The sequence below is a fragment of the Serinus canaria genome, chromosome 4 (genome assembly GCF_022539315.1).
Source record: "Serinus canaria isolate serCan28SL12 chromosome 4, serCan2020, whole genome shotgun sequence".
NCBI lineage: Eukaryota > Metazoa > Chordata > Aves > Passeriformes > Fringillidae > Serinus > Serinus canaria.
In genome coordinates, this window is record NC_066317.1 from 46,402,509 (window position 1) to 46,517,218 (window position 114,710).

Consider the following 114,710-nt stretch of genomic DNA (forward strand, 5'->3'; position numbering starts at 1 on the left):
GTTAATTACTTAGGACATTAATGGCTAGATCAAGATAACCTTGGTTCCTGCTGTATATGAAATGTTCCAACCAAGATGTACTCTGCACCTTCCCTTGTCTTAGGAAGCATTTACTAGGGCTAGAAACTAATTAAGGCTGAATTCCACATATGTCTAAACATGTCCCTTAGCCTGGGGACACATGCAGTCGTATTGACTCTATATTCTTATCTGTAGCCTTAAATTTGAGAACCTTGTTGAATCAGAACAAATTATGAAGATGCTGAAAGGGGAAAAAAAAGTTAATTTGCTCTAAATGAAAGAAAATACAAATACATTTGGATTTCGGGAAATATATGCAGTCCTTTCCCACTCCACAGAAAAAAACTCAACATATTGCACTTGCCAAGTACCAAAGGGATATTGAGGGCCTATTACACTCAAATTTAAAATATGCCTTTGCTTTGTCTTAGTTCAAAGCCTTGGAACTGTAATAAATTTCTGAATTTCTTTATCTGGCTTCTGATATGTCCTTGGCAAGGACACATATTTGTGGCAAATTAAAATCTTGGACATTCTATAGGAGAACACTTATCCTGGGATTCTGTAAAGAAATACCTTGCTTATGAATTTAAACTAGCCTATAGTCATGTATCAAAGTATTCATGTCTCAGAATATGACAAAATATTGAGCATATGAAGATGCCCTGAAACTGAAATCATAGATGTTTGGTACACCAAAGATCACAACCCACATTTTTTCTGCACAAGCAGTGGTACATTACTATGCAGCCAATGCTCAAGATCAACAGGAGAACGTCCACACTCACAAGAAATCACACAAAATAATTAGATTATTTCAGCAGTTTTTCCCCACCCTCTGGAGGGGAAGCAGCACTGGGGGGTTTTGTGCGTTCTCTCACTTTTTTTTCCATCCAAGAGTATCCTGCACTGTAGCAAGGGCAGTCATCATCTGGCTCCCAGCAGTAAAAAATTCAAAGCTGATCAAGTCTGGCAAGAATTGACATTTGGTGAAAATATTGGTGAAAATAGCCAATAGTGTTTCATTTACTAGATGCTAAGGTGTTTGCACCAGCAAAGTACTGATTAGAGGTGTGTAAAGATGGAAATGTCTATGTCCTTCATGCCTTTTGGAAATCTCATGCTTTGCTTGGATCTGACCATTCTCCTCTCACACCAAGAGTCTTTATTGCTCAGAAAAGAGCCTGAAATTAATCTTTCAAATTCATCTTCCATGGCACCCTAAAAAAACCAAAAAGTTGCACTATACATACAAATTTACTGCTCTCAGATCACCTTCTATGAGTGTGGTTGTGGTTTTCTTGTGGCAAGCTAGAGGCTGATTAAAATAGCATGCAATTCATTGTTCAACAAAATGGTAAGGCACAATTTTAGTGGCAACTCTTGGATCTCTGGCTAAATTAGGTTTTCCAGTAGGAACCTCTATGGATTCCAAACGTTCATATATATTAGCAGAAGTTAAATATGTGACATAAAGATTTTGGCATCATGGATTAGAATTGATACATTATTTTTTACTTTAGAGTTTGAGCTAATGCAAATTTATTAAAGAATATACTGCTGATTTTGAAGAGCACTGCAATAGGGTGTTCTGTTCTCTGCTCACATAACAACATCTGGGACCAGCCAAACCTGGTAAAGACCTGCTATTTCTAAGAAATCAAATTCTGTGAAGCATCACCATCCTTGGCTGGGATGATGGAAGAAAGAGAATTCAGGTTTCCTAATGTTATGATTATCTGCCCATTGAAAGACATGTTTTTATAACAGAAGAAAGTTTAAGATCAGGACAAAACCTGCAATGATTTACTATTTAAAGTACTTTATACATAAACTGGGGTCAAAGACAATGAATTCTTTGGATTCTATCTAATGTAACTCTTTTAATTTTTAAGCATTATAAGTTTTGACGTTAGAAACTCCTTTTTCTCTCATGACTTACTCATCATAGTGGTTCACTAACTGATGACAATGATCGTGTATCATCCTTTGGGCACCCAGTCACTCTGGAAATATGGATTTCCTGGCTTCTTCTCAGGAGAACAATATCTTGAAAAGACCAAATAGAGAAGATGGGAGAATAGTTCTTAACAGTGTATTTCTTAGGATATCAGTAGGAGAGAAATTATGATTATGGATCTTAGGGTTGACTTCCCAAATAGCTTTGTCCTTACAAAATATGAAGTCCATCTCTGAAACTCTCCCTCTGGGGCAGTAATGACTTGCATTAGGAGTCTGAGAGACATCTACCAATAGCCTGCTAGCCTTAAAAAGCCCATTGCACTCAACTGCTTGCATTAACAAGGAAGTGCAGACTGATTACACGTGATCACCCATACGGCTACAAATTCCTAAAAGCAAGCAAGGTGGCTGATGCTTTTCAATAAATAATGTAGAAAGATTGTGAACCACTGTGGTTTGGTTATGGTCCAACTATTTGCTAAGTTTACTAAAAATGGATGTTATGACACCTTTTGGGCTCACAATCCATTCTGGAGAATTTATGTTTTTCTGATCCTTTTGCTCTTGAGTGCACTGGAAAGCATCCTGTCCTGTGGCTTTTCTTGTCACAATTGATGAAAAAAGCTCTTACTCTTCATGTTTTTTTAACTCAGTCTAATGTCTAAAAATAAGTTTGCTACTTGTATCTTGATATAAGGCTTTCCTCAATCTTGTACTCACTTCACAAATGTAAGCCAAAGACCACAAATTCAAGATAAACAAAGCCAGAAGTGTACACATTCAGATTGAAAATGAATCCTCTTTCTGCCAGGTATGGAGTCCTCTCCTCAAGCTGACAATTAGTTGAATCAATGGAATCATATAACCACAGATTATTCTGAATTAGAAGGGACCCACAAGGAGTAGAGTCCAACTCCTGCCCTTCCCAGCCCATCCCCAAATCACAATAGGTGCCTGACAGTGTTGTGCAAACACCTGCACTCTGTCAAGCTGCTGCTGTCACTACTTCCCTGGGGAGCCTGTTCAGGTGCCCAGCCACTCTTTGAGTGAAAAACCCTTTCCTTTTATCTAACCTAAATCTCCACTAACTCAGCTTCATACTGTTTCCTCATGTCACTGGTCATGAGAAAGAAGAGATCAGTGTTTGCCCCTCCTGTTCCCCTCACAAGGAAGGTGAGGAGTATGATGGAGTCCCTTCTCAGTCTCCTCTTCTCCAGGATTGACAGAGCAAGTGATCTCAGCTGTCCCCCATACAGCTTCCCCTTAGGATCTTAGGATCTTCCTAGGTGAGATTCTGTCCTGACATTAGGCTGAAAAGAAAGTTCACTGTGGCTAGTCAGTGGTTAATGAGCAACAAATTCTTCAAATAAGAAGTAAAAAATATGACCTGATAGGTAGGTTCCTTTATACACTACAGTTTGTGAGCACATAATTAAACACTCATTCAGCTGTGGGCTTGATTTATTGCAGACCAACTCAGGAATATATAATCAAGTTCTAGTCTTGCCTATTTAATTGATTGATGAGAAAGTAGCATGTTGTAATTTAATAAAACTGAAAGCAACAAATGTGTTCAGTGTTATTATTTTTCTTTGCATATGAATTATAAAATATGCAAAATGATCCTCATTTCTTGCTGGATTCCAAGACCCAGCCTGCTTTTCATGCATGGCTACTTTTTATTCCTTCCATAGTAAATCTCAGTCTTTCAACAGAAGCTCAATGTATTGAGGCTTGAAGTCTCATATGTTGTGAGCACTCAAACTGCTTTACTGTCTATTTTTCCCAAGATTACCATCACTTTCTCCCTTTTCCCAGAAAAAAAAAAAATATGGCTGCTAATGTCATGTCCCTTCACTGTATCTGGGAATATTTTGCTACTACTGTTTCTTGGAATCTCCATATCCACTGCTCTTCATTTCAACACCTAGAGCAATTTTTAAATGAAATAAATAGCAAGGAGAGAAATCATTAACATTCTTCATTTCTTAAGATATTTGTAAATGTTAACTAAAATAATTTGTGCAAGTATTTTTTTATATGTGTCTGTAAGGTTATGACCATTGAAAAATTTTTTCAGTCAAAAAAATAAGCCTCAGAGCAGAAACCATGTATCTGCTGGTGACACAAAACTTACTGTGTTTTTTAAGTGAACCAGCACAGTATCACTAGGGCTTCATTGCAGAATGTTGCTGTATATTGTTCACTTGCAGATAATAAATATAAATATGGTATCTAGAAAGAAGTAGCTGAAGGGTATACTGTATTTATTCTTGATCTTAGAGAAAGGTACAGACAAATATATTGCCACTGTCTTTGCCTTTTGAAAGGGATTTGGTGCTGAGGCATTATTTTTACTTTGAAAAATTTCTTCTTAGAACAAATTTCATTGTTAAAAAGCCATGTTGGTAGAGGACCCTCGTGCTTTCCTAAATCAGAATAGCTGAGTGTACCTCATACATCTTGGCAGTGAGGCTGCCTTGCACTACTGCCAGAGAAGTTGTGGATGCCCCATCCCTGGAGGTGTTCAAGGCCAGTTTGAATGGAGCTGTGAGCAACCTGGTCTGGAAGTAGACCAGTTCAAACCTCTCCCTATGGCAGAGGGGTTGGAACTAGATAATCTTTGAGTTCCCTTCCAACCCAAGATCTTTTTGGGTTCTATGATGTGTTAGAGCTCAACGAAAAATTAGCAGCAGAAGAATCTCTGGTGGGAGAAGGGGGATGTGGGAGTTATGACTAGGAAAATGCAACAATGCAATTGCAAGATGAAGTTAAAAAGCATTTTTAGGGAAAGATGCAAACTAGGGGGGGGGCAATAAAATGTCGGGCATGATGGTAGCAAGGATTAGCATTGCCTAGCAGCTTTTCATTTTAGTATTACATAGGAATTACAGCTGTGTGTCAATCCATGCACAGGAAGCAATTAGTGGATAAAAATAACATAAATCCAAAAAAGGTAGTTTAAATCCAATCTGACTTCAGAAACAATTATTTGTCTAACTAGCTAAATTGAATCAGCTATTAATAATGTAGTGATCTTCTGAGAGATTCAGCCCATAGAAGTGATTTACTTTCAATATGCCCAGAAAACAGTGTTCTAAAAGAATAAGCAAAAGTTTCAAACTACAGAGGTTTCTTGCTGCTTTTGTACGTATGGCTCCTTCACTGAAAAGGAAGCAGCAGGTATATGCCGGGATCTTATTTTTGACATGAGATTCAAGGTAAGGCTGGATTGACATCACATTCTAAAAAGTAGAGAGTGTTCCAGTTTCAAATTGATGCATGTGTAGGTACATAGTTTGTGGTAATTGGGAGTGGGGCTGTGGCTGAGCCTCATCTCCAGTGGGTACAGCTTTGAAAAGCAGGTGGGCTAAAGGGTAAGAAGGGCATATGCTTAATACCTTTTGAAGTGGGATGATGTTGTTCTGTATGGGGAGGTGCCTGAAGCCTTCTGATGTGGTTTGGTGTTACTCTAGTTTGGGTGAATGCTTAAAGCCTTCTGAAATGGTATTGTGATGCTCTCTGTATTGTGGCCATCTCAGCTGTGACATGTGCTGTTGCATAATGCTGTCACACCCATGTATCTAAATCTATTCATTAATTGTATTTTCAGGTATTAAAGAATAAATCTTACTTTGTCAAAATGTATGTATGCAATAGTAGATATTTTTAGGTCCAACAAATCTCTGCTAAATAAAAATCTTCTTGGCTGACAGTACATTTGCAAATACAGCTGAGCCTGTCAGATATTTGATGGGCAGGTCTGCTCCTCCTTCTGCCTCCCAGTTAAGCACCTCCATTTCTGGGTTCTAGTGCAGCCTCACAGTGATGGGGTCCTGTTCAATGGTTAATTTATTCAGGGAGATGAGCTGAAAAAATTAGGGTACAGTTGTGTAGTTTAGGGTTTGAAACTGGTTCATTGCAAGTGAGACAAATGCTAAGGAAATAGTATAAGGAGTCTGTTGGGACCACTTGATTTCAGCACTTAGGTAGATAGAGAAGATGATAAAGAAACAGCTGTGTCAGTAGAACTGGACATGAGATGGACATAGCTTCTCTGCCTTTATATTTATTAACATCTGTTATCACCTCCTTTTTCTATTTTCTTCTTCTCCCCTGGGACTGGCACATTTCCAAGTGCTATGGACAAAACATAAGATCCATATCCTAAGCCACTGCATCTCTGGACAGTCTGGGGAAAGAGGAAGCCCTGTGCCATTGACAGAAGGGGTGGCTACTGAAGAAAGGCAGATGCTTGAGGACTGTGACTTTGGCCATGGTTCTGTGCAGTGGGTTACTGAGCATTCGTGTCATGCCTCTGTTTTGTTAACAAGAGGCCCAGAAACTGAGATCAAATTCAGATGTCCTGACTATCTGAATAACTGAACTGTTAGCTTGCTAACTGTCCCTGTTTTGGACCATCCCATCTCAACTTGCTATATCAGAGTGTCCTTAAACATGTGGACACTTGCCTGCCAGGTTTTAATTAGCAATAAAGACATATCTTGTGTGATTAAGAGAAAAGTCTCCAGGGGGAAATGCTCTACATATCCCACAGCAGTAATTTAATCCCAGTCCTTTTCAGCAATAGTCACCTTTTATACTCCCTCTGATGAGGCAAGTACTTCAGTGTCCAGGAGTAGGCAGAAGGCTCCATTCCCCATGACTGTGATTGATATGAGTAGGTCTTAGCTCTGCAGGTGTGAGGTCTCAGTTGCTGATCCATGAAGGGACTGGGCTCTTGGCTGAAGGCTTAAGTCACAGATGAGTAATTTATGTATGCAGAGAAAGAAAATGTTGCTCAGCTACTAGTTAATAAACCTGATACTGTAATTCAAATTACATTTACTATCTCATCTGCAAATCTGGCTGAAGTTTTGGATCAGATCGTGGAGTGTGTTTCCACACTCGTTTTCTTTTCATCCAATCAGCTATTGAAGGAAAATGGAATTTTATCTGAGCTGCTTCATGATAAACACTCAGGTCACATGCTGGCAGTCTTGCATTCTAGGTACCTCTAGGATCAACCAGCAATCCTACTGCAGTTAAATTAATAATGAGGATGTGACCTCAGAAAAAAACAAAATCATCTGGACTTTCGTGAGTATTTGGAAAAGCAATTCTCTTATGAAAGACCCCACTAAATAGTGAAAGTGCTAAAAACTTTTGAAAGAGTGCTAAAGTTAGCATATTGTTCCCATTGTAAACCTCTTGGATAGGATTTCATGGAGAAGCTGACTTTGGTTTAATTGAAACACATCAGAAGGCAGTGTTCTGGTGTTGTTTAATTACAACAGAAGGAAGAACAGCAATAGCAAAAAGTACTTGAGCAGTAATTTCAGCAGGTACATCAGCAGTAATAGGAAATCTCATTCTTGCTTATCATTGTCAACAGGGGGGGCATTGTTCCTTCAGCCCTTTCCTGTGAATCACCAGATTATCACAAATCAGTCCCCAAGTGCTATTTCAATAGCATAAATTGGAGAGAGGAGCAATTTGCTGATGTACTCTCTATCTGTTCATTTTAAAATCTGTTCATTTAAAATGTCTTTTTCCAGTGGATAATATGGGAAATTAACTTTGTGTGTCCTCCTGTTGCCGCCACAGGCACATTATTTCTGGGGAGCAGTATCTTCCAAACATACACACTGCAGACATTTCCACCACTACACCTCAGCACAAAGACTACAATGCCAGTTGTGCAGTGAGTGGGAAACAAGAAACTTGAGCTCAGTCTAGAAGCTTGAAATGCTTATTAAGTGTCCATGTAAAAAGGATGTTCATTTGGAACGGAGAGTAAATTAAGCTGAGACATAGGATGATAGGATAGGATTTCTATCCATTTTCTTTAAAGATGGCCAAGCATGTATCCCTGATGAGAGTGAGCTCAGACTGGTCACCACAGTTGAAAGTTAAGCAATGAAGGCACTTTCCAGTTTGGTGAAGGTTTTAATTGCAACTAAGCATAAAGACTCAAAATATTCTAAGTGTCTCCTCAGGTTCTTTTGAGAGCTGAAATTAAAATTTCAAAGGGAGAAAGTGATCTTGTTTTCCAAGCTCTTAAAGAAAAAGATATATTTTTGCATAAAGAAAGAATAAGCTTTTCTTGTAAAACTTACTGGGTGTACTTCACCCATACCCTTCTGCATAGCAATCCTCATGTCACAGCTGTCTCAAATATATTTGAAACAACAATGCTATCAGTTAGAAAGTCAGTGTCTATCAGATGTCAAAGTGATGAGTTATACTGAATTGAAACGTTTGATTAGAAGCCCTTTTCTTCCTTTTTGAGATAAATAATTTTCAAGGAAAAAGAAAAGATAGCTAATGCCAACAATTCGACATTCCTGTGTTCCCATGTCTTTTCTGATGTTGAAGATGAAAACTCATTTTACAGTCAAAATAGTGTCTTTTGAGAAGGACAAAGATAGTGAGCATGCTATGGATGTATTTCAGAGAGCAGCTGAAAAAGTCAATCAATTCAAACAAAGTTCCCTTCCTTCCTCATTCTGATACCCAAACATTTAATTGACTCCACTATAGCTATTGTAAAGTGTCAATCTAAAATGTTGAAATGAGATTATTGGAAATGCTTGTTTAAATCACTTGACTACAAGCAGGCAAAAATAATCCAGTCTGTAATTTTATAATACAGTGTTGAAATTTGATTATATTTAACTCAGATTCTTTAGCCTGTGTGACTCGTGTGATCTTTGCACAAAAAGTCATTTATACATTCAGTAGTGTCTCTGGGACCGAAGCAAGTGTTGCAAATCAGGGCAGTACAATCACAAGAGTTCACTGGCAAAAATACTGATGATATGAAATAGCAGTCATGTCTCTTGAAACCAGAGAGAAAAGATTTCTGTTGACCATGATGACTGAATTTATTAAATGGCTTTTCAGTCTACTTACTTTATTGTCAAAGGTCCTAAATGAACACAATTTACTAATGTAGTTGGTTTCAAATATATCTGACATATTTGTGTCCCTGGCTTGATAAAATGTAAAAATTTTTTTACTCCTGTTTTCTATTTAAACCTTTATTTGGACTGTAATACTTATTAAACATGCAAATGCACCATAAAAATGCTTAGATGGTAATAGCAGAGCTATAAGTATAAATTCAGAGGAAGAAAAACATAACAATGCCTTAGTTTGTCTTTTCCCTCACTTACTTTAAGTACTGATTATTTAACATACTAATTCAACCTTATTAGTCATATTAAAACTTTACATAAAATAGTATGCTCTGCACCCTAATATATTGAAACAACAAGGGATATAATCTCTAAAGTGGCTGTGGAGACATTTGCTTTATACTCTAAAATGAATTTTTATGAAAATCCTACATGTGAATGAGAAGTTGGGTTAACAGCTCTTTTAAATACTCTTGTGAAATAGCTTTTAAAACCAGTGATTGCTTTGCTAAAACCTCTATGCAGCACTTTCATGCAACACTTTCCTGACTCATGTTGCATAAGCCATTGAATTTTAAACTTTTTCTCCAAAAACTGTTTTGTGTGACTTGTGTATCAGCCACCTTTGACAATAGGAAGTATATTTCTCTGCAGCACAAGAAATTCAAACACAAATTACTTAATTTTACAGTTATATTATTTGAAGTAATACATTGATTAAAAGGATTTGCGCCAGTGGGGAATGGAGTCTCTCACCTATAGTCAGAAGTTTGGACATTCAGTTCAAGTAAGGATTTACAGATTTTGGTGTTTCTATTTTGCTAGCTACTTACATGCTTTCTGCTCTGCCAAAAGCAGGATGGATGATGAGCTTTTCTGTACCAGTGGAGTAAGTGTCCTTGAAAATCCAACATACCCACCCACCACTCTTCATTCAAATTAGACAAACCTGAAGCATATGGGGAGAAGAAAGAGTAACTTAACTTTTCTCTCTCTATTTTTTTTACCTAGGCAAATTCTTCAGAAATCTCAGTGAGAAGTGCAGAGTAATAAAAGCTCTGTGTGTATGTGTGTGTGTGATGGCAGGTTATTTGCCTGCTTGTTCTTGGGTTTTGTATTTTTTTTTTTCTCCAGAACATATCCCTTCTGGAAATATCTTTGAAGAAACATGCCTTCATAGCAATATCCCTGAATCTTCTCATAGTCTCCATCCTGTTTGGTCATTCCTTTTGTTTCTACATAGCAGCCTGTGGTCCCATAACTGAGATGGAGTTTGTTCTCTTGTATGTTGATGGACGAGTTCCCATAGTGTGGCACTGAAGTAGGACAGTGACTGGGGTGCCATTATGGGAGAGGTGGGTCAGAAGGTATTTGGCAGATAAATATCTGCCTAGAATGTAAGAACCAAGTGCCTCAGTATTTTCTCAAAACAGAAAACAGCTTGATTTTTAAAGTAGTAAGCTCAGGAGATGTTTGTAAGTTTGTAAGGCAGCTGTTCTCGACACTGTTTGAGCTCTCCCCCTTTCTGGGTATCTAACATGAGGTCTGGGTCTGCTTAAGCCCTACTTTGGATACAGCCTCAACTGCCTGTCTCAGCACAGGCTGCCTAGGACCTAGGAACTGTGCACACACCAATGACTGGAAAAATGAGGGGCAGGCCAGGCTCTGACAGGTCCATTTTCCTCCTGGGTGCCCTATCGGAGGTGCAGCTGCACATGCAGAAGGCAAATTTGTTCTCCACAATACAACTCCTGTGGCTGTAACGTACATGCATAGAGTTAAAGGGATTTCTTGAGTTTTTGATATGTTTGCACTTGACTGATAGAAATAAAGATATTCTAGCTGAATAAAGGAAGAATAAAGGAATAGATTTCCCCTTTAAAGTGAACCACCATTGGCAAAGCTTTGATGAAGAAATACGAAATTGTCTTCAATATACATATATAAGTAAATTCTCACCAATTTAATAGTGTTTAAATGGGAATTATATTCTTCTGTCTTTAGGAAGGCCTTGAAAATCAAATGTTTCAATTAGAGTGGCAGGATACATTCACTGTTTGGTTGCAATAAGGATAAGGCTTGGACACCATGGCAGATTTTACTTTGTAAAGTCTATGGGTTCCTTCTCAAAGGTTCTAAGAAATGGAACCCTGACATGTTGGCTTAATTCACTATATATCTCCACAGGGGCGATTTTAGAGGTCTGCAAATTGAAAATGTTTGAAACCACAGTGCATTAGGTCATTATATAAAAGGAGGGGGAGTAGGATGATAAAAATACATATTTCAAAGCTTTATTTGGAACTCTGTGCCCTTTATTGGAAACATGAAAGTATACAAGTTTAAACAGAGATCACTGTGTCTTCACAGTGTTGGGAGAACTAGTGGTCCAGCCTGCACTTGTAAAAGGAAGCAGAGAATGTGCAGAGAGGGCCAGAGGCTTGCCTGGCAGGTAAGGGAGGAAGAGGAAGGGAAAGGAATTCTGGACCCTGGCTGACTAGTAGTTTCAGCCTACATACAAACAGCCTGGATATTGCTGAGATTTAATTTCATTGTAGTTGCTGTATAATTAATTAATTTAAGCCTGGAGAAATGTCTTTGTCGTCTTAAATCTAGATAAACCCCTTCATCCATTAGAGCACGATACAGTATTTTGAGGTGTGTGTGCATTTTTTGAAAGCTTGGGCACTTAGGTGAGTCTCCAGGTGGCCAGCTTTCATGCTGCAGTTTAGTATCAAAAGCAAACCCCCCCTACCTGGCAGCAGGGCTGTCCTGGAAATGCCTTTCTGGGATAACTAAGGCAGCTTCTGCTGAACATAGCTTGGCTCAGACATCAGCAGTCCCTCTCCTGGCCAACTGTGTGAACAACTATTCCTTGAGCTCTAGGAGACATTTCCTTTTTTTTTCTTTTCTTTTTTTCCCCCCCTGATACTTAATTGCTTTTTTGCTGCAGAAGGACATATATTCTAACTTCAAGTTTTAAAAACGTCCTTCTACATTTATCTCTGTATTTTCTTCTTTAACATAGGGGAATTGTCTTTTATGATTTTTACAAAATCATAAAATAGCATTTTGCAAAATCTTTTCTGTATTTCTGGTTTGTAATTCTGGATAAGGACCTGGAAGTGGGTTGATAGAAGTTGTAAGCTACTCTGTTAACTGATCTGTATCTGATAATAACTGACCAAAGTAGGAGAAAACTGTTTGCTCTTTTTATTTATACTTACCTATTTAACTAATCAAGGTTAAAAACAAGGCTGTAGAATTCACTGGAGAACACACCCCCTTTTGAAACAAGGAAAAGAGGGGGCACTCCTGACCATGGAGACTGGCTTTGACAGATGATCACTCTCTAGGAAACACACAAATGTCGATCCAGCTTTCATACAGCAACACAACAGAATCCAATACAGTTAGTAAAGAAACTTTTTCAGTGGACTAAATACTTCTGTCCCTCTTCCACCTGTGTAAAACTGACCTCTCTCTACCAAAAATCATTTTTTTTCTATATTTTCTTGTTTCAATGACATACAATTCCATGTCCAGGTACCTCTGAATCTCTGGTTTCTACTTTTAGCCTTAGATATCAAAGTTCCTAATTGAATTCATGAGATAATTTTCTTTCCTTATTATGGTCTTCTATTACCCTTTCTCATTTCTCTGAGATTTATTATCTAATCTTTGCTTGCCAGTGGCTGGAATACATTTGCCATTTGCTCTTGCTCTTACATTTGTACTTACTGGGTACAGTAAGAAAGATATGCATTCTAATCACATTCATTCTTAAATGACTTTGCTAACATTTTTCATTCATTTTTTACCTTCCATCCCTTTTGGAATGGAAATGAACAATGCATGTCTGCTTAATCAAAACCAGGCTTAATCAATCACACTTTTTTAGTGTGTAGATATATATATATATATATATATATATAGATATATATATATATATATATACATACACATATATGTCATGGCTTATCCTCTCTAATAGAGAAAAAATAAATTTGAGGTAGTAGCATATCAAATAAATTATGGTGATGCTGTAGGGCCTGTAATTTTTTACTCTACAGTAAAATGATAATGAGATATATTATTATATATTATAATTATATATTATAATATATATAATAATAATTTTTAATAATTTTAATAAATTATTTAAAATATTTTTAATAAATACTGTGACAGTTTTGTAAAAGTACTTACCTGTTCAGCAGAAAATATCCAAGCTTTTATGGGACACTTTGAGACACCTCACTTATTTCTGACTTCTTTCAGCATGTATCTTACTCTTCTGAGGTATTCAGAGTATATGTTTTTATAAAATACACAACTGTGTAATGAGCCTTAAGGGGAAAATCCTAATTTTACAAAACAAGGGAAAGAACTGTAGCTTCATCTCTGTGTCTTTTTTGGAAGAAGTTTGTCTTAACCAGCTAATAAATCTCAAAAAAAAAAAAAAAAAAAAAGTAATTTTGTGTTTAAAAGTTCTAGAGCAGGCATGGTAACATACTTTAATACTGTATCTTTTTCATAACCATAATGAGTTGACATAGTGTGGTTGCCTGGAAAAGAGCGTGTGTAAGGAATCAGTATACACATTATTTGTTCAAAAATACAATTTTCTGCAAGACAGCTCCATCCAAAAACTGGACAGTGGTGGTATTTAAATATCTGTGCAATAGGTGCTACCAGTGTTGCGAAAACTAACACTCATCAGCTGTGTCTGTAGGCACTTATGATAAAGTTTGCTCCTCAGTTTTGTACCATATTTATTATAAAATTATTGCTGTCATTGGTTTTTTTCTTCTACTACCAAGTAATAGTGCTGAAACATTCAAGATGTATAGAAGTAAAATAACACACTCTGCTCCTGCCTATAGTTTTCCCAGTCAACACTGCCTTTCAGGAGAAAATACAGTTGAAGGTGATAAAAGAGGGGTTTCCAGTATTTTCCAAGTTTAGTCAAAGAATGAAAAATATATCCCAAAACAACAAGCATCCAGAAAAATGATGCTCAAACAGCTGGTTTGCTCCTTTTTCTTACCAACAGTTGTGTTTTTCTCTCTCACAGTCTCCTGTTGGCTGTTCCACTTTGCTAGAAACCCTCTATTTTCATGGGTACATCTATTTGAGACCTGTGTTACCCACTGCTTTTGTCCTTCAGCGGCAAAATCTCTTTTTTGGTTAGCTTTTTCCTAAAGACACCTCATCAGAGCTTCCTACCTCTTTTTGCCCCTCTTTCTTCAGCCTTCACTCTAGTAGGCACAAGGAAACAACTCTTGATTTTCTTGCAAGTAATCCTGTCATTTCCATGGCCCTTTTGGGCAGATATTCCAAGTTTCAATTCCTTCTTCTGAAACACCCATTTAAAAGCTGATCATTATTATTCCTGACAGGACCACATAAGCATCCTATACTGAGATACTAAAACTTTATTTCTCCTGCAAAAATGTTCCTGGTGTGTCCTAGGACCACAGTTGCTGTACAGTGCCACTTTCCATCAGTGATTCAGAAACACCTCTCTTCTCTGCTTCTGACTAATGAACACTGAATTTAGGAACAGTGTAAAAGAAGCTATTTGCAGACCTGGGACACACTGTGCTGAAGATCCTGGCACAGCTGGAGCATCCACCAGACACATCACCTAAGGGCTGCCCAGCATATCTGGACCCCAACACATGATCCATTGACAATCTCCCTGCATCCATGCCCCTGCTCATAGTGCAGCAGTAGTGGTCACTGTCTCCTGAGTAGACTCTGAGGATCTTGAGGAATCTTTCCCTTGAAAGCTCTTCCCTTTTTCTCAGTTCTTTTTGTGCACAGATTTATTTCTGTTCCCCTCTCCTTTGATGTTTCATGCCTTCTGAAAAGAATATAGTCATTCACAAGGTCTTAAGGCCATAAACACTTCAAGGCCATAAACACTTCATTTTAAACTGTTACCCTTAAAGTCTTTGTACTCCCCCCAGTCCAGCGTTAATTTTCCTGGGTTACTCGCCTTGGGTTAATTAGTTCTCTGTGCTCACTGCCCACAGCTTTGATTTGTTTTAGAGGTTTCCTTAGTTGCTCAGAAAAAAATTTCTTCTTTCTGCATGTGAGTGAAATGTGAAAATGGTCTTCAGTATTCTGCAAGATTATTAATTCAGGAAGATGAAAATCATATTGTCGTTCTCTATGGGGAAACCTATTATTATATCACCATTAAGTACTGATTAAATATACATTGTCCTTGTATAAATATATTATGTTAATAGTCCTTCCATGATCTTATAATACTTCAGGATTATTCGAAAACCAATACATGTAGAAAATTCCATTTTTAGTTGATAATGTATTAATTTTCCTCTACATCCTCAGTCCATCAGATCACAGGTACAGAAAAGAGATTGTGGACAACATGCTTTATGAAACATAAATATGTTTCATAAATACAATAGTATTATTATTATAATACATAAATTTACAATACATACATACATATTATTATAATATTATTACAATAATACAATACATATTATTACATATGTTACAATACATAAATTATGTATGAAAATCATTAAGTTTTTAGAGGGACTCATCCTGATACATCCAGCATAGAGCAACCTGCAGAGAAATCTGGGTTAATAGCACTGAAGTCATGGAGTTACCCACCACTGAGTGTTCACCCTGCCATCTCAAAGGTGCAAACATTATCAAGCAACTTTTGTTGCTCCTATTGCCAAATTCCACTCTGTTAACAGAATCTGAGCTGCTTTGAAGCTTCTTCACCTTTCTTTCCCAAAAAGTTGCAGTATACCGATGCTCTCACTCAAACACAGGTATTTGGGTGGAATAATGTGCCAGTTCCTGTCATTCTTCTGTGAAACACATCCAAAGCAGTCTCAGAAGTGGAAACCCTTGGAAAGAATTATGGGACCTGTGGAAGTCATGAGAATTGGTTGGGGTTTTAACACTATAGCTTGGGTTTGCCAGGTGACTGGTACATAAAATTTGAGGAAACACAGCAACAATATGCAACTGGTGGCATGTGATGAATGTTTTACCAAGTTTTGACAGAGCTGAAGTACAGAACATAAAATAATGAAAAGTGCAAACAAGCAGTCTTTGTTTAAATAATACGTCTGAATAGTATTCAGAATAAACTTAAATTTACTCTTTCATTTTCAGCCAAATAAAACCATACTGTGTCATTTGAGAAGACCTACATGGCTTCACAAGTGCTGTTTATAATTTTTGAGACTTGTTACCAATGTGGCTGGTGTACGAGTGAAGTACAAAATTCTTTATTGCCAAAATATTTTTTTCACTTTAAGGGATAGAACACCAGAGACTCATTTTACATTTACAATAATGTTCACAAAATTAAAACATTAGTAACAGTTAACTTTGAAATAGTAATTTTCCCAGCATTTTAATGATGTAACACAGGAACAGCTTGAAGCCTGTGATAGTTTTCTTAAAATGCAACAGGCTGGTTAAAAATGCAGGAAACTGAGAAGAAAATTGCCCTGAAAAAGAAAGACAATTGGGTAAATAAATTATATATATAAAAAAAATCTTTATAGTCTCTTTGAATAACTTGATCAATTTGATTTTTTAAAATATTTTATGCATGATAAAATTAATTAGAGGAAATTCTTTATACTAAATTAAAGGTAGATGTGCTGCTATGCAGAAAGAAAAAAAAATTAGGATTTCCCATTTCTTGAATGTACTGATGAGGGACTCAATCCAGTCCCCCAGGAGTAGAAACCAGAGAAGAGAAGAAAGACCTTCTCTGCAATCCAAACTACTCCAATGAAAGTCTTTGAAAGCTACAAGTCTGCCAAATTTGGCTGCAGGTAAAATAATATAAACAGTGCACAAAGACTCTCTTGTATGTTTTCTTCAGTTTCTTGAATGTAAGCTGTTGGTTTGTGGTAGGTTGATCTCCTTCTTTTAGCTGCAGATTTTAATGTAGGCTTTAGGTTTGAAACAATAGAAACATCCTTAAACAAAGAGAACCCCCTGCTAGTCCTTTAAAATTTCAAAAACTAAATAGGATTCTGTTCAGCTACATTTTTTTTTTCTTGAAGAGAAACTGATCAAGAATTGTAACAGCCACATACACATTTTTTTGGGGGGAAATAATCCTGTTGGGCAAATACATAATTAAAAAATTTACAGTCAAGGGTATGACAATATGACAACACCATTCTCCTGGTGAACTGCAGTCTGTGGTGAATGGGAAGCAAAAGAGAGGAGTGGGAATTCTGTGAGGACTGTAAAGCTGGAAGTTTAAGCTGTGTGACTAGTAAATTAGATTTAAAAATTACTCTCTTCTTCAATCTCTTGCATCCCAGATCACTGTCCCTCTGCCTCTGGTGTTTGTGACAACAGATTGAGGAGCTGAGGGAGAGTCAGTGCTGGGGAGCATCTTGTCCCAGCTAAAAAGCATGTTTGTGACATATGGCCATGCTCATGCCTGCTCTTCAATACAGTGACAATTTAGGGTGCTAAAAGCTTCCTCCACCAAGTGTGGCCCTGCACTCGCCAGGTAGGGTGGGGAAGGAGCTGTCCCTGTGCACCCACAGCATCCCTTAGGGCTTCCCAGGAAAAAGGGACTTGCAATGCACCAAAGCAGTCCTCTAAAGCCAGGTGGCACAGTGTGGAAATTGTGCAGAGAGAAAAGGGAAACCCAAACAGGAAAGAGGGGCCTGATACCATGCTCCCAATATGTGGCATGCAACTTGTCCACCCATGCCAGGGACTGGCCAGGCCAAGGTGATAACCTGTCCAGTTCTTAGAGAGACAACAGAGACCATCAGAATGAGCTCAGAGCACAAAGGAAGGTACCACAGAATCAATTAAAAAGGACACAAGCTCTCTTCTCAAATAATCTTGGTGATGTTTAATGAACTCTTACCCCAGGCACCCCTTTTTGTGTGGCAAACTTGAATAGCAGAGCTTTTTAGGGTAACAGAGCTTTGTAGACAGTAGCATGTCATTTTTATGGCAGGTGCTGTCTTGTGTCCAGCAGTTGCTACCCAAACTCTCACAAATAAAATACTGTGTTGACATAAACTATCTGCCATGTGCAACTATTTATACATTCTCATGGCATCCAGGAGATATGAGGGCAGCTGTTTTTCCTTGAAAATCCCTTGGCACTTACCAGCAGCTTTGACTCAGCTTTGTGAAAATGAATATTTAAATGCAGCCCAGTTTTCTCCCCCTTTGGAGCATGGATGGCTACTGCAGACTCACATATGAAAGAGAAAGCATGTTTTGGATTCCCCTAAGTCATCACCCTTTCACTGGTGATTCACTGCTTGAAAGGAGAGGAAGGTAAATCAGGACTGTTTATATGAGCTGTCCTCCATTTCTCTGGTCATTTATTTATTTATTTATTTATTTATTTATTTATTTAGCCCGGGGCATTCTCAAAGCAGTGGAATGCAGCTGGACTGACAGCAGCCAAAGCCTGAAGCTTTTTCTCAGGCTCTGGGCTGTACTTGGCATCTGCATGTTTGGAAGTAGAGAGGAGAGATGAGATGGAGAACCTTCATCCACACAAAGATCTCTTGTGCTTAAGCAAGGAAGAGTGAGGAAGGGTTCATACTGCCAGCTTCGGGGCGTGCTAGGAGAAATCATTGGGTAATTCAACCCCCTCTAGCAGGGCAGACTGAGCACCCATCTAACCACCTCCTCAGGTCCTGGGGTGGTTCTCATCTGCCCAGCTTGGAAGCTTTCTGATCTCTCAGTCTGTTGGTGCAGCAAAGGGCAGTTTAGGAAACAGCAATACTTAGAGCAGGCACTGAAATCCATCAGTTTGTTTATGCAGTTGTCTACACTATGATTTAATTGTCATCCTGCATAATATGTCATCTGCAGTGTGCTGAAAAACTAAATTCTCCTTTTAAATGCACAAAAATACTGTAATGGCAGTTAATTAACCCAGATATATATAGCTCCATGCTTCTGCAAAATGTGAGCAGACTGTTATAAACTACAGCTACAACCCTAAGCAATTATATGGTTTAGGTTTTTTTTTTAAAAAAAAAACCATGGGACATAGCACAACACTTCTCCTGGACTCCATCAATGAAGAAGCTGCATTTGTGTTAACTCAAGCATGGAGTGATGTGATTTTGTTGTTGTTGTTGTTCTTGCTGAAGCTAGGCAAGACATTTCATGTTATAACTGTCTTTGGATTATTTGTTGTTACTGATAGAAGAACACCTTTGTGTGTGTTTTAGCTAACATTAGGCAAAGACAGGAGGAAGCTCTTTGAAGTCCTGGGAGGCGGAATAATTTTTAAAATGCAAACTTTTTGCCACCCAAGATAATGTAGTCTTGGATCAGCAACAAAAGCTTTCCTGACTAGGAGCAGTTATTGAACAGACTGCTAACTGAATTCTGGCCATTTTTTTGAAGTGAACTGAAATAAGGCCAAACAATGAAATTTTTTATAAGGAATTTAGAAAAGCATCCATTATTTTATATTTAAAATTTAAATGCACTCTTGGTAGGAATAAACACCCCATGATTATTTTCTGCTCAAAACCTGGCACTGCCAGAACTGTCAATTTCAGCATTTTTCAGGCAATCTGAAGGTCTGTATTGTGCTTCCTGTTCTAGAGTGACTTGTGCTTATTCACAAAAGACAGTATTTTTGAACCACTTTGTCTGAAAAGTTCACTCCTCCTTAATCCCTTTGTCATACTATACTCCATTTAGCTTTCTGCTTATTTTAACTGATCTTTCATGTTACTGGATCCCTAGAAGCAGAATTTAAGTAATTAAATAGATATTTTGAACATAGAAATATCCCTGCTCAGCCGTGTCATCTCTCTACAGCCTGCATTATGGTGCTGGAAAGAGATGTGCAGAAGCACATTCTCCAAGAAGTTGTCTGAGGCCCTGAGGCTTAGGCAGATCCTGTGGTCATTGATAAATTCATGGGCATCAAACATTATTTAGGATGGCCAGCATCAGCTAGTGACAAGGGAAGATGAGGCCTTTGCAGAAACAAAGATAACCACTGACAAATGATTCCTCACATTACCAACCTGCAAAGCCAGCACATGGCAATTTTTTAGGCCACATAAAGTGGCAGAAGTCTAGTGTCTTTCCTTTCTTTCTATTCCTGGAAAAACAGTTGATTATAACTGGCTCTAAATTTGTAAAATTTTCTCTGAATATCAATTTCATTGTAGCAATACAAAAAGATTTGGTTTTCAGCTTTAAAATACATTGAAACAAAGAGGAACTCAAAGTAGTTCTATGTTGCAACACCGATTTTTAGAAATTAAGTATATTTCTATCTTTCTAATAAACAAGTTCTGTTTGCCCCAAACTGGACACCTGAGACATGAAACACCATAGATGTGTATTGCTTTATCTTAAAAACATCTTCAGAGTCCAAGAAACACTCGAGTGAAAGATAAACTGTATTTGTACAAATAACAAAAAATAATAATATTTATAGAATAATTCAACATGTATTTTCATTTTCAGCATTCTGCCTTGTCTACTCAAGCAAAGGTCTCATTTTTCTCTAAGCTATAAAACAGAAAACAGGGATCTGCAGATGAAGAAAAGTATTGCTTTTATAAGACAGATCTCCCCTTCCCCTCGACTCAGACCCAGAGTGATTAGGCAGCTCTATTTACCAGAGCTTTCCTGTCCCAGCTGGTAAATGTGCTATATTGCCCTCTGTTGCTTGTCCTGCATTTCTCCTGCCAAGGAAGATCTACTCTAAAAGGATGAGGAAAGTTTCCCTACTCCTGCTAGACAGCAAAGACTCTGCTCACTCCTTCTGTAGATATTTTTGTGTTTGGAGAAAACTAAAAATCCTCATCTGGCATTTAAGGTTCAAATCTGGGAGAAGTATAATCCTGGGAAAGAAGAAACGTTCATCAATATTTGAGGTGGGAAGGCTCATTTCAATTTCCTGTTCTGCTGAACTTCTCAGTGCGCACTGGAAAGCCACTGAAAGCTGATTACACACAGCTGTAATAAAGCTGGCACTGGCCCTTTGCTTTTTGGCCTTTTTTCAGTCAGGAAGACTATGATAGCTAGAGCTCTTGAACAAGCACAGAACCCCTTCCCAATCTGAAAGAGACTCAGTCAAATTGAAAACTCTGAGAGTTGCTCAGACCCTTACAATGGTGGGTACTGCACAAAGTTGTAAGATTTTTTGTGTTTCTTTGTTATACTAGCATCTAGTGTTGGATGGTGCATCTCAAAATAATTTCAACTCTGAGAAATTTGTGCTGCAATTTTGCACAAGGAGTAGGAGTTTTGGGCACCTGAGTCTTTTTACAGAAATCGGATTTCCATCATTGTTTTATGGGGCTCCTGAAAAAAGCCAGCTTCTTCCTTCTTTTTTCTCTGACTAGCAGTCATCTACCAGTATGATGAACCAGTCTAGGGTCAAAAACTAATTCCCCCCTCTCAACATTTTATTTCATCATTATTTACAGAAATAAGATAACATACACATTTAAAATTACATACAAATTATGTCTTAGATCTATATCTCAACACTTGAACTTATATTTAACTATTTAATTAATAGAAATAGAAATTTTAAGAGGATGAAACAGCCTATCAAAAAATTAATGTCATATTGAAATATGTTTTATGCCTTTTTAGAGATAAGAATATTTATAAAAAGCATATTTTATACTAAAAAAATCCACTTATCACATTCAAAAATTTTGGATGTACCACTTCAATTTTCACACATATGCATCACTTCATTTAACTCCAGTGATTATTGTTTATATCCTTACTGCTGAGAGTGCTGCTGGCCTAGATATAAGGGTGGGGATTATTCTCAAGCAGTACAAAGTAAATGCTGATTACCTCAATCTGCCAAATTTTTTCTGGAAATGTTATACTGCAAATGTACCCCAGATCAGAATTATGTATTAAGTTCTGTTTTGCATTACTTGATTATGTCCATGACAGAAAATGATTACTGTGACCTCCCTAGTGGCTACAAATCGGAGGTATTGTTTTTCAGTAATTTATTTTGTCTGAAGGATGGTGTAACTTTGTCATATAAACGATTCTTTTAGCACAATTTTAAAGGAAGCATGCAATCTAGTGTTTTTCAGTCTGGATAATGACTTGAGGCCTTGGCTTAACCTCTCCTGTGTTTCTATTACCTCTAAACTCTAAGAAATGGTTATGAAATGTCACATACATACCCTGCTATTCAATTTGTGCTCACAGAGGAAGTCATTCCAATCTCACAAAAGAATTCTGAAACATCGTCTATCAGCCTGTGAAGAGTTTTGAGATCCTTGGCAAGAGGGAATAATAGGATTGTAAGGTCCTTTGTTTGTTTTTAAGATTCTTTAAATATCAAAATAGGGATTGAATTCTATTTATATATTGCAGCAAATATAGCACAAAAGCAATAAAGCCTTTTAAGCAAAATATTTTATTTGTACTTTGAAAGTAACAATTTGTAGACCTGCTGCCTTTCTATGGACTATTTCAAGTCCTATTCAAACCAAGGGCATGACTCCCCACCTTCCAGGGTGCTTGCATCAGGACTCACGGGAGTCTCACAAACCCCGGTGACGTGTTGGACGCCGCACATCACTTAGAGTTAATTGAAATTCAATAACTGATGACAGCATTCAATACCATTCCAGAAATAATAATGCAGAAGGGAAGAAGGGTTCCCTGCTGACTGTGCACCTGAGGGGGCTCAAGCACACTTTTTCTAACCACCTAGAGCTAACACATTTGAGCTGTGCTTGCTCAAATGTATGTATGTTATATAACCCAACAGAACAATACCAGCCCAGCAAGACCACTGTTTTCTCCCCACATACTTTCCAGTTCACCAGCAGCACAGGTTGTAAGTATGTGAGCCTAGCAGAAAAACCCTTCTCTCAGTTAGCAATTATATTGGCTCTGATTTTTCATGTTGCCACATAGTTTGTCCCTGTACTCAGCTTTCCTGTGATTTGGGATGCCTCACAGGCCTGTCCAACTTGTTTAAAAGAGGTATGAGGGGTTATTTAAAAATTTTAGATCTGAAGCATGACTTCAGTGCATGAACCTGTGGTAAATCTCAAAGAACATCACAGGTAATAATTGTGATTAGAGCCTAAAAACCAGCACATTTTCCTTGGAAAAGTCTATGAGCACAAGCTCAGTATAAATACACACCTACCCTGTGTGGCCTTTGAGGAATGACAATGTGCTATCACAGCAACAAGGAGCCATTCTGACTGCTCTCCTAAATGAATGTGGGTTTTTTTATTTTTTGATGCAGCTTACATATGAAAATTAGATTAGAGTTTTGAAAATGAACACCTGTGGGAAAAAAAAATCATCCTGCTTGAATTACATAATGTGTTTCATATAAGAAAAAATCATGAAGACTTCACTTCTAGTGTTTTTGGTTTTTTTCCTCATAATTTTGATATTTGTGAAGTCACTTTTTCTTAGGACAAGTAGATAAAACTATTTTTTAGTGTGAGGGTTGATTCTGCATCTAGTATCAGTTATTAATTCCTAATATGTGGGGCTTACAGGCAGATCCAGAGAAGACTTTAGATTGACCATAGATACCTAACTGATGATGAACAGAGCACATTTTCACATCTGTACAGGAAGAGATGAGGGCCCTATGTCTTAGACACAGCCAGGGTTAGATGGTTGCTGAAAGAGTGTTTTTCAGCAACCATCAGTTGTTTCAGTGTTTTTCAGGTTTCAGTTTTTGCTTCTGTGTCCTTATCTTTGTCATTTTCCACAGTTTGGGCTGTCATTTTCCAGGTTATTCTAAAACAAAGACATTGAGCTTATTCCCTCTCTCTTCTCAGTCTTACTCAAAGTTACAAAATATCTCTAAGTTGGAAGGAACAAATTGTCTTGATTGCCCAAGTTTTTTTCTTCCTTCTGTTTCTCATCCTCTACCGTGGAGTCATTAAACCATGAAAGGAGAAGGAAACAAGGACACCTCCAATTGCAAACTGTAACAATTAGGAAGCAGGAACACCCCAGTTCTAGAGGTTACCTAAGAAATTTTTTCTTATCTTTTTCCTACTTCTCCTTCCCTCCTATTTCCCTCCCCTCCCTCCTTGCCCTCCCCCCAACCCTCCGACCCCTTCCATGTCTGTGCATCCTCTTTCACATGTTCATTTTGCTACTGGTATTGATTCAGGACCAAACTTCATCAGAATAATTTCAGTTAAACACAATAAGCGGGTCAGTGACATTAAGAGAGGATAATTGAGATGGTGCTTTGGGCAGTTAAGAGATTGAAAAGAAAGGAGATATATGAGGATTGGTTTAAAATGCAAAGAAAAGGGCTGAAATATTATTGCCAGCGTTATTTAATTATTTCCGATAATAACAATGCAAAATGAGGGTACACTAAATATAAACCCTTATCTTTAATTATTAAGCCTGTCCTGTTCTACTTGTACTGGAAAACCTAAAATCAATGGCAATGAATCCCAGCAGCGATCCAGTTACTGCCAGAGAAGGACTGCATAGACGAAAGGAGGGCAACGTGCTTTAAAAGACAATACAAGAGAAAGTAATGCAATTTGAGTGGGAAAAAAGGAAAAAAAAAAAAACAAGCGAGGTTTGTTTCCTTGTCTGCCTTCATCCTGAGCTCACATTAAATGATAGACTTTTCTTCTCTCTGCATTCCAATTAGACTGTGCCAGTGGGCAAGCGGGGAAGGGAATGTTAATGAGGCAGCCGGGGAGCGGGCTGGGAGCCGGGGCTGGCGGCTCCCCGCTCCCGGCCGCAGTCCGGGGCAGTGCGGCGCGGCTGCCGGGCTGTGCCCCGCCGAACGCGCACTTGACCGGAGGCGACTGAGAGGCTGAGGAGGGAGGGCTACGGAAAAATGTGTTGTACCGGTCCGGGGAGCGCTTTTCGCCCCGTTCCTCGTTCGCGCACCGGCGACGCTGCAGCGCCCGCCAGCCCCGCGCTCCGAGGCCGCGGAAGCCGTCCCGTGTCGGTGCCGGTGCCCCGCGGGCGGGGACCCCGCGCTCCCCGTGTCCCGCGCCGGCCGGGGGGCGGGGGCGGCGGGCGCGGCCCCGTGACGGCCCCGGCGCGCCCCGCGGGGCAGCCCCGCGCCCCGGCACGCGCGGGCACGCGCGCGCGCGCCCGCCGCTCGGGAGGCGCTGGGTCCCCGCTCGGTCCCGGCCGCGCCCGCCGCCGCCGCCGCCGCCGCCCCGCGCTCCCCGCCGCCGCCTGCCCCGCTCGCCGGCGGCGCCCGCCTCCCCTCCCTCCCTCCCTCCCTCTCCCCCTCCCTCCCCGCCTCGGCCGCCCGCCCGCACGCTGCTCCCAGGTAGGGTCCCCGGGGGTCCCCAGCTGCGGCGGGCAGCGCCCGCCCGTGTCGGGGGCTCTGCTGCGCTCTGCAACTTGTCTTCCTGCGGGGGCTGTCCCCGCCGCCGCCCCGCGCCCCACTGCGCTCCCCCGGCGGCGGCCGCCGGGGCTCTGCCGAGCAGCTGTCAAACGTGCTGGGCGCTCGGCGGCGGCGGGGGGCGGCTCGCCCGCGGTCGGTCCCCGCACCGAGCCCCGGCGAATGGCATGACTCTGCCTCCCGCCCGCCCCCCCGCCCCCCCGGCTGCGGTGTGCCGTAGTGAGGCGAGGGGTGGTTAAACCCCCATCCTCCCATACATACGGTTTTTATTTTTTGTTCCGTTTCGTCTCCGGGCTTTCACATCACGGAACAGGAAAGCATCTGATGCGCCGGCTCACATGCCACTTCTGATCATACATTGCCTCCTTGCACAGAGCAGGATCGTTGGGAAAGATGGAGATACAATAAGTTGCTAGTACTAAAAAGTGCTGCGGAAATCCAGTGGTTTCCTTTCTCCAGTGAAGTGACATATTTTCCTCGGGTTTAAGTTGAAAGCGCTGCTTGGCGGAGACTGACTGTGGCTGAGAGTGGCTTTGTGTTTTTCTTGCACCGTTAGGTTTTGCAAAGAGCAGCGATGAAGAAGAAGCTGGCACTCTCCGAGATGCAGTTGGTTCTTCTGGTTTTATTGGTGTGGCTACCAACAAGGTGAGAGGATATTTAGTTTTGTTGTTCAGTGTGAACATGTATGTTACAGTCTGCTAAGGGTAAGCTTGTGTGAGGGGTTATAAAAGTATAGTATGTAGTAACGTAATAAAAAATTCTTTCTTAGCTGTTTGAATGCAGTATTACATAGTTTTGGGAGCAAATGCAGTAGAATGTAGTTTAGGGACTATAAAAGCCTGATCTCTTGTCCTTAAACGGTTTGTGAATTGATGATTTATTCCACCATTAAAATAACAATTTCTTTAAATGCCTTTTTGGATCTTAAAGACTTGAGTTACTGCATGACTGTGATTCTGTACCATACAAAATGGAGAAATAGATTTTTATGAAGTCACACTGCAAATCACTATCCTTAAAATAATGCTCATATATTTATTAATATGGGCATGCCTTTTTTTTTTCCTTGATTTTTTTTTTTTTGGTCAGACATAATAGAATTCAAAATGATGCTTAAGCCTTAAACCTCTAGGTGGAGATAGCATACAACTTCACAATCACATATAATAAAACAATAGCATCATTTATTAATCAACTTTTCTTATGTTGTGTAAAGTTCTCAATTTCTGAAGTGACAGGATAAGAGCAAGTAATTTTTATTACATTATACTTTTGTGTTACTCACAGTCCCTAAACACATAATTAATTGTAGTTTGTAACTTTGATTTACTTGCAGTAGGTCTTGTCCTAATATGGTAAAGATTGTATGCCATATAATGCAAGTTTCCTGTGATTTAACATGTCTCCAATATTTTTGTTTGTTTCCCAGCGAACAAAATATTTTCTGAAACTATGTTTTCTATTTCACTTTATACCTAACTATGGTGCAGTATTAGTTGAGTCACAGTGGGCCAGATCCTGCAAACCCTACTCAAGTGAGTAATCTTACTGACGTCAAAGAGACTATAAGCGTTATTAAGGACTTTATGCCTGAGTAAAGTTTGCAGGATTTGACCCTAATTTGATGTAATTGTATTGATCTAATATTTTTGGTGGAATCTTGAGTTCAAAAACTGTTGTACCTCAAAAAGAAGCTTAAAAATGGCAGAGACATACACTGGTAGTCCATGAGTGCAATGATACATTTTACAAACTGAAAAGCAACCGTCCAGTAATTGCAACTAAGAAAAAACTGGCACATGAGTAAATTCAAACATGACATTTTCATGGATCCTTCACAAGTTAACTGATTTGGGTCGATTCTATGGTTTATATGATGGAAAGCACAGACTGCAATGATTTACATTTAAATACTTCTTTATGCTATTGAGCTGGGGACCAACATACAGCCTTGTCTTTAATCCTTTTATATCTTGCTTTAGAGAAAATATCACCCAAACCTACTTTTGATTTGGAGGAGGAGGAAAACATGCTTGCATTCAGAATGCCTTCATTTTGAGATGATTAATACTCAAACATTTAGGGTTGAAAATTAAGATAGCTGAAAAAGGTGTAAATGGTATAATGTGTTTAGCATATGATGCTTTACTTCCTTGATACCAACATGCTGGTTTTAAGTAGATAAGACTGACGAGCTCATGTATTTCACATGCATAGTGCTCAAAATTGTTGGCATGCTAACATTTGCATGTGTAAGGCTTTCTGCATCTCAGGGTTTCCCTGGCACAAGCCCTGTTGGTCTGGGTGCCCAGGTTCCAGAGGACTGTGGGGCACCACGGCTGGCAGGGCAGCAGGTTCATATTCCAGCCCCTATAGCACAGATACCTAACTGACAGTCCCACAGAGATTTGATCCATAAAGGCTGTAATGTCTCTTTCTTTATTGGGGAAGTTTGGAACAATCCATGATCTATAGATTCACTTCATTTATGATTCCTTTTTCCATCCAACTTTTATAAGGTTTGTCTGCACCTAATGGAATATCAGATAGTGCTTTTTCGGACAAAATAGCGCTTTAGAAAGATGAAGGCTGCCCACAGCTATCCTGCAGCTTGCTAGTCAGCACTGGTGTTCCCTCCCACCAACTGCTGGCGTCAGAGGACTCCCTGAGCATGATCGCTGGAGTTTTCCCTCATGTTAGTTCTTCTGGTCATGTACGTTACATGACCATTGGGTGGAGGCAAATCCACAGGATTTATCCAGAGATAGAGTATGCCTAAGTGAGGGCAGATAAGATAGAGCTGGAAGGAGGTGGGTTTGTGCATGGGATCTCGGGTTATCAGCCCAGGAGTGACATGCCACCAGAGCCTGGGAAGCTCTTCTAGGGGTTTGCACCAGCACAGCCTCCACTAACAGTGTTTGTGGAGCTTGAAGCAGCACTCACAGTAATGCAATGATGCCTACAAGTACAGGCTACTGGAAAGTGACTTCCTGGATATTTTAAATAGTATGCTGTTGACCCTTGTGTGTCTGAACTTGTTATATAGAAATTCTGTATTTGCATACTGTTAAATACACCTTTCCTGTTGGAATGCAGCAAGTAAATTCCAGTCCAAAAAAAAATGCATGTTGAGTGTATGTTAGAACATACTTAGCAGCTTCTAAAATGTAAAATATCCATTTAGATCAGTGCTGGCTGACTCCCTGGAAGACGAAGCTAAGAATAACATCACCATCTTTACAAGAATTCTAGACAGACTTCTGGATGGGTATGATAATCGCCTCAGACCTGGATTAGGAGGTAATACAACCAATTAAAGATTGATTTTAAAAAATCAATTTTAATGTTCAGATTTATGCAGTGATATTCTTCCTTCGGGGTTTTTTTTTCCCTAACAACTGGTATGTATCTTGATAAATTATTTATAACTACATTCACCCAGATGAATCATTTGAAGTTTGAGGAAGATAACATCTATGAATGGAAAGAAGGCATTTTCACACATTTATCTTAAGTAAAAAGAAAAAAAAATCTGGTGTTTTAACATAGTAAAGCAGAATGTGAACAAAAATAACATCTAAAACTGTTATTCCAGTCAGGGAATTTTGGTTGAACAAGGAATGCAGGCTTAATTCCCTTCAATCTGATAGATGTATGTTTTCAGAAATCTACACAAGTGTTTTGCGTGAAGCGTATAAATTCCACATTTTAGATTTGTTCCTTGGCCCAATAAGTTCAGTGAAAATGTTGTGAATTTGACTTCTTTGGAATTAGGGTGTCACTGGTAATATAAATTTCCTTTCTGGGCACCTTTCACTTATTTGAGCATTTGGAAAAATAAATACAGAAAAAGAGAATAGTGAAGGACAGAGGTCACTGCACTCTTGTGCCATGACTGTCAGTTATTTTTCAAAATGTCAGTTCATATTTTAATTTTAAACCTGTATGCCATCTTATGTCAGTATGTGTTATATAGGCAAGAAATTGAATTAATTTTTATGGTGTTGAAAATCTTACTGTGTACAGAAAAATCTCTATGACATAGGGAGAGGCTGAATATCTTAGTTTTGGCAATATCTTGTCTACTACTATTGTTTATCTGTATCTGTTATACTATCTAACATTGACAGGTATGATTCAAATATACACTTCTACTGCCATTATTATTATTTGTAACAGTTTTGGAAATTGTAATTTTCAATCTGGAGACTGTTTCAGCTTGGTGAAACCTAGTACAAAATCTTTGGGAGTAATTCCTGTTCCTGTTGATTTCAGGAAGATCAGGCCCAAAGCTAGAGACGTGCTCCAACTTCCATGGAAATTACAGCTCTGATCAAATAAGCCATTAGTGAAAGCTCAGAGTTTTTATCCAACACTAGTCCGTCCTGACCTGTGGCTCTGTTGTTGTTTTGGTCCTGGGGAATTGTGGCTTGAATCTGACACAGCAGAAAGTGGGAGCTGACACTGACTGAAACAGCCTTCTCATTATACATTGCTCTTAAACTAGGATGTCTTTTCATTTCCATTTCTAGCCTCTGTACAGTGAAGGCTTGTGAAATATTTTATATTCAAAGATTTCTTAATTTGGATGATACAGGGCAACCATAGCACTGTTGATGCCAGAATTTTTATAGTAATGTTTTCAATGGATTTTTGATTTCTTTGCAAAATACTCAAATTTAAGAATTTAGGCATAGTATAAACATACAATGACTTGCAGAAACATTTTGTATCACCGAGCTCATGTTGAATTGGCAGGGCTTTTAAAATCATGCAGTTTATTAGAAAAATTGTCAAAGTTTTCTTGCTTACAAGGAATGAGCCATCTAATCAGAGCAGTCTGCAGTTCCTTTGCATACCAAGTATTCTTTTTAATATTGAAATAATATTGTTGAGAACATGAAATAAAGAAAAGATCTAATGGATTTTTCTTTTTTATTTTTCACTAAATTTTCTTCAAAATAACCTCCCTCTTTTTCTTTATGAAGCCTCATAGATAATTAAAACATACTCTGAGAGCAAAAAAATTAAAGAATTAACATCTGTTTGATATTGGTATACATGGCAATCAACCCATGCAGAATATGTGTGAAATGAAACTGTGTCATGCATATTAAACCGTGGTGATTCATGGCACATTACTCTTAATCTTCAAGAATACTTCAGTTGTGGATGGATGGATTCTCACAGTTTAAAAGAACACTTGTAAATGGCAGTTGTGGCAATTCAAGGTGCAAAACATACCAAACAAGGCTTTTGTACATAGTGCTTAGTAATTATCTAGTTTCATATTTCAGGAGTTTTCTAGCAGTTTATTCCTTTTTCTATATGGACCTGTAGTCTGAAAAGAGATGTGGAAATAATTAACCGTCCTTTTTTTTAACACTACATGCCTAGGAAGCCTGGGAATTTCTAAAAGTGTTTATGCAAGAGATTACTGCATTCTGACCATGCCACATATCATTAATTTAAGATGCCTAGTCTCAGTTGTGTTTCACTTCCCTTTATATAAATCTGAAATTGCTCCTTTGAATGCAGCAGAATGTTTACTTTGGCATAGCAGTTTGCATTATCATGCACATATCACTCCTATGACTGGGATCACAATCTGGTCTAACATGCTATAAGAGAAATAGTGCAGGGTCTGAGATCCTTCTAAAGTCATCTGAAAGCAAGAGCTGTTCCTTAGCTCACTTTCACTTGCTGTGAAAGATGGTGAGACATTTTCAGGGATGTCTTACAGCAAGAATTTAGCTCATAGTTAAAAACTGCTCCTTTAGTAATGAAATGTTTTGGGTTGATGTTGGCATTTTATCTAGTTATTGACCAACAAAAGGGAAATGTACAGGCTTCTTGAAAGACTGTATATTAAATTCAGCTAAGTAAATGTCTGATTGGGAATTAATTCTTGAATTAAGTGATAGATTTGTAATTCATTTTACTGGGAGACTTAGTGTGAGTACTGACAGTATGTAACTTGATGCTTTACTGATGCAATTCAAAACAGAGTATTATTTTCTATAGACTGTTGAGGAAGGTTAAACTTTTACTGGTGGTGCACCTCAGTCAGATAGACAGGTTTGGCTGTTGGCTATTGGGTATCCTGGCAGCTGGGATCCTTGAGTGATGTATGACACTATAATGATGAAATGACCTGCAAAATGGGTGTGGGCAGGGAGAAGAGGACACTGCACCATCCCCTGAAGCCAGAGACATCTCATATGACTTAGATATATACCCCAGCCTGCTGTATTGATATGGATGAGCATGGGTTTATTCAAGGGGAGATAATCTTTTCTCTGTACTCATTTTATGCTAAGCACAGGATTGCAGCTGGAACACTCTTGACTGCACTTTCAGATCTGAAGTGAACTATTTTACCCAAACATTCCATGCCATTTCTGTTTAGTCATCAAATAAATTACAAGTTTGACTTCAAACCAAATTTTCCTGTATCATTAGCATTAATTTGTATTAAATATAGCCATGCAAATGGCAAGTCATACAGACCTTAATTGTTTATGACTTTCTACAAGTCATGAAGATATTTTCTTCTTTTTATTTGCTGTAATGTTTGCAATACACTTAGGGTAACATTTTTTCATAAATCCTTTGCATGTAGAAGAGGAAACCCACACATTAATGAGCACTAAAACTAAGCAAGGAACCAAGATATCTGCAAGTGATTGAATTATCTGTCTGCTCTCCTCTGCCCCATGAACAGACATGATCATGATGGATACTTCAGTATTGTGACTATCTCCATAAGTTATTCAGTCTTCTTTACTTTCTCACATCTGAAATTAGCCTTTCCAACAGCTAAAGAACTTCAGTCTTTTCTACTCTTAGAAACTTATAAAACAGAACTGAATAGAAAATTTAATGTTGGAGAAAAAAAACCAAACAAAACAAAAGAAAAGGGACGTTACAGGGACAGAAGACTGGACTTCATAGCCTAAAGTTTCAAGTGCCATATTGTCATTGAAAAGGTCTATGGAAATGTCAGGATCTTTCTGCAAACGTGGTCAGTCTCATCAGCTTCAGAATGGTATTCTTATTGTGACCAAAGAGTTGAATGATAGTTGTTAAAAAAAGAGGAAGATAAGACAGTAGGTAGGTGAAAATTAAATGCACTGTGAATCTATTTTGAAGGAACCATTTCTGCTTTCAAATGTCCTGATTGCTTTAGGCAAGCATCTGCATTGCATTTCTCATACAGACAGACCAAATCCTCTTTTTTCCCCAACATTTTTAAAATCAGTTGAACAGGAAAACTGAGAAGAATGGAGGGGAATTCATGCTGACTGTTGCTATCAGAGAGATGGTCTGCAATGAGCACTTGAAGGTGTGATCTTTCATCTTTGGAGAACTGGATATTTCATTGCATAGAATCAGAGTAACGGTATAGGATATCAGACTTGGTGATTAAAAGCTGTGATGTGCTCACCAATATGAGCACAAGGGAAACCCATTTTTTCACCTTTGTCTCCTGCCCAGATCAGGAGAGCTGTATCCATATATATGTGTGTGTATGTATGTGTGTATCAAATAGTTTGAGGTTTTCAGTTGCCAGGAAACACAGCCATGGTCATATGCTGATAATCTGGAATATGTTGAATTCAGGGCACTATTTATATATCACTATGATTCAGAGTTTTTAATGAGCTTTAGAAGAGTTTGTAGCTATAGCAGTCCCCAGCTGAGGGACCCTCGTTGGGCTAGTCCCCTAGCCAAACCTAGTGGTGTTTGTCAGCCCCAAACATGCTTAATGCAAATTCAGAGTATCATAAAGGAAGGTTCTTTGTCTATTTTTTTTTCTGCAGAGCACTACAAGAAATCTTCCACTACTGTTTTGAAAGGAAAAAAGTGCAGTTCCCCATCTCAGTCCTGGTTGCTTCCTTAGGCTTTCTTTGATCCAGGTTAATCTTTTGGAAATGGTAATATCTCTCTGCCACTGCTAGTGCAGAGCAATTCAGAGCAGCACTTGCATCTTCTAAAAGCCCACCATCTTAGTAGCTATGCTGGGACACAAAGGGGCAAACTAGTGTATGTATGCTCCTCTTTTGGGCATACCTGGAAGGCCACATGGAATCTACCCATGGAGTCAGTGAGAAACTTATGTTAGAGCTGTGGATAATGTATTTTGGCAAAAAGCATTCCTTGTAAAAAATGGAGAAGCAGTAGAGAGCAGGATATGAAAATCTCATTAATAACTTATCCAGGGCATGCAGACAGTGCTAAAATGCAGGAACAGAGCTAACTCAGTAGCTATAAGCATTCCAGGGAATGATTCATTAGGAAAGTGGAAGGATAAAAAACCTACAGAATCCTCTTTAAGATTAAAGGACAAACCAGAAAAATTGTCTAGTATAGGATAGGGCTGAGTAGCTAGACAGAGGTTATTTGGTTATTTATTTATTGGAAGTCTGTGAATAAATCGACAGTGAAGACGTAAAAATAAAATTAATGCTACAGCTGTGCAGAGTACTGCAATTGGGGAAAGTGTTGCACAATGCAAAGCAAAACAGTCAGAGAATCACAAAATAAGCTGAGTTGGAAGGGACCCACAAGGATCATTGAGCCCAACTCCTGGACCTGCACAGCACCATCCCAAAGAGTCAAATGCTGTGCCTCAGATGAGTTACAGAAATGTAGGTACTGTACAGTAGTTATATGTGCCTGTAGAGGAGCTAGTCCAGGAGGCTCTCCCAGTTCACTGAACATGTATATTTAGTACTGTTTTTTCTCTCCTGGAAAAGCATCAGCATTTGCTTCTAATGCTAGAATTACTGCTGACAACACCAAGGCTGAATTAGAGCTTTGCTTACTTTTGTCTTATCTGCAAGGAAGCTGTGAAGGCAGACACTGCAGATTTCTCTGTAGCTCATTGGTGCTCATTGTAAATCAGACTGGTGGGGTGCTTACATTTTTTTTTGGCCAGATTTGATGGACAAAGCCATCAAAACCATCACCTTTTCTCTGTAATGCAGTTTTCCTGGGTTATTTAAGAAATGGTTGAAAAGAAGTGGTCTTGCTGGTATCCAAGGTATTCTACTGTTGACTGCTCTCCACTAAGGCCTTTTATCTTGTTAAATCTTGCAATGATTTTTTTTCTGAAATATACAGCTGTTTCTCATTCAGGCTGACTAGTTTAAATAGCTAAGTACCAAAGGAATGCAATATCATAGTTCCAAAGTTTTTATTACTCTTGTGTAATGATACAATTTGCATAAAGCTACCTGAATTGGAAATATAATTATTATTTAAATAATCTAACTCTGAAACATTTTCAGCAATATTTTGGTGCATTAGAAATTCATCCAGGATAACTCTGGGTATTTTAATGGATTTCTTGGGTTTTTACTAGTGGATTTAAACCAAGCAAAAAGTTAATTTAAAATGTAGTAATCAATATATATGTTGCTTACAATGAAAAAATTAATTTTCAATCTGTAGAAATGAAGAGATTTTGTAATACAAAATTAATAGTATTTTGTGTTACACTTATAAAGAATATCAGGGAAATCCTTTCATGTTTACTGCTGTGATGCACCCATGGAGGACTCAGTTTTGTACATTCCTTTTATAGGAGACACACAGAAAATAAAATTTCAAATATTTTCTTAAGTAAGATATACCAAAAAAAAAGAGTGCTAATTAAGAATGTAAGAAGGAAGCTATAGAGATCTCTTAGTTAGTTATATAACTGCCTAAAGATATTGTGAAAATTATGGTGAAGAGCTATTAAACTGGTTTATAATAAAGCTTTGATGGTCTTTGACATTTTGGGTTTTGATGTATATGATATAGACAATATTTGGAATACACTGCCCTTCACAAAGGTGAAAAAATGGACCTTAGAATATGTTTGATTTAAGGAAAAATGGCAATTGTAGCATCACTATTTAGTGATGTTGATTTCTGCTTGTGTGACAACAACCAATACTTAAGCAAATAGTCTAACATAACTTTAGAGACAATTAATTGGCAAGTTTTGACATTTTATTTTCAATGAAAAAGAAAAGCTTGGGGTTAAATGGGCATGTATAACTCCTTGAACTTTGTGTACAAAAGACTGGAGGTTTTGTAACCTTTGTTTTTGAGCCCTCTAATGGTAGATAGACATTTAAATATATTTTCCGTATTTTAGCACCCATAAAGAAAAAAACAGCCACAAGACATTCATTTTGCATAGCACAATGGGCTTCTACTACATTCAAGGCCTGACTTGGGACACTGTAACAATACTGTCTCTCCATGAGACATAATCTAAAAGGACCAAAAAAAAAAAAAATAAAAAGAAGAATTATTTTCTTCCCCTCCTTAGCTTTACTAGGCAAACTCATAACTATTATAGTTATAATATAAATCATACCTATTAGGCCAATGCTGATGATTTTCAACAGTTGCAGAGATAATGGTTGCTCAGAGTTGTGGTGGAGTTTCCATCTTTGTGGAGACCCTCACAATTTGACAGAATATGACCTGGGTAACTTGCTGTGTCTTCAGAGATTGCTCTGCTTTGGACCTTCCAAAGGTTCTTTTTAAACTCAGTTATTCTAAGATTCTTTAACTGACAGCCAGCAAGGCATTGAAACAATGGCTGCAGCTTTCCATCTTCCTTGGAAAAGGTGAAAAAACCCTGTAGTATATTAGATCTTGAAGATACAGCTGAAGGAAAAATCTGTGTGAATTAAATGTTTAAACTGGTTTAGAATAGCAGAATGCACAGTGTTGTAAAACTCTTGAGCTTATTATTCATAAAGACCTCACTGAAAAATATAAGATTTTGAGTAGACAGGATCTGCAAAAATGAAGAGGAAATATCCTTGTTTCTGGTCTAAGCCACATTTTTCCTACTATCACGTTATGCTGAAGTCCTGAAAAGGGTTAAATATGTGAAAGACAGTATTTTAAACTGTATTTCATTGAGTCCTTTTCAGGTTATTTCAGCAGTGTACAGGGAAGTGAAAAGCTGCACAACAGTGTGTATCCTAGAGTTCAACAGCTCCTCAGGAAGCACCCAGGAGCCTCTAATCACTACCCTGTTGAAGTGCCTCGAGGCACCTCCCAAGGTTCCTCCTGCTTCATTCTTCTGTTTTTATATTGCCTTTTTCTTTTCTAAATACCTGTCTATTTTGTCCATTCTTACAAAAAATGTCCAACTGTCTTTTTTGACCAAAATTTGATGAATTTATTTAATTCTGTCTAAGTATAGTGTTAGCCAGGTCCAGGTGAGACCTGCCATGTAGATGCAGCTGGGTAGTTTTTTTGTGGCTGGATACCCAGCATTGCCTTCCCCTCCTCCCAGGTACAGCTGCTGCCATCCAGCTGCCTGAAAGATTTCTTATCCAGTGAAACTGGGTGGAGGAGGTTGGAATGATGAGAAGGCAGACTCCTAGGTGGGTAGAAAACAAAGATTATCCTTTACCCACAGATTAAATGGCCTTCCTTTTGTGCCAGAACAGTTCTCTGGTGTTGTTGACCGGTCTGAGATGGATCTGTTGCTCCTGGCAGTTCTCCTGACTGAGAACATATTCCAGTTTCTGTTCTCTTGCAGTGCTACGGTTTCGTGACTGTCTTTAAGAATAACCTTTTCAATGCACAATCTAGTGCATCCAATTTTCAGAATTAATAGTCTGGAGAGAGAGGTAGAGGTATTTCATCAGAAAGGATCATAGAGAAGGACGTTGTAATTGTCTGTATATTAAAACAGCACATGCTTTTTTTTTTTTTCCCCAGTATTTTAGTTTGTTTTGATTGTCAGTATTTGTGACTACAATTAATATCTGACAGTAGCTTCTAAATGCTCCAAATAACATATATGAAGTAGAGAAAAAAAGCTGTTTTTCAACAACCTAGCACTAGGGTTATACAAGCCAAGGTGAAAAACCACTATGAGCAAGAAACTATGGGAAAGGGAAGGAGGGCAGAACAAAAGAGATGACGAGTGAAAGAAGGGGATAAAATTGTCATACTAACCACTGATCACTTTTAAACAACTGGCAGATTTAAACAGCTGTATGATAGTTTTTTAAAATAACCTTTGGAAACCTGAAAGTAGAATAGATAAGAAATTTTATCATTATGGTATATGCATGCATTAGATTTCTGCTATTAGTGTTGTTCAACAATGAGTCATCCATCTCAAGAAACAGGTATAGAGGATGTGTTGCTGTACTATTCACCAAACTGCTAAATTAAAGCAGAAGATTTTGAATTAATACTGTCAAAAGTCTAATAAATTTTAATTATAAGAATCAAAAGACCTTAATATGCTGAGATTAATTTTTAAACACATTTTTATATGTTTTTTTCCATGTTAATGCTCTAATGAAATTAATCACAAGCTAAAAGAAATTTTGTTTACCACTGCCAGCTTATTAATAGTTTGCTTTATCATGCAGAGTATTTCCCCACTAGTTTGTGGAAATGTGTGTAAATCACAAAAGTATGATTCTGCTAATCTTCCAGAAGTGCTGTTGCTATTTGGGAACCATTTATGTGATTACTGTGTAGCACATGGCTCCTGATTTACATTCCTTAATTCCTTGCCATATGTTGAGGGCTATTTAATAATTAGAGCATTTAACACTGTGAAAGGAATGTAAATCAATTCTCCTCTTACCTGGGATTATTGTGCACATCAGAGGACATTAAACACTTTAGTAAAGTTGTGCAGCTGCAGAGATTGGATCTGGTCTGTGCAAATTGCATTCATTTTTTTAATGTATATACATACATATTTGGTCCTCCCCATGCATTTTTTTTTTTTTTTTTTTTGTTTAACCAGTAGAGATCACATGTCCTTATCTGAAATTTGTTTGGGAAAGCCTGGGTGTCCCATGTTCCATCGGCTTAACCTATGGTTTTTTTAAGGACTGTAAATTAAGTATTTTATAATCTTGTACTGTTACGACTGATAGAGTTGATTGAAGATAAAATTCAGTGCTATGGACCACTGACCTTCACATATGGTTCAATAGAAATCAGTTGAAAACTGTGTATGCTGTAAAATTTTCAAGACTGCTTGCATTTATGATCTTTGATGTGAAAGTAGTTTCCTGGAGTTACCTATCTTCATTTAGCACCTTCTTCTATTTTAATTTAAAAAATTGCATACTGTCCATCTCTTAAATACCTAGATGACATGAAGGCAATGTATGTTCTGATTGAATGATTGCCCTGAATGTTGCTAGTTCTTCTTTTGTTTGTCTCAATTGCTTGGTGCTGATTCTCTCATCCAAGAGAGGCAATTGTCTTCCAACACATTCCCTCCTTTTTCTTTCTTGTATCCATTCTTAGTTGTTCTAAGACAATAGGTTCCTCAGACTGCTGTCAGGAAGTTGGGAAGTATTAGAGATATTATTATTATTATTATTATTATTATTATTATTATTATTATTATTATTATTATTATTATTATTATTATTATTATTATTACTATTTCCACTCTTGCAAGTGTGTAAGCCTCTCAGCACAACACCAGAGAGCAGTAAAAGAAAGGATCAGGTGGGAAAGTCTGTGTTTATATTCAAGAATTTAGAGGTGGGTTCAAGGGACAATCCCTACCCTGCATACACCAGCATAATGTTCCAGATGTTTCATTCTGAGTAACAATCTAAAGCCTACTGTAGATGCCTGTTTATTCTCACTATTTCAAATAATAAGTTAAAGGTTCACTGAATGGGAAGCAGCTGAAGAGAGTTGCATTGCAGCGTATATAAATGAGAAAACCAAGGTCTGAGATGCAGTGCTGTGTTTATATAACCACTCTGCCATCCTAAGGCATTCCACAGCATTTCATGGGCTTGTTTGTGTCAGTAGTTTTAACTGAGCAATGAACAGTGAACTTCTTTTTACCAGATCTTTAAATGTGAATTTGGTGCTGCATCATCTCATGCAGTTTCTGAAAGGAAAAGGGAAGAGACTTCCACCTGAAAAAATAAATGAATGAATGAATAAATAAATAAATAACTAAAGATGAGAAGGGAGAAATATAAATGCCTGTTATTTGAGATAAGGAAATGGTCACATTTTTGATAATCGTTTTTTATCTGCTGGGTGCTAAAAGCTGTCAGAGAATTCTTTATGCTTTTACTAGACATTTTGTCTCTAATGACCATTAGAAGAAAAAAAAAAAGATAATCTGGTTTGCTATTGCATAATAATGCTATTTTTCAAGTAATTGACTGTTTTAAAATAATATCTGTTGTAGATATTACCTGCATTTTCACAAATGTTTCTGCTTAGGACAATACGCATTTTAAGGAACTGGATTCTGATTAAACTCATATTAGGCATTGTTTCAAATAAAAAAAAAAAAACACCCTATTTTTTAATTTATGCCTATAAAAAGTCCAACCTGTTAATTTAATATTAAAAGCAGATTCCAGTCCCAAATACATAGTCTTTCCACATATAGAAGCCTAGTGGATTCTCAAAGTTCCATGGGCAGCCAGAGGCAAATTCTCTTGTCACAGGCAAAAATAAAAGACAAATTTGAAGCTGCTTAATCCAAGCTCTGGGAGTATCCCGGGAGTATGTTTTAGAGGAGATTCAGGGAAACACTGTTATCTGCAAAGTAGCTTGGAGACATTCTAGTGACTCAGCTGTGGGAATTTTGAGTGCCACAGTACACTTCTTGTATGCACTAAGACTTTTTTTAGTATTAACTGGATAACAGAAGAATAACTGACAGCTCTGTAACATGTTAAAAATGGAATTAAAAATTGCTTCATTGCTGTCCTTGCCAGTATATTTTGCTTATTTGTGAGATGCTTGTTTAAGTATTAAAATGATTCTCTGTTGGGTCAAGCCATGAACTCGTTGTTTGTCAGGACTCCTGTTTAGCAGGAAGCTTATTACTCATGACCATCCCTGGAGTTGTCCTGCCAGGCAAAAAATGTTAATAAAAAATTAAAGACAGCTTGGCAGCCTGATTTGTGCTGTATCTTTAAACCATAACTCTGCTCCTTCCTTCCCTGCATTTCAGCAGCTGTGATGCTCAGGAATGTGTGAGGAAAGTGTGTGTCTATGTGTGCTTAAGCATGCCAGGTAGTTAGGGTGTTAACATGCACACAGCCTCTGGCTGCTTTTAGTAATTCCTCTGGCTACCTTTTCTGAGAATATAGAGTACTCTGGATAAACATTAATTTCCTGTACTTCATAGTTATTTTACCTGGCTTGAAATAGGAACTGCTGCCTGGTTGGTAGAAGGATTTGAACACTCTATTTTTTTTTTTTTTGATAGTGTATCACAGTCTTCTGAAATACTATTACAGAATTTCATACAGAATTACATATGAAAAATATATTTGAGGATCTTGCTGCAAAAAATGAATTAAAAGTGCCCACTAAAATGGAGCTCTATTAAATAAAGGCACTACCTCTTTCTACCATTGGTTCCTGTCATGCTTGAATGCAAAGTACAAGGCTAGCAAAAGATAAAAGAGCTGTAGCTCCATTTTTAATGACTATACAATCCAAGACTATAATACGCAGACACTAAGCACAGACATTAAAATAATCTCTCTGAAAGGATCTCCATTTCCAATGCTTTCTTATGTCTGTTGATCTCAGAGGACCTCCATCAGACTTTGGGACTTTGGAACATGTGAGTTTCATACTTTTTTCTGATAGCAGCAAGCCTTGGGAAGATGCCAGCTTCTGGTGGTGTGAGTGCTTGCCACAGAAAAAGCAAGACAATCCTTCCTAGAGCTTCATCACCGTTTCTGTCAGCTCCAGGGTGGCAACTTTTTTGCTGTGGCTGACCAAAGGCTTCTGCTGAAGCTGGTAATCACTAGGCGAAGACTTTTTCACTGACTTCAGTGGGTTCTGGCATGCTACTCAAATTCCTCATTAAATAATTAACAAGGCTAATAAGCACTGTGACAGTGTCTGTTTTAGCTTTTTAAAAATGTTTAGAAGTGGGAAGTCCTGAAGGACAGTGTCCTTTCATAACTTGTACTTTCACAGGTGTGTTGACGTTACATATTTAATACATATATGTGAACCAAAGTGGCCTCTGAAATCTAATTTGGATAAAATTTAGGAGGAGTGATCTTGGTTAGAAAAGCAGCTAGGCCTATGTAAGTGATGGGCAAGCAAATAAGCTAGCAACAAAAATGAAGTTTTTGAAGAACCAATAGCCACTATACAATAAAAACACTTCTTAAGAAATCCAGACTTGGCTGCATTATGACTGCAAAGAGAAACTGGAAGCTGCTCCTTTTTAAAAATGATATTGCTGGTAGGGGGAGATGTGGTTTGAAATGCAGGAGGGACTGTCAGAGTGAATGTATCAAATGGGTTGATTTATAAATGCTATGACCTGGAATAAAGCACAGAGATTAAAAATGAAATCAGCCTGGAAGTGTAATGCAGCAGAATTTGCCAAGGTGTTCCATGACTCTAAGTACTGACTTCAAAAAATTCAAACATTTTAAAAAAAGAAGAGACATAAAGACCTCTGAGTATAAATTTCTGCAATCTGGAATAATTTGGGAAATTTTTCTGCCTTACCTACATGTTAGTAGCACAAATCTCTAAGCAGAGTAGACAGAAGTACGGTCTCATGCAAGTAATAACTTTGTGATGACACCATTTCAGGTCAGTTCAAATAATTACTGCTCCACTTTATCAAAGTCTGCTCCCTTCCAGACTTGCTCTTTTTGTCTTCCTCTGTCTCATTCTTTAGAGAGTGTTGGGGCAGTCTGGTTCATTTTAGCTCCATCACGTTCATCCAGTTGATCAAAACAATGCAGCAGTCATATTTATTACTCAGCCTGGTAATTATAAACACTCCTCATCCTGATGGAAGCTGTTGTGTCTAAAGGGACAAGATTTAGTGCTGATGTTTTAGTTTTCATTTGTGTGGCATGTGGTTTTGGTTTGCTGCCAAATGTGTTTTCTGTTAGATAAATTCCTTTTACTTCAACGTTTAAGTAATCTGTTTCAGCAAGATCACATTTCTTCCAGCCAAACTCAACTATGTTATCAATTTCATGTTTCTATTTAACATTTTCTGCAACTTTAACTGAAAATTCCTCACACTGGTAGTTTATTTTAGAGCTGCATGCTTTTAAGTTATTTTAATTTTTTTTTTGTTTTTTCTTCATGGAGTGTGAGGATGTAATGAAAAGGGAAGAAAGGAAGATTTGGTGGATTTCCTGGTAGTCTTATGGGAGCAAGTTTCATATTGCCCATGTGTTTAGAATGTTCTTCCCAATGATTTAATTTACTTATTTTCAACATTTTGTCTCTCCCTTTTTAATGGTCAACACTAATGCTCATAATTACCCAGCTTTTACAAGTATTTATAAAACCAAAGCATCAATATTGTATTAATACCTTTACAGTGAACCTGTAAATTGGAGGAATACTCTGTTTAAATGATAGGGAAAAAATCCAAAAAGCTGTCTAGATAGTTAATTGCTTTCTTAATCACTTGGCAGTCAATACCTCTGAGATTGTCAAAATGTTGCCGGAGGTGACAAAAGTCTATGGAGTTCAACAGTAATGAGTGAGAGTATCTAAATATCTTCTTTTCCCAGTGCAAAGAACCAATTAAGTTATGCACTTTTGTGTTGTTTGAAATCTCTTTCATGTTAAAGTAGTGGCAGATTCAGACTAGACACGGGTTGGTTGATTGGCCCAGTGTGATATGAGCTGCACCAGTCAGCACAGCAGCCTTCTCATCAGGGATAAAGCACATTCTAGATTAAATGTCTTAGTTCCTCCCTACCTGGTTTGGAGAAGAGATCTGAATCCATGTTTCCCACTTTCCAAACCTTTTATGGAGACACGGGCTTTTGATCATTCTGAGAAAGTGGCTTCTTCCACTGCAAATGTTTTACTTTATATAAAATAGCTACATATGTGTCAGAACATGGACTGAGATTCTCTTTTTTTCCTGTTGGCCTTTAGAGGCATTCATGGTCTTTGGCCAGTTGGCCCCACAAGATTAAGGTTTGTCAGTTCCCGCATCTCCTGGACCCCACATGTAGTGGAATTCATTGCTTCCAGCAGCTTGGTGTCCTATGTGGAGCATGAGCAAAGCTGGGCATGTTGGCACATCTCAGAGATGGTGTTGGCATAACTGTCTACAAATGTGGCTCTTAAAGTCGATAAACTGAGCAGGAATCTGTCAAGCTAAGTAATTAAAAATGCTGAAGAGGAGCAAGCAGCTGAAGCCTTTCCTTACCAACACATGTGAAACAATCAAGTTTGGGTGTGAAAACTTTACCAGTCTCCTTTTCATCTGTTCACAGGGGTGTTCCCTCTCTTGTCATTCCTCCTTTCCTGAAAAGAGCCATGAGAGAAGCTGATGGTCAGGAAACTTCTGAAATAGACAGCAGCTCTTGTCAAGAGCATGCTCTACTTTAAAGCAGAGACATGAACTCAGTTACTGTGTGTTAGGTTCTGTCTTGACCACAAAGGTGAATTTTCTAAGACACAGCATGCTTCCTCAATCTTTGGAAGGAATTGTTCTGCTTTGTGTAAATAATTAGATCTTGAGCAGAGGCTTCAATTTAAGTCTGCTCTATCCCATGAGTACTGCTAGGCTGTGGAATCAGTCTCTTGCTTGTTTTCTTGCTTTCTCTCCCAAAATCTTTCTGGCTCAGTAAATTTGTAATTATTTATAGTTTGAGGAACTCGTTGGGACTTGGTTGAGAGCCAGTTCTTTAGGCTGCTTGGCAGCATTGGGATATTTTTGCCTTAAGGTGGAAATACAAGCAGCCAGGGAATTTCAGGTACTGACAATGTTAGACAGCAATTTAGGAATAAAGGGGATTCAGACAAATATAAGTGCAAAATGTAGTCATTATGATCTAGACCACAGAGACATTCAGATTAACTTTGATTGATTTAAATGGAAACTTGGAGCTTAAATAACTTTGTGCAGCTTGTCCAATATACTTTAAGAGATAATTGGGCATCAAAATCAGTCTTTAGCACTATCCTTGAGCAAACTTTCCCAAATTTGTGGAAAAAGCATAAAATAAAGTTAAAACTGCACCTCAAATGTCACTTATATCCAAGGTTCTTCATTTGTAGGACCCTTTGTAAATTTAAATTTGTGATCTGAAATAATAAGGTTTGCAAACTAAAGGTCAGTTGGGAGAGAGAGAAGAAAACGTAGTAAATATGATGTTTGTGTGTGTGATCTGCACTCTTTGAGAGTTAAGCCTCAAATTGGTCATATACATGTGAAAATTATCTTAGTAATGTGTAAATGTTCTCTCAGCAGAGAATTTTTTGTTTTTTCATTTGTTATTTGGTAATGGTGCTAAGGCAGTTTGCACCAGCGTCTTCTACATACAGCACAAAGAGTAAATACTGATTTTGATAATATATCACATTATTTGTGTTGCAGAGGTGCCTACATATCATTCTGTGCACATTTTATGGGTAACCTACACCTAGAAAAGGTGTTAGTTTAGCTGAAAACATATCTGAGAATGTTTTCACAAGTCACATTTTTTGCTGCAGTAGAGAAGGGTGTTGACAGTTAAGCTAAATTCCTTTCTCCAGGTTAGTGTGTTTTTCTGATGGTCAAAAAGTCTTACTCATCTCTAAAGAAACACTAAAGTTTAACCGAATTATTGTCTTATAGCAAATTCTTGTCATTTTGAACAAGTTTTAATTATTTCAGAATAATGAATACTGGATTGCTGAAATAAAAGAGTGGGCTTATATGCAGCCCAAGTATTCTGTTGGTGCAAATTACATGATGGTATTTAAGGCAATGCTTTACAGGGCTGCTGAATTTCATAAGTTCTGAATAGGCCTTTGGAGGGCCCCTGATTGACTTTATATAGAGCTGTCATCAATTTAATAAGCAATATAATATCTGTTAATAGATATCAGCTCTTCAGAGGTAAGTCATTTGGGGGTCTCTTAGCCTGCTGGCTTTCAATTCCTGTCTCTTCTTCCAGACATTTTCTCCAGAATATATTCTTGTTCCAGTCAACACCATGAGAAATTAAGTACAGTGTCTGATTCTGGTCTTATTTACACCAATGTGAATGTGCAACTGTTAATAGTAATAATACTTAATAGTATTATACTAGAAGCTCCAGAAGTTAAACTGGTAAGCTTATTCTACATATACTTTGTTAAAGATGGAGATTTGAAAGACAATCATGGCCTTTATGAAGAAATTTTCTTGCTGGTAGTTCATGGATAAAGTGAGGCCATTGGAAGTGAAGTGCTGATGTCCAGGGGAGAAATGGATTTTGTCTTCTCACAGATGACTTCAGTTTACAAATTGGAAGTGGTTTTATGTAGGGCATATGAGGCTTTGAGACTGTTGTAATTTAATAATGGCTAATGAATGAAAATGCCGAAGCTGGATAAATAAAATTGTTGCATAAACCACCTAAACCAAAAAAAAGAAATGGCAGAACATGATTTTGAAATATCTGTGTTCCCAGGGATTTTGCTGCTGTTCCAGCTCCGTGTTGCATGACCTCCTCTGACCCCTATTCCCTGCCAGCCAGTCAGTGTCTTGAGCTGTCAACAGACACACTAAGGAGCTTGTCACATAAGGGCAGCATGTTGAGTTGGAACAGTGCTTGATGGATTAAGACCCTGGCTGTTTCACCTGTGCAATTTCTGACTTGTATTATGAATGACATTTTCAAGGCCTTTGGGCAACATTGCCAAGCATGCCCCTGGAGACCAGATTACAATGTCAGAACAATGTCAATTCCAGACAAATAAATTTTTATAGAAAAATAATTAAATTAACATCAAGCTTTTGACACCATTTCCACAAAAACTCAGAAATCCTCAGTTGTTTCCTGTAGCACTGCAACTTGACCTCCTTTTTTTGTTGTTGACATACTTATTTAAAGAGCAGTATTTTATTTTTGCTTCTTTTTTTTTTTTTTTGCATGCTTTAGCAGCCTTTCAGTTACAGCCTTGCAGTGTTCTCACAGGCACTATTAATTCTACATTTAAAATAATGTTTGCCTGAATATTTTAATAGGATACATTAGAACTTCAAATGTATACTTTTAAAGTTCTATCCCTCCAAGAAGACTTTTGATGGTTTTTGAGTACCTCAGAGAGATTGTCTTCTATTTTAGCTGCCCAAAACCTGTATTTACAGCTTTATTGAATAAAAATTGAAATTAAAAAACCAATCTTCCTGGCCTGTTTTCTTGTGAAAACAGCCTTGACACATTAATCAATAATATAGCCTGTTTCATGCAAACAAACATCTGGAACCTTTCTGAAGATTTTGCAGTGATCACACTCTTTTCTTCTCTTCTTTTAAACATGCATAGAGTGAGCCATGCATGTTTTGTCCCTACCCTCTATGAAGAAAGGACTCCAGATTATTTTGGTGAGAGAGAGAATGAATAATAGTCAGGTCATTCTTGAATATGGGAAATACTCTGAAAATTTATTTCAATAAAGTTAATGCTTTCTCAGCATTCTCCAGGAAAGGGAGAGCTCTCAAGTATGCAGAATCCTGCACGTCTGTCTACCTCACATCACAGACTGGAACTCTGTGCACCCTGTCAGGGATGCAGGCAGCTGAGAAGGGGCATATAAAAGAACTCGAAAAAATTTTGAAAACTGCTGTCAGAAAGCAGACCAAAGGAACTCACTGAAATTTGAATGCCTCTGTGGAATCTTAGCATTTTGACAAACTGGTAAATGCTCGTGAGGAGCCTTTTCATCTGACTTTTCTGATCATCTCCATTACTCTGCCTGGATTGGTTTAGACTTCAGCCACTGCAAATTCTCTGCCAAGCAGCCTACTTCAGCTGAGCCAGCTCTTCTGCTGAGGAACAAGCCAGCAGGATTTCAGACCATCAGAAAGGGGATCCCAACAACCGGAGAGTTGGCATAAAGGAATTTGTGATGCCACTGATACCAACTCTAGCTGAGCTCTGAACCACTTTTCTAATGTTTTGACAAGTCAATGATATTGACATTTTCCACTGTGGTTACTTGGTGTTGGACAGCTGTAACCAGGCTTGGCAAACACCTGTACTTCACCTTACTTGCACATAATTTAATCCTTCTGCCTCAGCTTCCCAAGGAAAATTGAGGATAATAAAATTATTATCTTCATCAAGGAGTTGTTGTAATTAATGTTTTTTAAAATCCTAAATGTAATTAAAGTACACAGCAAACATTCCAGCCAAGGACAGATAAGGATGTATAAATCTTCTGCAATTTGGTATATGTATTTCTTTTTCTTACTTTCTGGTTGTTATTGTTTTGGGGGTTTTTTTTGGTTGGTTTTATTTTTGTTTTGTTTTTTAGTTTTCTGGGTTTTTTTTTCCCAGTAATGATACCATGTCAGTTCAAGTAAGGAAAGGGAGCCAGAAGAAACCAGTGCTGGAGAAACATGTGCAATTTGATCTTAATAATTACTGTGGTTTTTTTTTTTTTTTTTTTTACTTCCATGGGATGTGCTTTTCTTCCTTCCTTTATCATTAACTTTATTGACTATATTTTGTCAGTATACCCTTGGCTTTTGTCATCTGGGTAACTGGTGTGATCTAAGTCAGATAGGGCTTCTTTTTCACATTTATTACCAAAACAAATTAGAAGTGGTGCTGTAATAGCCTTAGCAGAATTTTAGAGTATTTCATGTGATGGTGGCAGCTACATGTTATATTCTTTGCCTGAGATTTTTTTCCCCTAAAAGAAGCATCTTAAATAGAAATTAAATCCTTACCCTTTGCTGTTCCCATTTCTCTGAATAACATTCAAAAGCAGTGATTCAGAATAACATAAGAGCCCACAAGTATAAATTAATCCGCCACCCTTTCTCCCAACAGAGGGTTCTTTAAAATCTAGACTGTTTTTCAATGTGGCCCTCCATTGATTTAAGCACTTTTGAAAATCAGGCCTTTTAGTTACATGCGTACATGTCACTTGAGGAAACAAATTGTGTAATCCCAGTAGGGAAAGCTTGTCCTTTTCTCAAAAAAACAAGCTAGATTTTTATGCAAACACATGTTGCATTGAACATCTTTTAGCTGAGTATATTCCTTGGCTTTTCCACAAGAACTGATGATCCAGAACTGTTTGAATCTCTGGTGGGCTAAGTATGATGACTGGTGCTGTTCTTGACAGAACATGAGTTATAAAAAGCCTGTGACTGTGACGCCTGCTGGATGAATTCTGATTAGAGAGCCCATTTGAAATTGTGCTTTGTGCTTCTGAATTGTTTGTTTGACAAGCATATACTCCTTCAAAGCAATAGCTACAATATTTGTTGGAAAAAAGGAATGATGTGTTTTTTGTTTTTGGAGATTTTAATTCTGAACCCTCAAGATCAAATTTTTAATTCAGAGGAACCTTTGTTTTAGCACTATGTAAAGTAAGAAGGAAGAAACAAACACAAGATTCAGGCTGCTAAGACAAATGGTAACAGGAGTAATTCAAGATTTACTACATTTCAGCTTCCTTTGTCTTTAAGGACTTGTTTTCTTGAAGGTAGGGTATGAATAGAATCTTCTTCACTATGCAGAATTTGGAAAATAAGAGGCAAAAATATAAAAACCTGCCATTTCTTTCTTAGTGTACTTTTTCTTAACACAAACCAACAGGGGGAATCGATAGACTGTTCTAATAGCAAAAGTTGTGGTCAATATGTTTGTTCTCCTCTCTGTCTTCTCTGCTCATTTCTGATGGAAAAACAGATCCAGAAGAGTTTAGAAATCATATATAACAGAATATGGGAATTTTTTTAAAAATTAAAACTTGGAATGCAAGGCAAGCTTGAAGATTCCATGTCCTGTAGTTTATTATATGCAAATATTAAAATCATTCCTCTGAGTCAAATAATAAATCCCATACAAATAACTGGTAGCATTAGAGTGGGGTTACAAGAGGACCATGTTTGCAAGCATTTGGGAGGTGGGGAATGTGCAGGTAAAGATTTGCCAGGTGACTTTGTTGCCTATAGTAGGGTTCCTTCAAGTTATACAAGTGTTTTTGAATTTAGCCTCGATACTCTGCTGTTGGGATACTTGATTGTCAGTCATATTTTTGTAACACCAGTGCTTTTCATGGAATTATAATTAATATTTTGTGTTGTCATCACAATACAGGCCAAATTTCACAATTAGTCCCTGCAGCTCTGTTTTACCTCCTGAAGGGTAGCTCTCTTGTCACTGTCTCATTTCATTCCAGTCTGTGCCAGGTAACCATTTGGAGATAATGATCTTTTTTTTTCTGGAGAGTCTCCCACGGGCAGCATGAAGTCTCTAGTCCTCTGAAATGTACTTGTGGCTTTTGTAGGATACTTCAGCCATATCTGTACTTTATCCTTGTTGAATAGCAAGAGCAGTGCAGACACAGCACCTTTTCTGTCCACTGACTTAAAATGTGTTTGTAAGAAGTTTGGAGCAGAAATCAACTTAGCTTGTGTAAGGATGCTTCATAAGGTGTTCCAGAAATCTCTATCACAGAAGTAAACATATCTCAGGATATGCAGAGGAATTTTAGGAGTCAGTCTTTATTTATTTGCTTAAAAAGCAGACATGATCCTGGGAAAAAGGATTCTTTTTGGTAGGAAGGGCTTTTTGAAGTCCCACATTCTAGCGTTTGGCTGCAAAAGGAAGTTTCCTTGTAGATGAGAACAGATGAATGTTCCTTGCCCATGCTCCAGAAGTTGTCTGAAATCACTGTATCTTTGCAGCTACATCCTTTTGAAAATGCACTGCTCTCCATGCTCATGGATCAGTCCTGGCCTTTTCCTGGTGGCTGGTGGAGACTCTGCTGTCATGAGTGAGCACCACTGGTTTCTCCCAGTGAGGAGCCGGGATTACACTGTTGGCCTCCATAAAATTAGACGTACATTTGCTTGTAACATGTATTTGTTAAAAGGCAGCTTTCAGGAAGACAGAAATTATTAGCTACCCACATTTAATAATGAATAAACGTGGAAAGATAATCACAATACAACAGCAGGATCACTCATACAACAGGCAGTTGTATTATTTTTGGGAATGGGAAATTCTGCGATGAGTCAAATTGCACCTAGTTATATTCAAATTTTTCTTTTCCAATCAGCAGCTGGCTTTAAGGCAAAGAGTTCCTTGTGTTGACTGTCTGGAATGCTGACTGTGTGTCTAGAATGCAGACTGGGGTTGGCAACTGCTGTTAAGAAATTTTCTGTGCACTCTATCCCTCTTAGTGAATATCATTCTATTCTGAGCCTAATTGAAAACTGAAGACAGAAAACTAAGCAGTTATTTTTCCCTGCAGTACAATATCTAATATTCTGATTTCATGGCTGTCTGACTGCAGTGATTGGGAAGGACATTTTCTCAAAGTGTTCACAGTACCACAGCAATGTATCAGGAGCATTGCCTATCAAGGAAAGGAGCTGTTATGTTAAAATATGTGCCACTTAAAAACACACCCAATTGAAAAGTAGGATGCTGCTCTGTTACATTTGGTACAGTCGATAATTTTCTTGTCTTTTTCTTTCAAAAAGCTCTTAAGAATGTAGAAAACAGCCTTCAACTAGAAAGGCTTTAATAGGAGAGATCTGCAACAACAGAGGTTACACCTCTGCAACAAAGGCATTTTGTGTCCAGAGCTTTCCTTCCATGCAAAGTCCACGATGCTGTGATTATTTTTGCTGGTAGAGAAATGGGATATAAATGTGTGGAGTTGCTGGTGATTGTATAGCTGAACAGACTTAAACAAACTACTCTGTGGGACAAATGCTTGTTTGTTAAACTCTGTGTTAAGTGGGAGAGAAACTCCCAGTATTTACAACAGGACACTGGTGGGGGGGTAGTAAATAAGGAGAGAAACCTGTTCAAAATGTCCCATAATCTTACAGAAGAGTTAGAAAAAGTACTGTCAGTTTAAAATGTTTGCTTGTTTGTTTTTTTTTTCTTTTTATATCAGATAGTATTACTGAAGTCTTCACTAACATCTATGTGACCAGTTTTGGACCTGTGTCAGATACTGATATGGTGAGTTCCTGAATCTTTTGCATATGTGGGTAAATGGTGTAAGAGGTATTTAAACTTCCTTTAAACCTGTGTTCTTTTACTTATTGTGGATGAATTTGAAACAATCTCACTGAAATCAGAATGTGCCAAACCCCAGTTAGTTTGAAATTTGAAAATTGATTTATGGACTTCACATGATGAGTGTTAGCTGTTTAATTTAGACCAGTAAATCTTCTGATTGTCCCACTGACTGTACTTTGGTTTATATTCTGAAGCAATCTTGATATGGATGAACTGGATTCCTCTTGCATGAAAACCTGGAGTGAAAGGACCACTCTTAATATTGGCAATAGACTGAGTGACCTGATGGGAGTCATATCTAAATTAAACTTCTTGGAAGACATAGTTTGGAAGCTGGGTCATCAACATGATTGTGGGGTTTTACTGATCTGTCCTTGATAATTTGCATGGTTTAGTAAGCATTTAAAGAAGTCAGTGAGATTAAAAAAGAAAGAAACTTTCAGAATATTGCTCTGGATTATAAAGGATTGTTTGTAGGCTCACTGCAAATAATACAGAGATTAGGGAGAATGTTTCATACTGGGTAGAAGACCTGATGGATATAGCTCTCTAAAAGGAAAGGGAAGGACAGTCTCAAACTTACTTTACCTGTTACGCTCCTGTTCACTTCCCTGGTTTAGGGGAAGGTGGTTTAATGGACTCTGGGCAATGTGTAGGAGAGAATAAAATTCTCAGAAGAGTCATCAACAAACTTTTACTTGCAAAATGTAGAGCATCAAGATAAAATAAGATGCTTGACTCATGTTAAAACAACATCCAGGCAAAGTAAGTACTTCACTTTGCTAAACTTTAGTTCAGCAAACTTAAACTTAGCCAAGCTTAACAAATCCAGACACAGGGCACTTAATAAGGCATTGACAGGAATTTTTTAGTCTGGCTGACAATGTATTTTGAGAAGAAATGGAGAAAGAAAGAGAAGGAAAGCATAAGAGCAGAATGATAATCACCATCCATGGATTTAATAACAAGACTCGATTGTTGCAATTTTGATGTCCTTTGGTCTAAATGTTATCTTGATCCATCAGGGGTGGAGGAAACCCACAAAACACAAATTCCAGAGGTTTTATATATACTTAGCTTTAGATGGAACGCCCAGGCACCTTCCCTGGGGTGGGGAGTTTTATGCTGTCTTTCGCAGCACCTTGGATCTGTTGCAACACTGTGGATCCTGTACAGTCCTCTGGTGGAAGACCCCTGGAATTATTCTGGGGGTATTTTGGGGGTCTTTGATGGTTTATGACACCTTCTAAGACATGATAACTGCCTCTCAGTGCAGTGAGCCCCTTATGCCCCATCAGAAGGGATGACCATCTTCAGGCATGTGTGTGAATGTCCAAGTATGTCCTCCAGATAGGGAGGAGTTTTACAGCTGGGCCACTTGTGTAAGGAAAGACATCAGCATGATAAAAAGTATTAATCCATCTCACAGGATCTGCTCCTTTTTGGTCTCTTCCCTCATCTGTCTCAAACCCCAGCTTCTTGCTAAGCAAAGGTTGCTTTGTCATGGTGACACACCTGGTGGTCACACCCTCTGCACCTGGGCTGTCACTGTGCTCACCCTCAGCAAAGCACCTGCTGCTTTTGCAAATGGCTGATTGTTTGAGCCTTTAGCCATTAACATCTCAATCTCTCACACTACCCTTGCCAATCCTGCAAGAAATGATTTTTGAAATGTTTCAAATATTCTTTATTATATATGAGACATATTAAATACTACATTGGTGTATCTGTAGATATTAAAAATTAATATTTTTTAAAAATCAGGCAACATTTCTTTTTCTATGAAAGAATCAGGTTTTGCATCATATAAACAGGGAATATTATGGTGTTATGAACAAGTTTATGAAGCTAAAGTTTTCATGGTACATTGAACATTTTGAAAGTTATTTGCCTACTGGTAAGTTAAAAGTGATTTGATTACCAGGTAATCATAGCTTTGGAAAATATTTTATGGTGGGGTTTTATGGGGTTTTTCTGTGGTTTTTTTTGTTTTTTTTTTGTTTTCAAGCTGTGTTTTAAAAGTTATGAATACACGGGTAAGACTTCACACAAAAGGCCATGAAAGGTGATTTCATAGGAGAAATAGACTTTTGTTTTTATTACTGTACATGTTGCTGATTCTCCTGAGGTGTTTTTTTTCTGATGATTTTAGGTTTATGAAATAACTCTTATTTTGTTAATAATTTGTAAAAAAGGTATCACATCTGTGTACAAAGATGATATGAATATCTTGACCTTTTTGGTCTACCATCTCATGACTTTAGAGTGGTGAAGTCTTGCATTTATGGTAGTTCTGTGTAACAGGAAGATGATACTAATCCACTTTTAAAGATGATTACTGAGCCACAAGGAGACTTACCAAGGCTATTTGCACAGACATATAGACAGTGCAGGAAGAGGCCAGGTCCTTAGATGCTACAGCTCTAACAGATCTATGCAGAGGTGTTAATCAAAGCAGAGTGCAGTGCATCAGGATGGCAGCTGTTACTCTAATGGGTAGGTTTATTTGCAGATAAGTAGATAGATAAGTAAGAGCAGTTTAATTCTTATTACTACAAGCTTCAGGGTTAATTTAGCTTGTTCTGTTGATAATCGTAGAATAGTTTTGAAATGTACGAGCAGTCAATGAGAAAATTCCAACATGTGAGTTTTGAAATAATAGCTTCCAAACCATCACATATTCTGTCGAACATGAAGGTGACATTAGAGTTTAAACCATGAGTACTTTTTCATTTAGGAGCTGCATGACTGAATCAGTAATTTAAACTACTATATAGAGGATTCATTGATATTTTCTTCTGTAAATGTTGGAAACTCTGGGATATTATATTTTAAAAAATTTTTTCCTTAAAAGGCTTTATTGGAAGAATAAGTTTGACTCTTGCCCATGTCCTCTAGAACTTTTAGAGGACCCCAAGCTCAGATTTTTTCAGGAAGGTTGGGTCCCATCTCCTGAAGTCCTCTGCTGGCACTATGTGAATGGTGAGGCCCTCAGTCACATGAGTTTTTTAGGCTGAACACCGCTGTTGGCCAGAACTCTTAGGATTATTGCTGCACCTAGGATTCCTTCCACTGTGGTTTCTTATAGGAATAAAATCACCAGATGTGTGACTGCACCCGTTTGCATGATCTGTTTTGTAGTGTTACTGCACCCCTTTGCTTGATCTATTTTGTAGTGTTACTGCACCCCTTTGCATGATCTATTTTTTCCTCCCTGGTTAGTGTATTGTGAAGAATCATGGTGCTTAGAAGAAGAGGGCTGCTTTTGAAGGCAGGAAGGGGACTCACTGACATGTGAGATGTTTAATATGCATTTACAATATGGAAGAAGGAAGGGACCAACAAGCAGTGATGGGTGGGTTGGAGCTAAGGACACAGTTCTCACGTAGTGTTGATACACAAAGTTGATAAAATTTAATTCTAACCTTTGTTGTTGCATTGCTATGAATTAGTGAGGTTTCTGTTTTCCTCACTAGCTGTTCCAAATAATGGTAATATGGTATGGTGTTTGATCTGTGACTCAGTCTTTGCTGAGTGTGGGTTTTTATTGACATTTGCTGTATTTTTCCAATATCACAACTTTGCCAAAAAATCATTATACCCAGGAGAATTTGATCTTTGACTGATTTTAAGCTAGCTGGAGTTGCTGTTGATAAATTCAGGAAGTAGAAGCTGAGGCTGAGATTTTTCTCTAAATGTGTTGAGTCAAGAACATTTGGTCCTTGTAGTGGATTAACATTTTGACTAAGTTCAAAAGATGCTGTTCTGACCAAAATAGTCAGCTACCAAATGTGTTCTCTCTTGGTCAGGAGCCAGTTGCCAACTGTGCTTCAAATGAACAAAAATATTTTGGTGTCTATACCATTTGTGTCAAAGGAAAGCTATTGTACTCTATCTAATGTCAAATATGCAGTGCCAATACATAGGGATTTTCAACTTCCTTTTGCAAAGTAGCGAGAATCAAGGAAGGCAAAGCAAAACACTGGTTTAAACAGATTTTACTTTCACTCTTCTTTTTGAGCTGTTGTTTCTCAGAAATGTTCAAATTCAGTATTGTGATGCTATGCCTTATAGGCTTCCAACCCAATCAGTGATAAAAATTTATTTTGACATTAGCCCCAGAGAAGAAAAGCTGCATTATTTAGAAAAACAAACAAATGAAAAATTGGACAGAGCAACTGAAAAACAAGGCATCTCTTAATTTTCTGAAGTGTTATAGGACTAAATTCTTGCTAAGGGGCTAATTAAAGCATTTATCATGAAATTAAAATGTTTAATATTTGAAAATTCAGAGGTAAGAGATGAACTTGTTTGGACTATAATTTGTAGGATATAAAAGGATTGAACATTAAACCTGATTATTTTTCTGTTTTTAAAAATTAATTGTTTGAAATCTGTTAGACTGTACCATCATTAGAATCCTACATGCTGTTGACTTGAATTTCATCTCTGAAAGCTATGTATTTTTGCCTCTTTTTCTCAGGCTTGGTGTTCTTCCAGGCTCCCCTGACACTTTAGCTCCTGAAATTTCTCCCACAGCCATAGACATAGTGTGGATGTCTACAATTGAAAAAATTATACATAGAATAAATGATACCTATTTACTCCTCAAGCAGTACTTATGTAAGACAGATTCTGAGTCCCTTTATATAAGGTCTGCTGTGAAGAAAGATTTGCCAAGATGTAGCAAATTTTGCCTCAGAACAGCCTTTCTGATTGTTGTTGGGAACGGTCTTTCCTGCTTTCCTCCAACACATGGTTAGTAGGTGGCAGGACTTGAATCAGTTTAGCTCGAATATTAAAACTAAGAAGCCTTCTGAAACTTTTGTATTTCAACATGAAGTCTTAGATTTTCATTGTTATTGGGGAGTTTTGTTTATTGTAGTTGCACCTTTATTCCCAAGTCGCTTGTAAACAACAGTTTTTCCTAATTTCTCGATGTTAGACTTGCTGGTTTTCACTTTGAAGTCAAGGAATAGGAACATTTCTTGTAGAGATCATCATACACAGCTAGTTCATCACTACACACCCTTCCATCTCATCAGTTTTCAACTGGAATGTCAATAAGTGTTTCTGATTTTTCAAATACAAATACAACGAGATTAGAAATTTTCAGTGGAGGCTGTAAGTCAAATACAGAAATAATCAGAAGGATTGTTGTAGCATTCATCATTACAATTGAGGATGGTTCTTTAGAGATAGTAACTGAACTTGGAACCCTGTTTCTTTTTTTCAAATTTCCTCATTTCAGTTTGTATTTCAGGTTTTGTTTGGGGATTTTTTTTCTATACAACTTATTTTTACCTCTGTTTCAGATTCTAATTATCAGGTGGAATTCCTTAAGAGACGCTTTACAGAGCTGGTATGATATGTAAGACTGGAAGAATAAGGGAATGCATCAAGATTATCTATTTTTCAAATATATTAAAAAAAAAGTACTGCAATTACTTTTATGTAGTTATTATTTGAACTCAGTAAGAGAAGGCTAAAGAGTAAAGGAAATGCTAAATACACTTGGAATTTTTGGGGAGAATTGGGGAACATCTAGGTGGTGTTTTTATAATTTATCTGTTTCTGAAAAGTCAATGTTGTTGGCTCAGGTAATTGCCTTTGCAAGTTAAATCCATACACTGAAATTTTGATGATACTATCTCACATGATCTCTTGCAGAGTTTCTGTCCTTTTATTCTGTTGGGAAGGCTTTTTCCTCTGTGCAACATCCTGCCAAGGGAATCAGTATTGGAGATTGATTTGTCAGAAGCTGTGTCCAAGCCTGTCACTGCTGTTAGCTCTCTCTGTACTTTTGTTTGGATTCCTCTTCCTGGCACCAGGCATCCACCGTGTTTCAGGGTTGCTCTTTCTCCATGTCTGAATGAAAAAGGGATAATGACAAGTATTTTTATTTTCAGTGACAGCAGAAAAACATCCTGTAGTCTCTTTTCTAAGTAATCCCTCTTCGTATCTTTTACAGAACTTTCTTATTCTCCTTGGTGCTTCTTTTAGACTCAAAGTTGACTCTACATCAGGTATATGGAAAAAAGAGAGAAAATTATTCTGAGAAGGTCCTTTTCATAAATGAATATGAATAGAAAGACATTTTCTTCCCTAGACGCTATCATTCAAACTGGTTAAACACATTTTTTTCCAGACTTTTTTTTAATACTTCGTGTTTCGATTAAATGCTTAGACAAAAATGACTGAAGTTGACAGATTAGTCAGAAATAAAAGGCTTGAAATGAGTTCTTCCAATAGAGAAAAATTGTGCTGCAATTCCCTAGAAATATTCCACGTATTCTTGATAGTATGAAATGGCATATGTATCTGTCTGGCATTCCTTATGTATTTAAAAACGAATACATATTCCTTTGAAATGCAGTGATGGGATTGTGTTTCAGTTTTTAAGAGGGCTGTTAAAGGTTTTGATAAAAACTAACCAACAGTGCAGTTTCAAACCACAGTCCTCCTTCATCAGAATATTTTCAAGGATTTCTAGTCCCTAGTATGTAAGAGCCACACTCTGAAAGACCTGAAGGGAATTTCTGTCTGTCTGCTGTTTCCTTCTGTGCTCTGTGTTGTGTACACATCAGGAGCTGGGTTTTGGAGAAGAGAAAATGCACTCAGTTTATTTATCTGTGCAGTGAGCTTTGATGCTGATACACAAGTGCTTGTACAGAACCTGAGTAGTCAGTGCTCATGATTGGAGCATTGAGGGGGTTTGGAGGAGAACTCTTTCAGTCCTTGTATTGTAAGACAATTGCTTGTTTTGAGAGAAGAGAAAAGTAGAAAGTGAGATGGATTTTTTGTCCATTCTGGTAGGTGGGCCTAGGTAAAGCCCACCAAGCAGTGCAATGATGAAGTAGCTTATGCAGACTGCTGTAGTGTGTTAGTCCTTCTGTGTGCCATCTGCACCCTGCATGGATCTGCCCACAGAGACAACCACCAACAAAACCAGCTAATGATGTGATCCTCCTACTGTAAAGCTAATTTCAGCACTCGCTGAAAATATCTAGTGTGCAGGTTTAATAAATTGAATTGCAGAAGTTGCATCATAAACTTACACTTGTCACACGGACGAATATCAGGTTATGGTAAGAGTGCATGTAATGGGCAGATCATTTTTCTTTAACTAATTACATTTTTTTTAATCTTCTGTCTAAACTCCTTCTTGGTTTTCTTGAAGGTAATTTTGATGCTTAGATACATACCAATCATGTCTGCACCAGTTGCATACTAAGATTGTTAATGTTTTAAAACAAATCCAAAAAAACAAAATTGCATGTTTCCTTAAGGCATATATGAAAACTAGAATGTACGTTTTAAGAACTAAAATGAAGAAATTATACTGATGTAAAAATAAATGTTAATATGCAGTCCCTTAATTAGCTAGGCAAGATTTAGGTCCATGAATCTGAACTGTCTCATCAGTGTATCAACCACAGTATTTCTAACTGTTTTAAAGACTCAGTGAAAAGCTATATGTGCCATTTCCCCTTTGCTTGCTTTTAATTTTTTTTATTTGCATTTTTAAAGTTTTATATTTCAAAGTTTGTTTTTGTGGTTATATAAATATGTCTGTTAATGGCTTTAAGAGTGGTCAGGAAAAAGATAAATATACTTTAGATAAATGACTCAGAAAAATCTTTGTAAGTAGGGAATGAGGAACTCCGGCTTGAACTATTCATTAAACAAAATGCTGCGTTCCAGCAGCTAATTAATAAAATGTTCCATCTGCTTCAGGACAATACTGCTTGCTAATGGACCCTTAGAATTTTTAAGATATTTGGAACATGCCCATCTTTACTCTGGCTGCTAAAACTGCCAAAATTTGCCAACCATTTTTGGAAAGGATGAAAGTACATTTTTTATTTTTTTGAACAGATACAAATCTGGCCTAAGCAAAAAAAAAAAAAAAAACCCCGAAAAAAAAATGCTTATACTCAGGTCAGTTAAAACTTCTGCCAGAGACGCTAACATCTTTTTTATGGTGTGTAGTGTTATGCACAACAACTGCATATTAAAAGAGGAATAAAATTTCCTTGCCATTTTATTCTTCATTTAACTGGCAGAAGGTCAAGTGCTTCTTAAAACTGTTGCAAGACTCTCAGTGCCTGTACCTAAAATTTAATGTAAGGTAGTATAACACATACTTGAAAGATTATGTTTAATTGTACTGCATTAGAGTCTGGCTGTATTAGCACCATTTTAGACACAACACAGTAGGCAGCACTTTCTTGTCTAGAAATTATCACAGCAGTCCTCTGAAGACCTGGAAGTATGCTCCTGTGATTTTGTGGAGATATTGCACTATATACTGCAGAGTCCTTAGGTCATATCCAGAGAGAACAGGTGTTTTTCATAGAATATTTGCAGAATGAATGAAATATCAGGTATTAATCTCAGTATTTTTTCTAGAGTCCAGATTTGCCTTCGTCACAGACATTAGTCTTGACTGGAAAGTAACCATTGCACAGCATTTACCACAAAGTGGTATATATCAAACATATTGAATGGGAATTAGTCTCAAAACCTTTATGTAGCAGCTTTCTGTAGCTGGCTTTTTATCATATTGATTATATTCAATGTACTTCAATTCCTTCCTATTTTTTAACATGGTAAACATCAGTAGGGATATTCCTGCTCATAAGTAGAGTAGATTTGGCACAGAAGGGAGCATAGGATCAGTGAATATAGCACTGGGATGCAAAGGCAGGGGTTGTATTTTGCTTTAAATAATCATTTTAAATGGACAATGACAAAATTGAGATCATAATACTTGCATTGAAAAAAAATGCAAAGAAGTCTGTAGAAAGATAAGTTATTTAAGAACTATATGGGATTTTACTACCATTGTGGTAAATGCAAACAGAAGGTGTTTGTCATCATTCACACCAAACCTTGGTTTATCCCATTTCCATCTTCTAAATGAGTTGTTCTGAAATGAAGATCTCCAGCACAGACTGGATGGTGTTACAAACCACCCTAAAGGTGGGGCTAAATCAGGTTCTTATTAATTGATCCTGGGAGCAGATTAGGGTAAACAACACTGAATGACTGGTGTTTATAAGCACATATATATTTCTATTTCTATTTTATATTTATAATTTATAACTTATTTCTATTTATATATGAGTTAATTTTGGAAAATTTTGGATGCAACGGAAAGGGGGTGTGTAGCCATTTTGGTTATTAGTATCAATAGCAATACAGCAGTACAAAAGCATAAAAATAACACTGAAGAAAATTTCTAAGGAAATGAAAGAAAGAGAAGGAAAGGAGAATAGAAAGGTATCGCCAAACGTGGATTCAGCAAGACTTGATGTAATTTCAATGTTTGTTAGTCAAAGTGATGGTAACAGCTTTGATCTGCCAGGGGTGTGGGAAGCCCATGAAACATAGAGTTAATATGTATGTTAGTAATAACAATGAGTTAATACATATTCAGGTGTACAATGGGACTGCCCAAACACCTCTCCTGGGGAAGGGAGCTTTACACTGTCTGTTGCAACTGTGGATCATGTGCAGACCTCAGGTGGAAGACCCCAGAAATGAGTCTGGCAGCTGTGGTCTCCCCCTGCCAGGCCCAGCCAGGGCTTATTTTCAGCACATCAGTGGAGTTGGCTTTTCTTGTGGATACATTCCCTTCAGCCTTGTTTACCCCTCCTTAGACCTGAGATAATGGGACAATACTAGCGCCTTTATCTTATCTCAAGTTCCCATCTGGAGCTTACTTTCCAATTTTCCAGGAATTCACGAAGGCATACTGGGGAGAAGGAGACAGGGGTCTTCTGTGGTCTTAGAAGAGCAGTAGCTTCTTTATAGGGTTTGCCATAGTGGGCAAAGTCCTTTGGTGATTTCCTTAACAGTAACCATTACCTGCAGATCAGTCAGAGATTTCCCAGTAGGGTCTCTCAAGGATGCAGCTCATTTTACTGCTCATTCTTTCCTGCTCTTTCTACTTCCTTAGCTGTTGCCATGCAGCAGATGCAGGGTTTTGTGAAATGTTACTGTTTTGATTTAGTAGTATTTCATGTCTGCTTTTTTTTTCTATTTTATTTCTCTTGTAATTCTTTTTATGTATGTTGGAAGACAGTGAAAAAGCAGGATCTTTGAAGTTCTTTATTGATGGAAACATTGCAAAAAGGTTCAGATTTATATTCTAGTCATTTATGTGCAGAGGTGTTTGTCAAAAGAACCTGTAGGATGTATCACTCACTCCTGTTGAATTTCAGTGGAATTTCAAAGTCTTAATCCCTTCAGGCTCTTCTTCCCAATTTTTTATACCTCAAACATCAGTCTTACCATAAAAATGATTTCTTGGTAAAGCCCCTCAGATGAAAGCTACAAGGAGGCTCTTAGGGCAATGTTCCTTTAATTACCTGGTATTTCCATCCATATTTCATATACTCCCCTGCTGCTCCTGATCCTCCATGATATTATGCATTTTGTCACTTTCCCTGGTCTGCAACTGAACTGATAGGTAACTTGTTTTTTGTAAATGGGATTTTAAATCACATGATAGCCAGCAAATAAAACAACATATCAATCAGCAAATAAAAGAGGACAATTAAATGTGATCTATCATAGAGAAGTGAGCAAACCACTTGTTATGAGACAGTGTCTCTAGCAGTGATGAGGTACTGAACAAAATCAAGTATAATATCAAAGAAATGCATGTTTTAGAGGCTCATAGTTTTGTATTAAACAAATATATTTACTAAAATATTATCAGAGAAAATAGAAAATGGGATTAAAGAAAACCAAGCAAATAAATGTTCAGTGTACTGTCGTGTTAGTTTTATTTAAGTTTATTTTTAAAATTTAAAATTTTAATTAGAAAAATGACAAAATTCTATTACATTAATGTGCAACCTCTGGTATAGCTAAAAGCTGAGCTTCTGTTTTTTGTCAGATTAGTTTATAAGTATCCATAATTTCCAAAATACCTCTTTTAATTTGTCATGGTTTATTAAGAGAACTGCTTTCTCTCCTGTCCCTGTCATGCTCCTTCACATAACAGAGTTCTCTTTCCTTTAATCCTCATTGTCTCCTTAGCCTCTGGCCCTGACCTGGAAAAGGTCCTCACAGCTCTTTGGCTCGCAGGCCAAAGGAGCTGAAGAGAGCTGTCACTTGTCTCTGTCTAGTCAGCACTCCTTTTGTGTTGCTGTATGACTGATGGAGAAGAACCTTAAGCCTTGTTAATCAGCACACAAGGGAGCCAGCAGAAAATGACAGAGGCTGATAACTTCCTTGAAGTCACTTTTTTATTGAAATCCCTTGAAAATTTTATATTGGTTAAATTTTATCAGGCCTTGTCCATTCAAAGTAATTTACTTGAAAATGGTCTATGCAGAGCAATTGCACTAGTACAGACTTTTGCAGAATACTAATATTTTGAAGTCATGAGACCACATTTTGTACCTGTCCAACAAAACAAAATTGCACCAAGGTAGCATTTGCCAATACCCCGAATACAGTTTGCTTCCAGCATAGTTTTTAAGCTCTCCCATATCCAATTTTTATGCTGTGCTGACAGAAGCAAAACACCAATTCTGTTTACAGTTGAAGATAGTTGATGAATTTACATTATCAATGTTTAATCAGTTTTTTGTTTGTGCTGCGGTTTAACCCCAACCAGCAACCAACTAAACAGAAACAAAACCCACCAGATGGGATTCCCAGCCTGTTGATGCAGGCATCTGGTCCAGGTCATCAGTCTGTTTTTGCCTGCATCCTTTTTTCCCCACTGTACTGCTTTCCCAAGACTAAGCATCAGAGTAAGGTTCACCAGGCAGTGTGTGTCACCTGTTAATCATCAGCTGCTGTTTCCTACCTATGTACTTTTGTTCATAAAATCCACAGCAATACAGAGCCTTACATTCCTCTTCGGAAAAATCCTATATCATTCTGCTTGTATAATCTGTACCCCTTATGGGTTGCCTTGTTTCCTTACTTCCATGCTCAGCCATTCTCCCAGATCTTGAAAAGCTGGGTCACTCCACAGGAAAAGATACTGAAAGAACTATTTAATCTTGTGTATTTTTTTCTTACTTTCCTTCCTTACTGTGTTTACTGTAATTACCCGGGTCACAGATACTTTGTATATCAGAAATAGATATAAATATTGAAAGAGTTCAATCTAAAAACAACACCTAGTAGCCATGAAGACGAATGTCATAGCCTTAATACACTGACTTCCTGATTATTATTCTCAGAACTATACAAATTTTTGTGATGGTTGTTCTCCCTTGACAATTTTGCCAAGGGAATTTGCAAACAAAGCTTTTCTATTTTTGTTCTCAGATAGCAGATTAGTGTTTCATGGTGTCAAAAAAGCATATATTTATTCCATTACAGGAGTACACGATAGATGTGTTCTTCCGCCAGCGATGGAAAGATGAAAGATTAAAGTTTAAAGGCCCAATGAACATTCTTCGACTGAACAACCTAATGGCCAGCAAAATCTGGACCCCAGATACATTTTTTCACAATGGGAAGAAGTCAGTGGCTCATAACATGACAATGCCAAACAAGCTTCTACGAATCCAGGATGATGGGACGCTCCTGTACACCATGAGGTATGTCTGTTCGTCTCTTCTCCACTCCAGCTATTTCTTGATGGGATTTTTCCATTGAACAATTAAATCAGGTTTCAGGAGAACTCTCCTTTGTTTTATTTTTCTCTAAGCAGAAAGAAAGCTAGAAAAATGTATGTTTTGTTTCCAGTTCTGTTAAAAGTCTCTTGGATGATAATGAGTAGGATCAGTATTCCTATGTGTGCCTCAATTTTTGTTAGGAATTGAAGATATGGAACACCTGAATCAAGTTAAGTGAGACCTTCAGGTAAAGTTTACCAACTCTGTCTTAGAATGATTAAAATAATGTAAGAGTTTTGCTTGTTTCTGCAGTGATTGTACTGAATATGTGAGCCCCTAAGCAAATTTTTTATCAGTATCAGGGACAATAAAAAACCAGAGCAAGAACAAAGAGGTAATAAGGTCCCAAATTCTTTCCAGCATAAGCTAAAGGGAAAATACATCTTACTGTGTAATTATATAATTTAAATATTTAACTCAAAATTTTACTTTTTTTCATCTTGTGCATAATTTGCTAAGATAAATATTTCAGCTGGTAAAATGTATTAAATTTGCTTAGAAAATAGAATATAGAATATGAAAAATTATTAAAAAAATCGTGTATACACAGATATTAGTAGCATTTTTATAACACTGATTTCTTCTTTGGTAACTCTTTTGGCAATAATGTTACCTATGTGAATTTTTTTTAATATTTTACCCAAGTTTTCAGAAGTCCCTGACTTAGTTTTTTTCTTTTTCTTGGAGAATACTTAATAAATTGAAGTTGTTGTGCGTGTTGACTTAAAATCCCCAGCCTAAGTCAGATAGAAAATGTGAGCTTCAAAGTTAGCATGTACTTGGGTACTTTTTGCATGCAGCCATGCCAGCATCCTTGAAACCCAGTTTTGCTACACAGCTCTGAAACCCTTGCACTATTGAGTGTTGATGGGCAGAGTGCTGATGATATTGGATGATGTAGTGCTTGGAGAGATTCAGAAAAGTTTGCTTGAAGTAAATTCAGGCCCCCTATGTTGTATTTTTGCTTTGGCCAAAATCAATATGTGAGAATTATCTGTCTAAGCTGACTGAAATTCTCTTTCTCCAGAGAGTATAATAATCATATACTATAAATTATAGGAAATACTGTTTGAAACCATTATGAAGCATAAGCTGGGTCAGGTTAATTATAATTGACGAAGCATTTTCATTACTTGTGAGTATGTTGGTTCTCAGGGTGTGAGATTAATGTGTACACAGGTCTAACGGTTTTGCCTGGGTTTTAAACAACTGTTTTTATCATGTCTACATAAAATGATTGTTTGATTTACATCAGAGGCTCATGCAGTTCTTTCCTCTGCCTTCAGCTGTTTGCTGATTCTTATCTCTCGGTGCCCCTTGAATTCAGATAAGCATTCCTGGGGAGTGGAGGAGTAGAAATATTAAATCTTTTTTGGTGGAAGGCTGGGAGAATATGGCAGAGAATACAATGACTAGGAACCACTGGGAATACAGAAGGATGTAACTGAGGTTTGGGGCTGGATGAAGAGGAAAAAAAGGCATACAGAAAAAAATCTCTACCCAGAGAAGACTTAAGGATAGGAAGGAGAAACATAGATTTTTTTCCTTGGCCTTTTTTTTTTTTGTATAATTAAAAATAATGGGGAAGTCCATGAAAAGCTTTCTTCAAATTGATTTAAATTATTTTTTACTATAGTAATCCCATATATGATACTAGGATATTTCACAAAATGGGCAAAAGCAGATGCTTTGTTAACATACTGTAATACTTTACATAAATATAAAGAATAATCACTAGTAACATGGAGAATGAGCAGCAGTAATCTTTTGAAAGAACCCAAATATTTTTTCTCTGTATATTCCATTCAAACTATAAAAAAAAAAAGAATTCAAAAGACTGGAGTTCAGTTCTTTGGCAAGTTAATTGTATTTTAGATGCTACTTTAGGAGCTGTAGTAGCACACGATTACCACAGAATATTATGAGAAGAAAATTATTTTTCTTAACAGCCCAGTAGTACTCAATTTGTGTTTTTCTTTAAATGACCTTTGTTCATAATTTTGAGGTCACCTTTTACAGGTTCTTGATATGATAAGTCAATGCCTTTCAAAGGAACACATAAAATGGAAGAGGTAAAAGCTGATTTAAATTCTTGTTAGTTTAATGTAAAATTTCAATTCAGTCTATTAAATTGGCATGAACTCTGTTCATTTCTGTAGAACTGATTTTCTTGTCCTGCTAAATGACTTAAATGCATAGAGATTTTTTGCCTTTTAGGCTTACAGTCCAAGCTGAATGTCCAATGCACTTGGAGGACTTCCCTATGGATGCTCACTCGTGCCCACTGAAATTTGGCAGCTGTAAGTATATGATGGGAAGTGGAGCCTTTGATTAGTGAATATCTAACATTTCTCAGCATAATTTTGTTTCTGTAAATTGTTACATGAAAAATGTAAACCACAAGATGGGACTTAAAAAAAAATAAATCTGTAACCTGACCCATCAAAATCTCTTTTCTCTATTCAAGTATTGTGTCTTTTAGTGTATTTTAAAGATATCATTAGTCCAGTTAACAATAAACACCCTGCACCTGATCAACACTGCACTGGTCTACTTTCATTGCAGTGTGCAAATCATACTGACCCACACAGAACTGGATGCATGTAGCCTGTGTAGCATTAACAAAGAGAAGATTGAGGAATTCAGTGAGTGGGTTTTTAAAATTTATCACCAGAACTTAGTTTCTCTTTATTGTTAGTGATAATTTTAATGTTCTTATTCAATGAACCTAGTAATGAATGGCTTCATGTGATAAAAAATTTCATTCTTTAGTGCATTTGCATGTTACAGACAGGTGGAATTTGACCTCACTAGTATTATTTTTAACAGCAGCATTATTTCACTTTTTTAGATTACAGCCATTCCTCTTGTTCTTTATTATATATATTTCCTGGATTTTTTACACAAAAAGTTTTTTTTTTTTTTTTTTTTTTTTTTTTTTTTACTTTGGCTGCTGCCTACATTCTCTGCTAGGCCCAGGAAAGGAAATTTTTTTTTTTTTTTTAGGAAAAAGTTAAAGCCTATAAATTCTGGCTGACTTCACAATAGTTGTATCAACCACAGAATACAAAACACTAAGGACCTCATTATGATGCTTGTCATAGCACTGTGCTGCTGTGCACACTCTCTGTCCATCTTGCCTCAATATCCCTTTTCCTTGGAGTTTGTAGCAATTTAAACAAAGCCTGTGTTCTGGTGATGTTTCCACATTTGAAGGAAATCTTAGCTATGGAGATAAAAGATTATTAGAATGAATACTAGTTGCACCATGGAGCCTTCACCTGCCCCCTCAATATTATATTTGTAGTACATAATGCAGCCTAAATAACTAACACCAGAGATGTTAGCCAAAATCAGCTACTGACTAATAATATTTAGATATATGTGCCCAGCAAGGCATGTTGGATTTTTAAAGGTGTTGCTGGAAAAAAGACTCCTATGTAGCCTCAAAACAATTTGAAAACTCCTGTAATAATGGAACTGATACTCAGGCCAAAAGACTACTTTCTTCAGGAGCAGTTTTAGGTTGGAAACCCTTATTACTAGGTGTATTAGACTTTGTGTGAATCACTTCCTTCTATCTGTCTTTTTTTTTTTCTGTCTTGGTTGATTGTTTTTCTTATCAGCTTGCTCTTTTTTTCTCTGCCTATGATTTTCAAATAATCAGAGAGATTCTGATTATATGTGAGCAATGTGATTTTAAAAAGTGTATTTCATTTCCCTCAAAGTCACCTGTGCCTGTTGGCACATTCAGGAGACTCCTATTTCTGTTCACTTTGAATGGCTTCACACACATTTTATTTCTTTACCTAGGACTCAATTCTAGACAACTATCATTTTTCAGCTTTTATTCTGGGATGGAATCTGAATTATGAATAGTGGTGAAAATAAGCAGGAATCCTGAGGATTTTGGTTTAACAAGTTTGCCAGTGGTGTATATTTGTCACAGCTCTTCATATGCTGCTAATCTTACGTTGCTAGGAGGGTCATCAGCACGTATGAATGTCTCTTTTTTATACATAACAGAAAAGCCAAAGTGAATGTAGGGGAGTAGCTGTAGCTTAATAGATTGCTTTTCTTTATTCTTTTCAAAAAGTCTAGCTGATGGTGAAGAGAATGGAGACAAATCAACAATTTGCCATGCTGCTGGTTTGCATTAAAGCAGAGATATTTTTGTGTAAAGCTGGAAGGCTACATGGGAAGTGTTAAAAATCTCTACTTGCTACCCACCTGCTAGATTTCGTTAGTCATGCAATTTATGGCTAGTTGCATGAAGAAGCTACTTTCTGAGCCTCTAGAGATTTCTCTAGTGAAAATGTTTGCAGACCAACAGTAATGATGCTTTACTTTTTAATTGCACTGCAATTATGGTGCAGGATTTAAAATGTACTTGTCTCAGTCAATCAGAATGAACACCCAACTTCTTCCATCAGTGGTTTATCCTTTTTCTTTCATATTCCATTTGTTAATAGCATATTAGACAGGAAAAACTTTCAGAACATACTTATTTTTTTTCCTTGCTTTTTGGAGAGGCATTAGTGCTGTTTAAAATACAGTGTTGATTTGCTTTCATGCTAGTTTATTTTGAGAGACCAGGCTAAATGTATGTTTGATCATGAATGTACTGAGAGAGCAGCCTGTTTAATGTTGGTGTGTGCCCCAAAATAATGGACATTAGTGAGATTTAAGAGGGTAGGCAGAACAAGGTGCCAGGGTGTTTTCACTGCTGGCTTGCCATATTTAACTCTGGATTTCAACTAATAACAAAATTCTTGTGATACATCCCCGAAGTTGAGCATGGAGACAATGGAAGGTCAGAACTATACAGGAATGCATTTTAAAAATTTTTGTGTGTCCTAAATGTTGCAAATTGTTCTTCTTTTCATCTGCCTTATCACAAATTGTAGGATACACATAATATCTAATCTCTGACAAGTCTTTTAACAGTGTAGTAGAGATGTTGTTTGTGGTTTATTAGAAAGAAATTGTGGTTAATAAGATCACAAGTGAGTGCCCTGTTCCATGCTGCAAAAGGTACTTACTTTACAGTAAAGCTATTTTACACAACCAAAGATATTTTTTACCACATAATTTTAAATTCTTTGGGGTGAGTTTTATTTGAAAAATAAGTAGCTCCTGTAATTCTGTGAGTTTTGATGGATGCTGTGTAATTTAAATTGTTGATGAAATATTTTATCTTGTTTCTCCCAGATGCATACACAACTTCAGAAGTGACATACATTTGGACTTATAATGCATCAGATTCAGTGCAAGTGGCACCAGATGGCTCAAGACTGAATCAGTATGATCTTTTAGGCCAAACAATTGGAAAAGAGACAGTTAAGTCAAGTACAGGTTAGTTAAAGATATTTTGAAATATTTTGGAGAAAAAGGCAGTTACTGGCTGTGGAAACTACATTCCAGGTGGTGTGAAAGGCTTCTGAAATAGAATGTTGCAAAATGTGATCTATTAGACATGTACTGAACAAGTAACACAAAACAGAACTTCACTGATTTTTTCAAATTATAATTAACTGGTGATGGCAGAGGTGAATTTGCCCTCAGTAACTGTTTTTTAAAATGCTATCTGGAGCTTCATGTTTAATCCTAACATTTGTAAGTCAGGGTTGGGATATTTGTTAAATTTCATATTGTAAATGACATAGATTTTGTCTATTAAATGGCAAAGCAGACAGGTTTCAACCATGCTTCCCTTCCATCATGATTTTGACATTAAACACTGGACTATTCTGCTAGACTCTAGACTGTTTTTCTGCATGTGCCAGGCTGTGATGGACCCCCATGACTGCTTTCTAACTGTGATTAAATTCTCAGAGAGCTGTTGTGTGAATGCAGAGAGTTGCTCATATGCAGAAGATTTCAAGACTGAAGTACTGCTCAGTGCATACAAGGGTTCTTGGAAATTCCTTAACACTCAACTCTCATGGAACACAGTGGGAATATGAAGGAGCTGTACTCAAAATCTTTCTTATACTCTATAGGGTGCTTTTGATTACAAAATACCTTTGGCCCAATATAACCCTAGAACATTTGTTTCACATGAATGTAGCAAACGTTCTCTTATCAAAGAAATGGACTTTCTTAAGATGATAACCTTTTGTTTCATTGTATTTTGTTTGTTTGTGGCACCTAGGTGAATATACAGTAATGACTGCTCATTTTCACTTGAAGAGAAAAATTGGTTACTTTGTCATTCAGACTTACCTCCCCTGTATCATGACTGTCATTCTGTCTCAAGTGTCATTCTGGCTGAACAGAGAATCTGTACCTGCCAGGACAGTCTTTGGTGAGTATACTGAGTGGCATTAGCTCTGTTTGCAATAGCTGAAGATGCTAGAAAGTACTCCTTAAGTAAAGGGCTTTTTCATTCAAGTTAAAGTGTTTGTAAAATATAATATGATTTCTAGTCCAAACAGCTTTCAACTGCAGCTTACACATCTCCTGAGAATCCCAAAGGTCTTGGAAATTAGTCCATGCAAGCAAACTGTCCTCATATCCTTGATTCTTAAGAGAAAAAAAAAATCACAGAGTAGAAAAAAGATGGTAATTTTTCTATTTAAAAAGTAAATTTAGTAAACTTAGATGATTTTGGTATTATCCAAGTATTCTGGTACTTGGATAAGCAAATTTCTAAATTTATTTGTAAATTAGGCAAATTAAATTTGAATTTTTTGAATTATTTGTATTAAAATTTTAAGCTGAAGTTCTTTTAAAGAAACCCTATTCTGGGGGGTTTGGGCAACACTTTTTCACTAATTCAAATTGGAGATTACTGTGAGGCAGGTTCAGCAGAGCAATAAAATTGTGTTCCTCAAAGTAACAAATGACTTTCTTATTTGCAAAGCAAAATTCATTTAGTTTGCTTGCTTTTAAAGAAAAAGAATAAAATTATTGTCTGTGTGGAATCAGCCATCAAAAATGCTGCATAAAATTGTATGCTTAGTCATCAGTAAGCACCGTGTACTCTTCAAAAAATAGGCTAAACTCAAATGCATGTTAAATACGCTGCACAACAAAGCATTTACTGTCTCTCCTGGTAGAGAACACACCACACAAAGCACTGTGAAAATTGCAGGTTTGAATATGAGCCTTACAGAAGTCAGATGAAATGGATCAGTGGTTTCAGTGGGACCAGAATTCTACCGTGCAGCGTTTTCCAGGCAGCTATCAGGCAGATTCTTTGTCTTTCTTCAGAATCTTCTGTGAATTTATCCATTTTTGATTATGAAAATGTACACTCCTGTTTTCCACCTCGCAAGTACAAATCCTTCTATATCTCTGCCCTTTTGTGTATCCACTCCAATACATATAGGACAGTGTTACTGGTTTCTGCAAAAAAAGTCTCACATCTGCTCTTCCTGAAATGCACTTTCTGTTACTGTGTCACTGATAAAAAGGCACTCCATCCATAACAAGGACCTGGGATAGTTTTCCTGAAATGTGTCCCTTCCTGCACACCTGTTCTTTGTTCTTGATTTATTTTCTGTTTAATTTATTTATTTTTTAGAAATAAGTAGTATCTGCATGGCATTTTGATGCTTTGCTCTCCTGGGGTTTAGTATAACATGGATAATGAAGTGTCCTGCTTCAGGATGTCTTGAGGGAAGTGCATAGGAGGGCCACAAGAACAGAATCACACCACTCAGTGACACCAAATCTGAAATCTATTTACTAAAAATGATGGGTTTATTGCAGACTTAGCAGTTTTATGCAAGTATTTTATTCCTGCCACACAGACATGCACCCTGTACGCCACTAACGGCTCTGTCCCATCCAGGCACCCTTAACCCAGGGAAACAAGACACATCCAGGCTCTGCCTTTTGGAGAAACAGCCCTAGCATGCAGCAGGGCTTTTCCATTGGGTTGGGTTGGATTTTCCCTGAGGAGCTATTTCATAACATTCTTTTACACTCCAGATGAGATTGTCAGCAGAAGCTGCCAATGGGCTCTGTAAATACACAGCCTCAAGTGGCTCTCCCAGGCTTTCTCCATAGCTACTGGCAGCAATTGTCACTGGGATTTCTGATTCCCTCTGGTCTCTTGCCTGAATGTGCTACAAAAACGTGCAGTTGGTCAGAGCCTCATAACAAAGTTCCTCTGGAGCTCTTTAGTGGTTTTTGAGAGTACTGAAATATTCTTGTCAGCTGGAGCTGGGCTGGTGCACTCAAGGTTTCATCTGGGTGATACTTTGGAGTAGACTCCATCCAGTGACAAAAGAAGCTCCTACTACAGTTACATTATTGAAACTAGCTGCATTCAGCAGAGAATATAAAAATTGTAGGGGGTATTTCTTTACACTTCTATTGATCATAGTTAATTTTTAGTTTTTATATGGAGTAGTCACTTGTTAGATACCCATCTTTGCACTGTATATTAAATATATCATTTAAAAAATATAATTAAACAGAAGTTATGGGTTTGACAAAGTGTTTTTGAAAATCAATAAGAAATTTATTTCGGTGACCTTGAGAGCCAAGGACCAGCTACTGGAGTCCTGTTCCTTTCAATGAAACATGACTTCAATTTATTCAAAGCACCACTTAGCATGCCTTATTTCATGGGTGGAAGAAGTTACTTTTCTTTTCCCTTTTTATTCTCTTGCAATGTGGTTTCAAGTTCTAGGCTAACATTAGGGGGGTGGGTATAATGAGGCTAATTTTATAATTGAGCTCTTTAATCCCTTTTCTTTATGGCATCTATTTAATATTACTATATTGCTTCAACTTTGCTTTAAATTATTGGAAAAAGTTTCGTCATCGTTGATTAAATAAGTCTTGAATGTGTTTTCTCTAGAAAATAAATCTGATTGCATTCTTAATTAAAGAGAATAAGACTGGTTCATAATGCCTTCATTTAGTGCAAGATTACAATCTGTTTCATTTAGTAATGTGTTTATTGTTATGCATTTAGTGTCAACAACATTAGCAAAACTAATCTTGTGCAGCTTATTGGATTCTTGCTTCATTTTTAATGGGTCATAGCACTTATAAGTATCACATGTGTTTGAATAGCAGCATTAGATGCAGGTGACAGAAAATCAGAAGTTAGTTTTCATAGTGCTACAGTTATTCATGCTTTGAGTCACATGGAGTATCAATGAGAATGATAAATGTAGTTAGGGATATAATATTTTTTAACTGAAGCAGGAAAGAACAAAAATTAGTCTTATTATTTATTATATTTAAATTCACATAGCTATGTTCTTTTGTCAGTTCACTGTGATAATTTTAGTGTTACTCTGAGTTCCTGTGTCTGTTTTCACTTGTTCTTGGTGTGTGTCCTTTCCATGGGGTGCAGTCCTTTAGGAGCAGAGTGCTCCAGCATGGGTCCCCTGTGGAGCCACAGGTCCTGCTGGAAGCTTCCATAGTGCCACAGCCTCCTCCAGGCTTTCAGCTGTTCTTTTGTGGGGGCCTCTGCTCCACCGTGGGCCTCTCTGTGGGCTGCAGGGGCACAGCTGCTTCCCCATGGCTTTTTCCACAGGCTGCAGGGGGATCTCAGTCTCATCTCTGGTGCCTCCTCCCTCTCCCTCTCCAGTGACCTGGGTGCCTGCAGAAGTGTTTCTGTCTCATATTCTCACTTGTCTTCCCTGCCTGCAGCTGCTCCTGCTCAGTATAATTTTTTCTCCATCTTAAATGTGTCATCCCAGAGGCACTGCCAGTGCCTTGGGCTTGGCCTTGGCCTGTAGTGATGGGTCCCTCTTGGAGCTGGCTGCCTTTAGATCTCTCAGGCATGGGGGAAGCTCCAGGAACTTCTCACAGAAGCCACCTCTGCAGCCCCCACTACCAAAAATTTGCCATGCAAACCCAAAGCAACTTTTTAATTGTGACACTGCAGAAAGAGGAACCGAAGGAAAGTTCTGATTTGTTCTCTGGTTATTCTTATATGGGAATTGAAAAATAGAGACCCATCCTTTTGAGCGATTCCATAAATATAAAGTACATTTGCCCATTTAATTTAAAAAAAATCTCAATTGTCTCTATTCTTCTCTCCTTCCACATGCTGCAGATTATCTTTTGTGCCTTTAGAAATATCCCACCACTCACATATTTCTGTTTATAATTTCTTAATTGGGAATTTCTGTTACATGTAGATACAATAATATAGTGATAGGCAGTGGGTAGTGGAAAACTAGCCCTGAGTAAGAGACTGAGCTGGCTGCAAACAAACCAATATGCCTCCTCAACTTAGTTATGTGTGAAGACACTAGTTCATATTCCAGGGGTGGCATAATTGCATGCAGCTTTTCCTGGAGTTGGGGTGAATAGCATTTGCCATTTGGCTTTGGGAATAAACCTGTCTGTTGCTCAATGGGAAGTTGTGTTCCACTGCTCAGTATTGACACAGTGAAGCAGCATGGTACCAACTTCACCGTATGGATTTGTGGCTTACCCAACTGATTCAATTCAACTGTTCTGGAAATAGATTTTGTTATGGTTCTTGTCTCCCAAGCTACTTAAAAAGGCTGGTTGGTGTTGTTATTTTAGTGAAAAGGGTAGACAGAGTGCTTGAGCTATTTTCTATAATCTTTCTCTCAATGGTGGTTGAGATTTACCTGCTGGTGTTCAAGGAAAATCACAGTATACCCCTTTTGTATTGCATTCCCTGCTAACACATATACATTAAGTAAATAAAAGCAAACCACATCACGTGTAGTGAAATGTTATGGTGCAATGCTTTAATATCATGCTACATACAGAATTTTTAAACTTTTGTTTACACTTCTGTTTGGTCCTGGAGTGATAAAATGAATTGTAATCTGTATCTCTGAAATGGTCAGCAATCGTTTCTTTCAGCTGTTGCTTGTATTTATTAATCTCTTTGGGTTTTGGACCAGGTTGGGATATTTAATTACCAAAACACATTTGCAATTACTGTTAAAAAAATAGAACAATCAAATTAATTTCCTAAATTAAAAAAAAAAAGTGATTTAAAAATCTTTTTGTGATATGTTCTTCAACCATTATGTGTAAATAATAAATGTGGGCATAAAGTAGTCATCTTGACAGATTTTAACTTCAATATATATGTGTTAACTCCTCCAGTTTCCACTCTCTGTTTCTACTTAGACATTTCTAGTTTTTCAGATTACCTCTTCTACTGTTATAAGCATAACAGAGCTGCTATTTTCCAGAGATACAAGTTTAATGCTGGTGAAAAATGTTAAATTTGCAGCTCTGGAGATGGATTTTATCTCTCCAGCAAGCAAATGCTGTTTCAAAAGCAGCACCATTAAAAAAAAATTTAAAAATCCCAGGCAATCAGATAGCTCCAGTCTTGGCTGTAATGGATAAACCCGTAGTGATAGAAGATATTCAGCTTTGTAGGCATGCACTGCTGAGAACAAACATGTAAGGATGTTTACTGTTAAGTAAAATTTGTTTGGTCTTTGGAGAAAGAAGGTGGTTGGACGGTTTATTTTTTGTATCATTTTCAAAGATGAACTGATGACTGCTCATGGTCCCTTGCAAAATAACATGTGACTTTCTTCTGGCATCAATTCAGTTCCACATCTGCTGGGTGCTGGGCTATAGAAGAGAGTTCTTGCCCTGTATGTAAACTTTTCTGCATCATAGTGAGATATCATGCAGTCTTTACATAGCCTTTTAAATGTTTTTTTGACCACTTCATTGTAGGGGCTACAATCTACTCACTGTTTTTTATACCAATTTTAGTTCAATAGTGTTGTGAATTAAATGAGCAAAGAGGATCAGTTTTGTTCTGATCAGCGTATGGGTTTTGTGAGGTTTTAAGTTAAATCTTTATGAAATAAATGAGTTTTGTTTTTTCAAGTTGACCAGGTTCTTCCACATTAATAACTTTTCAGTCCTCTCAAGTTTAGCAGTGGCAAGGAGGCAGGTTATTTCCATTCAGTCCTTTTTCATAAAGAAGACTTGATAAAACTGATTTTTCAAATTAACTATAATGTGCAAAATCATCTGTCTTTTCTCTGAAGAATAATAGCAATCTAAAAGAACTAGAGAATCCTAAACTTACAGATATTACAGATGAAATTTTCTGTCCAATTTTTTCCCATTCAGTTCAGGTTAAATGACTGTGGTAGCTTGAACATCACTGAATTTGTAGAGTGAAGGAATAAATGAAAGTATGTTGGCAATGGTCTGACAGTTTGCTGCTTGATTAGCATTTGGATCACAAAGTGTGCAACTTGCTGAACTTTTTAGAGAAATTGTCAAGTGGTAGCATGTGGTAACAAGATATAAATTCACAATGTTTTAACTGGGACTAGGAAAGGTCAGCAGTAAATCTTAAATCAGATTTCTGAAGAAGTCAATGTGGTTTCCAGCATATTAATTTACTCTATAAAGTGGGATTTAAACTGAGCAATACCTTAGCAACTGTATATATTTACATGTGGATAAGGTCACCTTATATCTGAGAAACATTCACTTTACTGATACCTCTGTATAATTATAGTGATTTATCTGCAGCTCAGGACCAGTTTACATGTGATAATTATAAATGTAAGATAGGCTGTCTTTTCCCTGAGGCTGAAAATGATTAAGCCATATGCATCAGGAGAGACCAAGTTCTTTACAAAATATATTTTGTCTGCAGATTTTCATACTGTCCCGTGTGTTAGCTGCTTCCTTTTCACTCTATAGCCTAGGAGATGCCAGCAGTGTCATGGCTGATTCCAGGCCATCCACTTCTTTAATGTATGGAGGCTGAAAAGCGGCAATTAGAGATTTATGTTTGCTAAGGTGTCTCCTGTGTGACTCAGCAGGATGCTTCTGTGTTTTGTTTTCCGTGCTGCACAGACCTTTGAAAGCACTGAGGCTGAGTCCCCTTAGCTTTGCTCTGTCACCCTTTGTGGCACCTTCAGAGGTGGAGAAGCTTTACTGGAGGGATGAAAATTGTGGAGTCTGTGGAGGTCTCGGTAGATGCACATGCTGCCTCTCTTCTCTTTCCCACAGTGGTTAAAATTGCTTCTTCTCTTGTAGCAGAAGGAAAATCAGAGCTATGTTGATCCTCCAGAACCCAGGTGACAGATTGCTGACAGCAGAAGATCTGGCTTAGGGAGAGTGACTTTACTTTCTCTTGGGAAGCCTCCTACACCATTTCTATGAGTGTGTATTTGTTGAAGCTGTGATGTGCTGTTACTAATATTTCTGCCATGGCATCTCCTTTGCCTGTCATAGTGAAGTGTAGGTTTCACAGCTGATCTGTGCTGAGTATATCACTTTGTGTTGCCTCTAATTCTGCAGATGCACTTAATGGCGTGCCACAAAGGGAATAGTTTAGTTTGTCTACATGTGATTCAGCCTGAGGTGGGAGAACTGATTTACTCAAGGAATGGAGACTGTATTTATGGCTGTGGATTTCTGCTTGCTAAATCTGACTCAGACAAAAGTTCTTCTCCTCCTTTCCTCCCATGTATCTTCCTGATTCTTTTGGGAGGGATATTTTTATTTTTTTTTTAACCAGGTCCTCATTATGTAAAAAGTACTGCAAAGTTCTTTTAGTAACTGCCACAGTGAATGCACAGCCTTTCTGTATCACCAGCTCTTGTTTTCTGACACATAATACAGTAACAATAATCTGTCATTTCAAATCAATGCTGTTCTAGAATACAGTCCATGTTACCTGAATGTACTTACCCTGTTTATGTCTTTGAGTATGTCACTGAATGGTTAGTAAGACTGCAACTGTAAAGAAAAAAAAAATTCTCATTAAAAAAGTGTATTTGTAGAGTAATTTCAGTAAATATGTGTGCCAAACCTGCAGCCATTGCAGAGAAGCCAGCTACCAAACATTAATCATTATTACTCTAATGTTACTAAAAATTATGAATCTGTGAAGAAATTACTAATTTTGTTCCTTACAATAACCTATCCTGCCCTGACAAGTTAAGAAAAATTATTTTCTGTAAGTAAAATCGTAAGTAAAATCATCAGCTCATCTAAAAAAGGAAAGTTTAGACAAGAAATTGAACTGACTTCAAAGGAAAATCCAGATACACATTTAATACAATTCTAGCAATGTTTGTCACCAATTTAGGAAAAAAAATTAATTGTGTTTCAGATCATACGCTGATATTGTTTGGTTTATTTCTGCTAAAATTCAAAATCCAAACGAAATTGTTGATGTTCTGTTTTTGTGTCCCCTTGCAGGAGTAACAACTGTGTTGACAATGACAACACTGAGCATCAGTGCTCGAAATTCACTCCCCAAAGTAGCATATGCAACAGCTATGGATTGGTTTATTGCTGTTTGTTATGCATTTGTATTCTCTGCATTAATTGAATTTGCAACTGTAAATTATTTCACAAAACGAGGATGGGCCTGGGATGGAAAAAGTGTAGTGAATGATAAGGTAAGTCCTAAGGAAATTGTCCTATTTCCAGTCAATTACCTAAACCAGCTCTAATATATTGCTGTGATATTTTTCTATATTAAAAAAAAAAGCTTTAAATCAAAAGAATGTAACGTATTTTCTGTCCTGAACAGGAATATTTCTGCCCTTATGCTAATCTCATTTGGTGTCACTAATCAGATTTGGTTCTCAAGAACAGTATTTTTTTTTTTTTGGGAACTGTCTTGTTTTTTCACTCCTCAGATACAACTGTTTATCTGGTGGTTCATAAAATTTAATCCAGATTATATTGGTGGATCATTTTTTGTATTTTTAAATTTAGTTGAGTTGGGAACAAAAAAATATACAGAAATATGTAATGTATAATAATTTTCATGGTATGTAAGCTGTAGAAAAGCAAATTAATGTCCATATATGTAAGTGCTATGAATAACAAAATCTAGAACTTCTGATCATTTCCAGTATTCTGACAGTTATTGCTAATGATAGCTAGACATTAATTTTAAAACTACTTTAGATAGCAGATGTACAAAATTCTTCACCTATGATGTGTTGATGTTTTGAGTCCCCAAACACAGTCATGCCTTAATTTTCTGGTCTTTATAATGGTTTTTGCCATGATGGATTGAAGAAGTTTAGACCTGATAGAATTTCTCATTTCACAAATGAGAAATTGACATATCTAAATTTGTGTATTTGCAGTTTAGAACTGTAATAACGCAGAACAATTATTAAAGCTCACTCTTTGAGCTTTAATGATTTGACTGATTACTATATTTTATCCTTTTTTCCTATCTCAGTTCTTGATTTTACCAATGAAAACAGATTTCTTCTGAAAAATACACAGATTTCTGGTATCCTTCTTAAAATAGGATAGAATTTTATTTGCTTTCTAAATGATTATAGTAAAGGTGAAGCAGGTTTCATTCACTGATTTGTCATCATTTTGAGTGCATAAAGAAGCATGCATGAAGAAGCAATTCATAAAGAAGCAAAATGTTCAGTTAATAGTAAAGGAGAATTAGAAGAAATCTTCATTCTTCATAATTCCCTGTGACTTCTGGAAGGGCATGAGCTATCCATAACTTCAGGATCTGTTACCTCCAGCGAGAGCTAAATCAGGGCAAGTTTATCAGCATGTCACGAGTGAAGCTTTTCAGACTGGCACATTGCCCTGTATGCCAGTTATTGCCATTATTACAATAATGCCAATTATAATTGTAATAATGCAGGGAGCCCTTATAAACTCTCTAATCATCCTCTGGTTATTTCTTTAAAGTACAACAGTGTTGTCTCATGGTTTTCGGAGTAGCAACTGTTTAAAAGCTAGGCAGTATTCCATCCCTAGGAGTGACAATAGCATCCATTTCATTTTAAGATTTATATACCATCCACTTGTCCAGTTCTCTTCTTTCTTCAAACAACTTAACAAAAAGATAAGGTTTTAACATAGTCATAGTTTCTCATACAAAAATATGGTTCAGCTTTACCATGCAGGTCTCATTAATGGTATTGCAGATACCTTTTAAAAACACACTAATTGTGTCTGAAAGGAAGGACTTAGAGATGAATTAAAGTGTTCCTCTGATAATTTGATTTGGTAATTTGCTCTTTTTTTTTTTTAACTGAAGGCATCTGTACACCTAAAGTCAGGCTTGCTCTTCACTAATTAAAATTAAATATGTTTCCACTGTCATCTGTGTTCACATTATATGGAAATTCTTGTCTAAGTGCTGTTGACAGGGAGTTTGCCTCACAGCAAGGCAGGTGCAGGAAAAAGCTACATTTATTTTATCAACTCTTTTTCACACTCCAGTCCATAAGGAACAATGCTGAATTCCTAACTGATTTCCAGATTCTCTTTTCATGTGACACCACCTCCTAAGACAAGGTATTTTAGGCACAACATCCAACTATTAAGATCTTAGCAAGATTTTTAGATGGCCCAGATAAATATCAAATTGGATGTAATTTGAAACCAAAATTGCAAATGGGATAGATGCCTCCCAGTGGAAGTAAAAAACTGAAATGCACCTATATGAGAAATGTCACGGGAATTCCTTACTTGTGTCACTTCCATATGATTAAAAATCAAAACAAACCAATACAGAAAGAAGTTAGCCATTTTTTCATTTGCTTAGTTCTGTATTTTGTGAAAGAGATGGACTAAATCTAATATTTATTTGCTTGTCTCTAAATTACATACCTATATTTTAATATAGGTATGTAATTTATACACAACAATAAATATATTATTGTGTTGTTTTATATAAAAATGATATATGTTATATTTATATATATGTAAATAATATATATTGCTTCCTGAGAAACTGCCTTCCATTCTTTCTTGTAGGTTATTAGAAATTCCTTAGTCTGAGATTGCTGCAAAGCATTGGATCAATTTACAGCATTACAGTCTTATTGCAGAGCTAGTCTGTGAACCTATGTATTGGTCTAAAACCCCAAGCCTGTATTCATTCCCAGTACATCCCTGTGCCCATGTGCACATGGACTCTCCAGTCAACTGCCCCTGGTTGAACTTTAGCCCTTTGAAAGCATACACAGTCCCACAACAACACAGAACTGATGAAGTTGGAATTGACCTCTGGATATCATTAAATTTATCTCCCCTAGTGCAGGCAGGGTCAGCTTGGGATGGTTGCTCAGGGTCATTGTCCAGATATTTTTTTAATATGTTTGAAGATGAAGATTCCACAACCTCTCTAGGTAACCTATGCCAGTGCTAGGTCATGCTCATAGCAAAAGTGGGAGGTTTTTTAATACTTAAGTGGAATATTCTATATTTCATTTCATGCTCATTGCTTCTTGTCCTTCAACTGTATTTCAGTGGGGAAAGTCTAATCTTTATTCTGATACTTACATACATTGACAAGACTTCCCCTGAGCTTTCTCTTTTCCAGGCTGAACAGCCCCAGCTCTCTTGGCCTTTTGTATTTCAGATGCTTCAGGCTTTAAATCATCTCTGTGCTCCTTCACTAGACTAGTTTCATTATGTCCGTATCTCTCTTGAGCTGGGAAGCACAGAACTGGATCCAGCACTCCAGATGTGCCTCACCAGAGCTGAGTCAAGGGGAATGATCACTTCCCTTGGCTGGCTGGCAGCACTCTGTGATGCAGCCCAGGAGGCTGCTGGCCTTTGTTTCTGTGAGGGCTCACTGCTGGCTTGTCTTCAACTTGCTGGCCACCCAGACACCCCCAGGCATTTTCTACAAACCTTCTTTCTAACCCATTAGCCTCAACATGCACTGGTACATAGCTTATTCCTCCCCAGGTGCAGGACTTAAACTGCCCTTTTCTGAGCTTCATTAAATTAATTCCATCCCACTATCCTTATCTTCTGCTGGTTTTTAGGTTCTTAGTCCTGTTTTCATCATTGTCATGCATTTTTTTTAACCAATAGTTTATGAAAACCAGAAATAGCTCTAGGGCTAAATCTCAGCTCAGTTCTAAAACTATCAGTCTGGATTCCTTCTTTCACTTAATTGCAATCTCTTTCTGACCTCTCTATATGTGGGTCTATGTATATATATGTGTAAACTAATTTCTCCAGAGTCTCTAAAAAATGTATACCCTTAACTGAAATTCATGTTTTGATTAGTGGTATGTTATGACATGCCTAAATAATAGTCATGCTAGTTTAATGGGAGAAAGGTGGCCTAATTTTAATTTTGCTACCATGACGGGTAATCTTCACAGAAAATATTGTAAAGAGCTTGCAATTCCGTTGTAAGGAGACAGATGCAAAGCCACTACAAAAAGGCCAACTCCTCTCCAGTTATGCTTGCAATCACAGTAACAGAGACTTCCTCACATAACTTCAGTAGGGCACTTGATGGTGCAAGAGCAATCTTATGTCTCTTCAACCTTTTTTTGGATAGACTGGAAATGTCTTTCTTTATATCTGAATTTATTAGCATGGTATTTATTTTAATATGCTCACTTGTTTCTTTTACTTTTGAAATTATGCTTTATTAAGTCTGTTCTGGCGAATACACATGAAATATTTAACTCCCTGCTGTCTTCCAATAGAAAAAAGAAAAAGCATCTGTCATTAAGAAAAACAATGCCTATGCAGTGGCTGTTGCCAACTATGCTCCAAATATTACCAAGGACTCAGTGCTACCAACCATCTCCAAGAGTGCTACAACTGCAGAACCCAACAAGGCAAAACCAGAAGCGAAGCCACAAGAAGCAAAGAAGACATTCAACAGTGTTAGCAAAATTGACAGAATGTCTAGAATAGTGTTTCCAGTCTTATTTGGTACTTTTAATTTAGTGTATTGGGCTACATATTTAAACAGGGAGCCTGTCTTACTTGGCTTTGCACCATCTACCTAAAAGCTGACTTGCACTGAGGACTTCAAGCATCATTCTAATCAGATAGGTTGTTCGCTATGTACAGTCCGACTAATAACTGCTAATCTGTGAACCATTCTGTACAGTGTGTATATAAATGTCTTGTCTGTGTGTCTCCAAAGGAGGGACACAGCATTAATTCATGGGTCTGTAAACAGATAGCACCCATGGCAAATACAGCCAGCTCTTTAAAAGTTAAACCCAGGGGACTTCTGTTAAACTAGGATTCAAATATACAGAATTATATTCTCTCCGTACAATGAGATGAAGATGTGATCCTGCATAATTATTTAGGAGCAGTATTTTTTTAATTTAAAGTTAAAATATTTTTCTATAAAGTAACTAATTCTACTTTAGTGAAAGAAACTGTCATTTAAAAAAGTGATTTTTTTAAAAAGGTGTAATTGTTTCATACAATAGCAGTACCCATGTACATAACAGAGTACGGAGGTCGTACAGTTCTGCTCTTCACAAACATTCTGGATACAAGTTAGATTGAGGAGGTAGCAAACACTACTGTCTGGCAAAAGCCACAAGTTTCTTACTTCTGTCCTCTTTGAAGTTGTTAATAAATTCTTTTAATTGATTTCAGGGGAAAGGGTAAATCAAATTCAATATCAACCAACTTCTGCTAGTGAGATACTTATTTTTTCACTGTTTTATTTATTTGATATTACTAAGCTGGCTTGTTTTCTTGGTTCAGCAAAGCTGGATTTTTTAAATTATTTTTTATTTTGTTCTTAAGTGAATTATTTTCAGGTTTATAGAATCACTCAGAAATTTTTCAGGTATAAGTTTATCAGTAATATAATACACTTTTTTCCTTTGCTTAATGTTTTCCTCAATCCTGCCATTACAAAATTTACCTGTATTTGTCCCAGGAAGCACTGTTTTCAAGGGAAACTAGAACCATGATTTAAGTTCAGGAATATGTCCATATAATGAAATTTACTGCTGCTTTTGTAAATTGCAACTTTACATTTCGCTGACATAACTTTACAACAACTTTGTATACTAGAAATGATTTTGCTAAGATTTGAATGTTATTTTTTTAATAAAAGGTCATGCATCATCAGTAGGCATCAACTGTATTTCATATACACAAATATAAGAAAATTGGATCTGCCATTGGCAATTTTATAAGAACATTTAATACTATCAGTAAAACTGTTTTTCTTCTGAGCCTTTGCAAAAATTCTTTATGCCCCTAAAGGCCTGGTAAATCATAGCATAAATAAAAATTGTGTACTGTATTTAGATTTTATTATACTTGGCCAATCAAAAATATTTTGATTCACACATACATTAGCAGTTATTAGTTGACCTTTAAAAAAGATACACCTTTATGATGATGTCTTCTAGTAGAGACATATGTAGTCGTATAGTGTCATTTATTGCAGTTTTGTACAGTAACTTGAGTATAGTGCATAAAATAGATATGTTCAGAGTTTAAAAAAAGTTGTACAAATATTTCTAAAATCAAATAAAAGAGTATCTTAAGACATGGAAGTGTGCTAAAAACAACAAAGAGAAACACTGCTTTCTTTTGCTGTTTTATTTTCTTGCTTTTTCTTTGCTATTGATGTGATTCTGTTTTGTACTTTGTGTGACAGTATAGATGCCAAGGTCACAAATGCATATTATAAATAGAATTAATAGTTAAGACAGAGTTGACATCAGTAAAATAAAGACATTTGGTAGGTTATAGAAGAAGGGGAGAAGCATGGACAAGGTGTGTATCCCTTGAATTCCCTCTAATTAAACTGTCAGACTAAACCTTTCTCATCAACAGTAGCTTAAAAATGAGCACTTTACTCAGAACATTAAAATAAAATATCCTTATTTTCATATATATTTATATGTAAATGTAGATCTTCCATGTAACATGGAGATGTGTGCAATAGTGTGACTATGAACAAAAGGCTAGAAGGCAAGCAATAAAAAAGGGTTTTTTCATGGTATAAGCATACATTTTTAAAATGTTTCATTTGTAAATTAAAAATTTTCCCTTAAACATCACGTTGTCCAGGTATGAATAAATATATAAATATGTACATATGTACAAATAATTGTAAATATTAGGACTGTAGAAAAATCCCTTCACTTTTAGCTCTGTTTTTGGCAAAGGGCTCTGACTGTATAGTTTAATGGAGGCCCCTGCTAAAATGCTCCTGAACTTCAATAGCTCGATTATGTTTTCTGTGGCTGAGGTCTCCTTCCTTGACCTAGTGAGTTCTTACCTTCTGTTCTTATTGGCAAGATCTAGGGACTCTCCAAACCTCACCAGACTGGGGTGTGAGAAACAGAGGTTTGTGTGTTACCCTCGGCTACATCCCAGGTACTCAAACCCTTCACGGTGTTGAAACTGTTGTGTATTTCTCCATGCACGACACTTTATAGTCAGAAGTCTCCCCATGCCAAATATGAGTGTGCTCAGGCATGTTGAATTACCTGATAAGGAAGGATCATGCATCCTTATGCAAGAATGGGACCTCCTCAAAGGCTTTTATTGGTAAAGTTTTCTCCAGCAAGACTTCTCTGGAAAACACCACCTGGGTAACTCAGAGCTGCATGCAAAAAGCCCATCTCCAGTTTGCACAAGAAGCCCAACGCTGTCTCATGCTAGTCAGCCCTGCTGCCAACAATTTCATTAGGTACTACTATTTTTTCATTCACTGACCCTTTTCTCTACACTTGCTTGAGTCAGTAGAAAAATAGGTGACAGGTGTTTATCACATGGTAAGGTTACGTTTATTGCCCACTTGTATAGAAAAGTAGGCATACTATATAAACTCAGTGGAAAAAAATCCAAAACATTTTAAATATATACATGCAGGTATTGTGGGCATCAGCAAGGCTTTTAAATGGGCATGCTCCAGACAATTTAGTAAATTGGTCAACATTAAAGCAATCTCCTCCTAGGGGAAGAAGGAGTATGCTTTACTGTTTCACTGCTGAAACATTTGCAGTGGCCCAACTGAGTACACATAAGTTGCAAATTTGTAAGACTACCAACTGGATAAGGGAATATAGATGTAAAGATTTAAGTGAATGGGAGAATTGTGCAAGGAATAGCAGAATACAAGAGTTAAGCCTTACTTTGCTTTAGAAGATATCTGTGCCATTTCATTTAGTATAGAATCTGTGTTTGGGATTTTAAAGCTAATGTCACAAATCTATGTGCCAAATATGTAAAGGTTTCCTATAATTTGAGTAAATCTTGCAGGTCTGAAATACTTAAAGTGGGGAGTATGAGTGAGAAAATGCAAGTCACTTCTCTTTCAAGGACTTGCACATGGAATCTGACAGTGAATTTTTTGGTCGACACATTAATCTAACCTACTTCTATTATTCTTGGGTCAGTATGTCATATTTTATGATTGAGAAAATTAATAAATAAAAAGATAAAACACTGTGGTAAAGCTAGATTGGAGTTACAGTAATTCTAAATGAGGTTCATGAAGTAGGCTTCCAGTGTAGTACTGGGGCATATACTTCTGGATGCATGTGTCAGGTAATTTAACAGTAATTTATAAATCAGCATGAAAAGTAGAGATCAGCGCAGTTTATCAGCCAGAGTTGTCTGCTGGAGACTTCATGACAGAAGAGTAGAAAATTGTCAATTATGCTGTGGCCAATTAAATTACCTCCACCTGTCATATGTGAGCTAATTCAACTTGTAACTGCTGCGTTGTTGAGCATCTTTTAAAAAAATATTATGGTAGGCGGTCTGAGATATGAGCTTTAGTTTGGCAGACCACTCATACCACTGAACATTATTCTAAATTAAGGAGCTAATTTGCCCATGAAGTCACAAGAAAGAGCATCTAGAGACTGAACAAGAGCCTTACTGAATCACCTTTCCTTCCCAGTGGTTACAGATAACGTAGAGGGTGATGAGACTTTTCAAAAGAAACCAAAGACTGTCTGCATGAAATCAACCAGAAGCTGCAGGGAGGAGGTAGGGATGTATGGGGGAGGAAAGGAGAAAAGAGAGCCCACAAATGGCTTTGTTACCATGGCAGTGGAATGTGAGATAACTGAGGAGGAAGTCGCTGAGGGAGGTAATGTGTATTTTTGTTTCAGCTTCAGTTCTGAGCCTTCACTGCCACATGTGAGTTGTGGACAGTAACTTCTAGAGCACATAAAATGGAAATACTTGTATAATTCTACTGAACTTGAGGGACACGAGTCGTGCCTTTGAAAGCAAGAGGCCTCTAGTGACTGCTTTGTGAATACAGACCATGCAATACTGTGTGTCTCCTGCTGTTTGGAACATCTTGGGTGGAAGGAGAAAAGAACCTTCAGAAATTAAGTAGAATTTTGCTAATTCTACACTTTTTTTCTTAAAAAGCATGGCTTTCACTTAAGCACAGAGAGTCAGCACGCATCCTCCATACCTCTCATTCCTTTTCTGAAAGCTTAGTAGTGCATAGGTTTTGCCTTGGCCTTCACAAAACAGATGAAGTCTATGCTGCTGAATGTTACCACTCCTAACAAATCTGCATGAAAGATTATTTCAGTGTGGATATGAAGCTATCATCATCTGTGCCCAATTATGTGCAGACACATAATGCTAAAATTTATAAAGCCATGCAACGAGTTTTAAAGTAGAGGAAGAAAACATTTTAAAATAAACCCAGTAAGTTAAATGGCTTCATTTAAAAAACACAGTTTGGCTAAACATTCCTAAATAGACTCTGAATGTGGTATAATTTCATGTCACATACAAAGTTTTTGTCTTACACAAATGCTAAAATAATTATGTGAATTTGTGTAAAAGTCAGATCACTCTTCAGCCTTGAGTAAAGTGAATGATTCTTAATAAAGCAGTTTTAGAATTTCTTCCATCTCATCCCAGCACTGGTGAATGTCCTGCTAGAATGCTCTTAGTGCACAATATAAATACAAGTTAAATCCCTTTAATATATCTTTTTTTTTTTTTAGTCAAGGAAACCTCCACCTTATTTCTGTAGATGACCCAAACTCCCTAAAAAATAAAACCTTTAATTATTTTCTAAATCCAATTCTTAATTACAGTCATCTGAAAATCAGTGAAGGACTTTAGGTATTTAGTAGTAAAAGTTAAAGGATCAAAACTTTGTTACAATGCCCGGCATATGTTAATTGCGTAAAATGTTTCCTTTCTCTCTACTTTAAACCACTCAATTTTCTAGATTCAAATATTTCTAGGTGAATTTTTTAACTCATGTTTTTGGAGTCTGTGATTATATCTTACTGGAAGAGGATAAATTTTGAGGGCTTGACATTGCTGATGGAGATCAGGGCAAAATTTGCACTGAATTTAAAATAAAACTAATTTACATCCTCATCATATTTATCTCTATCAGTGAAATCAGTAAGGACTTTTCCAGAAGAGGAGTACACCTAACTACACCTGGGCTCTCCTTTGGATATAGGTTGTCAGTTCTCTAATCCATGAGAATAAGCCCTTAAAAGAAGTGTCAACCATACTGGAATACAGAGCTTTGTCTGGTTTTTCCTTGATATTTATTAATGCCCTTTAAGAATCTTGTGAAAGTGCTGTAAGTTAGGATGAGGTGATAACACTAACAAAAAAGAATTTGGAGGATATTTTAAAATATGCAAGATAATGTATACTCTTCCTCTAATGTTAGAGTCTACATGAATATATATGATTATATTTTTATTGTTGGATAATTTAAAAGTTCTATTTTGCTTTCAAATTATTACATAATGTGAATACTTTACTTGATAAGGTGTTCTGGAGTGTGTCCTTATGCATTCAAGGTTTTTAATGATTGCAATGAGTGCTTTCATTCATCTGATATTAAAAGGGGTGAGCTTCCACAGGTTATATTTGCTTTCCTATACTTTATCCATCAAACTATGCTGTTGAGGATGGATGGAAATAGTGAATGGAACAAGATTTTAGTTTGATCAACTGCTTTTGATATTCTTTATTAGATGTTCATTCTGGCTGAATTTATCAGTTTATAGGCTACTGTAGCTTAGCAATAGCACGGAATGCAATGTAGTACTTTACATCTGTTAGAATACATATGCACCGTATCTATAAACTGTTAAAATATCAGTTCCTAAACTGCACCCCTCCACCCTCTCCTCTTCAAATAGTCACTTTATTAGGAAACATTTGAAGGCACTTTAATTTTCATGGAAGTGATTACACTAAATGTCGTTATACTTGATTAAAAAAATAGTAAAAACAAAGTGTTCTCTGATTCATACATGGTTTGCAATTTCTCAGCTGGGCTGGAGTCAGAAAATATTTATGCATTGTATGACACATCTTCTTTAGTGAGTCACTTAGGTGTGAAAATGTATAGGACTTGGAAAATAGGCACTCCCAGTATACTAAAAAGAAATAAGGGAATGGGAAGAATGAAACCAATAATTTTTAAATTAAACACCAATCAAATATGCACAATAAGAAACTGCATGATAAATGTAAGTATACTTAACCTTGAACATCAATGTCATATAAAATATTCTGGGTGACAGTTTACTTATTTAGTAGGTTTCATAGTTATAAATAATTAAAGAAGATTATAATATTCTGTAATTTGTGACCTTGTTTTAACTGGGAAAATCGTTACTTTTCTAAAATGTAAAAGAAATAACTGGATTTATGTTTGAATGTGTCACTGCTTGCTGTTGAAGAATATTTATTAACCACATGCAAAATATTGCTTAACATTATCTTTTTGTACTTCTTATTAAAGTTAATTTAAATATAGCACATTTTGTATTTTTGTTTTTAATGCTTTGACAGCACAAATATTTAATTCCCTTCATGTCTTCTCTCTTAGGAACTGTGTGTGGGTTTTTCATTTTCTTGTTTTTAAACAACCCATTACAGCCTCTACAAAGGTTCTTCTTTATTAAAGACAGTATTTCCCAAAGGAAACAAACAATATATTGAAAAGAAAATATTCCTCAGCTTGGTGAGAGTTTAACAGATTTCCTATTTATATAATAAGAATACCCTCATGTATTCATATTACAAATGGCAATGTTTCATATTTTCTGAAGGTTATGAAACATGTTGCTGCTGGGTATACGCTAACAACTGAATGATGTGGAGCATAAGAAACCTCCTACCAGACAGCTTAATTCATCAGTGGGAGTATATGGGGTAACAAAGCTTACTTAGAAACAAACAGAAGACTATACTGTTAGTAAGCTGTGGGTTTGGATTTGGTTTGGTTTCTTTTTTTTTTTTTTGCTTTAAAATGAGTATTCTGATTCCAAGTCTTTCAGTGGAAAACCTGTAGATTTTTCTGGGATGATCCTTTCTTTTCCTGTAAAGTCACATATTCTCACAAGAAACACGTAAATGTTCTTCACGGATGATGAAGAACATGACATCCTTCTGTCCAAATTGGAGAGACGTGGATTTGAGATGTGGACTATATGATGGATAAGGAATCGGCTGGATGGACAGAGAGAGGTGTGGCAAATGGCTCAATGTCCCGGTGGAGGCCAGTAATAAGAGGTTAATAGACCCTCAGGGCACTGTTTTGGGATTGATGCTTTTCAATATCTTTATCAAGAACACAGTCAATGAGATCCATGCACTGTCAGCAAGTTTACCAAAGACACAAAACTGAGCAGTGCAGGTGACACAGTAGAAGTAAGTGATGCCATTCAGGGGGACCTGGACACACTTGGGAAGTGGGACCATGGGAACCTCACGAGGTTCAGCAAGTCCAGCTGCAATGTGCTGCACCTGGCTTGGGGCAGTCCCAGACATGAGCCCAGACTGAGAGAAGATGTCATTGAGAAGACATCTGCAAAGAAGGGCTGGGGGGTTCTCACGGATGAAAATACGGCCATGACCCATCAGTGTGCACTCATGGCCCAAAAGGCCAATGGCATCCTGGGCTGCATCCCAAGCAGCTCGATGGAGGTGATCCTCCCCCTCTGCTCTGCCCTGGTCAGACCCCACCAGGAGTACTGTGCCAGGTCTGGGGTCCTCTGTAGGGGGATAGAATATTAAAAAATAGAGATAGTGTAGAAAGTAATCTTACCCCTAAGGGGTTGCAGCTGGGCCAATTATCAAAGATCAGGAAGGAGATCAGCTGTAACCAATGAGAAGAAGAGTGCTGTAAAAGAGTGGGTTGGGCCCTTGAGAAGGGAACTGGAGTCAGTTGGCTACTTTGTGAAGAAGAGCCAGTGTACTGAGGAGCTGCCCATGAGAAACACCAAGAAGGTGGGAAACTTTTGTCATAAGGAGACAACAGTATGGAACCCCTGCAATAAGATGATGACAGTCCTCAGCACAGGAAAGACACAGACATGTTAGAGCAGGTCCAGAGAAGGCTGTAAAGATGCTTAGAGCACTGGGTCACAGCCTGTGAAGACAGGCTGAGAGATCTAGGTTGTTCAGCCTGGAGAAGGGAAGACTATGGGGGGGATCTCATTGTGGCCTTCCAGTACTTAAAGGGGCTGATTAAAAAGAGGAGGAGGGACTTTTTATATGGGTAGATAGTGATAGGAGGGGGGACAGTGGTTTTAAACTAAAAGGCAAGAGATTTAAATTAGATATTAGGAAAGAGTTTTTTACTCTGAGGGTGGTGAGGAACTGGCACAAGTTGCCCAGAGAAGCTGTGGATGCCCCCACTCTGGAAGTATTCAAAGCCAGGTTGGATGGGACTTTGGGTAACCTGGTCTAGTGGAAGGTGTCCTTGCCTGAAGCAATTTATGGAGTGTTGAGGGATTAATTGCAATGCAGGAAATGGTCCAAAATATTGTATGCTTTTTTCAGAAAACAATACAAAAATCAGACTGTAATGAATAAGGATTTAGTTTCAAAAATGTGTTTTATGTATGGATAAGAAGCAAACAGGGGCCTGAGTAATATTTGCAGAGCTGACAAATCATATGGGAGAAAAGAACCATTTAAGAAGATCCAGCATGGAAAACATATTGAACATTTTGTCCTATGCATTTGTGGTGGATAGGAGTCAGAGTAAAAGTGAAAGATGAATATTCATAACATTTTAAATATTGAAAAGCAACTCTGCTTTCATGTTCTCTGCAGATCTTTTGAGACCCTGCTATAACTTATTAAAGAGGAAGGAATTTAATGTCTTTTCAACTTTCCAAAGATTAGCATCACTTTTTTCTAATGCTGGACATGAGTGACAAATACAAAGCATGTGACAGTTTTATGAAGATTACTGTTTTTTGTAGAGCAGTATACTTAACTCCTGCACTCCTCTCCCTCCCCAGCCCCCCCCCAAATCAATTGTTAATGTTGGAGCTAGTAAGAACCAGCAGTTAAAATTGCCCTCAAGTTGTGGCTTGACATAGTTATCTTAAATCTTTCTGGTGGAACACAGAAACACCTTTCTGTCATTCTTTTCTACCACAGCCACCTGACACTAAACAGGTTAGTGCTCTCAGAAATGACAGTGATGGGAGTTTAGAGTCAACCATGCTTCAAGTTTCATTGGAGGTAGAGATCAGCTGTTTTTACTGTAGGTTGTATACAATGGTAAGTGTTTCTGTTTTTAATAGAAGCATTCTGACAAAATTAATACTCTAGAACAAGTGTCCAGCAATGAGCCAGTGATCAGGTGATACTGGGAATATCAAAGACTAGATCCATCTGGCGACTCTGCCAGTTATCAATGGTAACTTCACCCCTCACACTGACACAGTATTTTAAAAAAACTCCAAAAAAAGAGTTGATAAAACTCAGGGAAATACAGGAGGCTCTTGAAGTGCATTGATGACGACTTCCTGGCTGAGGTGATGGAGGAGTGAAGGAGCTCATGCAGCTCTGGTGCAGCTCATACTTACAAAAGGAATGGACAGGATAGTGATGTGCAAGCCTTGTGTGACCATGAGATAGAGGTGTTCCGGATCCTTAGAGGAGGGAACAAAGCAAAAAACTGGATGCCAGCCCTGGACTGCAAGAGAGCAGACTGGCCCTGATCTCTGCACAGTGCTAATTCCATTCACAGCCCCAGCTGAGGGGAAGGCTTGAAAGAGTCCCTTGGCAGATGTTTCTGGAGAGAAAAGAGGTCCAGAGCATCTGGTCGATTTTCAAACATATTCTTCTCCAACCTCAACAAAAGGCCAACTCGGCAAGCAACAAGTCAAGCCAAGGTGGCAGGAGGCCTGTACAGATAAGGTGGCCTTGACTAAACTCAAATATAAAAAGGTGGAAACAGGGACAGATGACCTGGAAGGGATATAGAGACACTCTCTAAGTTTTTAGAGATCCTCATGGAAAAACAAAAGTCTGAGGATGGGAAGGATGCAAATATTATTCCTACCTTCAAAGAGGCATGGAAGGAGGGTCTGGGGACCTACAGGTCATCTTAACCTTGATTGTTGATTGGTTTCTTTGTAACGAAACAAATACTCCTGGAAAGCATTTTCAAACATCTTAAAGACCCATTGACCTCCATGCGTGTGACATTACTTGTGAAGGTGTGGCATCAAGGAGTGAATCTTTTCCAGCACTACCAGTAGTCTAACATTACTATTAGGCAGTTAGGATTTTTTTCTGATTCTGCAGATACTTTTTTCCTACATGAAAGAGTGAAGGAAAAATTAGCTGTATCTCTTGCATTCCTACAACAGTCAACACAGTAGGCAACCCTTCACCATTGCCCCCTTTCTTACCTTTTTTGCTGATGTCTCATTTTGCCTTAGAACAACAGTTTCTATTCCTTGCAGCTACAAAGAAAGCTTCTGAAGTGTATGCTTGACATCAAAAGATACAGCACTCCCTGAATCTGCAGACAATCTGACTCAATAGATCACTTCTGAGAAGTGCCATTTTAGTGTGTTGTGGAAAAATCAGTTAATCACTTAATTGGTACTCCAATTAAGACAATTTAAGTAATTTGAGCATGGAAGAGGGTTTGTTTCCTCTGCCAGGCTACAAATACATATTTTTAACTTTGGTGCTTAGGAGATGGAAAGAGGAAATCATAAAATAAGAGCCAACCGAGGTTTGTGCAGTGCTACACTATAATAAATCCAAAAACCCTGAGTTTTGAAGGTTTTAAGGCAAGGAAGGATGTATTTAAAAGTACCTTCTCAAGTTATAAAGCATTTAATATACTCATATTAACAGTACAGACACATGCCCTTTAATAAGGACTTTTTCCTGTGGTTGAACTCATGCTAGAGTTGCAGTCCCATTTTGGTGTAGGTAAGGAGAACCCTTTTGCCAGCCACAGAAAACCAGAGTGTGAGAAAGCTTTTCATGTGTTTCATGACTTTAGTTATTTCTTCTCTATTGAATGACTAGATCTCCTATTACGATTTTACATCTTATATTTATGACTCTAAAAGTGCATTAAATAGTCCTTTTAATGCTAAGATGCTGCAACTGAATCAACATTTTGCCTGCTATCCATTCTCCTGTTTCACAAGAAAAAAACTGAAATAGTCCATGCACTTCTGTAGACAATTCATGGCAACAAGATGGTTTCTATTTTTTGTGTGCTAATCACAATGTCATAAAGAGATGACTACTTGAAATTGTTGCCTTTCTCACTATTCACACATCGCACTTGTTGCTGAAGCCTAAGTATTTATGTCTGAAGTGTAATTGCTTTGTTGACAAATTATAATAATGGCAAAACTTTCAAGACTTTTGAGCAGGATGCACATATCAATATTATTGTAATTATTTCACTGTTGATGAAACAGTGATCATCAATGATAAATGAATAATTACAATAAAATTAGAATCTTCTATGAGCTATATTTTTTTAATTTTAGCAGTGTATTTGGGTTATGACAAGAAATATATCTCAGCTTGACTTCCCTCACTAACTCCCACTGCAGATCTTACCCTTTTCCACTCAGTTTCTACCTGGTTTTATTGACTGGATGTTTTTAAAATGAAGGTGATTAAACTATTCCTTTTCAACACAGACATATAACTTCTGACATTTATTTTTTTTATGTATGTAGGCTTTTCATTTCTCACTTCAGTAAATATTCCTGAATCCCTTACACCTGCTCAAGCACCAGTTACTATATCCTTGCATCCAATTCCATTTCTCAGTAACAGTTAATTTTTTTTCATTGTGCTAACTGTTGCAATCACAGATTATTACTACTTTTCAGAATGTTTGCAAGTGTCGTTCATCAGAATTTACTTTGATCCATGGTGAAGGAATCTTATAAGTTTTGAATCTCTGATTAATAGATGGTGCATATATTATTCACAATGATTAATGGTATCATTTGCATTTTCATTGATTACAGTTTATAAAATGTAGACATTATGTAAAATCTGAAACAAAAGCTTGTCAGCCTAAAGATTTCTTCAGTGGAGTAGTGGGCCATTGCATATCATAATTATGTATTGTCTGTATTGGAAGGAATTACCACTGAGATGATAAAGTCTGCTTCCTGTCTATTCCTTGAGGAAAGCCACAGCATTTGAGTATGGAATTAAGCGCAGCATTGTACTGCAAACAAACAAGAAGGCTGGAGTGGCACAGGGAAGAAAGAATTTCTGACCTGGTGAACACCTGACCTTATGATATATGTGTTGTTCCCATTTTTAATAGTCTACATGCTAAATTTCATTTAGAGAAAAGATAAAATCAAATGTTATAAAGTACTAGTCCTTCACCTTGTGTCTCTTTAGCTCAGACCTCTGCTTGAATTGCAGAGAAAGCCCTCCGAGGTTGAAGGGGTCTGGTGTGGGTGTTATTCCCACCTTGCTGAACTTCAGAGGCTCCCTGCCATGGAGCAGCAGTGGCCAGAATGCCATCCAGGGAAAGGCCCCAGGTAACCCACATTTCTTAATGGCACAGTGACCCAAACGCAGAACGGGATTCTGTTGAAGCAAAACCCTTTGGTACTCCTGCCATGTCTGATTTGCCCTCTTGCCCACATGGTGGTGGCTTGCCTCAGGTAATCCTGGATTAATGGACCTCCTCACACAGCATTTTCCTGCCTTGGTGGGCTGTGAGGGCAGATCTGCTCTACATGACTTTGGTTTTCCCCTCCAAGTTCCCTGGCTTCCTTCAACACCAGCAGGCACCTTGTGGGACCGCTGTAGGAGAGCAAAGCTTAACTCCTCTCTGTCCTACATCCTGTGGTGTTCTGATGACCTGTGACACTTTATTTGGTTTAATACATAGTAAGTGAGCCACCAAAAACTGCCTGAGGAAGGCAAGAGCCCTGAAGATCACCGTCTCATAGTGCAGGTGCACCTATGGAAAGTCCATAGCTGTCTGCTATCTGACCAGCTCACTCATAAGTTTAATTGACGTCCCAAAGGAAGCACGATGGAATGCAGTGAGGATGAGGCCAGTGCTGTCCTCCCATCGTGGTCCATAGTGGGGTCTTGTTGCAGCAAAGAGAATTACTTTCCATAGGCATTGTACCAAGAATTGTTTTCAAACTACCTAATCCAGGACCAATGCCAGCAGTTAAGCCTGAAGGCATTATCTAACCTTCAAGGACCATTTTTTTTATAGTTGCCCATTCTCCATTAAAGCTTTAAAAATATAAAGAAATGTTGAGGCCATAAAATAACCTGGGTATCTGTTTTGCAGCCCTTTGATGGTATCTTAGTGAATTCCCCTCCCCCACATATTATTCTTCCTCCCCGAAAATGGTTTAATTTAAAGAGCAAAAAGCTACAATGCATCTGTTGTGTGGTATAGCACCATAGGGAATAAAAGAAAATGAAATATGCAAAACATCTAAGAAAATAATTACTTTAATTGAGAAATAATTGGAAGGAGAGAAATTGTTCAAGTAGAATACTTCAGGATAATGACTCACGCTATTTTCATAGCAAATTACAGTACTAATCTTCTCAATTTGGCATATTATTTGTATATTTGAATATTTTTATGGATTTTAAAATTAAAATCTTGGAAAATGTTCAAACTACCTCCCATTCTGACTTACCTTTAAAGAATTAATCCTTATAATTTTCTTTTGCACTTGAGAAAATTTGACTACATAAAGGAATGTGATTCATTGATACATCTGCTTTAAAAAGCAGTTCAGCAAAAAGCACAACAGACATATTTCTTGCCAAGCTGGAAATATGGTCATTTCAGTAAAGTCTTAGATTATGGTTAAATATGTAGATTGCACAATGCACATTGTATACACAAGCATGAAAACTAAATTTCTCATTCATAGGGAGCACCTATAATAAAAATGAGATGTCTTCCATGAGAGAGATCACAGGTTCTTCGAGCACTACTTTTGAAGCAATCATCCTTAATATTTAGAAAAATAAGAAAGCTTGTATAAGTTTTCCATCTCACCTGCTCATGCAACTGTGTAATACTCTTTAAAGCAAAAATATTTAACAGGCACCTGGATTTCAATATATGTGTTGTGGGATAAAAGTATGTATTTTCGTTTCATGGACTATTTCCCTCATTGTGAGTCAGAAACACAGTCTAGGTAATTGTCATTAGCTAGATAATTGGGGAGTAACTCAATCTGACACAGAAAGCATCAGAATGTGAATATCAGTACCCGCACTATTTGTGAATCATTTAAAACTAGTATGTAAGTGTTTAGGAAAGGTTATTGCTATTTTCAATAAACAATATTTGGAGGCAACTCACATCCTAATGCAATCTCTGAATAAACAGACTCTTGACTTACTATCTTGTCCCAGGCAGCTGATGGTGCAGATGTGCAGCTCCAACCTGGGCATGTTTCCTTCTGATAGAGGCCTGCATAATAAAGAAGTGCAGATTCTTTAAAATCAATGAAAAAATATTTTTTATGAGTTTCTCTCCTTCTGTACTGTTTTCTTCCCCAAAACATTAATACTTAGATGTGTTTTTTATTTGGAAGTTATTCCACAGAGATGTTGGAAGGGGGGACTGTAGCTGATTTGAATTCATACTTAACAGGGAGCTCTGGTTGCAGTTGAATTTTAGTAAATCTTCCTCTGCTTAAAGTGTCTCCCTTTTGTTCTTGCACTCTTCTATCAGATTACAAGAGGCTATGTAACAAAGAAGAGGTTATGTAATAATGTAGCACTTCAGATAAAATGTATTTCATATTCATTCTTCAGTACTATATATCCCTTTCATATAGTCGTATTTCAATAGTCATATTTCAGAGTCACCATAAATAAATTCAGGGTTAGATTGTACCTCTCAAGGTGACTTGTTCAGGATAAATGCTGTTGTTATTGTGTTTCAGCTCTTTGTGATGCATGTGCAAAGCAAGGAGGGCTTTATCAAAAGAAAAATGTTTTAGTTTTGTGCTTTTTTTCTCGTAGCAGAAAGTCAGACAGAGAGCTATTGAACTTGCACTTTCTCAAGGAAACTTGCTGAACAATTGAGGAAGAATACCTTTTACAAAACCAGTTTGTTTAGATTCCATTTTGTTATGTTTGCTTTTGTTTTTTCCTAACACATTTCATCCCATTGAATTTTTCCTCAGTTTAGTTGAAAAGACTTCTTTAGGGCCAGGCTTTTCCAGTGTTTTTCCAATTTTTTTTACACCTTCAAACTTTTCTGAAAATAATTTGTTTAAATTCCGTTCAGTTTGGGTATTGGGGGTTGTTTTCTATTAGATTTTGGTGTTGATTTTTTTTCCCTGAGGTGTTTCATTCTAGTGAATTCCTTCTTAGCTTAGTGAAATGAATTTTTCCTTGGATTCAATACAAAATGTCATATTTCTTTCTATAAAAATGTGAGCGCTTACAAGAGCATTTCTGAGTCTTCTATCTCCTCTCAAGCCCAAGGAAGATTAGATTCAAGGCACCTCTTATTTCTGAGGCACAGAACTCTGGGGAAGAAACATTTTTGTTTACAGAAACTTCTGCATGCACTGGAGACAAGTCAGGCAAAAATACCAGGCAAACCTCAACTACATAATACCCTTTGCAGATGGTTTGAAGGTATGAAGGCATAAGCATTTATAATATATGTAAAGCCATAATCCTTTCCTTAGCTTTACTGAATCATCTGAGAAATTCTGCCTGGCTCCTATAGGCTGGCTCAGCCACTGCTCAGGGAGGGATGCTCAGAGGTTTTTGCAGCTGCAGATGGGTGCTAACAGCACAATGAGCCTCCTGCTCCTGGAGGGCAGCACGGGCAGGGAGGGAACTGCCAGCTGCCAGGGTGTTTGCTGTCTCCTCTTTTTCCCTTGCAAACTGACTTAAGACTGTGCAGGACAGGATGCAGGTTAGAGTGACCCATCTTTTTGCAGCAGAACAGAGGGCTTGAGGAAGATAAAATAGCAACAATGAAAGTTTTCCCAAAAATCCATGGTGGAGAATTACAATGAGTTTGCTGGAGTCAGTGGGAGAACTTATCAAGACATGAAAGAAAACACGCAGTTAAGTCAAGCAGAGGATCCATATCATTAGATGGTTTTTTCCTACAGAAACTGAAATTTGCTCAGGGCCTATAGAAAATTTACACCCTTATTTATTCCCAGAAAATCTCATGTTAGCAATCTATAATAAAAATGATGCAGTACATTTGTTATGTTAATAAGCTAGACAGGTGTCTTAGAAGCACTTTTGGGAATAAAATTCCCTCTAGATGCATCAGATGTAAGCAATCATTTTACCTGGTATATTTTGGCAAAGCAACTTGCTGTATTTTTTCCATTGAGGAGCAATTGAGATTGTTGAAGTATTGGAATAACGTGGGAGAAAATTAGAATCATAACAAGCGTTAAATAGTCCTAAAGGAGCTATGGCTCAATAAAATAATGATATTTTTAAAAGAGGTATTTAACTTAAATTTATTTAAGATATTTTCTACCTCTTCCAACTTGCATGATGCTTCAAATTAATACTGAAATTTTGTGTGGGAGCAGATATTAATTCTTGCATATTGGACTGATCCCCAAGGAATTCTTAAAGCAGATCACATTGCAGCTCTTGAAAAAATACAGCTCAGAGTTTCACAATTTCTTTTCCCTCACTATATCCATTCCCAGTTCAGTTAGTATGAATTGCATGAAAAATAACTTTATCTTGTTTTCCCTTTACCTTGCCTCACAAGAATTCTTCCCACATATTTTGCATGCACAAAGAGCACAACTGTAATTTCTTGTCTGAGCAGGAAGAGTGAAATTGTCCCATCACTTCCTTCTCTAGAAATAATAGCAAAGAAAGGTCAACCTCAAAGTTTCATTTCCTCAGATACCTTTTCTTAAGCTTGATTTTGAGTTTTATGAAGCTTTTGCTAACACAAGAGGCTCTTCCCTCCAACATTATAAACCTCCTAGGAGCCTGCAGTGTCCTGCTGCTTGTATTGCAGCCATGGAAGAGCAATTGCAGGAATATTGTGTCACAAATAGAATCCCTCAGTTCTGTTACATGTTTGTATTACTGGTAAATTTACCTACACTACTTGCTTGAATTTTAGTTGTGTTTTCATTGTCATGAGCATTTTATGTTAATTGGCAACAGAACACTTCTAGCTCATTGTCTGTAAACACTTAATTGTTTTGTTGGAAATTTAGGGCTGCTGCACAATATCCAGTCACCACATCATCTTCAAGGTGCTGTGTTTAAAGCCCAGCTGGTAACTTGGCATTTAATTTTAAGTGAGAATGGTTTGTTTTCCATTAGAGAGGCCTTCACACAGCAACAGGTAGAGCTGGGAGATGACTAAGCATTAGCTAAGCTCAGTGCTGCCCACTGTAAACAATAAGGGAGCACAAGCAGCCTTTTTTTATCCCAGACACTTTCATTTAGGGTATGAAAACAGGCTTGAGACATATATAGTACCCAGGTAGTTACTTTGCTCTGCAAGAGTTGTCTTTTAAAAGACTTGTTTGTCTACTATAGTATCCAAGACTTATTTTTTTTCCTAAAAGGACATTTCACACTTAGATGTCATTTCAGCCTTGAAGAACTACTACTTAAATCTGCTGAATCCTGGGTCATCCCTAAGGGATTTCAGGACACCACATAAAGTCAGCTTTTATAGGTCTTTGATGCTTTATGACTAAGACAGTATTTTGATGTAGAAATATGTCTACAAAGTAGATACAGGGGAAAAAATTAAAAATTATGCTTAGGCAATTCAGAATGGAGAAAGCAACGAGCAAACACATTAATAATTTGCAGTATTTAATCACATGCTACTGTGTTACTTCTTTTAAAAGAAATTTCATGAAGATATTCTCCTTTAAAATTATTGATTTATGTTAGGATGCAGATTATTTAAGAACTCTGCAAAGGAATCAGACACATCAGAGAGATAAAAACATGGATTCTCTGGAAAGGACTTTTGCAAGGGTTATATATTCAAAGGGGACTGCTATATATTATCAAAACTGTTGCAGTATACAAAGTTTGTTGTCTTTTGGTTACTCTGTCTTGGTCTGACTGGCCATGATTCTTATAATGGATTTCAGAGTTCTATTCATGAACATTTATCACTAATTTATAAATACTTGTTTTAAAAAAATACTTGTTTTATGTCATTTTATGTAGTACACCTCTACTAGTGAAAAATTATAATTATACTCAAACAAATATCAAACATCTAAGGAATATTTTTCCAGTCTGATTTCCTCACAGAAAAGTCTCAGAAATATAATTTTAGATAGAAGTCTTCTGCAGACAGGAGGATGTAGGACTTTCTGTGCAAAGGGAAGAGTTTGATTTCAGGTGCTTCACAGGAGCCTTGGAAGAGGAACTCTCAGTGGAAAAGATAAACCCTCCAGCCAGACTTTCACCAAGGTGGGATTACATATTTTCTGCATTTGCAACAACTAGAGCATGCAGGCATTCCAGAGAGGGACAGGAAGTCAAACAGTGTCTGTATGAGTGAACATAGGGTACAAGTAACTTCTTTGTGTGTAACACAGGGCTTCTAACTCCTGTGATTTAGAAGAACCACTCAGTGCTGGCAGCTAGCTAGTGCTGTGATCACTTGTGCTCTTCCCTTGCTGGAGCTTGTGCCTTTAGCCTGTGCTATCCCTCCTTGTTTCCAGAGCATCAGGGGAGTTAGGACAGCCTGTGGCAGAATTCCCACTCTTCTCATATTGATTGTCATGGCATCAAAAGTGATGAAACATACCTAGTCTCTAGGCCTTCATATGTGCGCAGCATTTCCTTAAAAGAAGAGCTGTTCTATTAATTTGTATATTATTACATTGGATGAATATGTAATACATGAGATATGCTATATAACTTTAAAGAGCAGTGCATTCAAATACAGTTAAGGGTAAGGCAGCAGATCAAATGCTCTGTGTAGTGCATCTGGGCTAATGAAACACACACCTCATACTAATTCAGGAATTTATTGTTAGTCCAATTAAAGTATTAGAAACCTAATCAAATTTTATATTACCAATCTAGCTACAATGATGCTGGCACATACAGTTGAAATTAGACAATTGCAACAATTCTTCATTTAAAATACAATTGTTGAACACAGATTTCCTAGTCTCTTTTAGACATACCTCTATTATTCTGGGTCAGAATATAAATGGAGTTACTGTTAAGTAGAATATAATAGAGGAGCATGGCTGTACTGTGGATCCAGCTTCTAAGGTGCTTCACTGACTGGAAAATGGTGGTTAGAGTAGGACTTCTTCCTCATAATTTCTGGTTTCACTTGGTGTTCTATTTATCTGTTTGCTAAGTAACTTACTTGCTCTTTCTTCAATGTACTGCAAATTCTGTGTTATCATTACTTTTTAGTATATACAGTGTGTTTTCCATGTCTTAGTTGCTTGAATTTTGCTGCCTTTGTTACCTCTACATCCAGTACTACCCCGGTCTGTTTCCCTAAGAGCTCTGATGCCATCCTGTTCTTTCACTTTTAAGGCCCATTCTGCATCTTGTGCTTGAAGATTTGGAGAGCACTGTTTTTCTTCAAAAGCCTGGAGCTGTTCTTTCCCAGTAATGTAGCATTATATTAGCACAATCCAGTCAAGCACACAGCCTCATTCAAGGGTTCATGCCACAAAGAGGAATGCTCTTTGGGCACATCTCTTTGTATACTGATATGTTTTGGTAACTACTTGTTATTAAAACCTATTAGTTATGGCAGTATCACTGTTATGGAAATTGCTTTACCAGAGGAGGGATTTCAGTCACTAGAAATGGAGTAGCAATTTTAAAGAGTTTGCAGTGCGTTACTTTTGGTGTTAATAACTTGTCAGTATGAGTTAGTAGCTTCTGGAGCTGAGGGCAGATTTGAACAGTTGAACTCAAATCCTTAGCACATTGTCAAAACTGTGTAGGATTAACTGCGGAGTAATTCCGTTTGAGCGCATTGCATGTGGAAAAATTCATCGGTAGGTAGGATCGGGATGCTGTTTCTAATTCATTGATTCCAGCTTGTTGTTATTACAACCATGATTTAATTCTGGTGACAGACGTAACAGTTGTTTCAATCCATTTATGTTTTGCATAGGTATTTACATTACCTTAAGCAGGTTGGCAACAGAACGAGGGCAGACCAACATGCCTATTACCAAGCCCTCTCCCATTCAGGATCAGACATTTTGACAGTTACATATTTTAAATATTATTTGGAATTCCTTAGTGAAATCTGTGGACTGGCTACATTAGAATAGAGACCTATAAAAATAAAATTCTGCAAAGGAGTAAAACTTGACGCAGAAAAGAAAGAGAACTGGGAAAAAAACCTCCAAAGGGTGCATTGGTGGAAGATCTTCAAGGTAGTGGAGTTTGAGCTGATTTCTCAAAAGGGTATTTGAATAAATCTGGCAAGGAGTTCAAAAAGATTTAATTAAAGATTTAAAGGCATTAAAAGGTACTAAAAATTATAGCAATTGATGGAAAAATAGTGTCACCGAGACCTCATGGCAGGACACTCCCCTGGTATTCTGAGAAATCAGCTCTAAAAAGTCAACCCTTCTTAAGACCTGCAGGCACCCATCATCAATTCTCAGTCCAGCAACCAAATGTTCAGGGTGCTGTTCAAAGCTAAAATTCTGATTTAGAACCCCATTGCAAATTGATCATTAAACCAACACACCTCATCTCCTGTCTCCTGTAGTTCTTGAACAAGTGCTCTTTGCTTTCAACTTGTCTGTTTGACAAATGCAACCATGGTAGATCCAAAGTAACTGCACTTAACCTCTGCTTTGCTCTGAATTTTTCACAATTTTTTCAGACTTGGTGAAGACATGGTGTACTTATAAAGCATGGTGTAGTTATAAACTACCAGGGTGAAGAGGCAGGTGAAGTATTCTATGAGCAGCTGGCTGATGTTTCATGGTTGATAGTTCTTGCTCTTGTAGGTTGATAGTCTTGCTCTTGACTTTAACATGCTGGATGTCTTCTGGATGTCAATACAGAGGCGAGGAGGCAGCCTGGGAGGTTCCTGGAGTGTGTGGAAGGCAATTTCCTGACACAGCTGGTGAGTGAGCCTGCTGTGGTGGGACCCCATTAGACCTGCTGTTCACAAGCAGAGAAGGGCTGGTGGGAGATGTGGTCCTGGGGGCTGTACTGGGCACAGTGACCATGACAAGAGAGAGTTCTCAATTCTTGGTGAAGTAAGAAAAGTGGTGAGCAAAACCTCTGCATTGGACTTCCACAGAGTGGTAATTGGCATGTTCATGGTTCAGAGAATCCCTTGGGAAAGAGACCTTAACAAAAAAGAGACCCAGGAAGGTGGAGCATACTTTTGAAAGTAAGTCTTATAGGTGCAGGAGCAGGCTGTCCCTATGTGCCAGAACACAAACCATCATGGAAGAAGACTGGCCTGGTTGAACAGAAAGCTCTTGCTGTAACTCAAGGGAGAAAAAAAGAGAATTTATGACCTTTGGAAGAAGGGGCAGGCAACCCACGAAAAGTACAAGGATGTTGCCAGGTCATTAGAGAGAAAATTAGGAAGGTGAAAGCTCAACTAGAACTCAATCTGACTACTGCTGTGAAAGATAATAAAAAATGGTTTTATGAATATATTAATGACAAAAGAATGGAAAAGGAATATCTACATCTTTTTATTGGATGTGGAGGGCAACATGGTCATGAAGGATGAGGAAAAGGCATGAGGTACTCAGGTGCTCCGCACTTGTCACCAAGGATGAGGTACTTATTGCCTTCTTTACCTCGGCCTTTAACAGAAAGGCCAGCTATCCTCAGGACAACCAGCCTTCTCACTTGGTAGACCAGGACAGGGATCCCCTGCAATCCGGGAGAAAGTAGTTAGTGACCCGTTTCTCTACTCAGACACAAATCTATGGGGCTTCATGGAATTCACCTGTGGGTATTAAGGGCACTGGCAATATGATTTTTCTCTTACTCTATAGGAAAATTACTGTTAAAAGCAACCACCACAATCTACAATGTGAGAATAGTGCTTGTGTATATAGCTGTTACTTTATTTTTTCAAACCCATTCATTCCAGAAACCCTCCAGCAGGGCAGTCATGACTCTGTACTCAGAGCTGAGAAAACAGGACCACTGCAACAGTGTTAAAGTGCATGTGTTAATAAAGAAATGTGGTAGCTTGAATAGTTTAGGATAATACATCCATTTAATTTTAGATTAGCACTTGGCTACTGAAACAATTCAGCCTGCTCTCAGGACCATCTTTCAATTTGTAGACATTGATATTACTGAGTTCAAGTTGTGCCAGCCTGAAGATAATCTATAACTTGGACTTAAGTACTTTGCTTTCCAAACACACATACCAGGAAACCATACAGATGACTTCTAAAAACGCTACTTTTTTCCCCTTACATATAGATTAAAAAAGCAAGATTGTTTCAGTATAGTGATTTTTTTTTTTACCAGACTGCTTCTCCAAGGAAAATTTGATGTTATTTCAGAGAGCATTCTTACAGGATAAAAGCTTATTGTGCTGTCTTGAAATCTCTCTAAAAAAAAAAAACCAAAAAAACCAAGTTAAGAAGTACCAGACACTAACAGATGTAAGGTAAGATGACGTTAGGTACATCTAACAACATCCTGCCATTTTATCTTATCCACACGCTATTTAGATGCAATTTAATCTTTGGATTTATTTTCAATACATTCTTAATCACCAATAGCTTTAACAGGATTAGTAACTCATCTGTCCTCAACAGATGAAGTGTGTAAGGTCACACGTTCTCACACATCTTGAAGAGCTGTACACCTGTGAATAGGCAGCTTATTTTGAGTCCAAACAAGAAATAGGTGCCCCTGGCTAACACATTCACATAAGGTTCCAGCCAGAATACCTGCTGCTAGCAAAAGTCTTCATCATCCTGAAAATGCAAGTTGCTTTCCTTCTGAAAGACAGTATTTACTCACCATGTCAAAATTGTTCTGTGATACCAAATTGGACTGGGGACTACACCACTGCTATTGAAGAGTATTTTGCATTTGCAGTTGGCTCTGGCAATCCCTGGGGTTTTTTTGTACAGCCATGTTTCACTTTATCTGGGCTTACACCTGGACTACTGCTTGGCACAATGTGACTGTGACCCAAAGCCAAGAGGTAGCAGGAATGTGCCTTTTCCATTGGTGCAATATTCATGCCTTGGTTCTGCGGATGAATGGATAATTTTTTCCAGCAGCTAGGAGAGGATCCCCAGGATGGGGATAATTTTTTCCAGCAGCTAGGAGAGGATATGGCCAGGGCCCTGATGGTTTTTGATACCACATCATCTTGTTGCCTCAGGGGAAAGGGACTCTCTTTCTTCCCAGGAAAAGGGGATCCTCCTTTTGAGCAAACAGTGTGGCCATGGAGTACTCTGGTATTTGTTTATTGTTGGGAGTTTTCCATGCAAATTCTTTATTTTTCTTACACCATTTTCATTTTTATTGTTGCTGTTACTGGTTCCTTTCTCATCTCATTGCCATTTCCAGTAAATTGTTCTTGTCTCAGCCCATGAGGGGGGTGGGAAGGGAAGCATTTAGTGGAAATGCTGAGTTGGAGAATACCATTCCTAAGCAACAATCATTTATTACAAGGGGCAGATCCTATTTTGTTATAAACCCAGCATGTGGAGCTACAACAAAGATGAGCAAAAGATAAGTTTCCCATTCTTGCCATGATTTCCCAAGAGAGCACAGCTGGACTTTGGGTAATGCTCACAACCGGGCTATAAATGTCAAAACCTGGAGCAGGACTTGATCAGATGACAACAAAACAATCTACTGGAAGCAATTTGTGGAACTGGCAAAGCCAAGCAAGGTTCATGATGGACACGGGCTCTGCAGAACAACACTGAAAAGAGTGTCTGCCTTTATACCTTTTTTTTGTTTGTTTGTTTGTTTTTTCTGTTTTTGTTGTTTTTTTAATAGAATTTTCCATTCAAACCCTGAACTTTTACTAAGTGGACTTTGTGCAACTAGCTCAGAAATTTAATGAGATAGTTTAAGAAATTATTCAAAGTCTTTGATACTACCCTGGCTACTTTGAGAAATGTCTGCAGTGAAAAAGATTCAAGTTGGAAAAATGGAAGCAGGAGTATAGTCCCCTGACAATAATCTTTTCATAGCAGAAGCATAGCAGAGCTGCAAATTCTGCTGTAAATAGGTATCCAGATTCTGGTATTGGTCTGGAAGCAAGTAGGAACTGTCACAGTATATTATGAGTTGGAAGGGACCCACAAAAGAATCATTGAGTCCAACTGGCCTTCAGAGGCCATCCCCAAAAGTTACACCCTGTGCCTGGGAGCATTCACTCACCAAACACTTCTTGAACTCTGTCAGGCTGGTGCTGTGACCACTTCCCTGGGGAGCCTGTTCCAGAGCCCAACCACCCTCTGGGTGAAGAACCTTTTCCTGTTATCTAAGTTAATTTTCCCCTGGCTCAGCTTCAGGCCATTCCCTTAGGTCCTGTCACTGTCACCAGAGAGAAGAGATCAGTGCCTGCCCCTCCTCTTCCCCTTGTGAGGAAGCTGTAGATTGCAATGAGGTTTCCTCTCAGTCTCCTCTTCTCCAGGCTGAACAGACCAAGTGCCTTCAGCCACTCCTCACACAGCTTCCCCTCCAGACCCTTCATCATCCTCATGGCCACGTTTTGCTGCTCTCTAATAGCTTTTTAACATTGTGGTGCCCAACACTGCCTGCTATGATAAAGATATATGGAAGACAGATCATGGAAATTCCTCAGCTCTGGGCACTGGAAAACTCTGCACAAATGGAAGCTTCTGCTCAATGCCTGTCATAAGCCTGTGGCAAGCTGAGGCTGGCAGCTATTAACATACTACAGCCTTGGCAATACTTCCTAAAAATGTAAAGGTGAGTCTCTGGATGGACAATATTTTTCCAGGAGCTAATGAGAATTTAATGGGAAAAAAAATTTCTTACTTTAGAAGAAATATTTAAAAGTAAAGGAGATATGAAACAAGATAGATGAGAAAATTAAATTGCATTTTATTTTATTAAATCAGACTAAATTATAATGATTTTTATCAGACTAAATAAAGCTGTTTTACATGGCCAACACAGTGTGATCACTGAGGTGAATCTTCAAAAAACATGCAATGCTTTTAACAGCCATTAGGGAAATCAAAGACTCTGACAGAGAGACTATCATTTGCAACATAGCTGAAGCAGAAGATAAGTATCACCAATTTTGTCAGTGGTATTATTTTAAGAGATACTTTCAAGAGAATGATCCTTCTCTGGAGTAAATCAACCATTCTTAAGAATAGTCATCAATTATGCCAATCAAAGCAGCTGTTTCATCAGTTTCCAATCAAAAGGGTGAGTTGGTATTGATAATTACAACTGATAATGGCCTTCCTGAGAGCATATGATAAACCACAGGATAATGTGTCCACTTTCAAAAATAGTTGATTTCTCTGTTATTCACTGAAATTCTCTCTGCACAGCAACATTTTTTGTCATGCTAGAATGATGAATTTTCATCATATGCAAATGCTAGAATATGCAAGTTGGTGATTAAAGCCAACCATGGAAAAAAGAGTTTGTCTAGGAGCAACAGACCTAAGACTAAGAGTCTTCTAGTCCTATTTTCTGGTATTGTTTGAGAGAGAAAATTGTTCTTCTCTGGGACATGTTTAAAAAAATATAAAAATCAAAGCACTTTCATCATACTGATGATGCAATGAAGTAGTTTTGAAAACATACCATGAAATATGTATTTAAAATATTGGCAGACTTGTGCATTATGACACAGTGGAATATGCATGTATTCTTTAACCTCCATGCTATGCCAATGCTGTTAAATGTCTATATGTTTGTTATTATTCACAAATTATTTTTGATAATCAACAGTATTTACCGTACACAATCTAGTGAGGACCTGTCATAATAGACTACTTTTCTCTCTATAATTAAACTAGGGAGGAATGCTGGTTTTACATGATGTATTCTGACACAATCCTACAAATATAAATAAATCTATTGACATGACAGCTGAGTTTACATCAAGGTATATTGTAGGGCAGTTCTATCTGATTATGAAGTGAATATCCAATAACAATTAAAATAGTTTGAAGCTCAGCCAGATCTCTGCTTATTTCTCTTGTAAGCACAGGAGATACTTATGACTGTGATGTATTCAATTGGGTTATTCAACATTTGTTTCATAAAGTGTAGTATAGTAACAAATAACTGGAAGAGGAATCTTAAGAAAAATGGACATGCAAAAGGATAAATTTAGTGAAACTTTAGAGCATGTAAAAGGAAGCAAAATACAATCTAATATACCAAAAAGCAATCTCTAAATATCTGGGACTTTTGTTACAATTGAGAGACCTAGAGGTCAATTAATAGCAATTGTAGAAGTTCAGCAAGCGACGTAATATATTGCAGGCAGAGTGTTAATGTTCTGGACAGAATTACTTTGCTCTTCCTTTAGATTTGCTATGGGATACTGTTACCAAGAGTTTAAATTGTCATTCTGGAGAAAATGTTTTCCAATTATCAGACAGACCAGCCTTCTGAAGAGACCTTTTTATCTCTTGTGCTTTGCAGATTAAAAAACTTCTTATACTCTAAGGAGGATTACTCAGGATAGGGTCTACTGAAAAGCCACTTTCAACTTTCAACAAAGGCTGGGCCAAGTATCAACCGAATCTTTTTGAAACTGGAAAAGTACAGACCACAGTCTTTGCCTGCCCCCATTATTTTTCATTTTCACATGTCTTTGTCCTCCTGATCTGGCTGGAACAGTAAGTGCTCACAGTAGTCAGGTAGAACAGCTGCCCTGTTAGCCTCTAACAAAATAAGACCAGACAGATAATCAAATAGTATTCACCCTAGAGCATCCTATAAGCTATAAGCCTATGAAATTATTCTTATTCTTAACCATTTGAAGGGAATTTTTGTCCTAGATGGAGACAAGAGAAATCAGCAAAAAGAAAAGTTTTCTTTTCTATGGGATTTTGAAATTTGGAAGAACATACACCGAACATACACTGGCACGCTGTTTTGCTATGATTCATGCCAGGGTCCTAGTCCTCTAATAATTTACTGTGGCTTTGGCTACATTGGCAAATACTGGAGTGAAATAGAAGCAGATCTTCAGAGACAATCCACTGTACTGAGAAGCCAGCAGCCACAGTAAGTGTGGCTTGGAGGGGATTTACTTTAGACTAGCACCAGTCTAATTCCACAGACAGAAGAGGCATTAGTGCTGGAGCACAGCACATTCCAGCAACCCAGGTAAGCATATACAGAAAGATGCTGCAATCACCTTCTTGTCCCTCATGGCCCACTTTTAAATTGGATGCTCCTCATTTGCACTGCAGTTCCAATGTAAACCATGTACTCCTTGTACATTTGTGCCACTGGGGTCCACTGGGTTGAACTGTGTCACTTCCTTGACAGGAAAAGAGAGCGCAGACTGCAGACGAGTTTGAATAGTGCTCACCTCCTGCACATGATTTTGGGGTTATCCAAGCTGGATTTAACTTCCTAAATTAACTTTTACACCTTGGTGTACAAGTCCCCTGTAAGACTCCTTGCCTTGTCTGCAGCATTCATGCACTTCAAACTTAGAAGCACCCCTCTTCCCACTGGTCATCATATTCCCTATCAAAGTTGGCTGCTTTTGAGGATGTGTTTTGACAGACGGTAAATCCAGGCTCCTGAGAAATGCAGAGTCCTAGTCCCTGTTTACTGGGAAATTGTGTGATAGGAGAAGGAGAAACAAAGTTAAAATTGCACTCTTAGGGTGAAGAAGCATTAAGGATTGTGGACGTATGCCTTGTAAAACAGGAAGATCAAAAAGTATTTATTTGCTGTTTGTTGGCTTGTGTTGAAAATACTTGAAGGTCTAGTGAAAGGCAATGACAATAGTAATAGACCAAGGGAATGTCTGTGGTTTGAAGTTATCTTTCTGTACCTAGGCACTCCAGCCTAGTTACCACAGATCTGTTTATGAAGTGTAAAATGAAAAACAAGTGTACTTGTTTTTCATTTCATCTTAAACTAAATGGAGAGAAAGCATAATATACTAAATGTAAAGAAATATCATCTTATATACTGCAATGCTTCCCCTTCTCCTGGATACAAAGATAGGTGCTGTCTTCTTTCTTCATCAGTTTTTCTCTACTTGAGATTACTTCCCTTGCTTAATTTTTAAGTGCAACTGAAGATGTGTTAGTAATCATTTTAATGGGTAATGTGAGTAGTTAAATCAATGTATCGGAGATGAAATCCTAATTAAAATAGTATTTAGTTATAAAAAGTGAGAATTTTATAATTTATCTTCTATTAAGATGTTGACTGTTTTTCTGAAATCAATTATTTTGTGGTTCAAATCACAATATACAAGCTGCAGATATGTAACTGAAGTTACATTTCTGCATCTTTCTCTTTTCCTCCTGCAGATATCCACCACCATCGAGTCTAAAGGCCCCTTATAAAAAGGCCAGTACCAAAATGTTTTCATTAGTTTATTTTTTGAGATGTTCTTTACATTTATTGTAGCACTAGGATACTATGCTGTTTAAGATAGCTCTTTAAGTTTATATTAAACATTTAGGCAGGATTAACCATGATGATGCATATTTAAAACCACATTTTCTGAACTTCCCTAAGAAGAATGGAACTGTTTTCATTTTGGTTGCAGGTTTTCAATACCATGCATGTGACTCTGTTCTTATGATTGTGCTTACTCAAATGCAAGCACACAAATGGCATGTGTGTACATTTTGAAATTGTCCCTGCCCCATGACAGGGAGATTGGACTAGATTACCTTTAAAGGTCTCTTTCAACCTAAAGTATTCTCTGATACTATAAATCTAAGGTGTGAGGTGCACAAAGGAAATTGTTTTGATAATACACAGTTAAGGTCTACATATGCAATTTCATCAAAATATTGCTATGTAAACCTACCCTTTTGAAGACATGACTGAAGGGGTCCTTGACCTCTTGCTCTTCCATATGCTTTCTTTTTGGTGGAGGACAGAACACCACAACAATTTGTTCTTCTGTCTCCACACACTGGATAACTTTGCTCTCAGCAGGTAAGTGCTCCTTACAGAACCTCATGAGAGCCATTAACTTCCCTCAAGCACAGTGAATGAAGATGGGCCATCCACTAAGTCTGGGTTTTCAAAGCTCTTATGCACTCAAAATGCAGGCATACAAATCATGCATCAGTTCTCATATGCTCCTGTCAGGGAAGTAGCTATATCCAAGAGAAATACAGCAGATGTAGGATGTCAGCTATGTAAAACTACATGTGAGTGTTTTTAAGTTCCTCTGTGGTCCTGAGCAATTGAATTGTGAAGAATCAAAATGCTCTTACTAAGTGTGAAGTCTCCCAGGTGAAAAATACAGTGATATTTGCTTTTTATATGTTAACGTGGCAGATTTTTTTCCCTTCTCCTTCTACTTGGACTTCAGCTTTAATAATGAAAATTCTTTCTCATGTCTTTTTAGATGAATCACAGATTGTAGGTACCTTGTGGTCAAGTAGGTGGCTTCCAGACTGGAAATCAAGAGCTTGTGCTGAAGTGCCTTTGCTCGTTTTACAGTGCATGAGGTTAGGTGTATTACTATGGAATCTAAATCAATAATTACACTTCTAAGAATTAGGGAACTGGTGATCTAGCCTGGCTGTGTTTTAGAGGTCTTTTACATTAGATTTATCCTATCTTGCACTCCTTAAATCTAAACAGTAGAGAAAGTTTTTCAGTGAGCTTGGGCAGAGTTTAGGTGCTGAGCTGCTCAAATTAGTGCTCCTCCTGTTTGTATGAGTATTCCTCTACAGTCCTGGAGAAATTTCAGTTAGTTCTGAATATATGTCTTCTCTGGGTTTTCCATTTATAATAGATATTCTACACTGTGATGATTTAACAATAAATTCACTTTTTTTTTCTATAGACTTCACCAATCTGAAACTTTCATCTGCAAATTTTTGTGTTTCTTTTCTTTGACACCATTAGTTCAGTGAGTAATCAGTTAAATGCAATAGTCTCAAGAGCAGATTTGTAAGAACTTGTCCTAGGGTGACTGTTATCCCCATTCGTGTGTATGTAATTTATGCTGGATATTATATTCTGTGCCTTTAAGACTGGCAGAGTGAGAGTTTTGTTTTGGGCCTCCTATCAGCTACTTGGTGGGACATACAGATAGCACCAGAGCATGTTGCGGCTTCTCTGCTTTTTGCCCTGCTTTTTGCTCTCGCTCTTGCCTCTGCTTTGCTTCTGCTTTGCTTGCTCTTGCTTCTTTCCCCCCTTCTCATTAGTTACTTTAGCTAAACAGTCCAAATTCCTTTCTGGACTGTTCCCCCCCACCCCGTTTGGACCTGCTGACTGCTCCGGACTGGGATTCAGAACACCGAGAGAGAGAGGTTACACCTTGTGGCTGCAGCAGCTGCCTCAGCACCGGAGGGACTGACAACAGCAAACCCCCAGGAGAGACTTTTCTGAATTTGTCATCTTTCTCAGAGCAGTGGAAGAGTGGTGTCATCCGGTATTGTTCATTGTGTGTGCTGGGGGGTGCTGTGCTTGTCAAATAAACAGGTTCTTTCCACCTCTCTCCGAGGAATTCTTCCTGAACCAATTGGGGAAGGGGCCTGTGGGTTTGCTTTGGGAGAAGCCCTTTTTGGGGATTCTCTCCTAAATTCGCCCTAAACCAGGACAGAACTCCACTTTTTAACATGGAATGTTAATTGCTGACAGTAGTCTCAAGCAGTTTCTGAAAGATGGCCTTACTTTCCTGCTGACCCCAGAACTATGCATCTTCCTTAACAAATTCCTGATAGACCTAAAATGGTTTTGAAAGACAGTGAATTATGAAGCTCTGTTCTTCTATTGATAGACTCATTAAATATGACAGAGGAAGATAGAGACGTGGTTTTCCATTGCAGAAGCCATTCTGGTTTGTTCCTTCTTAGTAGTAGTAGTGATGTGAATCCTACACTTTTGCTTAACTTTGGTTAATTTGATGTTTCTGAAATGATGCCTAGCGGGTCTGAAGAGACATGATTAACTTGTTTCTTCATCTTGGAGGGTTTTTTTAAAGATGGCCTTCTTACTTCCAGCATCAGAAGGTGCTTTTAACTGAGAATTTAAATACTGTTGTAAGGTTAGCTGTGCCAGTACCAAGCAGAGGAGAAATATCTGCAGGCCTTAGTAACCAACTCACTATCTTTTAGTGCACTGTCCTGTATCAACATCTCCTTTTGGCACCCAAATAGGTGATTTCCCCAGCTTTTCATTGATAGTCTCTTTTACATTTTGCAGTCTTAAAATTCATTTTTTGCTTCTTTTACTTTCCTCAGGAATACAGACAATCTTAGTTAATTTCTTTCCCTTCATGTTTTCTTCTGCTGGTGAAAGATTTTTTTGTTATTTTCTGTTCCCTGTTTGCTTTTCAAAACTTTTATACTGATTTCTCATCTAGTGTTTTACTTAATTACGAAATAATTTCTTCTCTAGTTTTTAGAGGTATGGATTTCTATTGTTTACATGAAATTACAAGAAAAATTCAGATTTGGGACTACCTGAAACCAGCTTGTCTAGATGTTATACTTAGTTTTCTGTCATTTGAGAAATATCATTGGCACTGCTTTTATTTTAATTTTTTAACAGTACTTCTATATGCCTTAAGTGCTCTCAACCCCGAAATCAAATGAAAAATTCCGTTTCTTCC

General features: G+C 37.5%; 1 protein-coding gene across 1 annotated transcript; it reads left to right on the forward strand.

Moving 5' to 3' along the window:
- Positions 1-25,180: 25,180 nt before the first annotated feature.
- Positions 25,181-83,598, forward strand: GABRA2 (gamma-aminobutyric acid type A receptor subunit alpha2). Its single transcript, XM_050973679.1, has 10 exons — positions 25,181-25,221; positions 25,853-25,941; positions 28,481-28,596; positions 51,196-51,263; positions 63,678-63,898; positions 66,194-66,276; positions 69,188-69,331; positions 70,131-70,283; positions 78,131-78,333; positions 82,384-83,598. Exons 2-10 carry the CDS (start codon positions 25,871-25,873, stop codon positions 82,690-82,692), a joined length of 1,368 nt encoding a protein of 455 aa, XP_050829636.1. The 5' UTR covers positions 25,181-25,221; positions 25,853-25,870; the 3' UTR covers positions 82,693-83,598.
- Positions 83,599-114,710: the final 31,112 nt, after the last annotated feature.

Coding starts and splice junctions, on each gene's coding strand:
- GABRA2 (XM_050973679.1), top strand. CDS start 25,871: ATGAAGAAGAAGCTGGCACTCTCCGAGATGCAGTTGGTTCTTCTGGTT. Junction 25,942..28,480: donor TTGGTGTGGCTACCAACAAG/GTGAGAGGATAT, acceptor ATATCCATTTAG/ATCAGTGCTGGCTGACTCCC. Junction 28,597..51,195: donor CCTCAGACCTGGATTAGGAG/GTAATACAACCA, acceptor TTTTTATATCAG/ATAGTATTACTGAAGTCTTC.